Source organism: Amphibalanus amphitrite, unplaced genomic scaffold (assembly GCF_019059575.1).
Source record: "Amphibalanus amphitrite isolate SeventyFive unplaced genomic scaffold, NRLGWU_Aamphi_draft 000872F_arrow, whole genome shotgun sequence".
NCBI lineage: Eukaryota > Metazoa > Arthropoda > Thecostraca > Balanomorpha > Balanidae > Amphibalanus > Amphibalanus amphitrite.
Window position 1 is genome coordinate 193,338 of NW_024882366.1, and position 116,428 is coordinate 309,765.

Genomic DNA, 116,428 nt, shown 5'->3' on the forward strand with positions numbered 1-116,428 from the left:
TTTTTGGGTCGAAAACGGCAGAACATGACGTCACTCTGACGTCATTTCCGGCCAACCTATCATAGCCTTTGGAAAAATTTTTGGTCACAATGTGTAAAATTGATATCCGGGAGGGTACTGAAAGTTTGGTGACGATCGGCGCAGTGGTTCTGGAGATATATCGAAAAGTCTGGAGGGGGGGCAAAAAATAGCCCCCCCCCCACCAGGTCGCGGGTTAAGCAATTAAACGTTTTTGCACGTGCACATGCTTTCTTGGTGTCATTTCATGCGCCGATGTTTTTTCTATCCAATGGTGAAGACCACATGTCCTTAGCTACTTCTTGCTCCAAGTTATCGTCGTTTTCCCAAGAGACCACCCGAACCTGCGGCGCACCATGACAAAGGAGTCTGGCAATGGCCAAAATCGCGCACCAAGCGCCAGCGCGAGGTCATCAGAGCTTATTGGCTTATTGTTATAGCTACACAATGGACAATTTCTATATTTTCATCAAAATAATACACATTGGCACGATAAATGACAGCATACACTACTCCACATAATCGCCTTCAAGCATCACACACCATTCCAGCCTCGTCTTGACCCACTCCTGGAACGCCGACAGAAGAGTGATCGGCGCTTTCTTTCTCAAACCGATGAAACCACCGACATATCGTCTGTGGGGAGGCTGCGTCGCTCCATACACTTAGAAAATAAATTTTCTGATATTGGTAGGCCTTTTCCCTACGACAAACTGAGCTCTAATGACCTTGCAATCGGCGCTGGCGCGCGGCTTTGGCCATTGCCAGGTGGTGCGCCACAGGTTCGGGAGGTCTCTTGGGAAAACGACGATAGCTTATAGCAAAAAGTAGCTAGGGACATGTGGTCTTCACCATTGGATAGAAAAAAGATCGGCGCATGAAATGACACCTAAATAATGTGTGCACGTGCAAACCCGTTTAATTGCTTAAGGCACTTCCATTACTTAATAGTCAACCCTAGTAGATAACTCGTAGGGACGCAGTTTGTCAGGCGGTCGTTTTTAATGGACAAGTCCTTTGCCTTTCTTTGCATCTTAAGTCGACTACCTTAGGTTTCCTGAACATATATCACAAACGTATGGTACAAAACAGTTTAATATTCATAACAATGCACCAAGACCCACATAGCGCACGATAATGACAATCATCCAGCACATAAACGTACTCCCCCCCCCCCCCCTCCTCCCGCATACACATACCAAACCCAATGGACACACGATTTCAGTGATTCATACAATGCACTCTGCTAATGACTAGTTGAACCAGGTGGGCACTCCTGGTCTGTCTTTGAACCGGTCCTGGTCCTTCTTGTAGGTGTCCTTGACGCGCTCGATCTCCTTCATCTGATCAGATCGCTCCTGCTTCTTCTCTTCAGACATCAGGTTCGGGAACTCGAACGTCATGTCCTTCGGCTGAAGCGCACACAGGCCGATGGGTAAGCACGAGCATAAAACCTCTATGAGTCTATAGGCAATTCCTATGCATAATTCCTCGATAGTTATATGAGGAAATGTAACGATAACCATAAAACGATCGGCAAACAACAATCTGAAAGACTTGTGAAAACAGAACAGTCATGAGCAAAGCCTATGGCGACATGAAAACAGAAAAAGGAAAGTGTAGGTAACTGAAGATTGGCATCGAGGATAGCCAATCGGTCGATGAAGGCCATGCTAACCCCTTACCAGTGTGACGAAGGCATACTTCAGATCGTCATCTTTGACGATGTAGCCTTTATCGGTTCTTCGTAATTTTCCTGAAATAAATAACGATGCGATCAGCGCTATGTTGCATCAATAACTTATAAAAATCGGCAATTTCGATCGGACTTGAACATACGAACATGCCTTAAAAATACATGTCATACCGTAAGGTGGGGCTATTTGAGACGGTGGGGCTATTTGAGACAGTATTTAAAATTGCTATACAATAAAGACCACTTAAAATTTATGCTTACTTTTTTGCTCAGGAGATTTACTGCTCGATTCCACACCTCCCTGAGCAAAAATATCACACAAAAATCAAACGATCTTCATTTTACAGCGATTTTAAATACTGTCTCAAATAGCCCCACTGTCTCAAATAGCCCCACTTTACGGTACTCATACATCATCCTTTTCCAACTGCTATGAGCTGTAACACACAAAATATAACCTGCCTCAATAATTAAAAAATCTGATTCCCATGAAAAATCACCGCCAAGTCAACAAGCAACAGCTGCCGCTCCTAAAACATATCTTCAATACCTGTACCTTTACTGTTTAGTGTTTACATACCCATTTTATTGGCGATGTTAACTTCCACTACCGGTACATTGTAGATTTTCTCCAAGTATTGCTTTACATCATGTTTTGTCATCTCTGGTGACACCATGAACTGCACAGCATTTGGCGGAATCGGATGGGTCGGCTTCAGCAGTTTCATCCAGAAGTTTGGAAGGAATATCCTTAGCTGGGGGTTACCCCGCTGGTATAGAGGATACAAGCGAGTCGACATGGTGGCCTGAGGACAAACAAACAATAGCTTAAACACACATCAGAAACACAATGAGCTATCTAGGTAACATAGTAAATCATTATTCCTGAGAAGTAGTTGATACTTGATTGGTTATCAGGGCCCTGTTTCACCGGTGACAGCAGCACGCTGCTATTACACGTGTCAAATTGGGTTTCCATGGAAACATCAACAAACCATGACGCCGTCAATCTGTGAGATGTCATCAAATATTGCTGCTAACATCTTCACGGCCGTGCGATCAAACAAATGTATCAAACGCAATTCAACGAGCCAGCAACTCTGTTCCAAACGCAGCTCACGGATTACACGAAACGTCATTAGAGTGACATCATCACATTACGTCAGCATGCGCAATTTGATAGTAGCGTGCTGCTATCACCGGTGAAACAGGGCCCTGGTAATGACAATGCATGAAAAATAAAAACTAATGGTTGATGGCAATGATCCTGAGGGAAATGGGACGACGGTGAAAACAGGGCGCCTGGGGCGATTTGCTCAAGGTTCATGAAATTTACACGTGACGTTTGCGTGTTGACTGTTAGCGTTTCTTACTCTTGGTCGGCGTTGACATCAGCCATGAGTTTGATGAATGAGGAGCCGGAACATAACTGCTAGTAAGCGCACAGCCTAGCCTACTAACAAATACTGTAACCAAACAACTTCAAGCTGTGTGCCAATCAAAATTGGGTGAAGCTGTCCATTCAAGCAGTCATGCTAAATTTACACAAACTTGTAACAACACGTTTCAGAATTTGTTGGTCATCCCATTCCATTCCATCATTGGTCTCGTCATTCCATCAACGTACTTAAGTATTCCAATCTAGCGCTTTAGAGGTTGCAGGATGTCAAGCTGATGCACATCAATTTATAATCTGTCCACACTTTTTCAAAAACTATCTAGAATGTCTTTACCCAAGTAGCCTCTGTAATACACTGAAAATAAGCACTGAAAGGATAAGCTAATAGCCTTGGATAAGCCCAATGTCTCGTAGCAGTTTCTTCAAAGCTGTTCAAAAGGAAATTGCATTTCCTTGATCGTGTTCGCGATGCAAAACAGCAATTTTTGATTTGCAATTCAACGTTAGCGTCACGCAACTATCTGCTAATGAACAAAATTTCCATATCTTGATTGTCACTACTGCGCCGGCGAGGAAAGAGCCGCTGTTACCAAATTAAATATTTACCCTGTTAGCATTCATATAGCACACAGCGCCTATTTCAGGACACATTCAGTGAAGCCATGTAAATCATTTCTTCAATGGGTTGAATGAATCCAATTTATATTGAGCATAACAACATCATACTATGCAAACTGCAATGCTCCATATCGTGGATAACGTCTGACAAGGCACCGCCCAAACAGGCACCAGCAACTGTCTCAAGACTACTCTTTACATTACCAGCCTAGTAGTTTCTATTACTTTTGTATGCTGGGAATAAAGGGTAAGAAATTTAGAATATTCGTTTTCAAGAATATATACCTTGCAAGCATTGGAAAACGTAGAAGTTCGTTCGTGGAGGACAGTGTCTATGGAACAAGCTCATGGCCGATGTCTTGAGCACAGGACCTCCATTGACTTGATCCGAGATGGTAGTGACCAATTGGCACGATATGCAAAAATCGAAACTGCCGCAGAAAAAAATGCTAAATAACAAACCGGTATTTCGCATATTACTGTCATGCTCCGTTGCTGTTTAAACGCTAAATATGATTCTACCCAAGTTCGTTCAATCACTGCACAGTGCACACTATTGCTTTGTAATCTGGTCTTACTCTTATCAACAAGCATTCGGGTAGATAAACACCGACTATCATCTGATGTGTATTGGTGATACGGAAAACCGAATTATCGTTTACAGAAAATGGATGTAGCATCAAAGATGGTTGAGATGAACATTTCAGATGTTCACATATGCTACAGAGAAAAATGTGTTTTCTACTATCCACGAAATGTGTTGCGAGATACTAACCCAGAGCTGTACTGTTTCCACCCGGAGTCATCTGCACACGGTCGAGCGCTGCCTCCTGAGGTCTCCACTGTCTCCCAAGACCCCCTACGAGATTTTGGGCGGCGGCGGCGGCAGGCCAGGCTCGGTCAGTTTGGGCGGCGGCGGCACGCCGGGCGGGGGCGGTATGGGCGGCAGGCCGGGCGGTGCCGGCGGCGGCGGAACCCCGGGCGGTGCGGGCGGTCGGCCCATGGGCAGGCCGGGCGGTGCCGGCGGCCGACTGGTCGGTACACCCGGCGGTGGTGGCGGCCCCGGCGGGCGGAGGGTGCCAGGCGGCGCGGGCGGCCCGTGCGGCGGCGGCGGTCCCGGCGGCGGGATCATGGGCGGCGGCCCGGGCGGCCGCGGCATCGGGCCTCCGATACCCGGCGGCGGCGGCGGCCGGGGCGGCATCATGGGCGGCCTGGGCGGCGGCGGCGGCACCAGGTTCGGCCGCGGCGGTGGCGGGATGGTCGGCGGCGGGCCGGGCGGCCGCACCGGCTTCGGCTCCAGTTTGTAGGCGAACTGCAGGAAGAACTGCTTGGTGTCCTTGTTCCAGAGCGTCCAGAACTTCTCCTCCGACTTCTCTACCTCCCGACTGGGCACCTGGCGAATCACAGACACAGTCACTTGCGGCGATTTTCAACAAAGTCAAACAAACACGCCAAACTGGACAGGTTATTCCATGTAAGTCATCGGTACAGGTACGATGAAAAATAACATTTTGCTGACATTGCAGTATTCAAGTTCATGTAGATTTAGCTTATCTCAAACTTTCCGTAATCCAAGCAATAGGTACATGACGCCGCAAAGAGTAATTAGATGAAGGAATCATCAGCATCAGCAGTACGGAGCATCAATAGTTATAATCCCGTTAATGTTTTCAACACATAAAATTCCTCCTAAACCAGTACAGCACTTTCAAACCTCTAGGCCACCGTTCCTCCACATTCGAGTCAAACCTCATTTCGCAACAAGGCCACCCATCCCGCCATCTCTGAGCCTAAGACAAGCCACTCCGACGTCGACACATACCTTGAACGCGATGGTCTCGTAGGGCTCTGCGGCGAACAGCAGGTACTGCCACTTGCGGTCGGGCGGCTCGATCTTCTGCTCGTAGGCCGACATGAAACGGTGGCGCGGCACCACGCCATCGGCGATCTCTGGAAATAGAGAGAACGGCGGGGTTAGTTAGACACTATCAGGACCATAAGAAGTGTCAATCAATGACAACGGGTAGAGGGGTTGGTTGGGCACTGCCGGGGCAGGTTGAAGAGTGACCGTTGAATGGGAACAGATGACCTCTGCCTTGGATCCTCGTGTTTGGTAGATCACCTCTACCGCAAAAGAGAAGACTGACAGAATCTCCCGAGTAACCGATCCGGTGGTGGGCTGGATATTTTACTGCACACACGAGGACCGGAGTCAAGTGTTCTCAATGGTCGTCTCTGTCGTCTCTGGAATCCTGATGAGGTACAAGTAAGTTGTAATCGGACACACCTTGCTAGGGTGTGTCTCACTTATCACGACATTTTACATATAACAACGGTTTAAGTACATATGAACACAAAAACCACACACGTAACCATCCAATGTATCCACAAAACTTCTTATATGAAGATTACACCAATGTTGGCTGGAGAAGTCAGCGTAAAAAGTACGCAATTAAATGCATATGTGAGTAGATTCACGGAAGGGGACCGGGGTATGATGAGACTGGACCTCGAGATGAAACTAATTCTTGCGATGCCGAAAGTTCCTCAGGCTTAAGCAACGGCTGCAAGAATAATCATCAGTAAGCCACTTTCTGATCAAATAGAAACGATGTGACAATGCAAACAGCTATCCGGTTCAAGACCAATCGTTCGAAGCGATCTGGTCTAACCAGTCTAGTTGCGATAGCCATTGCATCCCGACGAGACAAATGTTTCTATTGCAATAGAAGCTATATCAGTAAAGCACGATCCCGATGCCGGTCACCAAACAAGTTTAAGCTCACTGGTCTAATGCAACCCACCGGACCGGCCCTGCAGACTGGCGCTATCAGTGCGGCTCAGAGGGAGCCCCGCCGAGTCTCGCCCAATACGACCGGCTCCTGAGGTCAGGGCGGGGGGGGGGGGGGAGGGACACGCAACAGGGCGGCCAATCGCGGAGAAACTATGCAAATGCACGCCTTCTGCTGTCTGCTGTAGATGCAGAGGGGGTGGCACGAACTGGAAAACAGCGTTGCACGGTGCTGAGCACTGCACGCACTGATGATGTAAAATCGCGGAGAAATTCCATCGATGCACTGTGATGGTGAAATAAGAAAACACGGCTTATGTAATAAACAAGGGATTACAGTCGACCATTGGCAATCATCTCTCACGACCAACAAATGACCACCAAATGAACACATCAATAAAAAATATTCAGTCAGTCGTTCTGAGCTGAGCTGAGCATGCCCAAAGACGATAATCCCCCGTAACCCACTAAAGGGGTGACAAGGTCATGGGACTAGTTACGACATCACCCGGCTGACCGGTCAAATTTACGGCCGGCCATACTCCGCCGCATCTCCCTCCGACGGCGGTCAGATGACACTGGCCGAGACGATGCCACGGCGACTTTCACTGGGCGTCCTCAGCTGCGATGGCCGACCGGACATGGCATCAAACGGCATCTCCGGTGCCAAAAGGTTCAGCTCACAATTGCGGTTACTTAGAGGGTATTGCGAAATACCAGTGAGATTTGGATTTGAGTGACCACGAGCGAAGCTGAGCCTGACAGGAACGCGGTCAAGGAACAACTTTTCAGGCTACAGACAGGTTGTTCAGATTAAGGTGCTAAATGTAAATAACTATAACGACCGAAAAATGATGGAGATAATAAAAACATACCCATCATGTAAGAATGAACACCGAAACATAAATGACGTCATCTAGGTAATCTCGTTATCACGCGGCAACACCACACTCCCCTTGTTAAATTTTCGATAAATTTGACTTTCATTTTGTCGTTATTTTCAGAGGCGGATCCAGCTCAGAGGTTTGGGGGGGGGGGCAAACCATAAAAATTTATCGATTCTTTCCATGCATCGCCCATAGGCGTAATGTTAAAATCATGCCATTTGGGGGGGGGGCAAATGCCCATTTTGCCCCCCCCCCCCCCTGGATCCGCCACTGGTTATTTTCCAATACACTTCATGATTTTGTAATACAGCCAACTTCAAAACCAAGAAAGAACTTGAATTTGAGGACCTACACAAAATAGAAGTTCACTGTCCAGTGCCGATGTCATCATTTTCCAGACGTAATGAATGAACAGCGTAGGCAGGTGTGTCTGATGTGGTATCCGGACACTGTCATAAGTCACAAAAAAGATCGTCGGCGACAGGCGAATGCCATCCCATTTCAAACGTGAGGCCGACACCCCAGTACCAGTTCCTCCTCGGGGGTCAGTAGCACGGGCCCAGCTGACGTGGCTGACCTGGCGCCCTCCTCGCCGCCGCCAACCACACCACGCCGCTAGCCGACATGCAGCTTTTTGCCGCGCCTGGAAAGCGGCTCGTCGGGCGACCGGCCGCGGCTCATCCCCTGCCGGTCCGACCGGTCACCACCGCTCGGCGGCGGCGGCGGCGGCGGCGGCGGCGGGCGGCCAGTCTCCCTCCCGCCGCCGCCGCCGCCGCCGTCATCGCTCCACCATGGACCGTACCGTGCGCCAGCGGCGGACCGAGGACGAGCCAGTGCCGTCGCACCGATCCGTGTTCGAGGGAACCGAAAAGGACCACCAGAACGACGAATGGCTGTCGCGGCGCGGCCGAAACATGGTGCTGGTCATCCTGCTCTATGTGGTCGTGTGTACGGGCGTGTTTGTGTGGTTCCAGGTCGGACGACAGCCGCCTAAGATGCTAGTGCTTTCCATCAGTGCACTGCGACATGACTATCTCTCCAAAGTGCCCTCGCGGGACGCGCCGTTCTTCACGCATTTCCTGCGCTACGGCTCGCGCGCCGAGTACCTGTCCCCAACGTTCCCGTCCGGCGGAGTGGCTTCCATGACATCCGTCTACACGGGTCTGTACCCAGAGAAACACGGCGTGCTGGGCGAACACTTCATGGACCGCAAGCAGGGGGAGCTGAAGCTGAAGGGTCCGGCCGGCCACTCGGCTGACGACGCAGCCTGGTGGGGCGGCTCCCTGCCCTTCTGGAACTCTGCCGTAAAGCAGTGGCGCAAAGCGGCCCTGTTCAACGTCCCTGGAGGGTGTGTGCCGTTCGACGGATACGCGCCGCACACCTGCACGGCTCCCACAGACGACGACGCCTTCAGTGAGAACCTATCGCGCGCGCTGGACCTGCTGCTGAACGAGGAGCACGCCTACAACCTGGCCGTGGTGCACACGAACGTCCTGCGTCGCGCTGCCGAGGAGCACGGCGCCGACTCTAAGCGTCTCCTGGACGAGCTCCTGACCCTGGACGCGCGCCTCCAGCAGATGGACCGCCAGCTGCTCGATCTGCAGATGCGTGACAACGTCAACATCATCATCGTATCCGACGGTGGTCTCACTGATACGGAGACGGCCGAAGTGGTGCACATCGACCGCTACCTGCCGCCCGAGGTCGGAGTCACCATCGCAGGCAACGGCGCCGTCTGCTACGTCTACGCCGACGAGGCGCACCACGACCTGGTCTACGGCGTCATCGGCAACGTGCCCGGCGCCAAGACGTACCGACGCCACGAGATCCCCGAGCGGTACAGGATCAGCCACCCGGACCGCGCGCCGGATGTCCTCCTGGTGGCCGCGCCGGGCTCCTACATCGAGAACACGGCGCCGCTGACTGTGGCGGCCGCTGGAGGGTATGATGACACGGAGGGTAACGCGCCAGACATGCGTGGAGTCCTGCTGGCGCGCGGGCCCAGCTTCAAACAGGGGGTCGTGGTACAGCCCGTCAGTGCGGTGGACGTGTATCCTCTGCTGACCGCTCTGTTGGATGTCACCTCTGAGGTACACAGCGGCTCGATGCTCCGTACCACCGACATGGTCAATTGGTGAGGACAGACCAAAGCCAGTGACGTCATAGGACCAAACGGTGACGTCACGAGTGGTAAATTAGGATGACAAGGTCGGGAGCGGACTGAGGACACAGGGCAATTTGGGAGAATGTGCGGTGGTGGAATGAGAAGTCGCGAATCGTGATTTATTTTGCCAGACTGATTGTAAGGAGCGTGATGAGATCTTTGAATGTCAGTGAGCCTGTTGTGAAAATGGTGCGATATCAGACCTTCTGGGATGGAAAGAGCAAAGCGAATGCATCCAGGCAGCGCACTGTGTCGCCGCTGATTCGGTGCAATGACAGATGAACCTCTCCCGACGACAAGCCTCCCTCACTGTACCATCACGGTGACCTCTCTCACCTTCACACCCCTGCCCTGCTCTGTTGTACCACCTAACCTGCTCATTTCCAACAACCCTTTCCATCACGCCGCGACAACCATGCTCACCGAGTGACGTGGCCGCTGTCGCTGATCCGCTGCATTGACCACGTGTAGTCTCGCTCCGCCATCACGGCAGATGCCGGTTCCGGCGCGGTGACGTGGCGTCGACCGCACGAATCTCGTCTCGGTCAACCCCGGGCGCGGGGGGAGGTACACAGGGGAGGGGGAGGGGGCGGCCGAGGCCCGCGCACGACCGGTTACATTACACGGGGATTAGGAGGCGTCTTCCAAGCGCCAAAGGTGGCTTTGCCGGTCCGCGCCGGCCAGACAAAAACAGGCAGAGGGTATCTGATTCTGCTTCTTTTGAGTTCGTTAGCGCGAGTGTTTTTGCGTAAATATATGCTATCAAGATTGACGCGACGTTTCACAGGACAACGAACAGCCGGACCCGGCTGGAGACAATGACCCCTGCGCATGGGGTTCCACCAATAATGCTGTCTTGCTTTTCGCTGGAAAGTCCACATTCACTACCATGCAACACGATTTCGAAAGCAACATCCGACGAACTCACAATAAATGAGGCTTGAAATTATTTTGCAAATGGTGTCTAATTGATCCGATACCGTTAACTAAATCAGGCTTGATTTCAAAGTGCGTTAAAGTGACGGCACACTGGGTTCGGTCGTCTCGATAATACTAGGGTATCCCACTACGAACCGGGTGCAAACGACACAAGGAACAGAGAAATAGAATCATTACTTCGGAAAAAGAACAATCTCACGTAAAAAAAGAATAGATTTACTATGCACAGCACAGTGGCACGATTGAATTTCACACAGATGACGGGCAAACGCATTCTCTGTTAGCGTCGTTAGTCGTTACTAATTGCCACGATTCAAAGATTGATGGAGACTTCAGCCGTCATTACCGCAAATACGTGAAGAAGTAAACGTGCAATTCAAACAAATTTTGCATTGAGCAGCCACGGCATGCTAAAAGCTCAAGTGTTTGGGATGATCGTTAACTAGTACGAAAAAGTGGTAAGATCTCATCTGACATCTTGTCGCACCCAAATGATCACGAACGCAGGAAACGCTGGATCCCTAACGCCCGTCGCCGATCGCGACTTTAAGCCAAAGCCAGCGCCACCTACACTGGTTACAACGAACCATAGTCCTGGAATGCTCGAAATGGCCAGTTTATCCTCCCTCACCAATGATCCAACAGACCAACTCAGCAATATTCTACCATCCATGGTCCCCCGGGGATGCTCATTACTCAGTGTTCAGCCATGCTGTACTGACCTGGGTAGTCGACCTGGAAGAGCAGACTCTGCTGGCCGCTCTCCGGCGCCCTCTGTTTGTTCACACGGTAACCGGGACGTCCGATCTTGACGAACTTCTTGATGTCCACCCGAGCCTTCTCTGGCGCCGGCTGGAAAAAATGACACAAATAATAGGCCCGAAGCCACCAAAGGAACTGACCCAGCGATTCATCTATGCAGTGTACATACTACATATGTACTCGTAAGTGTCAAGCAGGATTTCTTCCTATAATCAGTGTTTTCAAGTTTTGAAATTAAGTGCGTATTTTCGGAAAAGAAGAGGATTACACATACATTGGATTACAGACATGATCACTCAACAGTCTGAAAACCAGCCACGATTCATTCCCGTCAGCCCGGCCCTCCCACCGACCTGCTGCGGGGCCTCTCTGGCCTCCTTGGCGGCACGGCGGGCCAGGTTGGCCTGGTGCTTCTTGCCCTGAGTGTGAGCCAGGTACGAGCCCTCATTGTTGTGGAGCGTGAGACACAGTTTGCACTCGTATGATCCCAGGTGGTTTCGCATGAAGTAGGGGTCCTTCTGCAGGTCGATGGTCTCCAAGGCCAGCTGACGGAGGCGCTCGCGCCGGTCGCGGTTCGACTCGGACCACGAGGCCTGACCTCCACCGCCCGTCTTGCCTCCAGCGCGGTGCTGGAAGTCCATGGCGGCGGACTGGTGGTGTTACCACACCTGGGGACGAGAGGAGGGTCACAAATTTCAGCATATTGAGATCAAAGATATGATGACAAAATGCTAACCTCCACCATATTCAACATTGCTGTTTAAGCTATTGTTTTTGGTACGTCACTTTGATAATAAAAGCTGTCTGTGCTGAGTTAGTTGTACAAGCTCTGCTGCTATTTTGATGACATTAGCCAACCTGTCATACAAAGAAAAAAGTGAGATGTCATTTTTTCCAAAGGGATTATACGAAAGAACCAAATGGGTGATGAACAAATTGTAAATGAATTTATGCTCATGTTTTATGGCAACATAAAACAATGTACAGATTACACACATGGCACAGTTTCATATTTGAGATCCCATTGAACATACCTAACTACTGAATGATAAAATAATATAAATGTTCCAAATTTGTTTTTATAATTTTCTTCCTTTAGAAGACAGTAATATTTAAGTGCCATAATTTCCAAACATTTCCATAAAAACCAAAAGAGCTAGTAGTAGCCACCAGAACTGAGCAATCTGGAGAAGGGCCGAAACCACCCAGGAAGGCCAGGAGCCAGTTCTGCTAGTAGTCAAGAGATAATTCACTAGTTAAGGACTGTGGTTGCTGGTTATCACCAGGCATGTGTGTGGATCCAAGTGATCAATCCATGATCTCAGTGGATCTCAAAGCAAATGACAAATTAAGACCTTTGATCCCATTGGATCCCATGAATTTTCCACATGATTTCATGTGCACACATTACACAACATGAGTTGTGATTTGTAATCACATAATATCCTGAATCAAAGTCAACTGTAACAACTAACAAGTGCTCCTTAGATACCTATTTCTACATCAACAAATTTAAAAGTGAGTAAGAATCTGTAGTCTCACTAGATCTCTAGACAAAAAAAAAATCTTTAAAATTGAGATATTATTTATACCTTGGATATCCCAACAAAGACAAAGCCTGGATAGTTGGATTTATGCTTATATTGGATCCAAAATCAGGGTCCTAGGAATCAGTTCCAACACCAATTTTTTCAGATCCATGCACGTCTGCTGTCTGGTTTTCACTAATATTTGCCCTATATCACCCCTGAAGTTCCCCACACCACTGGTGGATCCAGAGAAAAAAATCATAAAATTTGGGGTTTGCTGTGCATTTGTGATTTCAATTTGGGACAAAATAAATAATAATTTGCCATTTTAGCCTGCCTTTAGACATGCAGTTTTTCACATGGAACTTCCAACTTCCAAGCTCAAGATCAAGAGCGAGGAGGAACTTTCTGGGAGTCAGAGCAATCAACAGCTGGAACGGCCTGCCTCCCTCTGTTGTATCCGCACCTACTGTCAATGCCTTCAAGTCCCGACTCGACTCCCACTGGAAAGACATCCAATATTCATCAGTCTTCGATCAATAGAAACAGAGCGAGTTTAAAGTAATGATCCGGTCCAATAGGCCTGCTACTTGGCCTCAAAATTCCGTGTACTTCTAAGGTAAGGTAAGGTAAGGTAAGCTACAGAATTGCTCACGAAAACAGCCATTCCAGGCGAAACCCAAGGAATCCCCCAGGATCCTGTGAAATGGGCATGCCTGAATGGCTAGGTATTTTAATCATGAAAAACATTACACAAGGAAATAGGAATCCAGCAGGATCAGGATTCCGTGAAATGGTCAATAGGTTCCAAACCGCCGTTTTCATGAAAAATTCCTCAGCCTGGAAATTCAACATGAAAAACAGCACATCAGGATGCAGGTTTAATAGGAGGAATACGCAACAAAAAATATGATGATTGCTTTCAACTGCACAGTAATGAGTTAACAAAAAATAAATAAAAGTTTAAATTGTGAGTCATAAAGAATTAAGATCAACTAGGCGCCAATTGAGCTCATTCAACACACAAAGCAGCTTTTAATTCTTGCTGATTCTGAAATGAACATTATGGTATATGAATGAAGCATAAGCAACCGTTGGATTTGAAAAAAAAATGGATAAAAATCAGCAGCAAACCTTATAAAACGTTTACTCCAAGGCCAGGTTTACCAAACCCGGCACACAGAAGCGGCAGAAACGACGCAACGGAATACTTCGAAACACCCACGCCATAAATGCACCACCAACAAAGCTACCATATAACCAAAAAAATCAGCATCCCTTCAATTATTTCCCTTCAAAGGAACAACGATCGAGTAATTTTCCCCGCGACTCCGTTCAACCTAAAGAGTAGTTAAGTAATCTTGCGTTCAACAGCCGATGCAAGTTTCTCGGAGGACATTTATAAATATGTCATTCGGTCCAAATATTTTCCTCATCCATCTTCATAGCATTATTCATGGGTGAACGCAGCTCCCGTACCTACTCACCCAAAGAATTAGCAAACACCTGGCAGCGATCGTCGCTGATCTTTTTGGGCCGAAGACGTCTTCGTAGGTATCCAAGATAAAAACTAGCGTTGATGTTCTGCTTGCTGGTTATCGTTAGAAATTATAATACTTATTACATCAATCACTGAGCCACTGAATCGCTCACCAAAACTAATACCAGTATAACGCCTTTTGGGGCGACTAACGGAGCGAGCGAGAGGGTGAGCGCCCTTGCACGTGCGAAATTTCGACGGGGTACCTCCAGCTGACTTGTGCACGGCACCCTACTAACCTGTCTCTAGCGATGTGCCAAATTTGAGCACAATCGGCCCAGTCGTTCTCGAGATCTGGAAGCGGCACCCTGCACGTGCGCACGTGCAAAATGGGTCCCAACTGACTTGTGCACGGCACCCTACTAACCGGTCCCTAACCATGTGCCAAATTGGAGCGCAATCGGTCGAGCCGTTCTCGAGAGCTGGAATCGACCCCTGCACGTGCGCACATGCAGCAGCACCCCAACTCTGGCACATGGATATGCATTGCCTAGTGGGTGCCTACCTACATGCCAACTTTCAGCGCAATCGGCCAAGCAGTTACCGAGATATTGCAACAATTACAAAAGTGACACCTCTTCGTTTTGCACGTGGCACGTGCATAAGGGGTCACCCACATGCATCGGGAATAGTCCAATACTTGGTAGAAGGAATGAAGCTACCCTACAAAAATTACCGCGTGTAAATCGGTCAAGTGGTTGCTGAGATATAAGCGTCGCAGAATCGGGCCGGCCGGCCGGCCGCTCATACTCAGAAATTTCCGTTAAAAAGACTACGCTCGCTTCGCTCGCTCCGTAATCACCTCCCTAACTATATACACGTTCGCCTGACATTCACAGTGACACACCCCGACGTCGTTCCACGACTAAGCAAAATGGGACCACGCTTCCAACACGTCCAAACAAGGTGATATCAAAATTTTATCGTGTTTATAGAAAAAAGCGCCATGGTTTTGGGAGCCCAGAAGCATTCTGAGTCGAAAGTGCACAATGCATGGTCAATTGCATGCCCGTGAAGGATAGGTAAGGGCTCGGGCCGAACCTTCCTGATCGAACTACAAACGAACACCCTGAATGTTCGCTAAACAGACCGCATTGAAAAAGGCAGTACTCCATACGATGGCTATGAGCAGTGAGACACTAAACAAGTGTAAAGTCAAAATGAAATGAGGTTATTCCTACCATGAGAGTCAGCTGGAGGAGGTGTCAGCTACATTCCTTCGGGTTTTCCAGCTACACTGTCTAAACCTAAGCTGATGATGCACATTATGGCACTAAGTAAACCAAAAAGCGTACAAGCCCGCGTAAAGATGCAAGCAACGCCATCGCTTTTCGGCCGGCAGCCGAAAGTCGATGAGCCCAGGTACTTGGCGTCACAGCCGCTGGCGTTGGTCCAATCCCCAACATCCAGCATTTTAGAATGTCCAACAGCATTCGCGTAACCCGAGGCAAAAACCCGATGACGCTACGCACACACACTGGCCTCTGCTGACATGAGCATCAGATGACGCCAACAACCCCGTGTTGGTGAAAGTCACATCTGTGCCGCACTCCTGAGATTCCACGAAGCCGCCTCAGTCGTTTATTTCAGTCGCGTCTGTCACAGCTGTAAGCAAGGAGCGACACATATTAGCGACCACAGATAACAGTAGTTCTGTTATCTGTGTAGCGACGTAATGCAGGAAACGGGAAAAGCAAATGATGTCTGTAATAGTCAGACACTGTAGACGATGCAGAAATGATTGAGGAAGGGCTGCCGCCTGCCATTATGCCATATTTGCAAAGCTTTCGGGTCAAACAATATACAAGACGAGTTATAAATTAAGAAGTGAATTACTCTACTACTATGCTACTGTTAGCCACTTTTATTATTGGAAACGGACTTTTTTCGTTTTCTTTTGTCATTCATCCCAGCCAGTCTAAGCTGAGCTTCAAAACCCGACACGCACTCGGCGGTAGCCGTCTGTGGCTCCCGGAGCCAATGTGGTTGTCACTGCCCTGTCCCGCCCTACTCACCTCCTCCTCAGTGAGGGTCAGCGCGTTCCAGCGCAGACGCTCCGCGCCAGACGAGCGCAGCTTCTTACGGGGCGACTGAGTCCTCTCTTCGACCACCGGCACCCTCTCCAGGTCCACATAGCAGTGCTGCAGCTCCTCCACTTCCTCCTTCCGTTTGGTTGCCGCGGCGACGGGGGTAGACCTCCGACCTCGGCGAGCCGTCCCTCCGCGACCGGCCCGACCGCGCACCGGCGGACCGGTGGCGGCCGCGTCGGGCACCAGCCACGTCCCTTCTGTCCGTGCCATGTTGGGGTTTTCCTGGGCACGGTCCACTGTCACAGGCGTAGATGCCGTGTCTTCGGCTCTGCTGATCGACCTTTCACAGGGTTCCGGGTCCGGCTCAGGGTCCCCGCCGCCCTGGAGTCGCTCCTCGCCGCTGTCAGGTCGGGAGGCTCCGGTGACCGGTCGGGGGGCTGCGGTCACCGCGGCGTCTCCTCCCTCAATACCGGAGCCGGGCGGCAGGCCGCCGGCTAGCAGCTCGGCACCGGCGCGCTTTAGGAACTGTAGAGCGGAGGTCTTCTCGTAAACCATCCGCCTCACGAGAGGGTCCACCTTGCGCATCCGCGGCCAGCAGAGGAGACCCTCTTGGCCGACCTCCAGCTCACTGTCCGTGTCACGCAGCACCTGGGAGAGAAGACGTCCAGCCGAACACACAGTTAGTATATGGCAACAGGAAACAGGATGGAGACACCCACTGGACCATAAGTCTATGGTGACAGGGAACTACACAATCAGACCGGGTCCACACGTCAAGGGTTGGCTAGCGACAGCAAGTTTCATTAATGAAACCAGTATAACGCCTTTTGGGGCGACTAACGGAGCGAGCGAGAGGGTGAGCCTTGCACGTGCGAAATTTCGACGGTACCTCCAGCTGACTTGTGCACGGCACCCTACTAACCGGTCTCTAGCGATGTGCCAAATTTGAGCACAATCGGCCCAGCCGTTCTCGAGATCTGGAAGCGGCACCCTGCACGTGCGCACGTGCAAAATGGGTCCCAACTGACTTTTGCACGGAACCCTACTAACCGGTCCCTAACCATGTGCCAAATTTGAGCGCCATCGGTCCAGCCGTTCTCGAGATCTGGAATCGACCCCTGCACGTGCGCACGTGCAGCAGCACCCCAATTCTGGCACATGGATATGCATTGCCTAGTGGGTGCCTACCTACATGCCAACTTTCAGCGCAATCGGCCAAGTAATTACCGAGATATTGCAACAATTACAAAACTGACACCTCTTCGTTTTGCACGTGGCACGCGCATAAGGGGTCACCCACATTCCTCAGGAATAGTCCAATACTTGGTAGAAGGAATGCAGCTACCCTACAAAAATTACCGCTTGTAAATCGGTCAAGTGGTTGCTGAGATATAAGCGTCGCAGAATCGTGACCACGGCCGGCCGCTCATACTCAGAAATTTCCGTTATTCTACGTAAGACTCCGCTCGCTTCGCTCGCTCCGTAACCAATTACCTGATTCACGGCCGCGACCAGCGCCACGAAGTCGCGCTGTGCCCGCGGAGTATCCGCCGAAGCGTCGTCGCGACACGCCTGGTAGCGGCTCTTGAGGTCGCGCATCAGCTGGAACGTGTCCAGCTCGTCCATGCAGGGCCGCCGGTGGACGGACATCTTGGCCGGCCCGAACTTCCAGAGCCACTCCTCAGTCACGTAGGTGCCGAGCCGACGCAGCGCCTGCCGGCTGGGGGAGTCCACCTGGAGAAGTAGAACAGCAGAACGGTTATGGATTGGTTATTTGTGTGACTGGCTACTAGGGCTACTAGAACGTAAAATATGGTGATGAGCACATATGACAGAAGTGAGTAGGAGCCATTCTCCACAATTATAATGGATTGCGTCATCATATCGAACTCTTGAGTTGAGAATGAAAAAAAAATCACGATGCTTTGCCATTACGCTCTGAGACTTCAAGTGGCGAGGATCTCCCTTCAGTCAGTCACACAAACATCCCGTCCCCAATGAGTTGCCAATCGAAATGGTTTTGACGCACCACAACAATCTCCCCTTCACTGTAACATGTTGTATCACCAACCTGTTCGGGGATGTCACGGGTGAGTTTCTCCAGGGCGTCTCCCATCTTCTGTGGCGGCATGAGCGGCAGGGCGAGCAGCATGATCAGCCAGTTCCGCACCGGGACCGAGCTGACAAACTGAGCCGACAGGTTCTCGCGGACCACCTGACGAAAGCGCACCATTCGTCAGATTATCATACGCAAGATAATCACAGGTCACTGGTCACATTAGCATAAGTCCGATCACATAAGATGGCACAAAGCCTGTGCGTTGAAGAAAACGCCTTCGGCCTGAGAGCGCATTATTTGATTGCTCTCCAATGATCGCAGCGATAAGACAAGTCTGAACACCCCCCCCCCCACACACACACACACTCACACACACACACACTCACCTTAGCCACCACATCGCGGCAGTAGGTAGATATCGAGCACGATATCTGCGCGTCAGGCCAGCCGGCGGCGGCTGCCGACAGCAGGGTCGGTTCCGACGAGCACACCACGTTATCAGGCAGCCTTCCACCGAGCCGGCGCTTCAGCGCAGCGAACACCTCCAGTAGCACGGCCTGGGAGGATTCGCGCAGCAGGACGAGGAAAGCGGGTCGCAGCTGACGCCGCAGGCACACCGACACCAGAAGCAGGTGTGAGAACACACCGGCTACCGGTGTAGATAGCTGTCGGCGGGCGAGAGCAGTCGGTTAGAAACACGGCAAGAGTGATCACGTCATATGGGTTACACGGCAGGGCTCTACCTGAGGGAGTCTGAAGATAGCTGAGAATCAGGAGAGTTGGAAAGATACATTTGAAGAAAAGTGAACCGAGTAGCTGATGCTATAAAAAGAAATAAAAAATCCACCCGGCCAAAATAATAGACACTATGTGCATAGGCGTAGGAACAGGGGGGGGGGGGGCAGGTGGGCAAGTGCCCACCCACTTTTCGAGGTGGGGGGGGGGCAACCATGTGTTTTGGCCCACCCACTTTTTACTCGAGGCCCCTCGTCTCGATTTGAGAGGACGTCGCCACCTTCCAGAATAAACAAACTCGGTAAAAATAAGTTCCACGAATCCCCACGCACGGACTCCAGGGGGCCGTGATGGATCCAAGGAGGCCCTCTGTTCATACTTGTCAGTCGAAGCCCCTGAGACTGATGGCCTGAGAGGCCCTAGTGGATCTGAGGAGGCCCCAATATCCACACTGGTCTGGGGAGGCCCCTGACACTGGCGGTCTGGGAGGCCCCTCTATCCACACTAGTCAGAGGTCTGAGACTGGTGGTCTGGGAGGCCCTCCATCCACACTAGTCAGAATAGGCCCCTGACACTGGCGGTCTAGCCGAGGCCCCCTACCCTCTTTAGTCAGAGGAGGCCCCTCTATCCTCAATAGTCAGAAGAGGCCCCTGAGACTGATGGTCTGGGAGGCCTATCCATCTACACTGTAGTCAGAGGAGGCCCCTGAGACTGATGGCCTGAGAGGCCCTTATAATCACACCAGGCAGAAGAGGCCCATGAGACCGATGGACTGAGAGGCCCTTCTATTCATACTGGCCACAGGAGACCCCCAAAACTTCCGGTCTGGGAGGTCCCTCAATCCGGCACCAGTCAGAAGAGTCCCCTGAGACTGATGGCCTGGGAAGCCCTTATATTCACACTAGGCAGAGGAGGCCCCTGAGACTGATGGTATGAGAGGCCCTCATATTCACACCAGTCAGAAGAGGCCCCCGAGGCTGATGGCTGGCTGTGAGGCCCTTCTGTTCATATAACTGGCCACTAGAGGCCCCTGAAACCGGTGGTCTGGGAGGGCCCTCTATCCACACTAGTCAGAAGAGGCCCCTGAGACCGATGGTCTGAGAGGCTCTTATATTCATACTGGCCACAAGAGGCCCCTGAGACTGATAGCCAGAGAGGTTCACTCCTAATGAATCTGAGGGGGCGCTCTATCCACATTTACACTTTTCTAGGGAGGCCCCCGAGACTGATGGTCTGAGAGGCCCTTTTATATATACTGTCCACAGGAGCCCCCTGATATTAATGATCTGAGAGGCTCTTCTATTTATACTAACCAGAGGAGGCCCCTAGGATTGATGGTCTAACAGGCCCTTCTATTTATACTAGCCAGAGGAGGCCCATGAGACTGATGGTCTGAGAGGTCCTTCTATTCAAACTAGGCAGATGAGGCCCCTGAGAATGATAGTCCGAAGAGCCATGCGGCGGCAACTGGCCGTGGCCATATTTGGCTCCGTACGGCCCCACAGAGCTCATGAGAGCACCTCAAGGGCTCCTAAGTAGACACGCTTATCCCCATAAGGGTGCCACGTCGGCTTCTGAAGGCTCCTTGTAGGCATCTAAGGGCCCTTTCCGGCCTCTAACGGCTCCACCCGCCTGTGATGGCTCCACACCAGTGTTTATGAGCGCCACACAGCGGCGCCTTTGAGGGCCATACTAGTGTCTCTTAGGGCCCTATATCGGTGGCTCTGGGGGCCCCACACCGGTGCCTCTGTGGGCCACCACACCTGTGCATCTCAAGGCTCTATAGGTACATCTGAAGGACCCACACCGACACCTCTGAGGGCCCCACACCAGTATCTCGGAGCTCTGAAGGCCCCACACCGGTGACTGAGGACTCACCGGCTCCTGAGAGCACCATGTTGATGTCTAACGGCTCCACAAGGCCACTGAAGGCACCACACAAGCTCTCACTGAGCTCTAATGTCCATGTACCGGCCTCTGAGAGATTTAAGCCAGCGCATTCATAGCTCCACACCAGCAATTGCAAGGGCTTCACACTGAAGTATCTGAGGGTTCCACGCCGGTGTCTCTAAGGGCCACATACCGGCATCTCTGACGGCCCCATACCGGCGTCTCCGAGGGTCCACATCTGGCGGGCACCCATCAGCGACTGAAGGTCCCACACTGTCGACTCCGAGAGCCCCATCTGCGTCTGGGAGCACCATGACGTCTCTAAGAACCACAGCGGCTCCTCCGTACGAAAGATGGGCGTCTGCATGCCAAAGGGGAGCGGTTCTGAGACAGTAGGGCACCTACGTGCAATAGAGGGCCGCCTATGAAGCCCATAGGGGCGCCTCAATGCGCAAGAGGGGCGCCTCTGAGGCCTACACATATGGGCGTCCACATGCAATAGAGGTCTGCAGACTGCAATTGATCAATGCCATGGGGGTGCATTCATAAGAAACAGGGGCGCCGGCATGGCAAAGAGAGGCGCCTTCAAGTGTCCATAAAAGAGAGACGCCTATGATAAGCGCACATTGCATGCGACATCGGGGCGACTGTGGGACATATAGGGATGTCTCTGATGACTATACATAGGGCGCTTATATGCCAAAGAGGGCGCCTATGAAGCTAAATGGGGCACCTGGGAAACGAGGAAGACATTTGTGTAAGGGTTTTCAGGGGTCATGCGCCGTTTGCGGCAAATAATTAGATTCTAAAAAAAAAAATCGGAGGGGGAATATGTTTTAAAAATGGTGCGGACTTTCCGCACTGCTGTTCGCTTAAGCGGTTACGCCCCTGGGTACATCTGCCTGATCTCAGAAGCTAGATTTGGAGGTCATACTTGAAAGCTGCCAGCAGGACGAGGTAAAAGTTGGAGGCCCCTGAAAATAGGAGGCCCCCTGGAAAAGGAGGCCCCTTGACAGGGTGGCCCGCCCACTTTTCATGACGTTCCTACGCCCGTGACTATGTGTATTGTGTACATAAGGTACACTGTTTAGAGGCAGCCTAATCATTAGCTTAGCACAGCACTCCGAACCACATCCCGCTAGCCGTGATGGAGTTTCCTACCTTGGTTGACCCATCCAGCTGAATGTCGTACCCGTTAAGGCTTTTCTTGGCAGCCATGGTCGCAGCGGGCGCAATGAACGCCATTACCAGCTGAAAAAGAGACGAACGGCATAAATAAAAAGCTAACATCCGACACTTGTTGGCAAACAGCACTATCGGTAGTGGGCTAAACTGTAAGTTGGATCTAACTTATTTTCCATTATAAGCACCACGAGTAAAAACGCAAGTATCGATACAAAAATACGTTTTCAGGAAACATCATGCAATTATTAACCAAACCCCCAGACTCACATCTCGTCCTTCGCTATCCTTGAGAACGAAAGAGAGATTCCGTTTGAGTTGTTGCGACATCCCCTGAAGGGACTCCTGTAGATTGAAGGCGCTGGGGGCAGGTTGAGGAGTAGCAGTGGCCGGCGGCGCATTCTGCCCGTTCGGGGTGCTGGTCTGCCCAGGTGGTAGTGCCGCGGGCTGGGAACGAGACGGCGTCGCCGCTGTACAGTGGGGAGCCTCCGCTGCAGGAACCTGTCGGAAGAAACGAGATGAGACGAGTGTTTCGAGAGAAACCAATTAGACAGCCCACAGCCGGCTGCTCGGCAGGGTAGCAATGCAAACATTGCCGAGCACATGCGAGATAACCTGATCGAGAAGTGGATTATAGTAGAACGTGACGCTAAACTTAATCTCTGTATGGCAGATTAAATAATAATAAAATATTGATGTTCGTACCCGCCCGTTATCCGTGAAATCTACTTTGATGTTCAGAAGTCTGATCATGAAACAATCGAGTCAGACTCACCACGTCAAAAGTTATGCCCCAAGTTCATCAACAAATGCATTGTGTAACAATCTGAATACGATAGCTACCGTCCACCTCAACTGTCAGCCGAACACCAGTTCGTCTCGCAGTTCCCCCTCGTGTCTCACCTCTGGGGGGCTGGGTGAGGACGGGCCGGGGGAATCATCAGCGCCCGCCGGTGAGTCGGCCCCGTCTGACTGTTCTGCTGCCTCTGCTACTGCCTCCCCGTTCGTCCACCCGGCCGTCCCCTGCCACTGGGTCGGTTGATGAGGCGCCCCCGGCTGCGGCACTGACTGCTGCGACGGGTGAGGTTGCTCCGTGTCCTCTGGCGCCGAGCCCTCAGTTACCGACTGCGAACAGAGGCCGACCACTGAGATAAAATACGACTACTCACACTCGACAAGCAGGCAGTCGACCAAAAACAATATTTCGAGAAACAGGCAACACTCATCATAATCCTATCATTTTGGGACACTCATTTTGCACAAACAATACACAATTTACAACAGCACCAGATTGATCCCCTGAAAGCGCAAACTGCAACTGAAGCTGCGATACATTTATAGCAGCAGGCCGCAGCGGCTGGACCAGACACTGGCGAAAGTTGGGGGAAAGCTGTAACACATCCCGCAGAAGTCCCTCACAGAGATTGAAGAACATCGCGGTACCCACCGGCCACCCCTGCATCACCCTCCTGACTGGAGATGGGATAATGTGTGTCGTCGTCCCGTACTCACCTGACATAGCCGAGAGAAGACCTCGCCTGCCGTCGCCGTACTCGCGGCATTGGTCGCGGCACTGGTCTCTGGTTTAGCGACGCCAGCACTGGCAGACTTAGAAGACGCGCGCTGCTTTACCCGCGCCAAGACCTCGGCAGCAGGTCCGTTATTCCTCCGATTCTGAGAGATAGGCAACAAAAGATAGTGAAAAGCCCGTATATCAGGAGGGTAGCGAGCGAGCCCGATTATGTCTGATTGCATTTACTGCCTTATAACGAAAAAAGGAAATGAAGGAAGAAAACGGCAATGTCATGGACTTAATTAGTGCGCACAAATATAAGATATGAGCACTGAACAGGCTATCTCGGATATGCAAGGCTTTACATACAGGCAAGCGTAAGTTCACCATCCATAAATACATCAAAATTGCATACACTTCTGCTGTCATATCACTATCAACGCAACAGCGTCGAATAAGAACTTAAACTCTTGAAAGTTACCATCCTAATAATGATGATGGATATCACGGAGCGTTACCAGCGGGCGATATTCTTATGTCAAATGAACAACCGCGACCGATGGAGGAGACTATCAAGAGCCGATCGCGAGCATAACAGGCTTAACAGCCAACAGGACAGCTAAAAACAAAACCCTTTCAATATAATTCACATACCTCGGGCCTCGAGGATGAGCCTCGCGCTGCGGCAGGTGTCTCGTTTTTTATCCCTGGCATGGTCCCCTCTCGGTCTTTCCTCATTTTATCTTTCTGTAATGGAAAATATGGTCAGCAGAACTGCAGCAACAATCAATATCTGTTTACCAGCTGTTTGGCCAGGGATCGAGAGCATTGAGGATAATGAGAGCTCTGAAGGAAGCTCTCATGTACTCATTATATTATAGCCCTAGTTCCAGCCATTACATTTAGCTTTGGTAGTAAATACTGAGGCTAGCACTGCCGTGGTAACCAAGCAAGGCGTACGTTAAATGATTTATACAAGATGAATTCAGGGTTTCAAAACAGCACTGACCACTCGCTCACAGAACCAGACTCGGGTCTTCTATTGAGGCCAGCTGACCACACCTTGTCTCTCCGTCCCTAACCACCTGCCTAATTCTCAGTCGACTTCACAGTCCCCACCTACCCAATTCCCCCCTTCCCCCCCCCCCACACACACACCTAGCCTATCACTGACTATCCCCCCCCCACACACACCCCTAGACCATCACTGACCTCTTCCCCTCTACCTGTCATCAGCGGTACTGAAGACGACAGGACGACACCGACCTATCCTCCCCAGTCCTCGACATCCACAACTCACCCTCAACGTTTGGTAGAGCGACTTGAACGGTAGTAGATGCGCGTGCGGTGAGCTGCCGACGACGTCGTCAAAGACCTCACGCACCGTACGCTGGTGCTCGTCGGCTCGCAGTGCCATCCGCACTTGGTTTATCAGCCGCCGCTTCTGCGAATAGACGAATGTGTTGTGAGTGTTGGGGCGATCAGAAACCGACGCCTAAAGGCCGCCCCACACTGGAACTCGCATGCGGGTTGCGAATTTGCAGGTTTTGAGTTTGGGGGCATAATACTAATTCATGGAGTGATTAGACCGTTCCCTTATGGTAACTTCATGAATGCAGTGAAGCCGGTACACCTTCAGAAAATTACATATAGTCGCAATACCAGCGCAACAAACCAAAATTCGACTGCAAAGAAAAACCCGCAAACCTCGCAGAACTCGCAGACCTCGCAGCGAGGAAAATCGAAAGTTGACTCAAAATTAACTTTTGGAATGCGATGCAAGTTCGTTCGCTTGCTAAAAACATGCAGACTCACTTGCTACATGGTGGTGTGGGTCACTCAACATAGTGTATTCTTTACTTTAAAAGAAACCCGAAAACCCAAAAACTCGCAACCCGCATGCGAGGTCCAGTGTGGGGCGGCCTTTAACAGTCTTACAGCATGGCCAATGGTGTGTTACCAACAAGCAGTGCATGGTGAACTTAGCTCAGATGCATACGTGTATGTATACCAAGTTCTTTTCTTTCCAAAGACAGCACGAATGCAGTTGAAAGAATAACTATAGTTTTAACTCCAATCCAGCCAAACAATGGTTGATAAGAACAGAAAACAATGAAAAACTATAAACCTTGCCATCAAAAGAACCCAATTAAAAACAACCGGCAAATCGTGCGGTTACGTCTTGCTATATGATTGCTACGCCGTTCTGGCAGGTGTAGGTAACGATCGTGGCGCGTGGCGCGCCGTTCTGGCGGGTGTGACTGTCGTAGCGCGTGGCACGACTGTCGTGGCGTGTGGCGCGACTGGCGCCAAGCGTGGCTGAACTGCCGTGGTGTATGTATGTGTGTATGTATGTATGTATGTATGTATGTATGTATGTATGTATGTATGTATGTATGTATATATGCATGTATGTATGTATTTACGACCGTGGGCGATCCACACATGGCGTGGCGAATACTGCCCCGTGGTTCGTGGTTCGACTGCCGTGGCACGGCTTGTTCGACTGCCATGGGACGGCTTGTTCGACTGCCGTGGCACGGCTTGTTCGACTGCCGTGGCGCGGTGTGTTCCACCGTGGTGACGCGCCGTACTGGCGGGTACGACTCACTCACCTCTAGGTCCGGATGGTGCGGACCGTGATTGTGGTCCCTGGTCTGCTGCATCAGTCCAGTTGCGGTAATACGCGACCAGCCCTGGCAGTACAGACCTTTAAACTTGGATAAGACGCAACTGAAAACAGGGCAGCAAAGCCATAAACTGAGCACTCTATCTCAAACATTTATCTTAAATCGATCAATGGATCATCTCCTAACGAACGGTTGCGAAGACACATCAAAGCGCGGGAAGATAATATCAAAACATAGACAGTTTCTATATCAGAAGTCTATGATTAAAATAATGGACATCGGACATCACATCACCCGATAAACCCTGATAATGATAGGCAGCATCGCCGCACTGCACATGCCGAATATGAAATGACTGCAAGAAGCACCGTTCCTACATCTCTCCGGCGTAACTGGACCCAGAAGGGAACGTCTATCGGCACACGGACCCACCAATGCCACTTACATGAGCGAATTGTGACGCTTGAACATGTATATGTGTCCGTCAGAGGCTTCGTAAAGGGTTGACGTGTAGCGCCTTCCTCGAATTATTCTGTAGTTCAGCGCACGTTTCTCCTTATCTGGAAAGGGATGATAGTTAGAGAGAATGTTTGGGTGATTTGAACCACAACGTGGGGCAAGTACTTCGTTGTCGCTCATGGAATCTGAAGCAAACACGATCTGTGAAAATGCGTGGTAATATGACGATGATACTGTATGATTGGACAGATAGTGAAACATATCCAAAATCAAAGCTACCATTTCGTGTTTATCGCGATCATCATTTTAATATAAAACCACGATAATATCTATACGGAGCAAAGCACTAACCATTGCGTATGTGCAAAATAAAACCCGATCAAACTGCACTCACTGAACAAGCCATACATACGACGAAATAAATACCATGTTACGGAGGCGTGTGTCTAAAGTAATGAGCTTATCATTAACTTGCGTTCCACTCCATGTGCCCACAATCATCGCGAAATGAACAGGCGCGACCGTATTCTGAGCTCACCTTGCGTTGCCTCCGAGGCCAAATTCAGTTTCTTCATCTCGGCCCGCTCGAGCTGTTTGACCTCCCGCAGTTCGCGCATCAGTCGATCCACCTCATTGCGCATGTCTCGCACCTTGGCCTCGCGCCGGCGGATCTCTTCCTCGAGGTCCCGCCGGGCCAGAGCGATGGCCCTCAGGGCAGCCGAGCTCTCTGCGGACCAGGCCGCGGTGAAATCAGGTTTACCTACACTAAAACATACAGTTTGTTTGCCATGATGATGGGCAGATTCAGAGCACTACGACAGTTCAGTCGCGGCTCCTGATTCGTACGTACATTAAACATCACTGAAGGTATTAATAATAACTCAGTTAAACAAATGTGCATTTGTGCTTCTACCAATGGTATCACCTGCTCTTCTAAGATCGTTTTCCCAATCCCACCTGTGAAAAATCCCTCATCAGCATTAGCCTACCTTCGCGTAACTCACTCCCCAGTCTACCTACCTTGATGGACCCGTGAAAGATGCTCATTGACAACTTCGTCCGGCTTGACCGGCGCAGTGTAGTCGGAACACTCGAAATCGGCTCCGTCAGACTCCGCCGCGTCCATCGACTCCGGCTCCAGCTCCCGCTCCGGCTCTGAGTCTGGTTCTTCCAGATCCAGAGTTGAGTCCTGGCGAGGCGTGTTGAGATCGACAGTGGTATCTGAAAAAGGGGAGATAAGATGGAAGTTACCGACTGTTCAGCGTTATCTTCACTCAGGCAATGGTAGGAGTTACCACCGTTCGGCCTGATTTTACGCCCAAGACTGATTTTCAGTAACTGACACATTTGGTCCATCTACCATTCATATCATATTACGGTGACACGCCGAGAATAGAGATTAACCCTCGCCCGCACATGGGGGGGGTGGTTGCCACCCCCCCCCCCCCCAGGCAGTCTTTCTGCTCTGCACTCAACATTTTTAGAGCTAGACGGCTGATTTTTCGTATGGCTGCTCCTCTATCCTTTCTTGATGTCCACTAAAAATTTCAAGTTTCTGTGATTTTTGGTTTCGGAGATATGACCTTGTTTTTCAGGTCATGTCATGACCCAAATGGCCAATTCTCAACATCTTGCGCTTGCCATGGGCCTTGTGAGCTTTTGACACCCTGATTTCGGCCTTTTTTGCCAGTCTTACCTCCCACCTATCATGGAACATGTTGTTCGACGATGTACAGGGGTCAAGGTCAGGGTCAAGGTCAACCTAGGTCATCTAAGATAATTGCGTTTTAGGCAAGCAGAATTTACTTTTTGTGAAGTTTTTTGACTGCATTTTTGGTAAAAGCTTCTCAGATAATGATTTCATGTAATATGGACCCAAAAACAATCGGTGTACACATCAGTATACACACAGACACACACAGACATACAAACACATATAATTGACCTTGACCTAACTTGACCTGAAATGACCTCAGCAGCAAAATTCTGGTCGGGTAGTGTGACAAAGAGGTTCTAGCTGGCTTGGCACCAGAAAACAGCATCGTCATCGGCATTTGATAAGCAGCGCACTTGATATCCAACGGTGACCCAAAACAGCAATATTTTTTAGTTTGACCTGACCTGGAAGGTCAATGACTGACCTGAGAAGGTAAAACTGGGTATCATTGGATTCGTCTCTTCCCAAAGAATCTTTTTGGTCTTTACTGCTAAGCTCTATCTCCAACAGGAACGAAATGGCGCGGGGGGGGGGTGGCAACCACCCCCCCCCCCCCCATGTGCGTTCTAGGATGGGAAAATGGCATGTGCGGGCGAGGGTTAAAATTCAAAAGTCGAGGAGATAGCCATAATATACATATATGCTCCATGAACAGCGCAGTCAACTTGTGGGAAAAGCAGAGTGAAGTAACAAAAGGCGAAGGTGAGAAAATGGGGGCTAAGTGAAATAACAACAATTGGGTGGAGACTTCCACTGGCGTCCAGCTGGCGCCTGACTGAGCAGACGTCCAAGTTGGCGTCTAGCTTGGCGTCTAACTGTTGGACGGAGACTTCCAAGCTAGACGCGTCCAAAGTTAGCCGTCGCCAGATAGACGCAGCCGCCGTCCAGCTAGACGCGTCTAAAGGCTGAAACAGACTCTTTCCGCGTTCAGGAAATCGCATGCGAGAGCCTATTTAAATACATTATAATTCTTCCCGCATCAATCGCATCCGGGAAGTGCGTCCGATTGATGCGAGCGTGCTTCCATGTATTTGAATAGGCTCTCGCATGCGATTTCCTGACTGCGGAAAGAGTCTGTTTCAGCCATAAGACTTAGACGCGTCTAGCTAGACGCGAAATGGAAGTCTCCACCCTGACCCAAGGAGAAATATCAGGCAACTGTATGGAAGTAATTACCAAATATCTCCACTTCGGTTGACGCGGCGGGAGGCTCATCCGAGTCCGCCTCATCCTGGTTATCCAGACGTAAGGAGTCCAGGTCGGTCGCAAAGTACATCAGCGACTGGCCTTGACCAGCCTCGGTAGGTGCAGGTCCTAAAACGGCATCAGGGCGCGTGAAAGCACAAATCATCGCGTTGCACAATTCCTTTTTGGATAGGTATGAGTGACAAAGAATGGTCGTTCCACTTCACATTAAAGTCAAAAGATGACCATCAAAATGTTCATCTGATAAGTTACAAAACATAACTCTTTGATAAACACACATAAACATACTCATACACTATTTTCACAAGCAAACTGCAGCTGCCACAAGCTGTCAGAGTACCCACCAGAGGTGCCCTGCCGGCCAGCAGCGGACGCCACGCTCGGTGTCGACACTGCCTGTCTGATCGGGGCCAGCTCGACCACCTGGCTCGTCTCGCCCTGGTCATCGGTCACAAGTGTGCCCAGTTGACCAACGTATACAGTCTGCGACTGACCACCCTGTAGCGAGCTAAATATATCCGACGTGGCCGGCAGAACGTAGACATTGTTCTCGTTATTGCTGCTCACAACGCCTTGTTGCCCCTTTCTGGCAGAACTCATGGTTGGGCGTGCATCGGTCTCCTGGGGATGGAGAGATACGAGATATGTCAGTGCAACACACATGAGTGGGCTTCTCATGTAAATATTTCATTTGGTTTGAATGTTTTATGGATGTTTCAAAGCTCTGCCAAAAAGCTCAGTGGAAGAGTGCCTGGCTCGATCTGAACTCGCCGGTGATGGGAGCAAGAGTTCGGCCACTAAGGCGCATGCTATTTACTATCAGAAATCGAAATGTCTATACACTTTGATCAAAATCGTCCGTAACTCTCCGCACCCACCGGCAAATCTCCGTACGCACACTTTCATGTAGGTACGCAATCTTCATCCGCATTTCTTCATCCACACCAACCCTTGGGCCTCCATCACAAATATTCTTTCAATACTTGGCTACCTACCTACATGAGCCATAGCAACTTGGTGGTCCTCAAGCCCTGCCATTGTCCATGCACAAGTCCTCCTGCTACTAAGTGACAACGCTAAAGCCTCACATGAGCCGAGCGCATCTCGTTTACCAACGCTGCACAACGCAACAACCTCAGACTCTTTGGAGGCAACGTAACGTATTAGTTGCGTCGAACATACCCGATAAATCGTTTAACTGCTTGAGGCGGTGGAGCGGTGGTCTACAAGACCTCCCATCGGCCATGCCCAATGCCCATTTTTTTATCATCCTACCGACCGCCGGCGCCTCGCAGAGCCGAGTGACAACTGGATCGTGACAACTGACACCTGACGACAGAGACGTCACCAGCCCAGGCGGTGCGTTTCGTGTTGTGACAGTGCGAACCTGCTACCGGGGGCCAGCGTGAAGTGTGGAAACGTGGGTCGGGCTGTATCATCCCTCTCCTGTTCCATGCCACCCAAGCCTTGGGGGATGCACGTATTTGTGATTAGCGTTAGTCTCTCGTTGGGAAGCCGGTTTCCGTAATTAGCCTGCATGCAGTGGTTTCGACTAGCCTCTGCCTGGGTCACAGCAGGGGACAATCATGTGATCAATGGGACCACCAGCGCGGGCGCTGGCATAGTCTGTTCTGACCAACGCACACTCGTTTAGGCCTAAGATCACGCTGAATGAATGTCGAAACTCCAACAATGTTTTTTTCAACTTTCCTCATCTACCTCACCTCATGTCTGTCACCAAGCTGAGTCCGCACCACACTAAATCTGCACCAGCCGAAGAAGCTCGCATCGATGAGATCTTGTTGAAATTGTCAAGACTTTGTTGCCAATAAAATTGCCGTACTTTGCAGATTTCTGAGTATGAGATACTGAAAGCACTGTCAATTGTCAAACCTTGATTCAAAATTAGGTTCAGGAAAGACCAGATGGCATCTGCAACAATAAGCACTGCCTAACACCATTGTTCCCAACAAAATCATTGCTCTTAGCCATCATTGCATGGCGATTGCAGCGGATTCCATAACGTTTTTTTTTTTGTCTAGCAGATTTTCGTCGGACAATTTTTCGTCCGCAGATTTCCGAAATTTCGACTGACTTTGTTTCATCTCGCATTTTTTCGTCTGTACATTTTTTCGTCCGTATATTTTTTCGTTTGTGCATTTTTTGTCTGGACATTTTTTTCGTCAACGATTTTTTTTAAACACTTCCCTGGATATTCTTTGTCCAAAAAGGAAAGAAGAAACAAAAAATAGTAAAAGGGAAACATTGGGTGGGATGGCAAATACACAAAGAGCAGAATGGTTAGAACATAACCAAACCTTACCTAACCTTGGCTTCAGGCCTACAGCCAGATACACAACCACTTAACCCGCGCCCCGTAGGGGGGGGCCGAAACGGCCCCCCCCCCTGTCCTTTTCGGTCGATATCTCCTAAACCGCTTCAGATATCGCCACCAAACTTTCAGGACCCCTCCGGGCATCAATTTTACACATTGTGATCAAAAATTTTTCCAGAGGCTATGATAGGTTGGCCACAAATGACGTCAGAATGACGTCATGTTCTGTCATTTTCGACCGAAAAAAGACCTTCGCGAGAAGACCTGTCAGGCCTACAGCTTTGAAGATACAGAAAAATGATCAAGACATAAAAGGTGTAGAATTGACAGGGCTACAAAACTGTTATCTCGGATTTTTGAAATTTTTGAGTTTTGAACCCCAAAAATCAAAAAAACATTTTTTTGGATATATTAGCCAAAAAATCAAAAAAGTTTTTTGAGTTTCAAAAAAAAAACGGAATATATGTGATAGTACCTACCGTCTTCTATCTACATACCGAATTTCAGATCGATACCTCGTTTTTTGGCCAAGTTATAGCGAAAAAACTGTTCAAAATTGATGACGTCAAATTTTCAAACTCAATTTTTGGCAGTTCTAGACCTCGTAGAGCAAAACAAAGACCACCATTAGACTCCCCGTGACGAGCTGCATCGAATCGATACCCATTTTATGCAAAAATATCAACTTTGAAATTTGACCTTATTTGACCTGACCTTGACCTGACCTTCACCAAAACGTGACCTAGGCTGGCCCCAAAGGCTGCCTAACCCACATAATCGCATTTGTCATGTAAAATGGACCATAAAACATGTATCACACGACACTTTCATGTTGTGACCCCGGTGACCTGACCTCGCTGTGACCTGACCTGGTATCAGTGACCTCAGATAGCAAAGTATGTGTTTGACGAACAATGTACCATCGATGGTTTTCAATAAATTACCAATTAACTCGATTTCACAACACATTTCTTGAAATGCCTGTGAACGGTGAAAATCTGACCTTTGACCTGACCTGTGACGTCATCGGTTTGACCTAGGTCAATGAAATTTGGTCACAAGGTAGTTCCCGGGTGGGGCTATCGAACGCCGTTTGAATTTTGAAAATCGGCCGGTAACTTTCCGAGATCTTAGGGGGGGCGAAACGGCCCCCCCCCCCCCTACGGGTGGTAGGGTCCGCCGGTAGCCCTACGGGGCGCGGGTTAACCCGTGCCCTGCTGGGGGGGGGGGGTTGAACACCCGCGCCGCCGTTTTTGGTACACCTTATCATACATCAATTCTACACTTGTTAGGAAAATTTCAGACCAAGGTCATTCAAGGTCAGGTCACCAGGTCACTTGAAGTGACCTCACCTCATAAAAAGTTTCAATGTCTGCCATAGCTACACTGAGTGATCGATCGCTTTGAAACTTTCAGCGATTGAAAAGGGTAATAGTATCTATAAAATGTGTATCTCGGAATTTTGATATCGGTGACCTAAGGTCAGGTCAATTTTGCGACCTCCCCATTAGGTATAAGTCAATGGGAGAAAATTGATATGCGCCTCTTTTAGACGAAAGACATTATAAACACTTCAAACACTGAATTACAAATGGTTTAGACACACTGAACATGAAAATGGTGTCCGTGACCCCTATTTATGCCCCTGAGGTCATCTCAGGTCATGAATGGTGTCTAACAGTTTTTCGCAAATAACTTTTGATAGAGGCATGCTAGAGTGGTGACAACGCCTTAGATGTGTTCAGCTCGACGATACAGATCGACTGATATGCAACATGACCCTTTCCGGTCAGGTCATGACCTTGACCTGAGGTCAAATTTTCAAGTTGACCTTTCAAGGTCAAGTTACAGTTCATTTGATGCGTCTTGACGAGAGGAACACGATGCCGGTAAAAGTAAGCTCGTATAAGGCTTGGGTCAAAAGTTATTGCGGAAAAACTGTTTCCGAAAAAATCGGCTATTTTTGCCGTTTTTGCCCCCTGCAGGCAAAATCGTTGACGTTAGGTCAAATCTGAGAGAATTATTCAGAAAGGGCGTTAATAGGGCTATCGAATGCGCTTTTCCGCGGCGCTGTAGCTCTATTGGTTTCCGAGTTATGCATTGGCTTCCTGGAAATTGTCGACATTCGACCTGAAAATCGGCGAATTTTTGCCTTCAATGACCTCTGGTGACCTGAACTTTGACCTGAGGCCAGTTTCACCAACAGAAAATAGACGGTTGCGATTATTTTTTGACAAAATGATAGTCTTTAAATCCTATTAACAGGTGAAAAAATAATTGCTGACCAAATAACATAACACTTGAAAGCTAAGTTGTTACAAGTGTCAAGTCAGCGATTAGTATTTTCAGCAGTAAATGACATTTTGAGACTATCGTTTTGTCAAAAAATAATCGCAGCCGTCTATTTTTTGTTGGTGAAACTGGCCTCTGACCAAAAAAGTGACCTAAGTGATTTCGTCATAATTTTTGGCGCTCTTTCAAACGCCGCCTGCCGCATATCGCTACGTGGCCCAGGAGCCGAGTTAGAAGGGGGCCCTCAGCAGGGCGTGGATATCCAGGGCCCCCAGCCGGGCGCGGGTTAACCTAAAATATTTGACTTACCATTGCCAGTAATCTCTCCTAGTCCTAAAGCATTGCCTTTGGCACTGCATTATTTCACCCCGAGTATTATTATGAGGGTGCGGAGTCGATGGATTTTCGGCGACTCCGACTCCGACTCCGACTCCGGCTTTCAAAAACCAGCTCCGACTCCGACTCCGACTCCGGGCAGAATTGTCGACTCCGACCGACTCCAACTCCCGACTCCGACTCCGCAGACCTAGCAGGGCTGCGGAGTCGACAGATTTTCGGTGACTCCGACTCCGACTCCGGCTCGGGTTTCTAAAATCGACTCCGACTCCGACTCCGACTCCGGTCAAAACTGTCGACTCCGACCGACTCCGACTCCGACTCCGCAGCCCTGATTATGACGTCACTTGCCTTGCCTCACAATTCAAGTTGAATAACATTTTTAGTATGTTTTGTTTTTACTCAACCTTGGAGTTGTAACAGTGGATGCACAGACATAAAATTTATTGGACAAAAAAATGTATGGACAAAAATATGTAGGCGAAGAAATGGGAGACAAAAAAGTTAGACAAAAATCTGCACACAAAAACTGTCCGATGAAAAAATGTTGGACAAAATTTTGACCGGACAGGTCTTGGAGTGGGAATCGGGATTGACAATTAGGTACTATTGCAGAGACAAAATTCCCTAAATGTAAAAAGGAAAAATAAATACTAGAAAAGCAAGCATTCCATTGGCATCCACTGGCGGATCCAGAAGGGGGGCCAACCAGGCCAAAGTCGGGGCTAGGGGCGGCCGAAACATGCTCCCCCTTTCCAAATCAAATTCCTTTCAAAATCTCCTCAGGACTGCAATTCACAAAAATGACGACATGCATGCAAGCATTGCAAGATAAGTCAATAAATCCTCACTTCCGATCCCAATTAATCCAAGTAGATGAAAAGCGGGAAATTTTGTCATTGATAACCTTCGGATACCCCGACCTTTGAAAACGGCTAGATCCGCCACTGGACCGCCAGTGATTCCATCCACGCATAGGAAACGTGTTGGTGTCACGTCCGAACTTACAAAAATCTAAATATACAAGTTGAATTCTAGCACAACTGCCCCTTGAAACTTTTTTTCGTTGTTAGTACCTACCTAGTTCTTAGATCGCGCGTGGCGTGTGATAATAACTTGTACAAAAAGACGGGAAAAGCGTTCTGGCAAAGCTGTCAGCATCACTTGTGAGTTTCGTCTTCATTGCTCAATAGACCAATTTGTTCTATAAAAGCTCCTCTAAATTTGACAAAAGCAACTTTTCCATTTAAAAGTTATTGTAAGCAGCTACATTGTTACAAGTACTTAGGTAGTTCTTAGACAAAAAATGGTTAAATTGCGAGAAATTTAAGATCCCACATACAAGTAAACCAGATCCCACATCAATTTAATTGGCCGAATCCTGCTTCTGGCGTTTCGAAAAATGAAAAACCAACACGAAAGAACAAATCCTAAAAACTCGAGATGTCGCAGCTGCGTCAGTAATGAATCGATTGAACTAAGCCTGTTGCTGGATCTTGTTTCTCTTTTGACGTCAACAGTTTGTAACTTGCCCTGGAGTCTGATAATTCGTTAATATTTTTTTCTTTGAAAAATTGTTTTAAAGAGTCAAATTTAGGTCAAATTTAGCTAATTTAAGAGAAACTCAAGTCATTTCACTTTAGCTTTACATCTAAAACACACCAGCCAGAGCATGATTACTTTTTGAGTTGCCCGTTTTATTTCAATCTAATGACGTCACCAAAATTGTTTTAAAATGATTTTTCGAAACTATTTGTGTTTTTGCCCTGCCTGGGAGCCCGGTTCCTGTGATGATATTTTTGTCATCAAAGTTGAAGTCAGTGTTTATAGACAAAAATAATAATTGCTAAAAACATCTCGTTCGGTACAAGTTCGGTGGTGTGTGGACTTTGAAGACAGTTATTGCTTGGCTTTTCCTCTTCCCGAAGTTAAATTGCAATATCAAAATGACGGTTGACAGAATCCTGAATCACTCGTTGGTCTTGCTGTCTCAACTCCTTCTCTTGGTGGGTTCCATAATCCGTCTTTGATAGATATTATTATTCTCCACAGGTGATGCCTTTAGATTGGCACTCTGGACCCGGTTTCATCGTCTCTACGCTATGCGCTGTGCGCACTGCACTTGCAGCACGCTGGGAGCTAAGGCATACAATAGTGTCACTTGAATGATGTCGCATGTGATCTGTTAGCTTACAATAAATCACGTTGGGAACAGAAGTCAAAATGGTCAAAGAACGGCCAAGAACAGAGGTTTGAGTGTGAATACTGCTAGCCTGCTGCTGGCGCTGGTGCCGCAGCGCTCTAGCGTTTTGCGATGACGTCATAGCTTAGCGTCAAGAGTGAAGTTTGTTGATATTGCCAATTGCCATGAAAACTTAACACGCGCAGGGCACTGCAGCGCCCTGTTGTGAAACACTGCCCTGGCTGCCAGTCGGAAAACGTGTCCGATGAAGCTTTCATCAGCGCAAACTGTTGTCTGCAATACATTTTTGAATGGTTGAATGGGCAGCTGTGGGACCAAGTGCCCTTATATGCCCACCGAATGGTGGTTAGTGGGAATATGAAATAATAATAATATTAATAAATCAGTGCTTGTTGTGAATGACATTGCAGACCAACTACTTGACCTGGCCAGTGCCCAGTGGCCAGTGCTCATCTCACTGGTGGGTTGATGAAAAACAAGCCAGTGAAAAATTTTGATGTGATGACATGTGATGACTTTTCCTTATTTGAAGTAGCCATTCTTGTACCCCCCCCCCCCCACACACACACCCTTTGTTACTGATGTTTTGCAGTCTAGCATCCAGCCAGTTTGACCACCCCTTGCCAACAGGCTTCAATCTATAGCAGGGCAAGAACTTGGATGGCCAACTGACCATATTGTCTGTACTGGTCTGACCCCTCACCCCTCCCTTGTCTTTCTGCAGGCTGCAGTCTGTGGCAGGGACTGGGACTCAAACGGCCAGCTGCACCTTCCGACAACCCCGTATTTTCCCAACAATCTGTAGTTTTTAGCTGAGACTTGGCTTGGATGGCGAACTGACTGTATCCATGCGGGCCAATCTGACCCCTCCCCTCTTCTCTATTCTACCGACAGGCTACAGTCTGTAGCGGCGATTACGACTCGGACGGCCAGCTGACTGTATCTGTACTGCACAGTCTAGACCCGTCGCCTCGGGGCGTGTTCACACCGCGCGGAGCGATCAGCGTGCGCAGTCTACGCAGCGGAGGCAGTGCCACCTATCAGCCCACCGGCGCACTCTCCTCGGCCGAGCTGGCCCAGCTCAAGGTGGGAATGTGCCCGGTGCTGCCATCTGTGGGATTCGGGGATTGCGGTGCGGGCAGAGCTTTTGACAGGCCAGTTATAGAAGGAAAGACGACATAACCTCTGTCACTAAGTTTCGTCAATAGTATTATGCTAACCGGTATATGAGCCGGTATGTTTTAGTTTCAGTGACATTACCTACGCGTAAAATCGCGGTGTTTTTGACGAGATTAACCTCCTGCCTTTTGGTTTACAGACTTTGGTGGAGAACGATGGCATATATCGCCTGAAACTGACAGCCCAGTCACTGGACGGACGTAAAACGGAGGTGGCCACATTCGTCAAAGCAGTATGTTTTTTTACATTGTGTCGCAATAAGGCTATATAACCGCTGAACGTATGTTATCGTCAAGCTGGTAACATGGTTTACCGCGGATATCGTTTCACATGTCACTCTAAATGCTCGATTACATATGTCGAGAGCATGCCTTTTTATCGGGCAAGAAATATAGTGTAAGAAGATGTCAGGACTGCTCCAAGATCATAAATCGTTAAATGAATACGGAAAAAAACTTCGGACCAAGCGCCCTACTATTTTAGCGTTTTCACTTCCCGTAGGGACACTTCAAAACAATGAGTGGCTGACCATGGTTTTTTTGCGCTTCTATGAGCTCCCAGGATTGCGTGTAGGTATTCCCCGGTCTCAGCCGATTGCTGACAAATGTCTATCTGTCTGCAGTGTCACCTGGCGGAGTCGGGCCTTCGCGACACGCTGCTGCTTACCATGGACGCAGCCGGCAGTCTGGTGGCCGCTAGTCAGCTGACGGACGCCGGCCGTTGCCATGGCGACAGTCTGGCGGCGCTCGACGGCCTGCACGGCTTCAACACGGACGTCACCATCCGGCAAACGGAGCCGGGACCCATGTAAGCGGGGCGGGCGCAGAAAGGGTGGATCGTGGTTTTCGCGAAACAGCTTGGGTTTAGTTGGAGCAGCTTAGGTATCGTAGAATGCCGCTAGCACCCAGATACCACCCAGCTTCAATGGGAAATGCAGCTATGTATACAGAAGCAAATATTAAAGTTGCTTATTACAACGATCCGACACGAGCTTGTCAACAAAAGGCAGACAATGTGTGAAGGTCTTACTTACGGCAATGACTTTTTGCAGCCCTGACACGGCCAGTTTCATCCAGAAGATTGAGCAGGAGAAGCTAGCCAAACAGCGCGGAGAGACCAAGGACAACCGGTCCTTCATCGCCAAATACGTGAGTGCATCGTCCCCCCAAGCGCCCGCCGCCCTGAGTGGCGCGTTAGCCCTGTTATGGTAGTTGGTACACGTCTTCAAACTTCTCATGACGTCCAGTGCTTCCATCTTAAGCCGTGTTTTTTTTTCACATTTCTACGTTTGTCATATGCCACATCACTAGTTTAACGCCACAGGCCCACACCTTAGCCACTGACTTAACCTCTACGCTACCTCTCCCTCTGAATTGATGTCACGTTACGTCCTAGTTACCTCAGAGGCATCTCATCCTGACGTATTATCCGTCTTTCCCCGGCAGTGGATGTACATCGTGCCGGCCGTGCTGCTACTGATGGTCTCTGGGGGCTCCGACCCGCCCCAGCAGGGCGGCGGTGGCGGCGGACGCTGAACGCCACTCCTCAGGGAACAGCTGAGTACGTCCAGCTGAGTACAGCGTGGTGGCCATCCATCAGGTACTGTTGGCTACATACACAGCCAATGGGTACACGAATAGCACTGTGGTGTAGGAAGCGGGGTGGGCTTACGAGTCCAGCAACGCACTTCTACGCCACACGGTGCGTAGAATTCTGAGACGCTTCATCGCCACTGGAAGGTGTTCTACTTTGGTGAACAAAGTGCGTCTACGTCGTCCTCTGAGGCTACGCGCGGTTGTCCGGTATGGTGATTGAGTCGTGGTAATCACGCAAGTAACTGGTGATTGGTGCCTCCCCGAACACTGCAGATTGATGGAGAATACTAGGGTCGGTTCAGTAGGCTTGGACACTTCATTTGATCGAGTCGGAGCGTCGGAAGGGTGTTCATTGTCCCCCATTTTGAGTAGGGCATAGTCGTGCACGAGTGAAGTCAGATTGTAGTGTCATGTGAGTGCTGTGCGTGCATCGGATTCGGAAACCGTATTACTCGTCTTGCCTCATGGGTTATTGGTGTTGTGTTGATTATGTAATCAAGTCATTATATTTTGACGTGAGTGTTACGATATCGATCGTATTGTCAATTCATAATAAAGTAGCACTAAGTACGAAGCTATTTCTTGGGTGTCGATTTTTACATCATTTCCTAACTGTAAATGCTTTTCTTTCCACCACTCTCCGAAGGCCAAACACAATTTCCGATATTTTTTATTTACGTATTGCTATCTTATTTTCTTACGCCCTACGCATGACACACAAATTCAGAAGCGAAGGAAATTAAGAAGATCGTTTCCACATCTCCGCACCCATATTGCCTCATTCGTTCTACATAGTTATGCACACTATATTCCATCATATCCTCGCACTTGTATACCACAAAACTAAACTGCAAAAATATTATTCACAAATTTACTGGGTAAAATGAAACTGATGCTATTGAAATACGTCATGATCGTGTTTCTGTCGTATAACGATCGTATTTATGTATGTCACTTAGCTTCATGCTTGAATATCGTTCAGTTTCACCTCTGACTATGTACATAAACACCAATCGGCATGGTTACTGTAGGGCGGATTTTCGTACTTCTAAGCACGTCCTAGCAGGACGGATCAAATAGGACATACTTGGACGGATCATTTATGTAGTTACTGGACGGTTCATATGTTGCATATAGTCATGGGACGGGTTCCATGAGGACGGAATATACATTATTACTAGCGTGGCCTGTGGAAGCCGCGGCCGACTGGATGGGATAGGACTCGCACAGCTCGGCGAGGTCTGGCGCTGGCAACTGACAGTCTGGTTCTATTAGAAGAGATCCACGGAATGCTGGTTCCGTTAGGAGTAAACACTTGGTTAAGCCTGTCGCCAACTGATGGACTCTCACGAGAACAGGCCCGCTGTCATCTGCTGGTGACGTCCAGTTAGATGACCTGAAGACAAACCGAGAAAAGCGAATTGTCACAATGGAAGATATCAGAATGTTCACATAAGTGTTAATTTTTTACCAAAATAGTCACTTATTCAACCGCGCTGTAGTTTTCTAGGACCTCGACCACGATATAAGCGACTTTTTCTTAATTTTAGGACATCCCACGTTTATGCTACTTTTCAAACTGTCGATATAGTTAGGTATGTAAATTATGCCAAAAATAAAACTAAGCCGAAGTTTAGCACATGACCGTTCCAAATCCAACTTACCATTATTCGTGGGCAGGAGACTGTTCCTGAACTGTGGGTCGAAAAGCTGGGTCTCTCTCGGCTCGTCTCCGCAGCTGATGTCTGTGTTATTGTTCAGCTCACAGCCGACGGATTCTTCCAGCGGTAGCTCCACCGTGGCAGCCACCTGGGGATAGCATGGGCATGACACGTCATGATACTGCGGTGTCGTTTCATCTGTCTACACGTAATCTCTTCTAGATTACTAGTGACAAACAGGACCTTTTTTATGAAAGGTCTGTGTGATCCTCATCCCTCATTGTGGTATCCCTCCCTGCAGGGCTCTATTTCGAGTGGTCACTCACTACTTTCTACTTGCAGCACTTAACTCTGGCCTGCACGGTGTCTGCCTACACATTTCATGGTGTCGTTGATTTGTGGCGTCTCTTACCTCGGGTGTAAAGGTGCATTACTTAGTGTCTACTTGGTCTGCTTGTCTCCACGTTTCGAAGTGTCTCTTACCTCGAGTGTGAAGGTGCACCGTGCAGTACTGAGTGTCTGCAGTGCTTGGTCTGCTCGTCTCTACCTTCCGCAGTGTCTCTTACCTCGGGTGTGAAGGTGCAATACTGGACGACGAAGCCGGGGTCGGCTGCCACCGGAGGACTGTCCGGTCTCTGCTCGTCTGTACTTTCCGTAGTGCCTCTCACCTCGGGTGTGAAGGTGCAGTACTGGATGACGAAGCCGGGGTCTGCTGCCACCGGCGGGCTGTCCGGTCTCTGCTCGTCCTCCGGTGGAGAGGAACTTAGCCAGATCTCCTGGGAGGGTGACGGTGTGTCCTCGCACAGCTTCAGCTCCAGCACCTGTTTGAGAGACCATTCGTAGTTCGGTGGTGCGCAGCTGTATGCAGGTGGCGGTAAGCTTTACAAAATTAACATTGCATTCGTAAGCCGGATGTAGTTCTTTAAACTCACAATCCGCATTCCTTATTTTGTTCTCTATTCCCATGAACAACTTTCCGCTGCCTTTCTCCAAACGACATTTTTACCCCACTGTACCCCACTCTCGCCACTCCACCCCGCCCCTACCGACACTAACCGTCGTGTCTGCGGCCGCGCCGCTCTCCCTGTCTCCACCGCCGTTGGCACACTGTGTCGGTCCCGACGGCCGGCCCATCCTGGCTGCGGTCTGGCTGCGTCGCACTCGACGACCGTCGACGTCAGCCAGCGTCCACAGGTGGCCGGCGCCGCTGCCGGCCTTGCAGCCCTTGCGGAAGTACGGGTTCATGGAGAGGTTGTGACGCACGCTGTTCTTCCATCGGTCGTCGCAGGACTTGTAGAAGCTGAAATGACTCCTGCGATGGAGATGGGATGGGGGCTGTAAGGGTTTTTTTTTTGGATAGGCTAGTAGTTAGTACCTTGTTTTATGCTGTTGCACTGTATTCGATGTTTTTTTAATGAAACAGTTTTAATAACACATTTTACACTTATTAGGATGCAATGCTCTGACAACACTTTTAAACGTTGTTCGAACATTTTCAACGGCATTACATTTTCGACAAATCGATCGAACGTCCGTGGGGGCGCGTTTTTACCATCTACCCTTAGCATCTGCACCACTCATTTCCGAGGTCATGCGTCTTCCTCGCTGGATATCTGACCCAATGACACAGTGACCTTCAGCCACGCGACCAGACCTACACGGTCACCACCCTGCCTCCGCGACCCTTATCTCGCGCCCTTCCGGTCTTACGTTATTCCCGAATCGAGTCGGACTAGTTGCGGCGTATTACGCAGTCAACAGCGGCTGGTGTTAGTGAACGCAGCGAGTTTAACAGCTTGTGCCAATATTTGTTTGTTGCGTTCTCAAGCAGATGCTTTGAGGCCGATTTGGATGCTTTGAAGCTTTGAGTGATTGTTGTGTGTCGGGTGGAATTCAATGTGTCTGGCGGAATTCAACCGGAAGCTCACCGGAAGCTCACCGGATGCGCACTGAAATCACAGGAAAATATTCATCTGCGATCAGGCGAAGCTGGGTTTAAGTCATCTTCGATTTGCGTCAAACTACTAGGAGCTGGAAAATGCATCGGAACTTCTAAAAACTTACTAAAACTGCGTTGAAGTTGACCGGAAGCGCTCGCAGTTGTCCATATAACCGTTGAACAGCTCTCGAACGTCTCATTCGGCCGCTTCAGTTCTCTGCCGTCTCACGTGCACCAACTCTCGTCTGCTCTGGGCCAGCTCAGCCTTTCGGCTTCTGAGCCAGACTCAGGTCAGTGCTGGTATCTTCTACACAACATACAGCGTTATTGGTTGCTCCTGCCAGCATGGCGCTACCGCGTCTGTTTGCCTGTCTGCTGCTGACTCTCAGCTCCGCCCAAGGACACAGCACCGAGAGCGGCTACCACAAACGCGTCCGCAGGGGCGACCTGAGTGCCGGTGACCTCGTCCAAGCCGCCGCTGCAGAATTTGAGTCCCGTGCTCGAGACGCGGCCGCCACCTCTACCGCCCAACTGGAGGAGCGACTGGCCAGCCTGGAGAAACGCCTGGACGAGCAGTCGACGCTGCTGGAAGAGGCGTTGTCCGCCTTGGCTAAGATTTCTGACAACCTGTCTGGATCACAACCGGGCGGTGTGAGGTCGGGACCGCACCCCTCTGACCGTCCCAGCCCAACGGTCGGCCGTGTACTTGGCGAACCGTGTCGCGTCAACTCTGAGTGTTCCGACCTTCTCGCCAACACTGAGTGCGGAGACGGCGGTCGGTGTGTGTGCGCTGGTGGTCTGCTGCGCGGTCCCGGAGAGACCTGCCTGCCGGCGCCCTGGCTCGGAGGGGAGTGTCGCACCGACCACCACTGTGAGGTTGCCACACCGCACGCGGTGTGTTCCGCGGAATTGACCTGCCGCTGTCCGGCGGACATGATGACGATTCAGGGCAAATGTCGACCGTTCCCGCGCCTCTCCGAACACTGTCTTTCAGACGCCGACTGCCGACAGGCCACGAAATACGCCGTGTGCTCACCACTCACCCGACGCTGTGTCTGTCCTCGTGGGTCGTGGAACTTCAACAACATGCACTGCCGGCTGGGCGTGCCGAGCGGCCGTCCATGCCTCTACGATCGCGACTGTAGCACCATGCAGAAGATCTACACCTGTATCGGAGGCGTCTGCCAGGTGCGTCGCTGCGACCCGCACTCCGGCGCATCCAACCGCTTCAGATTAGTGGGTGGCAACAGCTGCAATAACGGCTACGTCGAGTTCACCTACGACTCGGGCCAGAACTGGACATTCCTCTGCGACAGTAACTGGACGGGTGCCGATGCCACTGTGCTCTGTAGCTACATGGGGTTCGACTATGGCCATCCGATGACGGTCAACTCACGAGCACGAGCAGCCAGCACGAGCAACGTGACCCGCTTCCTCTGGGTGGAGGATCTCGAGTGTGAGGGTACGGAACCCAGTCTGACCATGTGTGTCTGGAAGGAGGGACCTACTGTGGTGTGGACGAAGTGGCCGGTGTTGAGTGTTTCTGGAGGCCGACCGAGCCGCCCACCACCGCGCCGCCGCCGCCCACGGAAATCGCCGCCGCTGAAACGAGCGTCCTCTCTTCCGACCCTGCTATCGCCGCCGCCATCGCTACCGCTGACGACAGTGAGAGCGTCGAATATGTTACGGAGGCGCTATATGTCTGAGACCGTGGCTCGGCTGGCCGCTTGGAAGGTTTGCGACTTTATTTCTAAGTAATCTATAACTTAGTATATGTAGGTATATGCAATGGCTCGCCGAGACAGTTTTGTGTCTCATCGAGCCGGAAATGAGTGATTCAGTGTGTGGCTGTGAGTTTGCCGTCATTTTATCGCGCTTCATTTACGTTTGTCCATCATAAGGAACATTGTTGTGCCCATTATTTAGACCTCTTAATCAGAGCTAGCTGAACTTTTGGATTACGTGGTGCTGCGATTTGGCATGTACGAAACGATGGCTTTGATCTTGCAATGCGATGGGTGTTATCTCTATGTTTCATCACAATGGCGTAATCATTGCTCGGGCATCACATCTGTGAAGGGTACATGCTGATATTTGCTCGTTTTATGGGGCGTTCCACGACAAATCGACAAATAAAAAATTAATTTTGCACCCTCATATTTTATTCTTCGTTGAAAACTGGTGTAAGGGGTTGTGATGGGCGGGGAAGCCAGCTGTGGCAAGGATTTTTTTCTTCGAACAACGGTTTCCGAGATATAGCCTCGGGCAATTCTTGGAGTTCGCGCTGCAGCCCTATGTTTGGCGGCCTATAACTCAGAAACTATTAGTTTTTGCGATAAAACTTCATTTGGTTCAACTTACAATCAACCAACAAACATTTTGGCTATCTCAGATTTTCAATTTTTGAAAATTTTGATCACGTGACCTTTTGTCCTATTTTTCGAAGAGTGACCTTGATATTTTCCCCACTGAAAGTTGCAATTTTGTCTGATGACGATTAAAGCCTTATCAATTGTCATTCATATGCGATAATAGAAAAAGTGGTTATCGCCCTGCGTTGACCTCAGGTCAGGTCATTTTTATGACCTGTCCATTATTACGAGCGGGAGCGACAGCGAGATCTCGAGAATAAAGCAAGATAGCGACAAGCGGTAAACGGTAAAGGGTACACACGGATAAGGTCTATAATTTTTTACTGAGGTCATTTTCAGGTCAGGTCAAAGATGACGTCACAGGAGCTAAAAGGAAGTCAAAATAGCGGCACTATACATATATATGAAGTTTTTCTCGAATAACTTTTAAGGTATCCCAGCTAGGAACAAACTAATAGCACCATCGTGATCCTCTCGTCGATCCGCATCGAAACATATGTATGTTGACCTCGAAAGGTCGAAAGGTCAAAAGTTGACCTTAGATCACGTGACCTAAGGTCAACTTTTGACCTTTCGACCTTTCGAGGTCAACATACATATGTTTCGATGCGGATCGACGAGAGGATCACGATGGTGCTGTTAGTTTGTTCCTAGCTGGGATACCTTGAAAGTTATTCGAGAAAAACTTCATATATATGTATAGTGCCGCTATTTTGAATTCCTTTTAGCTCCTGTGACGTCATCTTTGACCTGACCTGAAAATGACCTCAGTAAAAATTATAGACCTTATCCGTGTGTACCCTTTACCGTTTACCGCTTGTCGCTATCTTGCTTTATTCTCGAGATCTCGCTGTCGCTCCCGCTCGTAATAATGGACAGGTCATAAAAATGACCTGACCTGAGGTCAACGCAGGGCGATAACCACTTTTTCTATTATCGCATATGAATGACAATTGATAAGGCTTTAATCGTCATCAGACAAAATTGCAACTTTCAGTGGGGAAAATATCAAGGTCACTCTTCGAAAAATAGGACAAAAGGTCACGTGATCAAAATTTTCAAAAATTGAGAATCTGAGATAGCCAAAATGTTTGTTGGTTGATTGTGAGTTGAACCATATGAAGTTTTATTGTAAAAAACTAATAGTTTCTGAGTTATAGGCCGCCAAACATAGGGCTGCAGCGCGAACTCCAAGAATTGCCCGAGGCTATATCTCGGAAACCGTTGTTCGAAGAAAAAAATCCTTGCCAAAGCTGGCTTCCCCGCCCATCACAACCCATTAGACCAATTTTAAGCAAAAAATAAAATATGAGGGTGCAGGGCACTTGTCGATTTGTCGTGGAACGCCCCTTATGAACGGTGATTGAAGAATTTTAGCTTTTACAAATTATTGATCGTTTTTATTAGCGATTACCAGCTCGCAAAGGCTTCCCAATAAACTCCCTAATTAGCCTTATGATCGATGTAAGTAATGGTGATATTATTGCAAAATCGTCAGCATGCATAAAACTGTTTCCATTTCCAGCAAACACCTCGCGGAAGCCTCACAAAACAAATATGGTATGCGTGTCATAACGTATCGTTTCATCCGCCTTCTTATACAGGGTGTCTCAAAAGTTCGTTTACACATTTCCCATGTCAATAAAGCATATAAGAACCGGCCAAAAATCTAAGGTTTTGGTGTCCGTGTGTACACTAGACAAATATGCATGCTTTGACAACTGATTCGGAAGGTTGGAAACCAAACCCTTTGCTGTATCTCCAAAAATATTTGCCCATACCGATTTTCGTCACTCCGTCAGCTGCCGGAGGCTGATAAAAGGTTACCAGCTTTCAAGCTCTTGTAGGGGAATCCCCCGCAGTTTCTGCGTCGGATTTAGGTTTGACGAGCTCCCCGGCAACATCCGCTTCTCCCTGAAAGCCGAAAACTTGCATCGACACCATCCGTGAGTATTTTGTAGGTCTTCTCTGGCGCTAACTCCTTCATGAATGACTGGCGCCGACCTCCCAAGCACCATTTTCCTTTTCAAAACAACCCCATTCCTGAACAAATGGGAAGTGCCAGGGGCAAATTTTTCGCAGCATATCGTAGCAGAATGTGTCGGCCATCTGTTTCGAAGACACATTTTGCAAAATTTGCAAATCCCGAACGCTCGTCATTCCCAATGCCAAGACCTTCGCTGGGTTCCGGAGTGTTTTCCTCAGGAGAGGTTCTGCTTTGTAAACGGCCAAAACCTGTCCATCGTGCGGTCTTGTCCGGATTTTGTGTGTAAAAGAAAGCTATTTGCTCCAGATCTGCCTCTTGAAACTTCGTTAGATAAAACTTTACATTAATTGACACTTTTGGAGGGTCACTTGTCCTCGGCATTGACGATTTTCGCATTATTTTCCCTCAAAATTTAGCGTTATAGATATTATAAACAATTTTAAATGATATTTTGTCTTTATTTTATGATGACCTGCAATTTTTGAAACTGAGTAACCTCTGTCTGTGAGCTTCTAGTCAGTTTTCAATAGTTAGGACTGCATTTTCAGCTGCTTTCCGGAGCACGAGTCTGCTGCGGTACAAAGGTCGTTCAAAGCGCTGTTAGTCTCGCATGGTTTTGTCCTTCAAAAATTTTAGCCACCGTTTTTATTAGATGACCATCATGTTGTACTCATCCTCGCCGACACTTTGCCATGTGTCATTTCCGACCTAACCATTCCCATTACTCGTGAAGCAGAGAGTTTCTCAGCCGACCCGAGTATGCGACCTCCATTTTCATGCCTGATCCATGCCCAGAGGTGACCCCTTTTTGTGAGCTCATGAAGGGTCGAATGCGCTTGAAAACAATGAAGCTGCTTGAGGAAGGTTGTTACCAATGCCCATGCAAAATTTCGACTGTAAATTTCATGTTGATTCAGAATTATTGACAAAAAAGCATGGCTGGTACCTGTAAGCGAACTTTTGAGACACCCTGTATACTTCACCCCGGAGACTCCAGCCCAGCAAACAATGACAAATGCTGTTCATAACACCTAACGCTCCCGTGACGTTCCGTCTTATTTACTTGACCGTAAATGACTAATTCGGCTCGTCAGCCGACATCCGTTTTTGTTTGCGGCAGACCGACGCGTGCCGATCGAGTGTAATTGGCGTCAATTGCCGAGGGGATTGTTGTGGTCACAAAGACAGCGTGTGCGGTGTGTGGTAGTGACTCCGACTGCGGTGACGGGGGTGCTCGCACGTCGGCTGGCCACGAGTGATTGGCGCAATACGCATCGGTCAGGCTGTGAAATGACATGGAGGGTATGCTAATTCGACCATGGGTCAAATTAAATTTATCCGCTTTTCAGATGGTGATTATCACTTCCTCTAACGTTCAGCGGATTTGGCCGAAATGTGCGTCATGTAACGCCGTTATACGCCATGCACTGTGACTCCCAGGTGTAATTAGCACATTTGAAACACATGTTCCTCCTCCGCATTACAAACGCAGTCGATATGACTAGGAGTTCCAATCTATAGGGATCCCCTCGGCTGGCTCCTAAATCCTAAGTCGAGGGTCCCCTCCGGCCTCCACTGCACCTGGCTCGCGGGGCCGCGGCGTGCTCATTGATCGAAGCACGGCCGGCGTCGTGGCGGCCGTGTCTGGCGGTGCCATCCTCCGTGCCGGCCTGCCGACCATCCCCGCATTGATTCACTCCTGACTGAGTCGGGAGTCGCTGCTGCTGAATACAGCCCGCGACACCCGTTCGCCAGCCCGCGACATCCAACCGGCTGGTGGCACAAGGCGGCAGCGGCACCCGGGAAGGATGGTCGAGCGATTATGCCGTTTACCAGATTTTCTTTTTTTTCGTGGTTAGAGACCCCAAGGGTGCCGAACACTGATAAAGCTGATGATGGCCAGAATGTCTTTCATTGAACCCGTGCGTCTTACCATATACGCATGTTTTCTGTTCGTCTTCATTCGCAGTCGACTTCATTACATGTCAACGCTTCCCATTACCCTCTCGTGTGCTCTGTGCGGACAGTGCCCTTCAAAACCGCTTCCACTGTCACGTCATCCGGTGAAGCCTTCCCTCGCCATCGGACGTCCGATATCAATAAGCAATTACCGGACAATTTTTAACTGGCCGCGGTTACCGGTCCACTGTGTCAGCCGCAGGCAGCGTTACCGCTGCTAGGGAAATTTCCCTTTTCTATGGAAATCAGCGAAGATCTAGGGATATATGGATTTCACACGAAATCTAGGGAAATACCACCAACCCGAAAAATTGTTGTTTTTTCAACAATCGAAATCATTGTTGTCATGAATTATTCTTCCGCATGTCATACCAAACAAATATGAGAACATTTTTCAAAAATTTAGGTTAATAGGACCCTCGTTTTAAAGATATAAAGGGAATTACATACCTACCTATTGTCGGCCGGTGGAATCGCCGACTTACTGGAGGTTCGGTGTGCCGATGCGTCCCCAAAGCCGGTCTCGAGCACTCTGTGTATTTGATAATTCACGCACGCTTTTATACAGGATCTTGCACGCACAGCGCGATCATATAAGGAGCGTCATGCGGCAAGCGCATAAGCTTATTCGAGGAACGACGCGGAAACCTCTGCAGAACCGGTCAGTCGTTGAATTAATAACCCGGATCTGCAGCGGGCCGCACGCACCTGAACAAGGCCATACGCGCTTGTAGCAATAGTCCTTTGAACAAAGCCTTGCGACATTTGTGGATAACCACCTCTGGGTCGGCGTTGTGAAGAGCGACCACGGCCACGGGTGGCCTGCTGACACGTGGCAAGCTCGAGGCTGGCCACACGGCGCTGGAGATCGTCCATTGCGCCACTAGACTGTGCCTGGGTTGAAGATGCGGCGAGGGTGGAAGTAGCATCGGGCAGCAAAGAGCTGTTAAGTTCATGTGTCCGAGCTAGAGTCACCGCGGAATCGAAATCGGCAGGGTTCTGTGGAAGCACGTACTGACGGATGGAAGGCTTTAACCCTTTCACAAAGGTGGCGGCCACAGTACGGTTTTTGAGTTGTTGGGTGTCTGGGGTAGCGTCCCACTCTGTCAATGACTTTGCTTTAGTTCTGAGGCGGCAGGCGAATGCGTCTACAGACTCGGAGGGATGTTGTATACACGTCATAAGATCTTGCAGACGGGAGGAGATAGGTCGATCCGTATGAAGAGCGTTCGTTAAAAGAGTTTCAAAGTCATTCAACGTTTCTGCATTGGACAGAGCCACACGAGTGCGGACAATGTCAGCGACATGACCTTGCATTTTAGATTTGGCAACTTTGATAGAGACCACGTCAGGCCAATTTCCTAGGGATGCGGCTTCTCTGACGTCCCGGAAAAAATCTTGAATGGGGAACGAACCGTCGAAGTTGGGGATAAAAGTACCGATTTGATGAATGTTGAGGGTGTTAGGGAGAGGCTGAATATGGTCGTCTGGCATGGTTAGTATCTAAAATGCACCGGGAAAAAAATTGGGACCAGAAAAATACACCCTATATAATCCTAAACGGGCATGTACGTCACACATAGGGGACACGCAGGGGGACACACAGTAGGGCACATAATCCTACCGCTGCCACCATTATGTCGGCCGGTGGAATCGCCGACTTACTGGAGGTTCGGTGTGCCGATGCGTCCCCAAAGCCGGTCTCGAGCACTCTGTGTATTTGATAATTCACGCACGCTTTTATACAGGATCTTGCACGCACAGCGCGATCATATAAGGAGCGTCATGCGGCAAGCGCATAAGCTTATTCGAGGAACGACGCGGAAACCTCTGCAGAACCGGTCAGTCGTTGAATTAATAACCCGGATCTGCAGCGGGCCGCACGCACCTGAACAAGGCCATACGCGCTTGTAGCAATAGTCCTTTGAACAAAGCCTTGCGACACTATGTATGCATGTACCTATATATAATTTTTGCTATTATTCCAAAACAAACTGCTTCTGCGTTGTTCCATTTCGGGTGCGGCTTATTTTTCACATCAAAGTTTTTATTTTGGCTCAATTTTTACAATGTCTACTTCTAGCGCATATCACTTCCTTACGGTCAAACTGACGGTGCAAAATAATGCATCGACTCGTCTCTTACGCCAGCACTACCGCTACCCATACGATGTTGGTAGTTTCCCGCGTCCCACAACACACCACAATTTGCGATATACCACGCAATTATATTATACCACATACAGTAATTTGCTATATGCCAGCAATTTCATTAGAATCTCTTACGTTGACGTTACAGAATGTAGTTAATTGCTGTTTTAGGACGCAGCGACTATAACACGAATGGCCAAAATGAGGAAAGTACGTCAAATTCCATGAAAATAACCGCATCTAGGGAAATGATTCTTAAAATAGGGAAATTTTCGTGAGAATCTGGGGAAACCAGCGAGACGCCAGCGGTAACGCTGGCCGCAGGTGGAGCGTCTGAGTATGTTCACGGTCTACCGAGCGTAGCGCGTCAGATCCAGGTGTGTGGGTACTGGGTAGGGGAGGGAGGGGACACCAAATACCCTGGGGGACAGCACCGGCCCGATGGTTTGCAGATGCAGACGGAACAGCTGATGGGCGCAGGATGTGTGGTAATTGAAGTACCTTCACGTGGACTGTCTGATGGCCAGTGGCTGTTGAGCTTCGTTAGTTCCAGGTGCATACAATGATTGTTAAAACTCGAGAGCCGTTTAACGATCTAGCAGTAAACTTTGCGAACCGCAGGGACGGGTATGTGTTCAGACCAGTAACTTTAATGCCCTTGCAACGTTCAGCAAGTTATGTTTCCTATCTTGTAATGAAATAACCCATCAAATCTAATGAGTTGATAAACCCGAACCTACGATGTCCTCCCTACATATCTAGCCACATGCAGCTTGTCCGCTGCCGTGTTATTAACCCAGCTCTGCTCATTTAACTCCTGCCCCATGCGTCGGCCGGCCCGACGCTAACTCAGCGGCCGGGTGTCGTGATCACTGAACAGCTGTGTGTTGTGGTCACGCAGGTTGGCCCGGGCGGCCGCGCCGTCACCTGCCCCAGCGGACGGCGGATGGCGGGTCTGGATCGAGCTTCTAGCGTGGGCTGTTGGATGGATGATGAAACGGGCTGGCTCGGCGATTGGGATAGCGTGGAACTTGAAATGGGTCATTCTTTGGATAGGATAGATTGGTTTTGGTCTGACAGTGAAATATCAGTGGAAACTGTTGTATGGAATCAAAGCCGACTGGTGGTTCCTTTTCTTTGCGCGTGGCCACCCAGGTATTGTTTAGGTTTACTACAATATCATAGGCACTGCCACCGCGCTGCCCCAAGCCCTCTGCACCCGTTTTTAGACACACCCAGCCAGTACGGCAGCCAGTCTCCGCCTCTGCCCTCACTCACGTGATCCATCGGTAGATTCCTGAGACGGTGAGCTGACCTTCCTCCAACAGCGCCTGCTCGATCAGCTCCGTGTAGGTGAACGGAGGCTTGCCGGCGTCCCGGCTACACGGCACTGCAGGTGGAAAACGGACAGTGCGAAGCTTTTAGGAGATGCAGGCGGCTGGTATAGCAAGTTCTTGGTCTTTGCTAGTTACCCATTGTAATGGAACTCTAAATTGCGATGGCACCTGGCAGCTATTTGCGTACTAATAGTCGCACATGTAGGCAATGGACAGCGCCCCGTAACCCATCGCTAAGCGACCTCGCTCTCACCTTCCTGGGTTCGTTCCTGGTCCATGTTGACGGCTGGTTCCTGCTCCACCATTTGAAGGTTGGCTGCGTCCCACCGGGTCTGTGGCGCACAGACGTCCTGCTGCTGTTGTTGCTGCTGATGGTGATTGAGAAGATGGTGTTCATACTGCTGCTGTGGCTGATGCTGAGTTTGGTGCTGAGGCTGACGCTGCTGGCTATGATGATCATGATGATGCTGATAGCGCTGGTGGTGCAGGTGACGTTGCTGCTGCTGCTGCTGATGATGATGATGCTGATATTGGTGTTGGCTCTGATACTGCTGCGTCTGCGGTCCTCCACCGCTCCCTCCAGGACTCAGCAAACTATCCAGTCTGTAATCCAGCAGCCACATCAGACTGGCGGAGTCTGAGGTGTCGGGCTCACCTCTCCACACTCCGGTCTGTCGCTGGCAGAGCGGACCGGCGGCCGGTAGTGATGACCACTCGGCCGCCGTCCTCCCCGCACAGGAGTCCAGTGGTGGCCGGCCGGCACACCGGCTCTCCGGGGCGACGTATACCGTCTGCTGGGTGTCCAGGTCACACAGCAGCTGACTGGCCATCGCGGGAAGCGCTGAGACAGATCACCGATTTAGACCACCCGTCTTCAATTGTCTAATCTATCTGTGACTACCCCTGTCCTCGCAACACTCTCCGCTCTCCACACACTCCTTCACTTTCTCGTCAAGCCTCCGCACTCTCTAACTACCGCGTCCAGTCAGTCCCCTATTCCCTCTCCAAGTCTGACTCAAAGCCTACCGGTGAGGCCACGCTCCGACTATGCAGAGGCGCGGGCCAACGGCAGCGGCGCCGGCGACTGGTGGGGCGATGGGGGCGGAGCTACCTCCGTCCACTGGGTGCCACGCACCGCCCCACGCGGGGAAGCGCCACCCACCGGTGACACAAGCACCGCCCACAATCACCTGGACGGTACATGCGACAGTGTGGCCCATGTCAAGTGGGGCTCGTCTTTCGTTTTTTAATGTTTTGTAATGTTTTGGGTCATTCGTTTCTTCTTGCGTCCAAGGCTGTATTTTAAAGACGAGGGAACTCGGAGAAAATTATTGTATTGATGTTCGTATCAATATTCATGTTTCTTTTCGATGTTTCTTTTTCATTGTTGCCTGTTGAAGACTGATTGCACCATGACAAAACGAAGGTGATTGCCTGCCTTTCCCCTACATTTCTATTACGGGGGCAACGGGGACTTATGAAGTGGGTATATATTGGTGAATAGCTACCCAAGTAAAGCGTATTTGAAAGCTGGAAAGGTCGACGGTGAGGTCATGAAACAGATAAACCCGCTAACACCGATAAGTAGCCTCGACAAAATCAATTTCTCCGCTGATTCGCTCTCCACTCGCTCATTAAAACGCCATCTGATCGTAGAAAGTTTATTTATTATGAACATAGCAAAGATAAGTGTGGTCTGCATCGAAATAGGCACGTCTTCCGCCGCCTCCAATCAAGAATGGGCTGCTGCTACAGAATCAGACAAATGAATAATAAGTAAGATGAAAAACACCTGCGAACACAACGCGAAAATAATCATTCACTAAGTCGCAACGAGGTCTGTCAGAGCACGGCGTAGGGATAAATCTCGGCTATTCGTATTTCTAACGCTAAAGCAAGGTCTACATGCCCGCATTTGCCATAGAGATGAACGATGTATAAGTACTATCAATTTTTTCCTTGCATTTATGCTCATATTAGTGCTCTCAGCTCTGGCACTTGCTCTCACTTGCGACCTATATTTCCTCGCCAGGACGCGCTACTGAGCATATTCGGTACCACCTAACAAACCCACGGACAGCACAAAAGCAGTCCCCACGACTTTCACGACTCATCCAAGCTATTCTCCAAACAGCCACTGCGAGCCTAGACTACTGCTCTAATGGCAAACGCTGCTCCGATAGCTGCTTCCTCACACAACTTTGGGCGCTGTCTTTGGCTCGCCTCTCTCCGCGACGCCGCGCCCTCACCCTAGACTAGTTGTCTGAGCGGCGCCTCCGTGGCGCCCCCTTGCAGATGTCGCTGCGACATCAGATGGGCATCGCAGCACCCCCGCGGGCGGTGGCCGGCTGCTGCGGCGTCCCCTCCTCCAGATCCATGGGCTTCTCGGCGAACTGAATGTCGGGCTTGTCGGGCAGGGGCTCTCCAGTGTAGTAGGCTCCGTCCATGTGCTGCGGCTCCTTGACTCCCTTGACTCCCTCGCTGCTGAAGGTCGTGTCTACGTCACTGCTGGAGAGTTGAGAGTCGCCGCCCTTGCCGCTGACCCCGCTGTCCGTGTCGCCACGCTGATGCGGACCGCCGCGCAGAGGCATGGTCTCGTCTCGGACCGTCGGCCGGCCTGGGTCGCTGCCGACGGTCGAGGCCGGTTTGTAGGTGTACGGCGTAGCCGGCGCCACGCGGTTCTGCGGCCCGTTGTTGACGGCGTGCATGTAGAAGAAGGTGAGAGCCACCACGACAGGGATCAGGATGGAGAGGGCGATACCGGTCTGGATGCCGGCGTACATCATCTTGTACTGGTTCTCACCTGTGGGAGGAGGTGATGCGTCATAACTCATATCGAGATCACTGGGTGAGATGCGTGTGATAAGCAGGGCATAAATGCGCGAATTTCCCGGATCAAGTTTCTATTCCAATCGAACTTTCAACTTTGGACTGTGAAATAAGGTCATCTTTCCTGGTCGGTATCACTTGCTTTAGACATCAAACCCGAACACTACCGCAGCAAGCCTCAACACCTGCCTCGTTCCTAACCCCCGCGGGACACACCGATCCCTTTGCAATCTCTTCCCCAAACAATAAGTGACCGCTCTCACCCCTTCTCTGCGGACAACCCCCTCTCGCCCCTCCGTCAGGTACTCACCGATGCAGCTGACCTCGCCGTCCTCTGGCCAGTTCCAGTCTCCGGAGGCGTAGCACCAGCGGCGGGCCTCCCCGACCAGGATGTAGCCCGGGTCACACTCGAACTTCACCATCGTGCCCGGCGTGAACGCGAACGTGTTCTTGCGCCCGTTCTGAGGCGTCGGCAGCTGACCGCAAGAGGTGACTGAAAGGAGAGGAGAAAGCGGGGGCGTTTGTTTAGCATTGGCAATGGTGCATTGTAACATCAAGCGTCTCTAAGACATCGCGTATTTGCCAGACAAAATGTGGATGACTTAAGTTGACTGAGCGTTGTCGATGTCGTTTCGATCGTCTTATTCTACAAACTTTCAGCCAATCCGGTGGCTAGCCGCAAACGGCCGCTTGTAAACGTCTGCGTTCGACATTTATCAATATTAACGTCATTGTTCAAGATTCGTTTGAGGATGAGAAGATAAGAAGAAGCTCCCTATCCGGTTGCAGCATTTCCGCTACAGCAGCACTCACTGGTTTGCAGGCCAATCGACTTGACGTTGACGAACTCGTCCTGGTAGAACTTGGAGAAGACGGCCACGTCTCGGCGCTCGGTCATGATGAAGTCGTAGGAGCACTGGTAGGAGTCTCCGCAGACGCGCTTCACTTCATCGGCAGTTAGGGTGCTGAAAGACATTTGAGATATTAGAGACGAAAAGCACAGAGGTGTGGTAGAAGGCTGACCAAGAAAAGTTAAGACGTGTATGAAATGGACAGTTGCAAGCTTTCAGAAGTGCTCTTGGATAACAAGGCAGGGGGTAATTCAAGAAAAACAGAAATCCACGTAAGGAAAAATACAGAGAGCAAAAGATGAATGAAACGAGGCCGATCATGAACTTATATGACGAATTCATATTACCAAGGACGAATAAAAAGGTCATATCCCTGAGGGTCAGATCAGTTCAACGAGCAATGCTTGTACAAAGCTCACCTGTTTTCGGGGATATCCGGTATTTGGTCAAAGACGGGCAGGAAGTCTGGATCGTAGTAGTTGCTGGAAGACCGTCCATTCTCGTGGTAGAAGAGGGACCCTCCTCTGTATGGGTCCTCCTTGTCATCCAGAAGCCCTGGGAACGAGACAGATGAAACGATGAAAAACGAAAACCAGGTAAAACACATAAATTAAGAAAAACGTATATACCGAAATTATGTAATAGGATGGCTGGTGCCCAAGTTTTCAGGTGGGAACGTCTTTTGGTTACGGGCACCTGAACCTTATGGGTGTTCAGTGCCCTCAACGCTCAAGCTTGAAGTTTATCTAATGATCTATCGACGACGACAGTAAAGTTATGATAGCTTACATTGTAGACCGAATTCGGAGTAGAGGTTTTCCATGTTGTTGATGTCGACAGATACGATTCGGCCGTCCGGAGTCACCAGGTCATCGGATGCGTCGTTTGACCAATTTCCAAACAGGCCGGTCGTTTGATTCTGCGGAGAGACAAAGCGCGATAGGATAATAAAAAAGCCATTTACTAGCGTTTTCCTTTTCTTCTGCATCAAATGCTTCAACTGTGAACGGTGAACGCAATGATATAACCTTGACAATAAAAATCCTGCATGTTTTTTTATGCACATCATGCATAATATCTAAAAAGGCACAATCAATCGGCGGGCCCCTTTTTTCATCAAGCCACACTCCATGTTAAGGATTATAACCATAGCCCTAGTCCTATCTCACCATGAACGTGAGCGGCAGGTAGAGCCGCGCAGCCATCTGTCCCTGGTTCTCCAGCACCTCGATCCCGGCTCCCGACTGGAACAGCACCACCACCTGCGACTGGTTGTGGATGTAGGTCGGCACGTACACCAGCATACCTGCCAGATGGGGCACAGGTCAGACGCCAAGCCAGGTCAGGGTCACCTGCGAGACTTAACACACCCTGATTGCGGTCTTCGGGTGAATGAATCAGGGCGCAGTCTCCAGACTTTAGAAACTGATACCACGGTCCCGGCAGGACGTAATCATTTGGTGCTCCAGTATGAAACGAACGTGAAGAGAAACGGTCATGTGAATTTACCTCTGAAGATCTGCATCTTCTCCGGGTATCGGTCGAAGTAGAGGTACTTCTGGTTGACGAGCACGTTCAGTTTGTAGCGCCACTGGGCCTCAGTCGGTCGCAGACGAATCTCCACCGTCGTCGAGAAGTTGTCACGAGCTGAAAATGATGCCATTGTTAGTCTGTGAAACCAGGAAGGCCATGAAAATACCAAAAAGAGTCACTTCGGCAACCACACATTGACTGGCAGCGTTCCTCAGAAATATTGCCCGGGTAGACTTCACATTCTGTAACTTATTATCATGGCACCTCCTATTACCATAGCACACACATTTCTTCATCTCTCTGGTCGAGTGCAGGATGGTCCTCCTCCTTACCTGCGATGGCAGTCAGCTGGGTGGCCAATACCGGACCTCTCTCGTTGTCAGGCGCCTGCTCGAAGCGGCCCTGCACGTCGAGCTTGTTGCGGTCCGTGTTCACGCGGGTCAGGACGTACTCGCCCTTTCCGTTGAACGTGTACTGGACGTCGTCGAACGTGTAGAAATGCGGGTCACCGAACACGGTGGCTGGGGGCAGGAGGATGGTTGGTGACTTTTTACGGGCACAGACTTCATGGAATTGGTTAGGATATTACCTAGCCACTGAATCTTTTGACATGTTTAGCCGATATAATCTACATGTTTTTCCTCAGCTGACATACAGGGTGACACAAAAAAGCGGTCATCACCAAAATTCGAATAACTTCGGAAGCTTTATTCAGATCATCACCAAACTTCGGCCACTTAAGGTGACACCTATGTAGCAGACATCCACCAAGTTTCAAGTCTTCACTACGAATACTTTAAGTACAGTGTGTGTTTTACGGACGCTGCACAATGTGCTCCAGGTGAGCGCCCCGGCGCTGCAGGGCGTAGGCACACCTGCATCCGGCGGGCAAAGTTGCCGATAACCCGATTAGAATAACGTTTCAGGGGTAGCACACCCCCTGATCACTGTCTCCAGAGGCCATTGCACTCTGTAAAGTGCACAGCCATCGGGTTATCGACAACTTTGCCCGCCGGATGCAAGTGTGCCTACGCCCTGCAGCGCCGTGGCGCTCACCTGGAGCACATTGTGGAGCGTCAGTAAAACACACACTGTACTAAAAGTATTCGTAGTGAAGACTTGAAACTTGGTGGATGTATGCTACATAGGTGTGACCTTAAGTGGCCGAAGTTTGGTGATGTTCTAAATAAAACTTCCGAAGTTATTCGAAATTTGGTGATGACCGTTTTTTTTTTTGTCACCCTGTAATATGCGGTCACCCCGCCATCTATCCTGATGGTGTCATCTCACGCCGCCCCGTGTTCTGACCTGCCGAGGGCGGCTGGTAGCCGACACAGTCCTGGGAGGCCCTCCTCTCGAACCGGAAGGTGGTGCACCCCTGGCTCTGCTCCCCCTGCCACCGACAGCACGAGTAGAACGGAGCCACGTCGTGGTACCAGTGAGACAGCGACGGCATCTGGGGATCAGATTAGAGCGACATGAGGTCAAATTAGCGCAAAGCAACATCCTGACAAGTAGCAACCACTTGTTCGCAGAATCTCACCATATTGAAGACACAGTATTCAAAGACAGGACCGCATTATGTCCCATAACATCCCAATGAGTATCCAACAGCGGACTCTAGATCCCCCTTACAGGCAGTTTTTATTCGATAAGTCTCCGTGCGGTTGCCGCTGAGTCCCACCTTGTTGGCCTCGTAGAAGGGCCGCATGCCGAGGTTGTGGGCCCGGTGCGGGTTGCCGCCCCACATGGTGTCCGAGGTCATCATTAGGAAGCCGTCAATGTCGTAACAGCACTGCTGACCGGCGCCGTCCGCGCTGAAAACGAGGGATGGGTGATCAGTGATGACCGAGGGGGCTTTGGTAAGAGAAGTGCAGATATTTTGAGCCAATCGTGTACTTGGGAGAAGAAACTAGTCCAATGTCGTATTCGGTCTCCCACGTGCCCTCCCTCACTTAGAAATTCACGTATTCTCATTGGGACATTTAACTTAACAACACCAACAGAAGCGAATTTTTCTACTTCTTTGGTATATTCACACGATTCGCGAGCTTCCAAGCATGGATCCAACGTATTGGACTACAAATGCCATTGCAGCACTGACACAACAATCCAATGCGAAACAGTATGCCTTCCGTTCTTTTTTAAGTTTTCAAAAGCATAAAAGCGCGTCACAGTGCCTTTAGCTGCACGACTCTGTAACATTTTTGCGCGCCCCCAAGAGTACCAAATGATGCCGATCCCAGTTTCCCAGGTGTCCTACTCACTTCACCATTCCGGCGCGGACGCAGTGGATGGCTCCCTTGTGCTCGTCACAGGCGGTGTTACCGTCCATGTCGCACGAAAAGTCGGGAACGAACAGACCCTTGTTGGCCACCGCTTGTTCCACGCGGCACGGGCACCGGGTCACCTGGGGTCAGAGGTCAGGGTCAGTAATAGGTCATGGGGTCAATGCTTGTTTCATGCAACACGAGAAAGGGGCAAATGAGGTGAAAATCAAGTCGGCTGAAAGACTGAGAGGTCGCTAAACGCAGTGTTTCACTTCACTTGTGGATTCATAATCTTCCGTGTAATCGGGTTGATAGGTTGATGATCTGTGAAAAAAAAAATGTCAACATAACTAAGCATCGTGTGATCCCTGAATCTTCAAATATCGTTCGCCTGCAGCTGCTAGTCGCCAAATGCATCGGCGCTGTTTCCACACATATTTCACATTTTAACTCACTCACCTCTCCGGCGAAGTGTTTCAGGTTTCTGTCGTTCTCGATCCAGCGGTTGCAGACTCGCGCCGCCCACTCGGAGCCGTAGACGCGTTCCCACTGCGGTCCAAAGTACCAGGCCAGCGGGATCGGCTGACTCCACAGAACTCTGTAGGGAGAACATAGGGGAACAATGTGAACTCTGGCACACAGCATGGCGGAATATGCCGACTATACTTTATCGGTAAGGCCTGCTTTGCAACAAACTGCCATTTACATATAACCACACTAAAATATCCAACATTTGTCGTCGATCCGCAAATTGCGTGTCTTTCAAAGGTCCAACTGTCGTGTGCCAGTCTCTACTCGCGCAGGCCCAAGGGCCAAGCCTCTAGCTAGTTCTTCTGAAAGACGCAAACCAGGAGGAGGGTGGTGTTGTGATTGGAGGGTACTCACGGCGAGGTCTTGAGTCCGGAGAGGTAGGTGCCCGGGTTGGTCAGGTTGATGTGCAGCAGGCCCACCTCGATGTCAAGGTAGTCCCAGTTGTCGTTACCCACAAAGTCGGCCGTGGTCAGGTCACTCTCGCCGTCGTTGGCTGTCTCCTGTGAGTATCGACAGGCATGCAATGAGACACGTGACGGGAAAGAAAAAAGAACGAGCAAGTCTCACAACAAAGAGCTAGGGAGGGGTCATGTAGTCCTGGTTAACTGACCGTACGCTCTGTATTTTCGAGTGCTTACCTACGAACGCTATTATATGAGCAATCCCAATTTTTTTATACTTTGACGTATGTATTCTATCGGACTCCACCCATTCATTTAGTCTTCCTCCAAATTATTATTCTCTAAATAAGCATTATTGTCCCTTTCCCTCCAAAACTGTCCCCGCTCCCTGGTCTCTCACCATCAGTGTGTCGATGTACAGCAGCTCGGGCGTGTTGGTCGACTCGCGGTAGCCGTACAGGGAGATGGTGACCTTGGCACTCTGGTCCATCGTCAGGTTGTGCCACAGCCACTGCAGGTGCAGGATGCCCGGGTCGGCGATCTGGTAGTCGTCGTTTGCGAACATGACTCCCTCGGCGGACGTCAGAGGCGTCTCTGTTAGGGAGAGAGACATGGTGGTCAGTGGTGATTGGGTGAAATACATTAGAACTCATCGACATTGCAAACGGAATCACAAGAAAGTCAACCACCTTCATCCAGGAAATGAATGGATTTTGCATGAAATCGAGAAAAAAAAATCTTCCATTTTTCACTTGCATCCCGGCCTGACCTCACTTCTGTGGCCCACTGGAACTAACCGACGTAGTACTGTCCCTTCCACAAAGGTCCTTCTCCCATATCTGAATCATCCCAAATAATCCCCTCATCCACTAACCGACATAGTACTGTCCCTTCCAGTAGTAGGGTCCTCCGTCCAGAGACACGGCGATGTCCACGAATCCGGTGGCGAACAGTCGCGGCTGCACACAGAAGGCCGTGTTGGTGTCGCGCACCACACCCTCCACCTCTCGATCGTAGAAGCGGCACTTGACCAGCGTGTTGGGGCCGAAACACGGGCCGGAGATGTTGACCAGGTTGCCGCCCAGCATGTTACCCTGCTCCGGAGCGAAGACCAGTGGAAGATTCGAGCCGTCTGAGAAGGGAGATGGGTTAGTCAAAAAGATACAGAAAACTTGAGGTCTTGTGAATACGGCACGTAATTGCTCTACCTATATCGGCACACATTTTCATATTATGTAAACCGGTCTTCTCATTTACCTAATAAACCTGAAGGCTAGATATAGCTCTTCGAAGAAAGATAGAACAGCACTAAACTAAAAGCACTCAGAGGCACGCAATATCTAAAACAGGCAGCTCCGCCGGCCCAGAGCCGGACGCCGAACAGACATCCAGACAGTGGCACGCCCAAAACAAATACACAAGCATTACTAACACGATAGTGACAAATGCCGGGGACAAAGGACTGTCTGTGCAGGACAAGTGCAAGGACTGTATGTGGCGTTTGGATGACGCACAATCATTCTGAGTCAATGTCTCCATTGAGGACAAATGGTATTTTTTCAATTACGCTCAAGCTGGAACTTATTCGACAAGATACCCTTGTTTTTTTAATACAAATTTTGATACGACAAAGGAAAAAGGCACAGGTAACATATTCAAAGCACAATGAGTTGAACGACCGACATTTGACAACAATCAAGCCAGCCAGCACTATTTATCTGCTTAGAATTATCTGCGCCAATGGCAAAACCCGTCGAGTACGTACAGAGTTCGTGTCGACAGTTGCCGGCGAGGATTTTCTCGTCGACTCGGAAGATGTGCCGTCCAGGGAAGCCGTTGGCCATGCCGGTCGAGGTCAGGTCACGGATGTACATGGTCTGAGAGTACGGTGTGTACGGGTACGCACTGCTGCCGTTACCGGCGTTAAAGCCCACCTGTGAAATGGACATGACGAAATGTGACGGTGGTTAAAGGTAAAGGAGGTTTTAAGATAGGTAACGAAAAATCGCACATAATTCGGCGCAATGATAAGCTAAAGAGGACAGCAAATATTACAGACCAACAAAAAAAAAAATGTTTTGATTTTTTAAGTACTGAGCTTTCTATATCCCAAACAGGCAAGTTTCAACATTGTTTACAACGCTCATGCAGGAATGTTCTTTATCTGAACCCAGCACCCACACATGCCAGAATTCCACTTTGCCCTCCCCCGTCCCTCCCGTTACTCACGTAGGCGGGGATGCCGCCCTGTCCCTCGTTGCCGTCGCCGCCCGCCTCCGTATGCGTGGTCCAGCCCATGTGCAGGTAGTTGAAGAGCGCATAGGACCGCACCTCGTCTGTTGCCACCATCAGCTGGAACGTGTTGGTCTGACGGCAGAAAGCGATCGGTCATAGGGGCAAAGGACAGCGAAAATCTTAACGCTGAAAGGACATAGTTGGCGGGGGCTCTGCAAACGCGCTACATTGGAGAATTCAGTTCTGCAATTTCCCTTTCCTAGCGATTAAAATCATCAACCGCTTACAGGGAAGGGACAACTCGGTTTGAGTATTATGCGAAATGATATCGATATATCAAGCATAATTTAAAACGTGCAACCAACTTCCCGACCAGATTCCGGACGATTAGAGGCATTTGCTACAGATAAACAGTTAACGCCCAGAATGCACAGTCAATGCTATCATTTATCGCCCTTCGACGCCCCACCCCGCTTCAAAGTCGTGGCCAGAGCGGGGTGACCTGCCTGGCCCCTCGGATCCCTGACAGACGGTGTAAACAGTGGCTAACGTTCGCAGCCGCCGCCCTTTCAGTGAGGATGTGAAGTGTGAACACGCCTCTACCACTGATGGATTGGAATGTCTCGTCTGATGTACGCGTGTTAAAACGATGATTTAGAGCGGAGAGGTAATGGAATGAAATGCACTCTACTTTGAGAAGAACGAGCTTTGTTGAGTTAATCGTACCAGTCATTTCTCATCAACTGTCAACATAGTTTGGATGGCTGGATCAACAGTGTGTCAGGACCGGCAAGTTACAGTGAATTATGCACCCATCGTGAATATAATTTACTACCGGCGTGAACGTCTGGTGTCTAGAAGAGGTATGCGGTATATTTTTTCCCAAACGTGCGCACAATCTTGTCTTTGGACCACACTGTCTTTCCAGGATATAACCAAAACAGAAAAGTCGCTTGGTAAACCACTCTTTATTCCAAACAGCTTCTTAACCAGCTTAATTAGGGCATAGAGACAACTGAACTTCCACAAGGCGCACTACATCCCCGCCCCATGACTCACCACTCGTCGGGCTCGCGAGTTTGAGTTTCCTCCGTTGAACGAGACGTTCTTCCATGTCGTGATGATGACGTGTTTGGGAGTGAAGGCCTCAGCTCCCACAATGGCCTCGCGGATGTCCCATTTCGCCCGCTCGCGCAGCTCCACACCGAACTGGTCTCGACGCTCGTACAGGTCACGCTCGATCCTGCCGGCACGGTAAACGGATGTGTCAGGTCATGTCAGGGCACGGCAGGGAAGAAGATCGCAGGTTGGGATAGACTTGGAGTGTGATGAATGACGCGCATTTTGTTTTAATTTATGTGATAGCATGAAAACACCTGAGTTCTGGTGCGTGCTCGGACGGTCAGACGGCGCAAGAGCACGCATGCCGAGAGCTTGTAATGTGATGACAAAATGATTATGGCAGAAACACGTCACTAAGACATGTTACTAGCAATATTTCAACTTATGATAGAGACACCTAGTGCAGTTGAAAAACAGCTCATAATTGCCGCTACTCATCTTCTCTTCTCGACATACCTGTAGTAGACTCCTGGCCGCCGTGTGTCGGTCTCCTCGCCCCCGATCTCTCCGATGACACACTTGCTGTAGAAGGGCCCGATGAACGACGGATCGTTCTTGACCGGCCAGTCCGGCTGGGGGAAGGTCAGCGGGTACGTCTGCGGCTGCGAAGTCGGCTGAGAGAAGCCCAGGAAGCCGTGCAGAGACACCTGGAGAGAGAAGGGCAGGCGAGAGTTAGATGATAGTGGGGAGTTTCGGGTGTGTTTTAAGCTAAAATCACGTCGCCGTAGTTAAAGGGACCCTCCCACCTTCGAAAAAGTTTATGAATTGGCATGAAAGTGATGTCGCTCGGTTCAGAAAGAGCGAAAACGAATATCTACCAAATTTCACCGAAAAATATTCACCGGTTTTCAAGATATTAGACTTTTACTTTTGTTTACTTTTTGGGATCTCCGCTGTTTCTAGCGACTTTATTTTAGAAGTGCGGCGTTTGCGGCAGATGTTGCGCGCAAATAGCATATACCACCGCGTGCTACAAAACGTTTTAGTCAAACATTAAAAAATCGTTAGATATTTGCGCTGACGTCACACATTCAGAGGGGTATTCCTAAGCATTAGCCCCTCTGAATTAAAATGCTGCAATTTTGAAATTCAATATTTCCGATTTAAGGCATTTCTCGATGTTGTGAGTGCCGAAACCGGTAATTGTGAGCCAGGGACCCCATTTTGGCTATCTCAACTCAAATCTAATGTTAAGGTGGGAGGGTCCCTTTAAATGAGCGTTGGTTTGCGATCTCCGGTTCAGTCTTCCTTCTGCAGGCGCCAGGCTGTGTGCATTGCGGTACAATCTACAAGTCAGTGTGACCTGGGTAGTGGGTGCGCGCTGTGAAACAGTTCGTGGAGAGTCTCAGAGAATGACTGTTTGAATGGGACAGATTGCGCCGCTGACTTACGTACAGCTGCGTCAGTCGGGGTGTGTCAGTCGACAGTATAGCATTCGCACCTACACTGCTTACCCATGTGTAGTTGAAGAGGAACCCATAGTAGGGGAACCGGACGTTCAGCTTCTTGTCGATCTGCGGCGTCAGGTCGTTGATGTCCTTCTGGTAGTCGTTGGGGTCCTTGTAGGGGTACATCATCTCGGATCGGATCTCGTTGAGTCGTTCCTCGGTGATGACGTAGTGTTCCTCGTCATCCCAGGCGTTGTACGAGTTGAGACCGCCCGACGGGCCGCCTGTCGAGACGGAGATGGGGTGGTTACACGAAGGATATCAGGGTGGGATAGGTGAAGCGAGAATGGTGCGTAGATAAATAAACTGGTAGCAAAGCAAGGACGTATATTTCTACGAAAAATAATTAGGTCATTGGCATAGCACCTGAAATGCAGCAGCCAAAGTGTAATTTCCTGCCCTAACGAGTCCATGCTGGCCCGACTGTACGAGCGTAGTATTCTACCTTACTTAGCTGTGATGGTGTTTATATGCTCGATGGGCTTAGTCACTAATCAGGGCTCGGTCGGCATGGGATTTTCTGCTTCGTTGATGGACTTATAAAACTCAGAACAGGCCTCGTTAGTTATTAGACAGTGTTTCAATGATTGTGTAGCAGCATGACATTTGAACATAAAAGGATTTACACTTCAACACTTCAGTCCCAAATGTTTGCAAAACAAACAAACAAATAAAAATAAACCAAGAATAAACCCATACGAGTACCATAGTCAACTCGTTGGTATCGTACGACGGCAAATGTTCTAACAGCAATGTAATCAATCATATCGACATCAGATGCAGCGCTGCCGATAAACCGCGACGCATATACGCTAGTCTTGGGTCGTTTGCCTCTCAAAGGACTCCGAAACAAATTGATCACTAATCAGTGATCAGCTAGGGACCCGCAAGCTGCGTCAATTGGCTACATGAATCAGACCTTGCATTTCCATCCACTTCTGACGGTCCACTCTGTCCACATTCCACATGCCACCACCGACACGGGTACAGTGTCCGGCCCGCAGTGAATCACACGTGAGATAGCGCCGGTATCGGCCGGCCGTCGCGCCGGTCGTGGCCTCAGCTATCACAGCGGGCACTATCGTAACACCTCAGCACCTCACCCCCTCGCTCAACTCTCCCCTCCCCGCGGGGTCGCTGACAAAGACGGACGTCGTAAGGTGTCGGGTGACAGTGACTGGTGTCGTGTAAAGAATGTTTATTGATCGATGTCAGATCAGGTTTATGTCAATGCTGCAAAACATCCGTTTTGTCTACCTGAAATGCGTGGTTACGTGTCGGATATATTTAAATTCGTATTCTTTTATTTATAACTTACTTGTCCTTTCTGTTGTGTACAAATTGTCCCGCTATACCTATAAGAAGTCTCCTTTGCTGATGAAATATTTTATGCAGGCAGCGTGACCCAACGAGCTTACGTGGGAACTTTCAGAGACCTGCATAAGTGCATAACCCATACTCTTATCTCATGAAGCCTGCCTAGGGGGTCAGGGGCCCTCAGAGGCCGTCGTGAAGGACCTCAAGGACAGTCGTGGGGCCTTCAGCGGATGCCTTCAGAGGAATGCGGAATGCGGATGGGACCCCAGATTCTAGGGGCCCAGAAACACCATACCTGCTTCTGAGGCCAAAAAGTCCGTAGGTATTCGGCCTTTACTGATCCTAAATTAAGACTGAAGCCTAGCTTACCAGAGAGACTACGCACCGTCAAACCGACTTCCAGCCAACTGAAAAACCCTTTAGGGGTAGTTGAATCAACACCTCTCGATCCCCATGCCGGCTAGAAGAAATATAACTTCACGAAAGCAGTGCATTAGCCTGGAGTCGGGATAGAGATTAAATGTTACCAATACCTTGAAAGTTTCAGATTTCAGTTTCAGTTGAAAGTTTCAGGTTTCAGGTTTCAGGCTGAAATCTCTGTATAAAAATCGGGTCGTTGTCATGGCCGTCAAAACTGTGAAAAGCACTCAGCAGCGTGTCGAGTTGTTTTGCCCGCCCGATTATGATATACCAGTAAAGTAATCTTGAATATACCTCCCAATACCTTCAAAGTTGTCTGCTACAGGCACTGGCGGATCCAGAAAGGCAGTCTTGGACGCTGTGGGGTACCCAAAAAAGTTTCTCCATCTTCCAAAGCTCATCGAATTACGATTCCTTATGCACTTCTGTGCCGTTTAAAGCAAACTTTTCCCAATAAAAGTTGTTAGACGCTCAAAAATAAAACGTTAAAAAACTATAAAGTGTCCAATTTCGCATCAAGCTGGGCATCCACTCGGAAGTCACGGATATCATGACTTCCGGTTCGCCGTCGGAACTCGGAAGTCCTCCCGCGGTGGGCCCGGTCGTATAGTGGCAGATCGGTAGTGGCCGGTGTCTGGTCGGCCATGTTTGGCGCGCAGTTCGGACACGTCAGCCAGCCCCCGGCCGATAGCGGCGATAAGATTGAACTGTCGTCACACAACACCGATTCATGGTCCAACACACCGCACCGAGCGACCCCTGGCGCAATGGAGGCAGCAGACCGGATGACAAAGGATAACTACCGCAGGGCCGCCGGCGCGTGCCTTGCGGGACAGCATACCTGCAGGCGTTCACACTAGCGCCATCTACGAATAAAGTAAGATAGGTTTGCGCTGCATTTGTTGAGTTTGTTGGTTTGTTTTGTTGGGTTAGGCCCTTTCGGTCGACAAGACCATTGCAGAGCCGGAAGGATGATAGGAATTAGGGGGAGACATTGGTCTGGGCAGGCACCCTAGTGAGTCGCCGGGGCTGAGCCCGTCCAGAGGCCAGGCCACCCAGCCCCAAGGCACTCACTGCACCCGGCTACGGGGTGCGCTCCCTCGGGAGCAGCGGTGCCGCTCCAAGGGAGCAGCCCGCATGAGATAAAGTTGCCTGTCCAGCCCGGAGGGGGTTGTGGCGTGGAGGAGAAGGATTTCAGTATCCTGAGGATAGAAGCACGGATAGGTGGGAGTTTGTTGGCAATCGAAGCAGATGTCCCGTGTGCCAACAAAACTAACTGCTCTCGTTGCGCTGTAGTGAAGAAAGTTTACGCATGTCTATAAGCGTGCCGTATGTACAGTGTGCGTACCGACCTACAAGTACATAGATGTGTCGATATACGATCAATCAGTCCTTTGTCACGGATGGCAATCAGTCGGCGTTATACCTAGCTTCAAGCTTGTGACCATGAGCTCACTCCAAGCAATGACAAATTTGTTTTACGCTTTACGGCATTGTTTGTGATGAGGATATAATTAGTCAATCAACGAAACACAAAATGCTGTACACTACATTGTGCAATAAAACTGATTAGTACAGTTGCTTGAAGCGGAGAAGCGTGAATGGGATGAGTATGTCCATTGGCCTTTGTCCACATAACAACAACCGTAAACAGGCAGGTTTGACGGATCCTCGCAAGTATTTGCCAATACTCATACAAATATGTACCTACATATCACAGTCTTTCGTATACGGCCCAGATAAAATTGATTTCACTGCAGCAGCAACAGCGCTTGATAAGTCTACTCGTATTAGTTTGTCACACACCCACTGTGCATGATGACGATATTTACTGATTACTTATTGCGTGACGTAGTCAGGGAGCCATCCAGTCTGCGCCATGCTGAATTGCCTGTTTGGTCTCGCGCTATCAATGTCTGTACTCAGTAGGGAACGGAGTTTCAACAAAGATATCGTATCAGTCAATTGATTTAAATAGACGTGTCTTTGGGCTTGATCTTTATGTGTGGACACAGTGAATGCATGGATGGAAGCCATTCATAAACGCCTAGGTAAGCCACTGCTTCACAAAATGTTCTTTCGACAGCGATCGGCAAATATTAAACAATCCCCGGGGATGGCGCAACTTCCTCGCATCAAGCGAAATCCTTTAAGGAATTCAATTCAAGTTTTTTTTTTCTCGATGCCATCGGGTCTAGACAATGACGTCAAACGGTGGACGATTTATAATCTCACCGTTTTACTGCCGAATTGCTGTGCTAGTTCAATGTTAGTTCCACCAGGCGTATGATAAATTGGAAACGAGCATTTTATGAAAATGATTAATAAAACAAAAAAGATTCCTCGACAAATGCAGAGGCTTTACCGAATCCGAACAATTCACAAGTAGGTAGGTATCATACTTCTGGACCGCAGATTTTACTCTCTGCACCCACAACCGTCACTCCCCAGTGATCGTGCAACACTCACTGTAATATCCCGTGTTGATGGTCCTGCCTCCATCGGACACCGCCTGTCTCCTTGTCCTGTTCTTATACTCCTCCGCCGAGCACTGCGACACCAGACACAGGGCGACCAGCACGGCCGCCGTCACAGCAGCCCTGGTCCCTCCGCCGTGCGCGGCCATCGTTCGCGCCGCGAGCGTCCACCGCACCTGACCCTACCGCCGCTCCGCCGCGCTGAGCCGCGCCGCGCTCCAACGCTATCGCCGCGCCTGAGCAAACGGGCGATAGTGGCCGGCGAGTGCTGATATCTGCGGGCAGATAGCCGCCTCTTCGAGTGCCAACGGCCACCCGAACTCGGCTAACTCTGCACGGGTCACTATGTATACTGGAGTCATCGGTAATTTGCATGGGTGCCGCATGCCTGCTGATTGCGGTTCTCAAAAGATGGAGCTTTATATGTGATGAGCATGTACAATGAATAATGTGATCCTGTTCAAAATACATGCACACAGTCTCACTGACAGGATCACGTTCTTTAGCAGCATCGAAGTTGGATAGCAAAGTAGCATATTAAACATTTGTCACACGTCAATTTTTCTTATTCATAAAAAAACAGCAGGGTAATGTATCAGTTTGTCTTGCCAATATGTATTCCTTAACAATGTGCATAAGCCTCATCTCTGCAATCGCAGCAACGGGAAGCAGACAAACGAATTTGAGGAGAACAAAAGACGCCAACAAAAGTGTACATAAACCATCTTATTACGTCAACATATTCGTGATGCTTTGCAAGCCTTCAGCGCATTCGACGGAAGCTGTTACTTAGTTTAAAATCATGTAGTTCATCTGATGAGCTCAGAACGGTAACATAAATCCCGCGGAGGGGGAAAAACTACGCCTAGATTGGAGTGAGGATAGTACTAGCGAAAACAAAGAGTATTATCTTTTGGCGCATACCTATCGACCCTGAGGCCTGGCTCCGTCATATCACTTGGTTGATAAGACTGTGCTACCTGGCATCTGCCCTCCTTGGCTATCTTGGCATGCACAAAGCACAAGACGGCTAAGGTATATGAAGAGCTGAAGGTAAAGGTAGTTATGTAGGCATGTGGTAATCTATCTTATAGCTCATTACTTGTTTATCTGCACCGTTTCCGGACCGAGCATGTCGCCGGTCACCACTCCTGCAGCCCTTATCGGGGTATCACCTTCCCGGAGCAGGACGAAGGACTAAATAATCAGACATGATAAAGAGCTCACTGCAAGAATAGCTCATAATGAAAGATGATGATAAACATGGTAAAATTGGACGAGTTTGTCTTTCACTTTTATCTTCCTATAGTGTAGGCGGCACAAGGATTATTGACTGTTTCACGCCAGAATCTTTCTATGAGACGATAAGTTAAGTTATGAGATGATAAGTTTGATCTGGCAGGAACAGGCGAAATAATCGTGCTCCGAAGTGCCAATATTTCTTGTCTCTCTGGCAGACTGAGACGTTGGGTGTAACTGAAGACATGTAAATGTTGCGAATCACACGGCAGCGAACTACCACGGTGCAGTCGCCGAACCTCTAAATCAAAACCGCTGTTCCGTACGACTGACATGTCAGCCGACCATGCATTGAACCTCTCCCTCTCCCCTCCCTAGTCGGCTCGGCGGGTAAATGTCAGTCAGATGACAAATTGCGACGGAGACCAGATAGCTTACGAAGATATATGCATTTAGCATTGCGTAAGCGATCAGCCAACATAATCAAACAACCTTTAAACATTCACTTAACAAAGTATTCCCTTCGTAAATGGTCTGCTCTGGCGACACCCTATCAGAGCGTGCCGACCGCACTCGGTCCAAGGTTTATCACCTCTGGCCGGCCACCGATCACTCGACGGTCAAAGTAAGGTGCAAGGTTTATTTTCTGTCACTGGCGTGGTGATTTGTTACCACGCTCGACCCGTTATGTCTCAACACTCCTCCAATCGGAGAGTTCGGAGCACAGTCGTAGTCGCGATCTGGTACCGGCAGCGTCCCCTTGAGAAACCACGGCGCTTCTAACCGAGGACAAGAGGCGGATACAACATGGCCGAAGAGAAGATAGCAGACTCCATTGGCAGCTTCAGCCAGCTCAAGATATCGGATAGCAAAAAGAAAACAGGTAAGCTGTAAACTCGAAGCTTATCACGAACTATCTCATTGGTGATATTATGAATCACGAATCGTTCATTTTGTTGCGAGGTTTAAAGGGACCCTCCCACCTTCAAAAAAGTTAATGAATTGGCATGAAAGTGATGTCCCTTGGTTCAGAAAGAGCGAAAACGAATATCTACCAAATTTCACCGAAAAATATTCACTGGTTTTCAAGATATTAGGCTTTTACTTTTGTTTACTTTTTGGGATCTCCCCTGTTACTAGCGACTTTATTTGGAAGCAATAATTTGGCAGCCTTAAAGTGCGGCAGACGTTGCGCTCAAAGCAGCGTATACCACCACGTGTTAAAGGGACCCTCCCACCTTAACATTAGATTTGAGTTGAGATAGCCAAAATGGGGTCCCTGGCTCACAATTACCGGTTTCGGCACTCACAACATCGAGAAATGCCTTAAATCGGAAATATTGAATTTCAAAATTGCAGCATTTTGATTCAGAGGGGCTAATGCTTAGGAATACCCCTCTGAATGTGTGACGTCAGCGCAAATATCTAACGATTTTTAAATGTTTGACTAAAACGTTTTGTAGCACGCGGTGGTATATGCTACTTGCGCGCAACGTCTGCCGCAAACGCCGCACTTCTAAAATAAAGTCGCTAGAAACAGCGGAGATCCCAAAAAAGTAAACAAAAGTAAAAGTCTAATATCTTGAAAACCGGTGAATATTTTTCGGTGAAATTTGGTAGATATTCGTTTTCACTCTTTCTGAACCGAGCGACATCACTTTCATGTCAATTCATAAACTTTTTTGAAGGTGGGAGGGTCCCTTTAACGATGGTTTTAGTCTAAGATTTAAAAATCGTTAGATCTCCGCTGACGTTACAAATTCTAAGGGGGCATTCCAATGCATTAGCCCCTTAGAATCCGAAAACTGCAAGTTTGAATTCCATATCATAGGCGCGGGAGCCGGGGGGGCAGTGGGGGCAGCTTGCCCCCCCAACTCTGGGGCCGTGGGGGCGGTGCCCCCACAGCTTTGAGACGGAATACCACACTTTTTTTGCAAATGTTTTCTTTTTTGTTGAAAAAGCCGAGGGGTGAAAAATAAGTGGCCTAAAACCGGTGAGAAAACTAGATTTGGGGGTACCCTAGGTTGATCTCTATTATGGTGTGCCCCCCCAGTCGGAAAGTAGTTCCCGCGCCCCTGTTCCATATCTTCGAATTAAAGCATTTTTCGATGTTGTGAGTGCCCAAACCGGTATTTGCAGGCCATGGCCACCAATTTGGCTATCTCAACTCAAAACTAATGTTAAGGTGGGAGTGTCCCTTTAAGGTAGCACTTAGCAGACGAACATAAGTCTAATGAAGGGATGGTTCTTTTAAACGCAAGGCTGTCATATCCTTTTTTAGTCGTTAACGCACAAGAGCTTTTCTTCGGTGGGGGAGGGTCTTACATAGTACAATACAAATAATTACAAGAAAAAGAAACAGTTGATCTCAATACAAAGGTGCAGCAATGAGCGATACGCTGCCGACCCAGTTAAAACGCATCAAGGGCCCTCGGAAGGTACTGCGGGCGTCAGGCGCTCGATAAAACTTTTTGCTGACACCTAAGCAGGTTGCCGCTATCTCTCAAGCGGCTTCTTTCACGAGCGGCATTTGACTCATTTGACTCGGCATTGACTCATCGACGCTCTAGTCTCCTCACGTCAGTCTTTATCAGTAGTTGAAGAGCGCAGCTTTTCCCTACATACATACCGGGTGGCCCAGAAAAAACGTTCCCAACTTTAAATCAATATTTCTCAGAAAGCGATAACGATACAACATTACAACTTCCAATAGTCAATACGGCATACATTTTCAGTAAATGGTATGATTTTTATGTTATTCGGTCAATTACTTTTTAAATGGTTCGTGTTTCTAGCATGCCATGTAAAAATTACTTTTTTGCTCAGAACTTACTAAAAAAATGTGAGTGAACGGGCCACTTCCATCTCGGCACCACGGCCTGCAGCCATGATTGCTACTGGCAACTATGTAGTCTCATTGATGGTTCAGGCCTCAGGGTGACACATTCCCTTTAGCCTTTTTCCTTATTCGGTCGATTTACTGTTTGATCTTCTTGAAGGGAGGGCGATCAGCAGTAACCCATGCACCGTGCCACTCCTGTTCGAAACAGGACTTGTTAAAACAAATGGCATCCATTAACACTATTTTGGCTCAGTATTTGAATATTTGACACATAAGTGGGACAAAAATATTTAAAATGACAACACACGTGCTGGTTTCATTCACGTGTTCTATTTTTCCATTCGTTTTTTCTAACATGGTACGTCTAAGCCAATCATTACTGCCGTTCAACATCGGCAAAAAAAAGCAAAAACGTCTTACTTAATTCAACATAAGATTGCTGGCTTAAAAATGATGTTAGTGTTATAATTTGGCATACCAATGCGCAAAGAAGTGACGCAACCTTGATGAAAATTTTGGCTCGTTATTTGCACTCGAATTTGAGATATAGGCCTCCAAAGTTCGGAACGTTTTTTTTTTTTTTTGCCACCCGGTACATCAAGTCAGGTTGCCCCTAGTGCAACCTGTCATGCAAAGATTGTGTGTGGGTGAAATAGTGCATGGTAGGATAGACCTAAAAAGACACTCGGTATCGTATTAGAGAAAAATGAGACATTTAAAAACGTTATCTAATGGACTTGCAATTTTAAAACGTAGGATGCTTTGGCACACCTGCAATTTTGCGAAAGTAGACGTTTGCACTCCATTCCTGATAAAATCCTGATTAAGATAATTAGATAAAGTAAATTCCTGATTTAGCTATTTCACGACAGCTTTATGTGGTAGCGATGGCTATTGATTGCCGAGGATCAACTCGCTGGTTGCCAGGTCTGGTTCTCAGGCAGTGCACGGAAGGCAATTAGCCGGTCAGACATAGCCGGCGGCCACAGACAGCCGAGTCCCGGAAGGTATACCTATAGCCAAGCCGATTCATGACGAAACTGCCGTTGGGAGGTATAAAAGAGGCAGATTCAATGCGTCTTCGGCGGCTGATTGTCCGCTCATCCATTATAGACAGTCGGACAGCAGTGGCTTTGATTTGGAGGTTCGGCGACATGACGCCTTGGCGCTGACCGTTCACTGCGGCCAGATCAGTTAATCATCCTGTCATGGAGCCGTATGTTTCTTGGCCGTCGTTGTGACTCACGTGGGTTTCACGTGCCTAGCCGATCAAGCCTAACCGAAACAATTAATCCAAAATCTTCTCACCATCCTATCTACCTACCTCTACGTGTATATCTTCCTTGATCTGACCACCCTGAACAATATCCTCCTCTACCATCTTACCGCTCACACCCCACCTCAAATTGTGAATCAATCCCACCATCCCACCTACCCCTCCCGGCAGTGCCCCCCCCCCCCTCCGTCAGCAGCCCCACCTACCCCTCCCGGCAGTCGTGGCCACCAGGTCGGTCGGGGCTGGGCCGTGGCAGCCTGGTGGCAGCCAGCCCTCGGGGCGCATGTGCGGACTCCGTCGGCCCACCTCAGATCAATACACAGGGCCGGTCAGACGGCCAGGCGACACGGTGCGAGGAGGAGCTCACGTGGAGTGACGCAGAGCCTACCGTCCGTGCACAGTGTGGCGAGTGATTTCCAGGGTGTGTTTACGAGCACGAGGGGTTGTGTTTTAGTGTCAGTGAACGGAAGAGTGCATTCTTGGCAAGTTTAGAGATCCAAGATAAATTGAGCAAGCTGGTAGATATTTGGGCGAACACCGCGTGTTACGTCAGGTAGTGTGAACTGTGAACAGACGTCAGGTATCTTACCGAGTGGTTACACCACAAACTTACGGGCTAGAAGTTCCTGACCGCACGAAGCAGCCTCACGGTCTCTCCTGCCGGCGCGAGCCGGCTACAGCCTGCCATCTCGTGAGCTCAGCTCGTGAACTCTGAGATCTCGCCGTCTCACGTAACAGGCGCAGTATCCCGTGACCTTGTCAGACTCAGACGGCGAGCTATCCCACCAGTCAGTGCAGCGAGCGACTCCAAGAACCCCGTGAGTCCGCCCGATCTGAGAAGAGCCGGCCACGCGCCGCGCCGGGGCTAGGAAGCCTCGTGGTGCGTCCTGGCCCGCGCCGGGCAACACCCGTGTGTCAGCCGACACGGCTGGGCCCACGCCAGTCCACCAGCTGCGTGCCACCGGTTGTGCAACGGGGATAGAAGAGTGAACGATCGAGGGAACGCCAAACTTTTGAGGGACAGGATAGTGCACCAGCCACCACGGGGATATGGTTGTGGGTGAGTTTGAGTCGAGCGGCGAAGAGTCTGAAGTGGTTTATGGCGATGTGTTGGGCTGTTTGTCGGTTGTCAGGTTTTGTGAGGGGGATGAGAGGGAAAGAGTCTGTCAAAGCGTTGTTGATTGACTAGGACTCATGACTGAATGACTACAGGAAGTCAAGGCTCATGGATGCGCGGATTCTGGACCAACCATCGAAACGGTCTCCAGATTTGCCATAGAGACACGGCCCCATTATTTGGTATGATCATAGAAATAAAGCGGAAACGCGACCATAATTGACCCGCTATGACTCTTGGATACGATCATCGTTAACCTGCACAGAGCACAGGTCTCTGGGACCCAGCCATACGGAACCTGGCACACCCGCCGTATGACGTCACTATTTGTTTTCATTAGGTGACCTGACTTCACCCGACGTCAATCTATAAAAGACGTTTTTAGCATCACCAGACGAAACGCGACAACGGAAAACTAATTAATTCATGGCAGTAGTTATAGTGATATCTTTCAAACCTTCCTAAATTTTACGAAGCTTTTCCTTGGCTTAGTGGGTCATCGGGATTACATGCTGCTTTAACCGTTCTAATTGTGATTTATGCCGTAATTTCCCAGGATTTGCGCTAGAACACTGCCGATTGCGTGTAATAAGTACATATATGATTTTGAATTAACCTTTCCGTCTTGAGTATCAGTTAGTCCGTGCGATGCCTCAATCCTAACCTTATTAACGGTTTCCCACTTCTGGATAACACATATGCATTCCAGCGACTATGTTTATAAACGTAGTCTGCATGTTGTGATTGGGAGAAGTCGAGACAGACCTGCGTTACGTAAGCTTCGTCTAAGGTGTATTCCCTTGAGCTCAAGGATCCAGAATCGTCCAGCTACGCCTGCCGGTGAATTTCCGCGAAATATTCTGCGTTTCCCCAGATTTATGAGCAAGGCCAGCAGCCGGAGTTCGCTCGAGTTTGAAAGCATTTACTATCGACCGCGACTTCGTTGATAATAGCGCATTTAGCTGCTCATGTAGGAATCGGGTGTAACTGAAGCGCCCATTTTCATCATAGGACTGAGTCACAGAAGTGACACATTTACGACGTCACCGCTCTGACCATGGGCTGCTGTGTGTGACGCCACACCCCCTCCCTTTGGCAGAGGGCCAGGAGATGCGCAGCAAGGCATATGCGCTCTGCCGGGACTACCTGCACGGCGCCTGGCAGCTGATCGCATCAGACGAGATGATCTTCCGGCCCATCAGGTAAGCCAAAAGATAATGGGATGATGAAAGCGAATTCTTAGATGGCTCTACCGGTTAAATGCTCTTCGCACTACACTAATATAAAATAAAAATTGGTTGATTTTAACTAACTACTCTGTCAAATAATTAATACATGCGGCACAATACGTTTATATAAAGTTAGATAAGGCTGTAAAGGGAGAAATTATATAAACGAATGGCCATCAGACGTCATATTACTACCATAAAACTTAGTGAGGAGACGAATAATGCAACTTTTAAATCCCAATTCATACTCTGCGGTTGCTACTTCAATACTTCATGCTGCCGATTTGAGTAGCGACGGAAATGTACGTTTCCATTGCAATTCATGACGAGGCACCATAAAGGAACCGAATATCGACCATAGCTGGTGGTCATGCTCGACGGCCCGAGCTTTGACGTCTTTCATTCATGACGACGAGGCCGCAGTGACGCGAGCAGCTGGATCCACGGTCCGGGGGGGGGGGGGGGGAGGGTGACTTTGAAAACGGCCATGCAGCGCTCGGAAATAAAGAACATGTGAATGTCTGTCGGTCCTGTGACATCTTTTGCTTTGCTAATAAAATTTACCCGACACTCTTTATTGATTATGGTACTTGCGATGTTGCTTGTAGAATCAAAATAAAAGATGAAAAGTGGTCGATCCCGTCGGCTTTTAACGAACCGATTTATACCTACCCATGCACTGGCTCCAACAACCCTCCTGGCAGGGCAGACTCAATAAGACTCAGAACGGCAATACATAGCCTAGAGTAAAATAGAGCCAAGCTTTGGGTAAAACAAGGTCCCAGTTTCGACTAAGCGGAGTTGCTTGCTTACCCTGATCCATTTTTTCTCCTCACGAAGTGTTTTAAATTATTTCATGCTTACCACTATATACGCAACTCATTTAAACGGCGAATTAGGGGACTAAGTTGTGCTTTTTAATGGCTTAGTTAAAGATAATCTACATAGATATACAGCTGATTTGTTTAAGACAACATAATTGACATGCAGCAAAGCGTGCTGATTATCTGACGTGCTTCGGAAACTGTAGCAGATGAAAAGCTTTATATTCTTCGTGAAAATGTCTTATGAAATTCAAAACATTTCAAATAAATACTTTACATTCCAATGTCAATGTTGGAAGCAAAGGCAGCAGCAGAGGGCTTGGCATGCACTTATTACGGCAGTAGCTCCGCAGTAACCGCTACATTACAGCCTGTGTAGGGCGCTTCACATACCTGTAACATACCAGGCTAGTAAAATGCAAACATAAAAAACGTTACAAGCGATATGGGATATTGGCATCCTTAGCTGAATTACGCCCGTCTCTATACCTAATAGCGGAATAGGGTACACACCATAATAAACGAGCAAGTGCTCGATCTGCAGGGCTTATATGCTAGTCAGGTCGGCTTTGTAAATACATGCCAGCAACGCTTTGCTGGATCCACTGAGTCCCGTTGTCGGCGAGTCCACTTGACACTCAGTATCCGTGTATCCAGGGGTGTTTCGTCGACGGCTGGGTCGCCGGACATCCATATTTGATCCGTGACCTGCGTGACTGTCTGGTCGGGTCGCCGCTGACGATCAACAACAGGACGATTTAGGGCGGCGCAGCGGGACAGGCGAGCCGGTCATTACGTCCACACGACACACCAGGGTCAGCTGTTGTGACGGGGGTATGACCGGCGTCGATGGCTTAGTAGTTGGTTCTTGGTAATGGCGTGTAACCGAAATGTTTTTAGATGTTTATGTGGACGGAAAGATGATGTTATTATGAGCGTCTTACAACGAGAAGGAAAATAATTTATGTGCGTCTAGGTTTCCGTGTGTGGGCTCTATGAAATAATAGATTCTATGAAATAATAATTGTGTCGGTATGGGCATGATGCATTCGCAAACGTAAGGCTAGAATGTCATTTGTTGTCTTCCTCGGCACCAGAACAATAAAACCGTGCTCATCGCCTTCACCGGTTAGATTCCTTGAATCCACTAACGCCAGCCTGCGTGGCTAGGGCGACGGCTATGACCATAAATATTGTATGCATGGGTTCGGGATTTTCCAGGTACACAGGCCTCGGCATTCGGCCGGATCAATTCAACGTCGCTAACGATGATTACGGATCTCCGTCAAATATCAGAAATAAGTGCAACGATCCGACCCTGCCGGTGGTAAACTCGATCCTCGATATACCCTGCTCTGGGGATACCCGGTGATATGCTCTCAGAGCCGAAACTGATATTGCCGGTCCATATATCGGGCCAGCTGCGGGCTCGCGTTTATTTTGGGATTAGGATACAGCGACAGTCACGATCCAGATGATTTGTTTATGCCGTGAACGTTGGGGGTCGTTTTCCCCCGATTCCAGTCATTGACGTTCTGTTCTGTTTCTCCTCCCAAATAAATGACTTACACCGTCCTCCCGAATGAGGACGGTTTACCCCTGACTCCTTCCGAATTTTACCAATCGTACACTGTTCTCCCAAACCAGTCACCGTACACCGTTCTCACAATGAGTGACCATAGAAGGTTCTGGCGCAAATAAGTGACCTCATACTGTTCTCACAAATCAGTGACCGTACACCGTCCATCTGTCGGCAGTGGAGGCCTCAGCAACCTGCTGTATTTCTGCGAGCTGCCAAGCTACCAGTCTCCACTGGGCGACGAGCCATCCAGGGTCCTGCTCAGAATGTATGGACAGGTGCGTACGAGCCTAAAGGGCTTAACCCGCGACCTGGTGGGGGGGGGGCTATGTTTTGCCCCCCCCCTCCAGACTTTTCGATATATCTCCAGAACCACTGCGCCGATCGTCACCAAACTTTCAGTACCCTTTCGGACATCAATTTTACACATCATGACCAAAAATTTTCCAAAGGCTATGATAGGTTGGCCGGAAATGACGTCAGAGTGACGTCATGTTCTGCCGTTTTCGACCCAAAAAAGGGTTTCGCGGGAAGAGCTGTCAGGCCTATAGCTTTGCAAATACAGAAAAATGATAAAAAACATAAAAGCTGTAGAATCAACAGGGCTACAAAACTGCTATCTCGCATTTTTGAAATTTTTGGATTTGGACCCCCAAAATTCAAAAAATATATTTTTTTGATATAATAATCGAAAAATCCAAAAAGTTTTTTGAATTTCGCAAAAACCGGAATATATTTGATAGTCCTTACCGCCGTCCATCCACATACCAAATTTGAGATTGATACCTCTCTTTTTGGCGAAGTTATAGTGAAAAACTGTTCATAATTGATGACGTCAAATTTTCAAACTCAATTTTTAGCAATTCTAGACCCCGTAGCGCAAAACAAAGACCACCATTAGACTCCCCGTGACGAGCTGCATCGAATCAATACCCATTTTATGCAAAACTATCAACTTTAAAATTTGACCTTTTTTGGCCTGACCTTGACCTGACCTTGACCTGAACTTCACCAGAAAGAGACCTAAGCCGTACTTGATAGTCTTATAACCAACACCATTGAGTTGGAAATGAAAAATTGGCCATAAAACATGCATCACACAACCTTAGTAAAGTTGGGCTCATGTGACCTGACCTGTGACCCTTGGTGACCTGACCTGTGACCTGACCTGGTAATGTCAGTGACCTCTAATAGCAACATATCTACTAGGCAACTGACGCCCTACCGCTGATTATCGACAAAATGCGTTTTCCTCGGTGTTATAGCGCATTCCCTAGCACACCTGTGAACGGTGAAACATTTCATTTTTGACCTGACCTGTGACGTCATCAGTGACCCCGAGGTCAATGAAATTTGGTTTCCTTCGACAAATTTGACAGGCCTTTCGAACACCGTTTGAATTTTGCGGATCCGTCCAGTAGTTTCGGAGATACGAGGGGGGGGGCAAAAAATAGCCCCCCCCACCAGGTCGCGTTATAAACAGACCCCACCAGGGCGCGGGTTAATCTGCTTAGTAGAGGAGTTGGTCGGTTTTTGCTATTTTTAACGTTTTATTTGATGGCTGCGCTGATTGATGGCAGTGCGCTAGGCTCATGCATCGTACAATGACCGTAGTTTTGAAGTGCGATACGGTGCGATCTAAGTAAAAAGCTGAGCGATAAATCGAGCGTTGTCACATATGATTAAAGCTTACAAGAAAGCTCATTTGCCAATTTAAATTATATTGTTCGATAATTTGGCTGATTTATTGGTGCTTTATCGAATTTACCCACCGAACCCCACCCACTGCACCTCTCTACGAGTCCTGACTGACCTGCACTGCTCCATTGTCCGGCCACAGGTGCGGGACGGCGCACACGACTCGACCATCACCGAGTCGGTCATCTTCACACTGCTGGCAGAGCGGCGGCTCGGGCCCAAACTGTACGGCATCTTCCCAGGCGGACGGCTGGAACAGTACATACAGGTGAGGCCTGAGGGGTACAGCTGTGGGGTACAGTAACAGTACCTACAACAAGCGACAGCTCAAAGAGGAGAGACTGAATCATTTCGAAAGCTTCGAGAGGAGAAATAGTCTGAAGGGGCTCACTCACCGGGTACTTTCTTTCACTTTCAATATGATGGCAGTAGCTAACACAATGGTATAAATATTACCGAAACGAATTTATAGAAGCTTGTCACAAAATGTCCTTCGAACGATGTCAATGAACAATCGAACGATGTCTTTCAATTTCTTGCTTACCTACTTTGTCAAAGTTCCTTAGCTCCAACACACAACATGTAGGTACAGGATACATACTTCTGTTTATATTTAGGTGTATGATATTTCTGTTTGTATTTTACGTTTTTGTCTTCTATTCTATTGCACGTTTTATTTTTATTTGTCGCCATCATAGGTGTACGTGCATGTTAGTTGTGCAACGTAATGCCACGACCTTCACAGTGCAATGCAGCACTGATAGAGCGACTAGCGTAAGCTAGCCACCGATAGACCCCACTCGGAGATCTTTGACCTCATGTCCTCGAGCGCACGGATGCTATGGCGCAGTTCGATGCACTTTGGTACGTTATATGCAGTCTCATTGCGAGACAACGGGAAGCCGTTGGGGTTAGACTCGGCTGTCGGCGGCACAAACATGCAGAGACTGTGGACACTGGTCAGGGTCGAAGGGAGGGACGGGTACGCGCGGCGACGGTGGAATGCGGGACGTTTTAGGGCGCCGCTCGCGGTTCCAAAGTCGAGACATGATCGCATCAGTCCTCAGAATTCAGGCAACTGACTTGAGGATAGTGATTAGTGACATGAATATGCCAGGACTTCATGAAGCGATGATGAAATGCCTTTAGAAAATACTGCCTTCCGTTCCACTGGTAAAATGTGAATAAAAATATCATTCCTATCCAGTGTAAATAAAACAAAATAAAACACAAATGTGTCAGCTAATAAAGCAGATGCGTGGACATTCGTGCAACTGCAACGAATGCCGATATTCATTGGCTCCAACCTTCATATGCATTACCATGGTTTCTAACCTGTACCACTTAACTGCCACCGTCTATCATAACCTGAATGCCAAACCACCTAAGCCCTTGCACTTGTGACGACTGTGCGAGCCCGGTTGATAATAACCTGATTCACCCCGGATCCGCTCCACAGGCATTGCCGCTATCGTGCAGCGACCTGAGGGACCCCCAGATCAGCACGAAGATCGCTGAACGGATGGCCATGGTACACTCACTGGAGGTGCCCATCTGCAAGGAACCCACCTTCCTCTGGGTCACCATGAAAAAGTGAGCACTGCAGTGACTGAATGCTTTTAATTGCCGTTGGGGTATTGAGGCAAGGATTCCAGGCTAGTTAGTGCGCTCACGATTCGTTGCCAGCTCTCGGGTGGTGACAAGTCGACTGACGACATACTTTTATAAGTTAATATTGGGCATGTTGCATGATCAGGGCCAGCGAGCAAGCCGCCAACTACGAAGCATCGACTGACGACTGTCGATAAAGGATTTTATGTAGCATGCCTGATAAGTTAAACCTTAAAAAAAAAACTTCACAAATTCCTCGCACGAAACGGCCGATCTTGCTCAATAACTGCAACACCACGTAACTGGATTGTTCTCGAACAAATAAGATGGCTAACGACAATTCCAATAACGCGAAAATTAGACGACTAACCGGTGTTGATTTTTTCGTTCCAAGGTGGATCCAGCTATCTGTCGCATGTCTGAGTGACGAAACGTTAGCGGACAACCCGGAGAAGGCGGCGATCATCAAGGCATTGCGACTCTGCGACTACGAACACGAAATGGAGTGGATCAAGTGAGTGAGCATCTGAGAACTTAACACAGAGATCGCTGCGAGTTTTTAACTTATTATGCGGTATCGAATGATAAACGCTACTAACTGTTCACTCCAAGAGGAATGACAAAAAGCACTCAAATGGACGGAAATGCCCACGATGCTGTAACCGGCATGCCTTCGAGTCAAAATAAATAAACGAAAAGGAAGCATTTTCCCTCTTACTATAAGCAGTCATGTTGTCTAGTTTCTGGTATCGTATGTAAATGCTCCGATAAAACTATTCCAGTCTTCACTCCCGTGATGTCTGAATATAATCAGCCTCTACCAACTAGCAGTGTCATCCAGCGCTGTATATGCAGTAACAACCGGCCCACCGCTCTCGACAGGGACTACATCGGCGGCGTATGCTCGCCAGTCATGTTCTGTCACAACGACTGTCAGGAGGGGAACATCCTGAGACACGACCTGGGCACCAGCGGCCGGCCGCCCAAGCTGACGCTCATCGACTACGAGTACTGCAGCTACAACTACCGCGGCTTCGACCTGGCCAACCACTTCTGCGAGTGGATGTACGACTACTCGCCGCCGCAGTACCCCTTCTTCGCGGCGTTCCCCAGCCGGTGGCCCAGCAGGGAGCAGCAGGTCAGACAATTCGCTGATCTGAGAATGAAAGACGACCGAAATAGGCCTAGGATGTATTTCAAGTCAGCCATTTAAATCTCCTCTGGTTTTCTCCCCCTTATTATATGCTTATTTTGAAAGGGCTTTGAGGCCGACCTTTTGCGTATCTGGCATTGTTGGCCGCTCGGATAAGAGGCTGGGCTCGAATAGATGTCGCCCTCCGTCAGTATGGCTCGTCGTCGCAGCACTCATACAGAACAGTCACGTGAAGGTGTGACAACTGACGACAAAGAGCCAACGACCATAGGTCATTCGCGGATATCGGAAGTCTTACAGGTAAAAAACAACACCTCAGGGTTACGCTAATTGTCCCATTAATCCGTCGTTACAGTTGCGGTACATCCGAGCCTACATCAAAACACGCGACGGAGCAGCCAAAGAGGCCAACACCACACCGACGAAAGTCAGGCTCAGCAACGGTCCGGAGCCCCAGTCAGGGGACGCAGGCAGTAGCGAGCCGAATGCTGAAGTCGAGACCGCCAACGGGCCCGTCGAAAATGGACCAGAGTCGGAGCCTGTAACGGCGACGGCGACGGAGACGGCGACAGAGACTGAGACGGAGACGGAGACGGAGAAGGCGGAGACGAACGGGACCGGTGAGCAGGCGGAGGAGGAGGAGCGTCTGCTGGAGGAGGTGCGCGTCTTCACACTGGCCTCCCACCTCTTCTGGACGCTGTGGAGCATCGTCAACGCGCCCGTCTCCACCATCCCATTCGGATACTGGGTACGTAATGAAACCTTTCTCTTCGACAATGTGCCTACTGCGTATGAGTGTTCGCCAGAACACAAAAAAACATGCATTTTTTATGCAACGGGATAGGAAAAGTTTGCCATTCTTTCGACAGCAGTCTATTATTCTTTCTCTCTGACATTATGCCGCGCAGATGTGTCTCTATGGAATTAACAGTCCGTCTTCGAATCATGAGCTTTCCAAGCTTGCCCCACCCGTCAAACATGGCCAACAGGCAGCAAGCAATTATTTAATGAGTAAATATAATTGCCACTTGTCTTATAAGGAGGTTCATCATATTTCAGAGCCGACTATTAATCCATCACCTCGACCCGAATGGATAAGTCGGCAAATCACATCTGACGACTCTTTTATTGTGACAGGAGTACGGTCTGTGTCGCCTTCGCGCCTACCAGGACCACAAGCAGATGTTGCTGGAGTCGGATCCCAGGTGTCCGAAGGTCGAGCAGGGCGTGAAAAGGTCGGCGGCGGAACTCGAATAGCTGACCTCCAGACACGGCCGTGACTGAAGTCGCACAAACCAGCACGACTGGGTCCTCGAGACTTCACCTAAAAACCGTGTGGTTTGGCTGCACTTCCGATGAAAGTTGCTCGAGGATAATCGATTGGAAGCCGACTGAAGCCCAGCCAAGTCGTGCGACAAAATGGAATATTCCGCACGATGCTCGCTTTTCATCGTCTGTCTGCTGTCGCTGGGAACGAGACGGGCGCGCCAGTGACTAGTGAGAGCTGTGATCCCATAGGCAAATAGGAGGGCCGCGGCCCCGGCAGACCCCACGCAGAACTGTGATGCTTGAGCCAAGCCCTGAGCAGAACTGTGATTCCACGTACTGTTTGTTGTCCTCGGTCACGTGTGGCACGCGGCGAGCTCCCCACCTATGCAGCCTCGCACTCTGGCGTCGCTCCGCACCCTGTGCCTTCTCACGCGCGGTCGGTTCGGGCATGCTAAGAGAGTTGTGCAGGCTAGTGAGGTTTTTACACAATGTCATCGGCAAGGTTCTTCAAACAGCAAAAGCCTTCTGCCGACCGAGAAGTCGTTAGTAAAGTGAAATTGTGAATGAGATTTTATCATGTGTTCCGGCTTGCTGGTGACATAAACTGTCACCTTTGACCTAGCAGACAAAACATCGTTTACTGGGTGGGACGTTGACAAGAAGTCCAGTGACTTCCCCCAATGGCTTGAAGCAGCACTTGAACCATTCCATACATGTGGGCCATTCCTCATTTCCTCAATCCCGATATTTTCCCAACATACACGCGCACTGCTCATACCCATTCACGGCTACCGGTGCACTCGGATGCCTGTACGTCTGTTCTATTGTCGTGATTGATTAATTATATCACCGTGTCCTGAGTGCTGACCCAATGCCGTATTAGAGTGCTGACCAGTCCCGTGGTACCCGAATTCAGACGACACGGGCTTGATATGTTGGCGATACAGCCGTGTGACGTTTGATACTAAATGTTCCGCATGTTCCGCATGTTCCGCAACTGTTTCGCGTTTCGCACTAAGCTTTTACGGATGATTCTGGGCAGATCTCAGGAAGGGGCGATACATATATTTTGTTTGATCGCTATACGTTCGAACCCACGCTGTGTTCCATTACTATTTCATGTTTAATCCAGTACCGTGTCATATGTTACAATACAATGATGACACTGGCTAGAAGCATTAGAGCGCAAGTTCCATTATTATTATAAATGTTTTGATTGCCGATTAGGCGGAGGACCATAGCTTGTTGTCTATCGGCATTGTTTGATCGTGCGATAAATACTCTGGACGCGGTTTATGAACTCTGACTCGTATATCCTTCCCCACCATTATGGGTGTGGTAGGTATACTCGTATGTAGTTGCTGGCCGTCCGTTTGATGCGTCTCCACTCTACCATTATATTGCGGCCGTTTCCGGAGGTATGCGAATGTTGGGCAGTTTGAGCCGGCAGGGAAAAAGGCAAACGTTTTAAAATTTGTTTTGACCTACAGAGTTTTTAAGACCTGCAATGCAAATATTGTATGACCAATGTCCGATGACTGTCACCGCAATATCAAGGTCGCTAGCGATGGCCACATTCAGGATAAAAGTGATACACTGCAATGGTAAGGTAAGAACGTGGTTTTGGGTCTTATCAATACACGATTCACGACATAATCGCACAGCGAGTGATTTGCTGTTTTTGTGAGCAGGTCAGAGGTATTCAAAATAAACAGTTGAAAGATCAAGTGCTTCATGCGTTCAATGATGACTTTTGTTGTAAATGTCCATACTTCAACGGCACGAAGTAATAAGTTTGTCCTTATATCCGGTGCAACCAAGCAGCATTACACATGCGACCAGCGTAAACGGCAATGAGTCGCGCCAAATAAACCGCGCCAAGGTGGTGTGCGTGGGGAGAGGCGAATCCGTCATATTTTTGGCACACCGTATGGTCTATCTGTTCCGCTCTAATGTGGAAATTTCCGATCTTTTGAAAATTTTAGACACGCCTTGTTCTCATCGTCAGAGCGATGAAAATTGAAAACGCATTGCATGTATTTCATAAAATGACACAGATCGACTGATATGCGGCATGACCTTTTCCGATTTAGTAATGACCTTGACCTACAGGTCAAATGTCAAATTGATCTTTCAGGGTTAAAGTATCGTTCCGATATGACCGATGACGTGTCTCTGCAAGAAATACGATGTCGGTAAAACAATGCATATAAATAAGTGCTATAAACCGTTTTGTGATAGAATGTTAAAAACGGGAAAATTTGACCTTTTGAACATAACAGAGGCAATGAGCATATGACGCAGCATGACATTTCGGATGTCACCAAGTTCAAACTTCAAGCTAGAACTTAGAAGTTATACCTACGAAATACGACAACTGACACACTTCAACAAGATACGAAGCAATTGAGAAAAGTGCTTACCATTCACTGACATCATGCGTGGCTTGCGAACAGCGCTTCGATGGGAGCAGTGAGCACAGATCAACAACATTCCCTTGCACCCTCCGAGCCAAGATCAGAGCAGGCCCATGTCACTCAACTTTTGATGACATCATAAGGGGGCCTCGGGACAATTAATGGCGCGGTGCGCCACAATCGCTCCCACGCTACTTGCCAACAGCTGCCATTTTTTAAAATATTATTTTGAAATAAAGTTTCAAGTAATGAAAATATTGTAATAAAGTTGTAGCTTAAATCTATACCATATCTAAAAACTTACTGAAAAATGATTTATCCATAGTAAAAATATGAGCTCGATGCGTTTTTACGTTGCTTTCCTGCTGCTGCAGAGGGTTTTTAAATCGTCTATATCTTCAAAACCGGCCATTTCTTAGCATATTGCTGCTTTTTTTTGTCGCTGGAGAATTAGTTGGGCTTTCCATTGACATCAACGACTGAGCGGTATGTGTAGAGTGCCATCAATAATCTTCAAATGAAGTTCGTCATTTTTACGTTGCAACGGAATGGAGTACCCCTTGCGAGCATCAGGGGTGACGTCACTCAGGATCTGTCTCTGATTGGTCGGCGGGGGAGTGACTGTACCTTCTATAGATGGCCTTGGATCAGAGCTTTCGACATCCGAGAGAATAATAGTTGAAGCAGAAACTGCCAAATTCAGTGGCCAGCGTCACCTGTTTTTGTAATCGCACCGCGCTGCAGCGCCACCTGGACTTTATATGTGGTCTGTTCTGGCCTGTTCCAGTTGCACTTCTAAACACCTCAAACTCCTCCAAGAGCAAGATAGAGGAGGTTGGAGCAGGGCCCTCCTTCTTCACACCTATCCGTGCTTCTATCCTTAGGATACTGAAATCCTTCTCCTCCACGCCACAACCCCCCTCCGGGCTGGACAGGCAACTTTATCTCATGCGGGCTGCTCCCTTGGAGCAGCACCGCTGCTCCCGAGGGAGCGCACCCCGTAGCCGGGTGCAGTGAGTGCCTTGGGGCTGGGTGGCCTGTCCTCTGGACGGGCTCAGCCCCGGCGACTCACTAGGGTGCCTGCCCAGACCAATGTCTCCCCCTAATTCCTATCATCCTTCCGGCTCTGCAATGGTCTTGTCGACCGAAAGGGCCTAACCCAACAAAACAAAAAACAAACAAACAAAGCCCTCCTTCTTCACCGTTCCGTGCTTCTATCCTCAGGACACTGAAATCCTTCTCCTCCACGCCGCAACCCCCCTCCGGGCTGGACAGGCAACTTTATCTCATGCGGGCTGCTCCCTTGGAGCGGCACCGCTGCTCCTGAGGGAGCGCACCCCGTAGCCGGGTGCAGTGAGTGCCTTGGGGCTGGGTGGCCTGTCCTCTGGACGGGCTCAGCCCCGGCGACTCACTAGGGTGCCTGCCCAGACCAATGTCTCCCCCTAATTCCTATCATCCTTCCGGCTCTGCAATGGTCTTGTCGACCGAAAGGGCCTAACCCAACAAAACAAAACAAAAACAAACAAACAAGCCCTCCTTCCACCTATCCGTGCTTCTATCCTCAGGATACTGAAATCCTTCTCCTCCACGCCACAACCTCCCTCCGGGCTGGACAGGCAACTTTATCTCATGCGGGCTGCTCCCTTGGAGCGGCACCGCTGCTCCCGAGGGAGCGCACCCCGTAGCCGGGTGCAGTGAGTGCCTTGGGGCTGGGTGGCCTGTCCTCTGGACGGGCTCAGCCCCGGCGACTCACTAGCAGAGCTGGGCAAGTGCGTTCCTTTAGTGCGTTCCTGCGTTCTTCCGTACGTACGCACCGCCCCTTTTAGGAACGCAAGAACGCAGGAACGCAAAGTTTTTCAAAGGAAGGCAAGTAAGAGGAACGCACCACCCGAAATTTTGAAGCGTTCCTGCGTTTTTGCTGAACCACCCGAAAAAATTATATTGCTGCCAATGACCTATGTGTCAAATGTTTGAATCTCGAGTACGTGTGTTTGCCGGTAGAGGCGCCACTTGTCGGTCGAATCGAGGAAGGCTTGCTTAGATTTAGTGGTGATGTTTACTATTCGATACGGTTTCAGGCATTAAATGTGTAAATAATTTTAGTGGTGATGTTTACTATTCGATTCAGTTTCAGGCATTCAATGTGTAAAGTAAATATGATAAACTTTTACTAAGATACATCTTTTAACTTAACTATTGTTTTTAAGCAGGTCGTATTTTTGTTGAAAACCCTACGGATGATATTGGTAAAACGTATTTCAGATATTCGATTCGGAAAAGAGGTGTCGAGTTGCTTTTCGGCCCCACGTCGCCATTCTGGGTATTCTGTGATCGATTCGCCCCGTGTTTGGTTGGGCCCGCGCCGCGTGGTTCGGCGGTATTTTTGGGGGAGGAACGCAGGAACGCAGGAACGCTTACGCACCGAACGAAAAAAAATTGAGGAACGCTATTCCAGGAACGCACTAACCGCGGCCGGAGGAACGCAGGAACGCTAACGCACTACCGAAAATCGAGGAACGCGCCCAGCTCTGCTCACTAGGGTGCCTGCCCAGACCAATGTCTCCCCCTAATTCCTATCATCCTTCCGGCTCTGCAATGGTCTTGTCAGACCGAAAGGGCCTAACCCAACAAAACAAAACAAACAAGCCCTCCTTGGCTTTGTAGGGGCTAGAGCTACCAATGGAACAGCGAAGCAATCTTCGAGGAGTTTAGAGGTGTTAGGAAGTGCGACTGGAACAGACCCTATGTTACCTCAACCCAAGGCTATCCTCAACCCCATCTGATCCTCAATCACTCCGTAGTATCTCGATGAGTTCATCTTGGCAGTGACTAGGACGGGGCGGAACAACTCCTTAGGAAAGTAACCCTTATCCCCATGTACACACGTGGACATGATTGAAACTACGACCCATTTAGCTTGTTCATACACTGTCCAGCATTGAAGGACTTTGGAATTTCGTATGGAACATGACTACTATCATGCAGCAAACGATCTTGAGTGTTTTCATACATCCATTTTTTTCAGCCGATCTGCAGCTGTCCCGCAAAGGCCCACGAGAAGACCTCTGGCGAATAACAAAGGACATTCAGAGCGAAAACGGACATATATTTAGAACTCACAAAGTTAAAGATATGGTAAGGACAACAAAAATAAAACGAAAACGGGCGATAAACATGTCGATCTAGCATGGCCCACGCCGAAAACTACAGCGATCCTATCACAACATGGCTGGCTGACCGCTGACGGTGGCACAATCCTAGTCACGTCTCCCACCTACTCAATGTCACGGCGTCTCCACCCGCACATTCCCTCACTTATGGCGACAGGTGTCCCTGGAAGAGTAGAAGGGCTACATGCTAGACCGAGGGAGAGACCCACCAAACTGTAACCAGCCATCGTGTCATTCCCATCTGCCGTAATCTCTCAGCGCTGGAGGGGCATCACATCTTAACCATCTACAGACGTGCGTTCTCCATTTTCGGGCACATGCTAAGGCACACGTTTCCACACCGACGGCGCGAGTTCCGGCCGACATTTCCCGTCGGCCGTCGCTCTCCTGAACGACATGCAAAGGCCATGTGTAGCAGGTTCCTCGGTTTCTGTGCTATGGGGACACCACAGGCGCCATCCCGGGCACAACAAAACAGCGCCCTCTTCCAACAACCGAGTCGAGCACAGGCATCGACAGCGCACAGCGCACATCACTGCAGCATTCGAGCGGGGCACGGAACCACAGGCGTCTGTCAACTCACGAAACGTAGCATCTGCCCCAACTTTCGGTTTCCGAGCTGGCACTCAGTGGAACCGCCAAACTAATCGTGACAGTCTGTGTCAGCCCGTCAACGGCGGCAATGACGGACGGAACAGACATCGTTACAGTTCCTTAGAAGAATAATACAGCATCACGAGGTATCATCACCAATGCCGCTTCCATTTGTATAATCGCGAATAATCACATAAATAGGCGACACCTGCGATACAAAGCCAGGCGGCAAAGGCAGCTCAGTGTCGCTCCCTTTCCTGGATATGATTCAGTCCAGTCGGAAGCGGACCGCTAGCTCCGTACAACCACAGGCTCATTCACACACTATCAGGCACGCCCGTTACATATCCGGTGTGAAAGTGGTTACAGACATTTGTGCACGAAGAGGTTTAGACCGGACGATGAGTGACACTTTTTGGGTGTGTTACACTATTCATCGCCAGTTAATCCCTACATAGTAGACGTGAAGGACAGAGTTGACAGCGTGAGAAGGCACTCATTCATGCATTTACAGGCACAGGAAGCAGCTAGACTCGCAGTTGCGCCCTCGACATTGTAACAGTCATACATTTCAACTCAGGATAACGCACTACGCAACAGCTCAGCGGTCGGCGCAGTTACCATCGAATGCCAGTGGGCCAATACTTTCCGGTCACCTCAATGTGCCTATAGAACGTTACTTTCATCACCATAACCACTGCGACCTTTGATCACAGCGACGACTGCAAAGCAGGCCCCTCGATCCTCCCTGGACGGACACCACATAGTGGTGCACCGTCTAACGATCCAGTTCAACAATCCAGTCCAACAACATATTAATTTTTCACCTCCCAATGCAAACATCCCAAAAACGATGCGTTCTTCACAAAAACAACCTCACGCTCAGTACGAGCGGTTTCGCAGTCTCACAGGATCCATCCATTCACACTCACACCACACGATACAGGCCCCGCCGCTTTACTAGATCCATAATTCACACGAAGCCGAGCGTTTCACACCAATCCCGCCCAGTCCCATCACAACAGGGGCAGTTGATCTGGCTGTACATCCACAAAGGCCAGTGGAAACTGACCGCTGCGGCCGGCCACGGTGCCGTAGCCCCACTCGTCGTTTAACCGACCCTGGACCTGCACCCGCTCACCGGCCTGTGGGGACAGAGACGGACGAAAGGTCAGTGGGGAGCGGCACTGGTCGGGTGTGGGAGCTCTCAGGGACACAGGTGTGCAGAATGTGCATATGAAGGGTGGGCCTCATCGGGAGATTAACGTTCATTCGGGTGGCGGAAGTCGCTATTGCAGGTGAGCGAAAACCAGCTGTAGGAGCAAAACTAGCGACACAAGCGACACAACCGTTTAACTGCATTTTATACTTCCGGGCCACTTATACCCCACTTATACAGTACCTAATACTTTAAACTGACCCACCATTCTTCCGCCTTTACCGGCGAAAGAAGTTAAATACCATTGAACCACCCGTTATTAATGGCTCGTACCATTGAAAACCCGCTAAAACTTGATCCACCAACAAGGCTACCTTTCTCGGTCCGACGGAATGGACCAACTGACAACTCCCGCCTTCACAGAAGGACCCGGAACCAACAGCCCCTCAACTCACCGTGAGTGCCAGATCGGAGGCCTCCTGCGGACTGAAGTCGTACAGCACCAGGGCGCCCTCTCCGTGTCCCGGCTCCGGCGCGGCCTGCGGCTCCGGCTCCGGCTCCCCCAGCAGTGGGACCAGAATCTGCACGTACGCCTCGGGGAAGATGCCCTGTCGCGAGCCGCACCGGCCGCGCAGCCACTCGGCGTTCACACGCTCCACCAGATGGATCGTATCGTCGGCCTGGGGGCAGTGGAGATGCGGGGTTAGATGAACACAGAGACATGGTAGAGCAAAGTTATAACACGGAAACTAAACAGAATGGAGGTCGCACAGTGTCATGACAACCTGCAGAGGTCACATACATTATATAATGATACATGGTATGTCGTCGATGCCGGCAGAAAAGAATGCTCCCTTTGCCGGCAACGATGAGTGCGAAGTCGTTCGGTAAATTGGCGTGACAAGTCCAGAAATAGAAATTAATTTCAAACATTGACCATGGCTGGATCGATCAAGGCAGCCAACCCACACCCTTCAATCGCTTCACAAACACGAGGGCGACAGAGCGTAATAACATCACCGCGTGTTGACCCGATGATTGCCCGCGTCACTCTGCCCAACTCACGTGGAAGCTGAGGTCACCCGCCTCGCTCGACTGGAAGTCGTACAGGGCCACCGCCCGAGCCGGCTCCGTGGCAGACTGGGAACGGAGAACGGGAGGGTCAGAATGAAAAGGGCAGGGGTGGGGAGAAGTGATAATGGCCACGGTTTGAGTATCAGCCACAAAACGAGGCAAATCCTATCCATGAACCCTCGAAGGTTGTGAATGATGAAACGAAACGGGCGACGTGACCGGTTTAGCTCCCCTATACAGATGCAAGTCTTTATAATACACTCAAAACACTTCACTTGTTTTAACTTTGGCCCTTCATCATTTGAAATCCGGTTGAGTATCGACATTCCTAGCCACTTTGTCTAAATGACGTGAATCTCCACTTCCCTAGCAGCACGTACCGCGCTGGATCCGGGCCGCGGCGGCGGCGGGGGCGGCTTTACGGCCGGGGTCGCCGACATCCATCCAATGGTCGGTGGCGGCGGCGGCGGACACGATGGCATCGGCGGCGACGCATCCCTCTCGTCAGACGGTGCCGGGGTCGGGGGCGTGGAGCTGGGGCGCACCCGGCGCGTTGAGCTCTTGGCCGGTCTGATCACGGTGACGGCGGGCAGTGGAGCGGCCGCCGCCGCCGGGGCTGGAGCCGGGGCGGGGGACGGGGCGACGCGCCGGGCCGGCGGAGGTGAGTCCCAGGTGAGCGGTACAGCCGGCACGGGAGCCGCCGGCGCCGGCGCGTCGAAGTCGATGAGGTCACCACCGAGGGGTGGCGCCGAGGGAGCGGTGTTACGCTCGCCGCCGAACCCGAAGCCGGCTAGTACGGCCGCGTCCTCTCGCAGCACCTGTTCGTAGGTGGGCGGAGTGTCGCGCCGACTGAACTCCTGTGGACGGAAGGAGACACAGGGGTCAGTCGTGACTCGGGAGGTCATCGGTGTGGGGAACGGAGCCGGCAGCGGGGCAGTCAGAGGTGGTGACCATCCATATCCGAGTGTAGACGGGACACAAACAAAAACAAAGCAAAGACAGTGTGGGGAACGGAGCCGACAGCGGGACAGTCAAAGGTGATGACAACCCATATCAGAGTGTAGACGGGACACGAACAAAAACAAAGCAAAGACATGAGTATGAACGACAAGTGGCAGCCCAATTTCAGATCCCTCAAAGTCATTTGTCATTAATACAAATTTATGCAACAAATCTATCTTTTTCTACACTGAACTTGTGCTAAGACTGATAAAACAACGGCAGTTGGCAACAAAAGCAGTATTGCGTGAAGCTTACACCAAACTTTGTGCAGCTGTCACAGCTGTCGGGCCAGATATGAGATAACGCACAAACAATGTGACATTTCGTTGGAGGACACGCCTTGTGCGTTCGCCTTGCAAATGAGGTCTAAGCCACGCGCGGTCGCTCAAAATGTTACATTATAGAACAATGGCATAAGCTTGCTACAAAAGTTTAAAACGAATCAATTCACGCACGCCAATTCAGTACTGCCATGGATGCACCACGCGACACGACCACAAATCCTTTCCTTTCCTGTGAGGCCGTGCAACGGTGTCGCTACATTCAAAGAACTCGAGGGAACGGAAGACTCCGTTAGAGCCGTACCAGGCTACGATGTCTACCAGGCTCGTATGCCCCGTACCTAGAGTTCTGTTATTGGTACTGAGCTTCTACAGCATCTGGTGATAGATGCGATCACCGCTCCAACCGTTACAACATGATGACTGGCAGAGATTCCAACTCGTCAGCAACACGGTCCATGTGCACCAGGGCCGAGTGACGACTGACAGGCCTGCCCTGAGGCGGGCCATGCAACGTCCCTCCCCCATGCCCGGCTACCCCGCGGGAAACGTGCCAAACTCGTCTCTATTATTAGCGCTAAGTGACGCAAATCACGGGCTTCCTACGGCCGGCCACGGCGCCTGTTTCGTGCTGCATTCACGGAGCTGGATCGTGTCGGATGGGACACGACACGGGACAAACCGTGACGACAGTTCACGGAACCCGGCGTACACCAAACAAGTCACGTTGTCAGTGAGCCTGGCTGTAAGCTTCCTTACAACTAGCCTGATACCGGTACCGGTGCCATAAACACAGAGCAGCGGCTCACCACCACCGCCACCGCAGTGTTACGTGCCGCTAACCCCAGGTCACAGAGGTCAACCTAGTCCGGTGTGCCGACCTAGAGCCACCGCTTCTCGAACCCAATCCCATACCGGAACCAATCCGTGCCCAGCGCCCCAGACGTCTCCATTGACCGTCCGGGCGACAAGCCCGGCGTATTGAACCGTCCGCTCCCCTCCGTTACATGACTGCAGCTCGATATCCGCTTACCTGGAATTTGGGCGGGGGCGGCCGGGGCGGTGGCTTCTTCTTGGGCGGCGGCCGGACACCGGCGCGGCGCGGCGCCGGCGGCTGAGCGGGGGCGGGGCCGCGGGCGGGACGGGCCGGGGCCGCCCGTGGACCCACCGCGTCCAGCACCGACCGCCTGCGGCGAGGAGAGAGAGGGTCAGACCGAGAACAAAGGCTGGGAGAGACGGGAGGCAGAGCTTCAGACACGGCGGAATGACTGAGTGCTGGTGAAGCATTTGCAACAGTACAGTGCACCGCAGCTCTCCATACACCTGAAATCCACACAAGATAGCCTCAACGAGGCACCAACCATTTACCATGACAGAATGAAAAATGTGTCGCTGCAAGTGCAAACAAGCAAGTCATACCCCGGTAAATATAGGGGACACGGCCGCACACAGGGCACTGACCAAGCTCAGAACAATGGGCGCGCCCAGCACACCACTCACGAAACACGGACCGGACATGTTGCGGCTCTGGTATGGTATCTCCAGGGAAAGTATGCATTAATTTTCCTGCTGCAACTAGGACACTGTTTCCACGGCTATAGCATAATGCGCGAAACCACGCATAAACGATCATTCGTCGTGTCCAGCATTAAAAAAAGAAGACGAAAATAAGTTTCCATTATCGAACCGAGCTGTAGACGAATCCACATCTCATATTGAACTTTGGCAGCTCTCCCATCAGCACGAGCCCACCGCACTCGAAGCGGACACAGCCCGGCAACAGACATGTCAAATACTCAGTTCCTCGAGTAGCAACAAAGTAGTGATTGCCATAGGCATTCGCCACAAGGCACGTCTGGTTTACTGCCATTGGCGCACGAAATCTTCATAACTACGCTCAGTTCAGAACATTCTACAGAACCCGGAGGTAATGTATGATCAAGGGGTGATGCATTTCAGACTTTGATCTTGAGATCAAAGTGAAGGTGAAACAAAACTTGAAGTCATCCAACTGACTGGAATAACTTAGTAGTTAGTACAAATGCATGCCATGTCACATCTTTGTTGCCAAGTGCTATGATGACCTAAACGTCCCTCTAAAGGTGGATCTACTGTGAAGCTGCTTAGTCACTATGATTAGAGTCCATTCGAGCCTTTCAGCGACACCATATGGCGTCTACCTCACAACGAACTCCCGTCCGCGTCCTTGAACGCGCCGAGCCAGCGCCAACAAGAGCCGCGCTTCCTTTGAACAAAAACTGTTCGTCACACCCTAAACACAAACCGCTCCGGGCCTAACCGTCAGTGTCAGCACTAGCAGGCAGCAGCGAGCCTCCCCGGGGGAGAGAATCCAACTTGTACCGACGTCACCGAACTACATCCCATTCGTGGAACCAGCTTCTGAACATCCAGCAGACGCTGGTTTGGATACACGAACCCGTCACAGGCTAGCACGGCTGGCTCCGGGCCTGCCCGCGCGGGGCGCAACACTCGTCACACGCGTCATAGGGTCGATATGCAGAATCGGTAAACTATTTATATACACTGTGCGGTAAACAATCACGCTGGGAATTCTCGATGACGCGCGGCTGTCAGGAAGCAGGAAGAGGCCTCACGGGTGAGGAGGATATGGTCAGGCGTGGGTACTGTGTCTGACACTGAGGAAGCAAGACATACCACCATCTCACAACAACGCTCCTCATGGAACGATGATAGCGAATGAGCGTGGTTTATCATATGCCCACTTAACGGGAAAATGTTAAGAGCGGGATCAGGAGTTACCTGTGTACTGATAGCAGCGCGTTACGCAGAGGGGTGATTCACACCCTGGGTACCTTGCATGCGGGAAGATGGCATTTAGCAATCTCGGTGCCCGAGACGGCATTCTGTTATGTGAAATCGATGATAAAATTAACTACTAAATAGACACCGAGGAATCTTATTCAAAAGTTCCAAAACAAGTTAATTTTCATTTACGCTCCAAGCGACGTTCAGGGTTCAAATTCAGTGTAACGCAGTGTTATGCAAAGTTTAAACTGTGAACTCCTCAGCTCGGGTAACTAGTATCCGGACGTTCAACTAAGCCTTTCAGGCACAACAGCAATCATATAGCATTACAATAATGTGCGCAGTGGGCGATAGACATTGGAAACGTGTTATTTACCATGCAATGCATCCCCTAAATCCTTTTACGAATCCCTAATAAAACGACAACCCAGATGCAGCCTTTCGCTGCCGACGAGTGGCGCGTCCTTCCTACCGTCCCCCGATCCACCGAGGCCACCGCTGATAGTGGCATCAACAGGTGCTGTGACTCACAGAGCTATCAACTGTGCAAACAGTTGCACATTGCGCACTGCTGATACCACTGGGAATGGCCGCATCTTCCCAACAGTGCTCAGTGTCGCGAGATTTAAACTCGAGTGCCGGCATTTTGGAAAACAATATAACAGCAGATGCCGCACTGACCCACTGAGAAAGTGCCAAGTGCAACTTCCGCCACAAATATCCAGGCGCTACCCGAATTTTCCACAACTTCTGCATTCAAAGCAGCTTGCCAGCCATCTCTGCGAGTCGCGCCAAAATTTCCCCTCCCCACTACGCCGCAGACGGGTCGAACGCTCACCCCGCGGTGACATTTCCCCTCCCCTCCCCACTGCTCTGACAGTTCTGACCGACAAGCGACCACGACCTCAACTCCTCTGTTTAATGTTTATCCCGCAGCGACCACGCCCGTCGGCCGTACCATCCACGGCCTGAGACGGGTGCGATCTGCACGGCTCCACCAGTCCTATCTGTGATGAGCTAGTGTTGTGACAGGATACATTACACACGGCCGAGCACCGGGTCAGACCATCACGAGCACTCTGCGTGGCCGGACGGGGCAGCGCACCGGACTGTGGACCCGCCGTGTGTGTTATGCTGTCGGTGTGAACACAGTGTGGTGTGAATACGTCGTACACAGGCGACGCTACCGTCCAGCAAGCCTGGAAGTTGGTACCTATCTCGCTGTACCCAGGCACCGGGTGGCCCAAACCGGCGGTACCACGCGGCACAAAGGACAGGGACGGGCGGGGGCGGCGGCGGACGGGGGCGGGGGCGGGGGCGGGGGCGGATCTCCCATCCGGTGGGCGGACACATGAGCTGACCGTGACGCCAGTGAAGCCGTCAATGACGACCCCGGTCGGCACAAGTCAGTGCCAGGGGCGGGGGCGGGGGGGAGGGGAGGAACACGCCGGTTATCAAACTGCGCAGCGGCGCCGCGCGCCAGCTCCGGTCCTCTCGGGATGGCCCGGGCTTAGCCGCGGGTTATCGTAGTAGATCAGAGGGCCAAGATAGCGGGCACCGACGACGTGTCATGTCAGGCGACGGCAACACTAAAGTAACAAATACCGACCGTCGCTAGCAACATATCGCCACTTATGGACAGATTACGACAGTGGAAAGTTCCTCAATCTCGTCTACAACGAAAATAGGCATCGCGAAGGGCATTCTCAATTGTCATAACAATTGGCTACCCTTGGATGCACGTCATGTTCCATGAATTGCGACGCCACAGTTATGAAAAAGAAGCCACTGAAAATATTTACAAACTCAACAATGATGGTGACACGCCAGAGCGTATACTGTATCCTGGAGGCAATTTCGGTCATTTCGACTCAGTGGTTTGGTACTCAGTCAGTACTCACATGTTATGATGCTCGAATCTGGTTATTGGGAAATATTGCATCACGATGCATAGCATTACACGCAGTCTCTAGCTCGCAGAGCTCAAACGCAACCTGACCAACGCAAATGCAGGCGCCACCTGGGGCATAACACCACAGAGATTTCGCAACACCGCACGTCAACACCTCGCTGCATACTCGAATGGAACTGTGAGCAGGCCCACCCCGGTATATAAAGAACCCACATTATACGTGCACCGTGGCGCCAACCTAGGCACAGGAGAGCACCGTCAGCTGACAGAGACACTCAGCTGACGGCCCAGCAACAGGTGGCACGTCACAATGGCCGTGACGTCAATAGGTAGGCGCGCATCAGCATGCCACTGCGGCGCATTGAGAGTAGTGCTGAGGACTCGAGGTGGACGGTCTGAGACTACTTCCACGGTTCGAGACCATTCACTACTTGGACGGTCTGAAACCGTTGATATTTGATTACTTAGACGATTTGACACTCTACTGCAGTGATGGGTGAAAGAACGACCGTTGAGAGTCGAGCTGTTGCAGCGATGATGACAAACACTGCAGAACTGCCACAACGAAAACGGTAGCAGCGCAGGAGACGACACACTGACCGTTAGTCCGACGGTCTGCGCGACCTTGAGTGGACCACTAACGACCACTTTCAAACACTGATCGCCTGGCCGTGCCATATCACGCGGACAGAAAAGCCGTGTACACCAACACGAGAACGTTATGCAATGCTCCTGACCGACACAGGACGAGTTCACGAATTAGGATGCCCTTATGGGGCATGTTTGATATTTTTACGTCACCAATCCCGGAAATCCCAGCCAGACCCCGTCACGACAGCCAGCTTCGCTGCGTAATAAGGAGGCGTAGTCATCACGGGAATTTACTTGTTATTGAGTGGACTGGCAAGTGGCAAATGTTAAGCACTTGCAGATAGTTAAAACAAGGCATGCGTTTGAGTGTTTGAGCTTAGTCTTGCAAGCAGACAGCAACTATTATCATTGATTAGACCTTATCAGATATCATAGTATGCCACGAGTACAAGACTTTCAGGAGTCACTTCAGCATCCCTCAACAGTCAGCATTCCAATCATAATGCGCAATACGCATGGGTCCAACACGACCTCCATCCTCCCCCCCCCCCCCGCCTCCCCCATGCTAACATAACAAAGCCAATTCGAGGAACGCCCCCTCGCGTTCATAGCCCATCTGGCATAGAAGACCCGCACCATTCCGGGATGGCACGGCATTTCCATTGAGTGTGTATTACACAATTCACGTAACACAGTCCCACCGGTGAGGGGGCGTGACGTGCCACCCGTGTCACTGCGTCAAGTGACGCCCGCCATCACTGCGTTACACGGGCCAGCGGACGTCACAGCGCACGAAATTAGAGGCGCCGCGTGCGACGCAGCCGACGTCCGGCCTCGGCACCGCCCCCGGCGACCCCCTGATCCACCCCCTGACCTCCCCGGCGCAGCGGCGGCCAGGCTGAGTGGCACATCCTAGCTGTGCTGGAGAATGTCATGGGAGCGGTACAGCGACGCACAACGCTTCGCCAGCATGTGAGCAGGGTTCTAATCTGGATAATGGAGCGCCCATGTTGGACAAACCAGGGCTAAGTAACGAGGAGGCTTCATGGCGCGGCCGAGGACTGACGAAAAATTCGGCCTTCATGCCGTGCTGTCATGAGTGATATAGGATGGCGCTGCCGTCATTGGTAGATAACATGGGTTTTGGTTTTCCCAATAAGACAACATGGTGGTAGGAAAGGGTGATTGTTATGAATATGTAGACAAACCACACACGAGTTCTGAGATATATGCAAAAATGACCCTTCAAATGACAAGCGAAACGAAAACGTGCTACTCGTCAGCGATGTTGCATCTGAGCGGGTTAACGCCACAAGCTGAGCGTCACACCAGATCAGTAGCGGCGGAACACCCTCAATTAAGGGGGGCACTGCCGACTTTTGGTCCCATTCTTTCCATGCAACGCCCATAGGGCTAATGTTAAAATGCCAAAATCAAAGGGGGGCACGGTGCCCCGGTGCCCTCCCCGTTCCGCCGCCTATGCACCAGATCCCAAGTTTCTTCAGGCAGTGGGTATCCCATGTTCGTAGGTCATTAGAAAGTTGAATGAAGATTCATTCAGTACGCGTCAATTCCTTATCAAACTGTGGATATTTCGTACATTCACATCTACAGAGCAAAAATTCATCTGAAAACATGCTCCTCAAAAAGACAGCCCCATCCGGCCAAGAGCTTCGCAGCCCGTTTCCGGTCAAGATTCCGTTTCCGGTGATGGACAGCTGCAGACGTGTGTCTGACCGGAAGGTGCCGAGACAGAGTGGCGGAGGAAGGCGGAGAGAGGACGGGAGGCGGAAAGGAGGCCGGCCACCTGACCGGGAGCGAGTTCCGGTCCGCGCCTGACCCCGGTCCCGGTCCCGGTCTGACCCGTGACCGGCACTGCCGACCAGTTCTTCATCGACACGCGAACGGAAACGGCGACCACAGGATAGCAACGCGCCAATCGTTAGAAATTATGTGTACGGTAAAGAAATGGGCAGTCAAGAAATGAATATACGGTCATGCAGATGCGGCTAACAAAATCAATACAGGTGTAATAATACGGACGTCGGACAAGTAACTTTGATATGTAACTAAATGCGGCCTGGATGTCATAATGCCATTCAACATCATCTTTAAAAAATCAATAAAAGATACAGCTTGAAAAAGCCCAAGGAATGACTTCTGTTCCTAACGTCGCTATCTACCATGGCCAGCCACCGAGCCGTCTCGGTGGCTCGGCAGATCTTTCCGGCCTCTGACTCAGACGGGCCTCACTCGGCCGCGTTATCTCCACACCCATCTCGCGAGTCCTGCATCGCGACTGGGCAGCGGTGCCACCCAGTGAAAGCGGGCCTCTCCTGCCGGCCGACTCAGCCGTGCTGGCCGCGCCGTGTCGAGCAGAACGGATTACGCCCGTGCGCGGCCACCTCGGTCCGGTCTTGACCGTAGTAAAAAACTACCTACAGCCATCAACAGAGATTGGCCCATTTAAACGACATCAGCAGCCCTGCAGAGACTCGGTCGTTTAGGCTCAATCAGTACTGACCCACAATAACTTCTCGTCGGTAACTCGTTCAAGGCGTTACCGGTCGACTTCCTTCCGCCAATAGCTCTCGCCCACACGGCACTAGCTCAGCGGCAGCCTTGACAGAGGCGGCTCGTCCACCTTGGCCTTCCGTGCCGCAGCCCGGCGGTGCGGTGCCGGCCGGTGTTTCCCGGTTGAACAGTCGACACTCCGACTGACAGTGGTCAGTGCGGTAGAACAGGGAGTATCACCCAGCCACGAGCGGGTGTGAACTGGTGCGCGCAGCCGCCCGCGGTGAGCGATGCGCGGCCAGGCGCGGCATACCAGGCCACGCCGCCGCCGTGTGGAGGCGCTCAGTCGTCACCGTTACATCACCTCTGATTCCGCCACCGCCACAAACCGCAGCCATCGCCGACAGTGGGTCGCGGCGGCCGGTGACGCGGGGCGGGCAAAGCGCTGCGATCCGACCGCGCGCCGCCGAGAGACAGCCACTTCAGGACCTCACGTGACTTATCCCGAACATTCAGGGACGCAGTCACGGTCACCACGGAATGGAAAGCGGCGCATAAGCGCTCCTAGCATCCAGTGATTGAATGAAAAGGGAGCCATCGCCCGAATCGTGTGACAGTCGAGTGTCCCGGAAAGCCTTCACACACGATGATCAGCTGACTGCCAAATAGAGGACGGAGCGGTATAAACCGGCGCGTGACAGGCACCCAGGGTCCCCGGCCCACCTCACTGTTACCAAGTGCACCTTGGCTCACTGCCAATGCCGTGTCCTACTGAATTTACACGTAGACTGCCTGCAAACATTTCGGTGAAACCTAGAGTTTGTTTTGCCAAGTATTTTCAAGATGTGTTTCATAGGATTCAAACTCCAATTCAAAGTGCAATTTCATTCAAAACACAAGGTGAAATCATCTATGAAATAAGCACCTTCTCTGAATAAGTTCATCGGCTTCTTTGATGTTTTGCCTCCATTGTCATCAGAAACTGCCGAAAGCGCAGGTACCTTCGTGATATTATTGCGCGAGCACGCTGACGGAAAGAAACGGCGCATCAAACATACAGTCGTGTTTAGTACAAGCCCACGCTGTGTTAGCACGCATCGTCAAAAATCGGTGAGCCGTTGGCACACGCGTTCACCTCACCAGGCCATTCTGTACAGATGGGATAAATAGCATTGTGAGAGCCATTTGTTCCGAATTCAGATAACTTAAATTTGCTTATTGGGGTTTCGCGCGTCACCTAAGACTACCATTCTGTGTCCTGATGTTATTTCACCAAAAAACGGGCTCATCACGGGGACAAGGAAGGGACTAGCCGTCTAAAAAAGAACAACACAACAAAACTAAGGAAAGGCAAATCACCGGAAAGCCAACAAAGTCAAATCAAAAGTATGAATACGGCCACCGGCAGGGCCCATGGTTACTCTCAAAACGAGCAAAGATCGCCTCAATAGCCAGCAAGAACACCGATCCACACCGAATACCTCACAGTGAGAGAAACCTTGACAGATCACCACGTCACACAGTGAGAGCAATCTATACAAATCCTCCCACAGTGAGAGGCACCTAAACGTATTATCCCACTGTGAGAGGATTCAGCTGGCACCATCCCACGCAGCCAGCTGATCGGCCCGTGCCTGGTCTCCGGCGCTACCTCTATCGACAGACCATCTCCAAGAGCACCTCAGCAGGGATTCCGCAGAGACACCGGGACCTCCTAACCCACGTGACCATACAAGTCCTACGAGTTACGACGCATACTCAAATCCGATCATACGACTCATATCCGAGCACGTGATCCTCACATCTTAGCAACCCCACTAACATCGTCGCACCACGTGACGCACCACGTGACTGCCTCCCTCCCACATCGCACCACCGTCGTCCCCCACCAAGGAGACACGGAGACACACCGACCAACAGAGACCGATCGTCGTGCGGCGCGACAGAGGCTGCGTAAGGAGTAAGGACGGCCTGTCGCAACAGCTCTGCTCGCCTCGACTCTGCTCGACTCGGAGCGTTGCAACAGCAGTCGGTGTGTGTAGCAGCGCGCTGTGTAACGACTAACGACACTGGGCTGCGAGCAGTTCATTGTGACCCTGAGACGATTCAGCCGTGAACGGCGACCACGGAGTCGAGTTAGATTAGTAGTCGTAACGTAACGGCTTGAAAATCTCCGACCGAGATAGCAAGATTAGTGGCTAAAGAGGGGCTAAATCAACACAATGACGTGATGAAAAAGATGGTAGGTATTTAGCATTGAGTCCAGCTTATGACTCATTACTTCCCGCCAATAACAAGGGGTTTTCCTCATCTGTCTCGTCATTCCTCGCGCACTCGATAGTTCACTGGTCCACATTGTTCTATGATCTCAGCCGCACGCCAAGGCCTCACAAACTTATGATATTCACCGCGCTTCGGTACATTGCGAAACAAGAACACTTTGTCACCCGGGCGATACGACCACTCGTTCATTCTGCGCTCATACAAAGCTTTGTTGCGGTCATGGGACAGCTGATCGCGCTTAACCACATCCTTAAAAGTAAGTCGGAGTGTCTCTCTCAAATCGTCTATGTACTGGGGGAAGGTTGGGGCCCGATCCACAACCGGCCGATCACCCAGCGAGGCTTCCGCCGGCAGGCGGGGCTCTCGCCCAAACATCAAGGCGAACGGAGAGTATCCCGTGCTGTCGTGCACCTGACTCCGGTAGGCGAGCATGAGCATCGGAAGATGCTTATCCCACTCCGTGTGCTGCTCAACAAACTTAGCCAGCATGTTCAAAATGGTGCGATTGGCTCGCTCAGTCATCCCGTTACCCATAGGGTGATAACTGGATGTCTGAGACTGCTGAATGCCGAGCAGTTCGCTCACAGCTTTCATCACCGCACCGACAAAGTTCCGACCTTGGTCCGAGTGCACACGTTTCATGACGCCAAAACGAGAAATAAACTCATTTACAAGAACATTCGCAATCGTAGTAGCCTTTTCATCCGCGAGGGGATACGCTTCAACCCAGCGTGTGAAGTGATCAGTGATCACTAGCAGGTGTTTGTAGCCTCGAGCGGTTTCCGGCAGGTTGGTCACAAGGTCCATGGACACCAGCTCCATCGGCTCGGACGCAGACAACTGCCCCATACTCGCACATGGGCGGGGAGTCGAAGAGTTTCGCGAGGCACAGCGGCGGCACTGTTCGCAAAACTCAGTCACCGTACGCTCCAGGAGCGGCCACCAAAACCTGAGTCGCGCAACTTTCGCCAGCTTTGAAGCGTTAAAGTGCCCACCCGACGGACCATCATGAAGCGACCCCAGCACCACAGGCACGAGCTGGGGTGGGACTACCAGCTGCAGCTGGTCGTGCCCCCTCGGCCCAGCCCGGAACACTCTGTACAGAACATTATCAATCAAACGCAGACGTGACCACTGCCTCCAGTACGGCAGAGCGCCCTTTGACACGGAGGACTGGGAGGGCCGCTGTGTGCTCCCAGCAAGCTGCCTCTTCACCTCCGCCATGGCGGGGTCTGAGTTCTGCGCCGAACACATGAAATCAGAAGGCCACATGGACTGAACGTGGCGAACTGCGACGGGAGGCGACTGAAAATCCATTGTGTCTGTCTGTGTAGACACCTCCTGCGTGGGATCCGGCCTCCGACTGAGCGCATCCGGAGCCTCATGTAGCCTACCTGGCCGATGAACAATCTCAAACTGAAACTCGCCCAAAATCTCCAGCCACCGCGCCAGAAGCCCGTCAGGGTTTCTGAAATTCACAAGCCACTGCAGAGCGGCATGGTCTGTGCGGAGCGTGAACTTACGACCCAAAAGGTAATGTCGGAACTGCTGCACAAACGTCACAGCTGCGAGTAGCTCCTTTTTAGTGACTGAATATTGCCGCTGGGATTTAGACAGGCTTTTACTCCCCCTCGTTGACCAATTCATTCCGCGAGCCGGTCAGGGTGGTGGGCAGCGGAAGATCCCCTGGAAGGCGAATCCCCCATCGTCGCTGAAACGTCTGCGAAAGGAGGCTTGGGAAAAATACAAAAGCCTTAGGTCAGAACATGGTAGGAAGTCGCATCTGACCACCCTGGCGCTGGAAGGTTTTCAGCAGGCCAACTCGCAACTTAGATCATTTGCCGCATCATCGCAAATTGAGTACGAGAAATCACTCATAGCAAGGTCTAGAGATAATCCCAAGCTGCTACACTCTTACATTAGACACAAGAAGCAGCTTCGCTCTTCAGTTGGTCCTCTTCGTCTTGACCCTGATACCATATCTGACGACCCCAAGGAGATGGCTGACTGCTTTTTGGATGTGTTTACTGGCATACACGCTACGACGATTCCAGATAAACCAGCTGCTCACCAGCGAAGTGATACTGTCATGGCTGACATTGACATTAGCCTAATTGACGTACATTCTACACTCAGTAACCTTGATCCGAACTCAGCAATGGGCCAGGACGGCTTGCACCCAGCCCTGCTTAAGGCATGTGCTGCAACTTTATGCACACCACTTCTCATGATTTACAGGCAGTCTCTTCTGGAGGGAGCGCTGCCCTCGGCGTGGAAATCTTCGCTCGTCGTACCGATATTTAAGAAGGGTTCTCGTAACGACCCAATGAACTACAGACCAGTATCGCTCACGTCTGTATCTTGCAAAAGTCTTGAAAGGATAATTTCCAAAGAGCTCTACGCATTCTTCATTGCAAATCAGATCCTCAGTGACGAACAGTTCGGCTTTCGTCCAGGACGATCCACGGAAGACCAGCTACTCCTGACCTACGATGAGGTAACTGTAGCCTTGGATCTGGGTCATCCCGTTGATCTAGTCCTGTTCGACTTTTCAAAGGCTTTTGATGTGGTGCGCCATACCATTCTGCTAGAAAAACTCCGGTTAGTCGGTGTCCAAGGGCGACTTATCACATGGCTGACAGATTTCTTGGTGGGGCGTACGATGCAGGTTCTTGTTAAGGGCACCACGAGCTCAGCTGCGGAGGTTCGGAGTGGCGTTCCTCAATGATCGGTTTTAGGACCCATTCTCTTTCTGGTTTACATCAACCACATTGCGTCCAGTTTGTCGTGCAGTTATAAGATCTTTGCTGACGATCTTAAAGTATTTATCAAATTAGACAACGATAAACACAACACTAGTGAAGAGGCACTACAAAAGGATATAGACTTGCTCCACTCTACGGCAGAGTCTTGGGGTCTCAGCATGAACCTCAGGAAGTGTGCCGTCATACGATTTAGGCGACGATTCCATGACTTCGAGCCCGGGGCATACACACTGGCTGGTGACACAATTCCCTGCGTTACGTCATGTAGTGGCCTGGGTGTTATCATCGACAACGAGATGAAATTCCATGAACACTGTGCCAGCATAGCAGCGAAGGCTGGAGGAGTTGCTCACAATTTCTTGAAATCGACCAGGTGTCGCTCGCCTGACTTTATGACTCATATACTGAAATCTCACATTCGCCCCATTCTCGAGTACGCGTCACCGATCTGGAACAGTGGCTATGTACAGGATCTCAAAAGATTAGAGTCTGTTCAAAGGCTCTGGACTCGCAATGTGATTGGGCTCCGCAATATGGAATATGGTGATCGCCTAAAGGAACTTGACCTATTCTCTGTGAAGGGACGCCTCCTTCGAGCCGATATTATCAAATGCTGGAAGATTTTTCACGGCCACAGTCAGATATCCCCGGAGATCCTCTGGGATCTGGAGGCCGACAACAGAACGCGCGGGCATAGTAGAAAGATAAAAACGTGTCGGAGTCTCATAGATGCAAGGTCACGGTTTTTCACCCACAGAGTCGTGCGCGATTGGAATGCCCTCCCAGATTGGCTGGTGAACGAGGAGTCCCTGGTGCAGTTTAAAAAGGGACTGAAAGCCGCACTGGGAAGTAGATTGTTCGAACACACAGGATAAGAGAAGGCAAACGATTCACATCTCATCCTTCATCCCCCCCCCCCAGGTAAGCGCCCCACCCTTCCCAAGTTGGGGCGGGGTTATACGCGCCTGGGCTACCTATCATATTCCGCCCTTACCCCCTAGGTAGCTGCTGCCCGCCCTTCTCGAGCTGGACCGGGTGGACTAACCTAGGCTACCTATCCTGACCTTTCCTTCCGAGAACGTATCACATTTCGGTACCCTCTTTTCTCACTTACATAATTGATCATCTTGTCTAGGATTCTGGCACTTAAAACACGCACCAGTTTTCTTTTTTCAGTGTTTTACCAAATGCAGACGCACCATTCCAATTCCTTGCCTGAGGTCCAGCCATCTGCCCACCCAAGGAATTGGCGCGTCTCTGCACGCAATAGGTTTCCACTCCTTCCTTTACGAGCCGAGGTTGTGGAAACCTAACAGGTGAGTAACAGGTGAGTTTTACTGTCAAATGCCACTGCCCGCTCACCCTGTCCATCCCTCTGCAGCAGAACCGCGCCCATCTTTGACCCTGAACAATCCACGTCTAGTACGAATTCGCTCGCTCCCGGGGAAAAGTCAGGGTATTTCAGAACCGGAGCCGTGCACAGCGCCGCCTTTAGCGAGTCAAAAGCCATCTGAGCCTCCGCATCCCAATGGAAGTCTACGTCTTTCCTGGTGAGGTGATGCAGCGGAGCCGCGATAGCAGCAAAATCTTTGATGTACCGTTTAAAGTACGTTGCCAATCCCAAGAACTGTGACAATGCCTTCTCATTCATAGGCACCGGCCAATCCTTCACTTTGTCTACCTTTCCTGGATCGGGACTGACCCCATCAGACGACACCACGTGACCCAGGTAAGTGATCTCTGATTGAAAGAATTTGCACTTTGAGAGGTTGAGAGTCAAATTCGCAGCCGACAGACGACGGAACATCTTCTCAAGACGTGAAAGATGCGTGTCAAAATCGCCATAGAAAACCAAAATGTCATCAAAGTAGCTCACTGCATCAGTGGGAGCCAAATCACCCAATACAAGACTCAACAGTCTGGCGAACGAACTCGGGGCACCCACCAACAATCACTTTTTCATGGCTGGAAGCCCCAAGCTGGTAGTCTGTACTGTACTTTTTCGGCCACCTTCGCAGCCAGTCTCAAATGAAACGTAAACAGACTCAAAGAGCTGGCACATCTTTCTAACTCAACTATCAACGACACGCAAACCAATCACCTCCGAGAGGGACAAATAAACGGTCCGGCCGCCGCTATCTGCGCTCAGACCGGGGGTGACAGTATCTGACTTATGTAACTGTCAAGGCCAGGAGTGTGTTTATCCGACCAACACCAGCGCAGTCATAGGACACTGCACGGCAGCGTCACCTCACCCTTCGGACCGAAAAACGGACGGAAAAGATGGAAAAAGTAATCGCAAAGCATGACCGTAGGATGAAGCTACGTAATGTGTTGGAAGCTGAAGAAAAGCAGCTACATATTCTGCACGATTTTCATGCAAAGTATTGTTATGCCAGAAATTATGGAAATGCAAACACACGTACATTGCACATATGAACAAAATTCGTGGAAACACCATTTGTGCTGTCCTGGGAGCACACTTGACTTATGATAGTATAACAAAAGCACATGAAACTTGGGGCTAGGACTTGTTTCAAGAATATGAAATAGTGAGTACAAGTTCAGAAAAATCTCCTCTCTGGCCAAGTTGTCGCCTCAGTGGTAGTCCATTCGGACAGTTGGTTCAATGTGTTCAGGTTTCAATTCCATGGAGCTGTCACAGTGCCTCAACACAATGTTAAACTTGCCCTGAGCCTGACCAGCCCATGTCATCAATCACAAGTCACAGTGACATAAATTGGAGCACCCTCTTCAAACACCACAGGCCTATATCACACAGATCACAGTTCACAGAATACCAGACCCCGCAGACACTTACTTTATGCTGGGTTCTGAAGCGCTGGCACGGATGATGGTGGCAGGGCGACCACCAGGCGGTGGAGGTGCAGCGCGAACTGGTTCTCGCATCTTGCCAGATAACTGGGTGCTGTGCTGCAATCAGAGTTGTGAGTGTGCATTCAGCATTTAGTGAGTTAAAATTTCAAAAAAGCAAATTAGATTATATCATAGGATCCAGATCTAAGCCAGTACCAGTACCCAAGTCTCAATCATGAGAGCAAGTAGGTAATTTGAATCTCAATCTGAATCCAAAAACCACATCTGAAACTTCAGAATAAAACAAGATTGAATGACATACGATACATTACCAGGAAATACAGGCAGTACATGATATAAAGCCAATGAAATCAAGAGCCCATGGGTCCTGAACCCTGACTTTTAGGAGCACAGAATTTGACAAAAAGAATTGCAAGCTTACCTAGCACTGAGTCAGAGTTGGTCAGGTGGTTTCGATCTGAGCCACAGAAAAGATGTGCCTTCCTCTAATTACTTAAACTACTGAACAGAAACACTAGCTATGCTACAAGAAAAAAAAAATGGCAGGACAGCACAACGCCAACCCACTCAGACTCCAAGCTCAAATGCGAATCTCCAGGTCCAGTTCCGTTTGTTTTGAGGTTTTGACCTATTTACTCCAGATGGCAGCACGCTCCAAGAGACATGATCAGCTGATTGGAATAAAAACAACGAATATTTTGATTTCTTTTTATTTCATATATCAATTTCTTTTTTGAATATATTTCAGGGAATAGAATACATAATACTAATGATTTTGTTATAATTATCGGGACATCTATCACAAAACTAGGCATTAACTGCGCATCAAAGACAATTGCAGCGCCGCGATGTTGCGGGAGCTGAGCAAGGTGATGGATTATGAAGAATTTCATTGCTTGAGGCAAAGGAGCCGGAAGTGATCCGGCATTCCCCGAGCTCTTCCGGTTGGTGGGGTGGTGTGGTACTGGATTTTATTTGTCAATTTTTGCTGATCTGTGGGGATTTTAATATTCCACAGATCAACTGGGCACTCAACTTTTGTGCAGCACCAGAATCCCATTACGCTCACAAGTTTCTTGTCTCCATTCATGATTGTCTACTATTCCAGCATGTTTTGGCACCCACTAGGTACAGAGAAGGGGAGTCGCCTAGCCTGCTAGACCTCCTATTCACTAACGAGGAGGGGATGCCGTCTAGCCTCGAGTACTTACCAGGTCTGGGTAAGAGTGACCACATAGTAATGAGATTCAATCTCAAGTGCTACAGTACCTGTTCCGAGCATGTACAGGAAAGGCTAAACTTTCACAGAGCCAACTTTGGACAACTCCAGGAGATGATAGCTGAGGCAAACTGGGAATGTCTGGCTTCACTGGACATTGAGGCAGGGTACCAGTATTTTAGGAATTCTCTGACCTCTTTTGTTACTGCCACTGTACCCACTGCTAGAAGTTCCAAATCGAGGAAAAATATCTACATGACGAGCCATGCCCTTAGGTTGAGGAAAGAAAAACACAGTCTTTGGCGCACATACACGTCCACTAAGGATCCATTGGACTTGGCTAGATTTAGAGTCTGCAGAAATAAGCTTCGAGTCCTCACACGCAAACTCCGTAGAGACTTCGAAACTCAATTGGCTACCGATTTGAAAGAGAATCCGAAGGCCTTCTGGAGGTATACTAACTCGAGACTAAAAACAAAGACAGGTATAGGGGATCTTCGAAATGGCTCAGGAGATCTGATGAGTGATGATAAGGCGAAGGCTGACATTCTAAATGCGCAGTTTGGCAGTGTTTTTACACAAGAACGGCTCGCAGACATTCCAACCCTTGCCAGCGCCAGCACTACTCCAGAGGTAACCGATATCCGAATCACACCGGAGGCCATTGAACAAAAGTTACAGGCCCTCAACCCATCCAGTGCTCCTGGACCAGATAACATACACCCAAAGGTGTTACGGGAGGCACGCCGCGCTCTGAGCCGACCTCTTTCGCTACTTTTCCGGAGATCTCTGGACTTGGGCATGGTTCCTCGGGACTGGACACTGGGGAGGATAGTACCTATATTTAAGAAAGGGAACAGACAGGACCCTGGCAACTATCGGCCGGTCAGCCTTACCTCTGTTGTCTGTAAAATACTGGAATCCCTCATCAGAGACACAATCTATCAGCACTTCTCAGAGAACCACCTGTGGGCAGATTGCCAGCATGGCTTCCGGCCAAAGCGCTCCTGCAGCACCCAGCTGGTCAAAGTGCTTGATGACTGGAGCAGGGCCCTAGAGAATCATAAGCCTGTCGATGTAATGTACCTGGACTTCCAGAAGGCTTTCGACTCCGTTCCTCACCAACGACTCCTCTATAAACTCAGGAGTCACGGGGTGAGCGGCAAGCTGATCACATGGATCGGGGCTTTCCTGAGAGCCAGGAGACAGCAGGTAGTGATTAATGGTCAGTCATCTGACTGGTCGGAGGTGGTCAGCGGGGTACCCCAAGGCTCGGTCCTGGGTCCACTACTGTTCTTGATTTTCATTAATGACATGCCTGAGGTTGTTGGTTCCTCGCTGACGATGTTCGCGGACGACACCAAGCTGTACTCCACGGTAGCCTCTACTCTCGCTGCGTCTAGCCTCCAGTCTGACCTCGAGGCTCTGGTCAACTGGGCGGACGCCTGGCAACTCCCCTTCAATGAGGCGAAGTGTAAGGTCATGCACCTCGGACGAAACAACCCAGCAAAGCAGTATGTGATGAGAGACTCTGAGATGAGCGTCGTGCGGGTGGAGAAGGATCTGGGCGTGCAAGTCGATGACGAGCTGAAGTTCAGACAACATGCTTCAGCAGCCGTAGCCAAGGCCAACCAGATTCTCGCTGTGATTCGTCGCTCATTCGTGCTGATAAACGAGTGCACGCTGCCGCTGCTTTACAAGTCCCTGGTGCGCCCTCACCTCGAGTACGGCAACCTCGTGTGGGGCCCTTTCAACAGGGCGGACCAGAAGCTGGTGGAGAGGGTACAGCGCAGAGCTACGCGCATGGTGGCTAACCTTCGCCACCTGCCCTACCAAGAGAGACTCAGGGCTCTGAAACTTCCATCGCTGTACTACCGACGCAAACGGGGCGACATGATATTCACCTACCAGATGTTCCATGGAGGGGTTGATGTTGAAGTCACGGATCTCTTCTGCCCCGCCACGGGTGCCGTTACACGAGGTCACCCACACAAGCTCCGCAAGCCAGAGGCGGTCAGCAGACTGAGGAGAGCTGCATTCGCAGTCAGGGCCGTGAACGACTGGAACGGCCTACCTGCTCAAGTGGTCAGTGCCCCCACCGTGGACTCGTTCAAGGCGAGACTCGATGCCCACTGGGGCCATCACTGGTATCATATACCAGACACGGATTAACAAATGGCAAAAGGGACAGGAGCTCGGTTAGAACGGGACCTCCAGGCCGAGTTGGCCTTTATTATGCCCGAACACCGTAAGGTAAGGTAAGGTATTTTTACATAAGCCAGCGATTCTGGATACATCCGTGTGTTAGAGCATAGTTCGACTGTATTCGATGACCGATAATTGTTGAATCAGGAGGATGCCCACATTTTGATTTCAGTTTGGCATCTGAAATCCGTTTGAACCAGTTTCTTGATGGCGATGGTATTAGGTTATTAGTAACCTATATATCTCGATATAACTTGTTTTTTTTTTCATACATATGTGTAACAACATTTTCAAGAGATTTTTTAATGTCCTTGCACACAATATTTTTACCTGGATTTCCGTTCCATGTGTATTCTAGACTCACTGGACTGGACTGGAAAAACCTGCTATGCCAAATATGTCCAGTGTGGTAGCAGGAATGTGCTGAAAGGTCAGACATTTCGTTTTTTGTATTGTCATTGTCTGTGAGAAAAACGAAATGTGCTGAAAATTTTGAAGCACAGTAGTCACCAATTTTTTCAGTGCATGGCAGCCACCTAATTTTTCCAAGCACATTGGTCAATCTAGCCAAGATCATATTAGCTGTAATCTAGCACCATCTAGCATCTAGCATCTGTGAATCTGCTGCTGGCAGTCAGACGTTCGGCTGGCTCTGGCAGTGGGGATTTGTCCATGTCTGTCTACCAGCAGTGGATTTGAGCCGATACTGCAGATAGTTGAATGTTGGTGGTGCAGTGGAGATGGTCATGGTCATGGTAATGCCCTAGATGGTGAAGCTGTAGAAATTCAAGACATCCCAACACATCATTGCTTATTTTTGTGCCCCGAAACCTACCATGGGCTATGGGGAATGATTTGTCTGGTTAGTATAGCATTGGTCGGGAGGTGTGCACATGTGCTTTATGTAAAAGTTGCTTAGTTTTGGCACAAATAAACATCCAACTTTTGGCACAAATCATACTGATATTTCAACTCAAAATGACTTGCTCTAAATTACAAACTATTAGGGCCTCACGGGCATCCAGGGTAGTATAAGGGTGTTTTCCAGTCTGGTCATGGTGTGAATTGCAGCTTAGCAGTTTGAGGGATAGACGGTTGATGATGTTCATTTTTTGCTTTGATGATGATGCAGCTGAATAAGTCAAGTGTCAGATATGCATCACAGCTTATCTATGTTGTATGATATCTACAAAAAACTCAATTTAAACAAGCATCTGTCAGACTGTTGTCCCAGACT

The 116,428-nt window shown here is 49.9% G+C and overlaps 9 protein-coding genes across 14 annotated transcripts; 4 read left to right on the forward strand and 5 right to left on the reverse strand.

The window, feature by feature from the left end:
- Positions 1–1,095: 1,095 nt before the first annotated feature.
- Positions 1,096–3,637, reverse strand: LOC122367484 (probable 39S ribosomal protein L23, mitochondrial). Of its 4 annotated transcripts, none has more exons than XM_043340593.1 (4): positions 3,514–3,637; positions 2,295–2,520; positions 1,704–1,774; positions 1,096–1,430 (listed from the first exon to the last, which is right to left on the reverse strand). In XM_043340593.1, the coding sequence occupies exons 2-4, from the start codon at positions 2,512–2,514 to the stop codon at positions 1,272–1,274; spliced, it is 450 nt and encodes a 149-aa protein (XP_043196528.1). In that variant the 5' UTR covers positions 2,515–2,520; positions 3,514–3,637; the 3' UTR covers positions 1,096–1,271. The 4 variants fall into 4 exon arrangements, with proteins under 4 accessions (XP_043196528.1, XP_043196527.1, XP_043196526.1 ...); XM_043340592.1 differs by having other exon boundaries at positions 3,088–3,531; XM_043340591.1 differs by having other exon boundaries at positions 3,448–3,516.
- A 708-nt stretch (positions 3,638–4,345) lies between these two features.
- LOC122367483 (splicing factor 3A subunit 2-like) lies at positions 4,346–13,990 on the reverse strand. The gene is made up of 5 exons (XM_043340590.1): positions 13,938–13,990; positions 11,628–11,942; positions 11,235–11,364; positions 5,554–5,681; positions 4,346–5,124 (listed from the first exon to the last, which is right to left on the reverse strand). The coding sequence occupies exons 2-5, from the start codon at positions 11,913–11,915 to the stop codon at positions 4,591–4,593; spliced, it is 1,080 nt and encodes a 359-aa protein (XP_043196525.1). The 5' UTR covers positions 11,916–11,942; positions 13,938–13,990; the 3' UTR covers positions 4,346–4,590.
- On the forward strand, positions 8,173–10,345 carry LOC122367482 (glycerophosphocholine cholinephosphodiesterase ENPP6-like). Its single transcript, XM_043340589.1, has one exon. The coding sequence runs from the start codon at positions 8,201–8,203 to the stop codon at positions 9,545–9,547; it is 1,347 nt and encodes a 448-aa protein (XP_043196524.1). The 5' UTR covers positions 8,173–8,200; the 3' UTR covers positions 9,548–10,345.
- Positions 13,991–15,259: 1,269 nt separating the features above from the next.
- On the reverse strand, positions 15,260–31,501 carry LOC122367469. Its single transcript, XM_043340562.1, has 18 exons — positions 31,489–31,501; positions 30,109–30,385; positions 29,735–29,872; positions 27,862–28,062; positions 27,380–27,568; positions 26,828–26,942; positions 26,368–26,485; positions 25,053–25,196; positions 24,407–24,499; positions 23,752–23,913; positions 23,143–23,364; positions 22,510–22,740; positions 22,219–22,308; positions 18,819–19,097; positions 18,445–18,588; positions 17,868–18,107; positions 16,359–17,021; positions 15,260–15,948 (listed from the first exon to the last, which is right to left on the reverse strand). Exons 2-18 carry the CDS (start codon positions 30,362–30,364, stop codon positions 15,943–15,945), a joined length of 3,291 nt encoding a protein of 1,096 aa, XP_043196497.1. The 5' UTR covers positions 30,365–30,385; positions 31,489–31,501; the 3' UTR covers positions 15,260–15,942.
- A 4,855-nt stretch (positions 31,502–36,356) lies between these two features.
- On the forward strand, positions 36,357–40,282 carry LOC122367471 (ER membrane protein complex subunit 10-like). The gene is made up of 6 exons (XM_043340563.1): positions 36,357–36,733; positions 37,825–38,016; positions 38,249–38,341; positions 38,732–38,916; positions 39,161–39,257; positions 39,555–40,282. The coding sequence occupies exons 1-6, from the start codon at positions 36,674–36,676 to the stop codon at positions 39,642–39,644; spliced, it is 717 nt and encodes a 238-aa protein (XP_043196498.1). The 5' UTR covers positions 36,357–36,673; the 3' UTR covers positions 39,645–40,282.
- A 14,474-nt stretch (positions 40,283–54,756) lies between these two features.
- Positions 54,757–82,588, reverse strand: LOC122367472 (protein mesh-like). Of its 2 annotated transcripts, none has more exons than XM_043340565.1 (21): positions 82,463–82,588; positions 66,336–66,553; positions 65,338–65,528; positions 64,819–65,002; positions 63,754–63,891; positions 63,290–63,458; positions 62,399–62,656; positions 61,925–62,118; positions 61,478–61,623; positions 61,052–61,190; positions 60,590–60,732; positions 60,007–60,139; positions 59,631–59,778; positions 58,655–58,843; positions 58,299–58,436; positions 57,959–58,095; positions 57,579–57,708; positions 57,209–57,344; positions 56,752–56,903; positions 56,249–56,431; positions 54,757–55,912 (listed from the first exon to the last, which is right to left on the reverse strand). In XM_043340565.1, exons 2-21 carry the CDS (start codon positions 66,456–66,458, stop codon positions 55,419–55,421), a joined length of 3,525 nt encoding a protein of 1,174 aa, XP_043196500.1. In that variant the 5' UTR covers positions 66,459–66,553; positions 82,463–82,588; the 3' UTR covers positions 54,757–55,418. The 2 variants fall into 2 exon arrangements, with proteins under 2 accessions (XP_043196500.1, XP_043196499.1); XM_043340564.1 differs by lacking the exon at positions 82,463–82,588 and adding an exon at positions 70,536–70,740.
- Positions 72,477–87,702, forward strand: LOC122367473 (choline/ethanolamine kinase-like). Of its 2 annotated transcripts, none has more exons than XM_043340566.1 (9): positions 72,477–72,665; positions 78,117–78,219; positions 80,828–80,927; positions 82,490–82,615; positions 83,807–83,940; positions 84,353–84,472; positions 84,841–85,096; positions 85,467–85,859; positions 86,249–87,702. In XM_043340566.1, the coding sequence occupies exons 1-9, from the start codon at positions 72,590–72,592 to the stop codon at positions 86,366–86,368; spliced, it is 1,428 nt and encodes a 475-aa protein (XP_043196501.1). In that variant the 5' UTR covers positions 72,477–72,589; the 3' UTR covers positions 86,369–87,702. The 2 variants fall into 2 exon arrangements, with proteins under 2 accessions (XP_043196501.1, XP_043196503.1); XM_043340568.1 differs by lacking the exon at positions 72,477–72,665 and adding an exon at positions 76,101–76,960.
- Positions 87,703–91,882: 4,180 nt separating this feature from the next.
- On the reverse strand, positions 91,883–112,397 carry LOC122367479 (extensin-like). Its single transcript, XM_043340585.1, has 7 exons — positions 112,189–112,397; positions 111,751–111,863; positions 97,111–97,264; positions 95,175–95,651; positions 94,786–94,860; positions 94,176–94,400; positions 91,883–93,706 (listed from the first exon to the last, which is right to left on the reverse strand). Exons 2-7 carry the CDS (start codon positions 111,837–111,839, stop codon positions 93,578–93,580), a joined length of 1,149 nt encoding a protein of 382 aa, XP_043196520.1. The 5' UTR covers positions 111,840–111,863; positions 112,189–112,397; the 3' UTR covers positions 91,883–93,577.
- A 1,903-nt stretch (positions 112,398–114,300) lies between these two features.
- Positions 114,301–114,768, forward strand: LOC122367478 (the record flags this gene model as incomplete). The annotated part of the gene is made up of 1 exon (XM_043340584.1): positions 114,301–114,768. A coding segment is annotated over exon 1 (468 nt), but the record flags the coding sequence as incomplete, so codon positions are not given.
- Positions 114,769–116,428: the final 1,660 nt, after the last annotated feature.

What these genes read in the sequence shown, in the direction of transcription:
- LOC122367482 (XM_043340589.1), top strand. Translation starts at nt 8,201, where the DNA reads ATGGACCGTACCGTGCGCCAGCGGCGGACCGAGGACGAGCCAGTGCCG.
- LOC122367484 (XM_043340593.1), bottom strand. Translation starts at nt 2,514, where the DNA reads ATGTCGACTCGCTTGTATCCTCTATACCAGCGGGGTAACCCCCAGCTA. An exon ending in TAACATCGCCAATAAAATGG is followed by an intron (nt 1,775 to 2,294) that starts GTATGTAAACAC and finishes TATTTATTTCAG; the next exon opens with GAAAATTACGAAGAACCGAT. An exon ending in AGTATGCCTTCGTCACACTG is followed by an intron (nt 1,431 to 1,703) that starts GTAAGGGGTTAG and finishes TGTGCGCTTCAG; the next exon opens with CCGAAGGACATGACGTTCGA.
- LOC122367472 (XM_043340564.1), bottom strand. Translation starts at nt 70,692, where the DNA reads ATGGCCGCGCACGGCGGAGGGACCAGGGCTGCTGTGACGGCGGCCGTG. An exon ending in TCCGGACTCAAGACCTCGCC is followed by an intron (nt 61,191 to 61,477) that starts GTGAGTACCCTC and finishes TTCTCCCTACAG; the next exon opens with AGTTCTGTGGAGTCAGCCGA. An exon ending in CTACCAGCCGCCCTCGGCAG is followed by an intron (nt 58,844 to 59,630) that starts GTCAGAACACGG and finishes TCCTGCCCCCAG; the next exon opens with CCACCGTGTTCGGTGACCCG.
- LOC122367473 (XM_043340566.1), top strand. Translation starts at nt 72,590, where the DNA reads ATGGCCGAAGAGAAGATAGCAGACTCCATTGGCAGCTTCAGCCAGCTC. An exon ending in CTCTGGGTCACCATGAAAAA is followed by an intron (nt 83,941 to 84,352) that starts GTGAGCACTGCA and finishes TTTCGTTCCAAG; the next exon opens with GTGGATCCAGCTATCTGTCG. An exon ending in CACGAAATGGAGTGGATCAA is followed by an intron (nt 84,473 to 84,840) that starts GTGAGTGAGCAT and finishes CGCTCTCGACAG; the next exon opens with GGACTACATCGGCGGCGTAT.
- LOC122367469 (XM_043340562.1), bottom strand. Translation starts at nt 30,364, where the DNA reads ATGAGTTCTGCCAGAAAGGGGCAACAAGGCGTTGTGAGCAGCAATAAC. An exon ending in AACCGAAGTGGAGATATTTG is followed by an intron (nt 28,063 to 29,734) that starts GTAATTACTTCC and finishes CCCCTTTTTCAG; the next exon opens with ATACCACTGTCGATCTCAAC. An exon ending in CCCGTGACATCCCCGAACAG is followed by an intron (nt 18,108 to 18,444) that starts GTTGGTGATACA and finishes CTACTTCTCCAG; the next exon opens with GTGGACTCCCCCAGCCGGCA.
- LOC122367483 (XM_043340590.1), bottom strand. Translation starts at nt 11,915, where the DNA reads ATGGACTTCCAGCACCGCGCTGGAGGCAAGACGGGCGGTGGAGGTCAG. An exon ending in CCAGAGAGGCCCCGCAGCAG is followed by an intron (nt 11,365 to 11,627) that starts GTCGGTGGGAGG and finishes CATTTTTTCCAG; the next exon opens with CCGGCGCCAGAGAAGGCTCG. An exon ending in ACGAGACCATCGCGTTCAAG is followed by an intron (nt 5,125 to 5,553) that starts GTATGTGTCGAC and finishes GTGATTCGCCAG; the next exon opens with GTGCCCAGTCGGGAGGTAGA.
- LOC122367479 (XM_043340585.1), bottom strand. Translation starts at nt 111,839, where the DNA reads ATGCGAGAACCAGTTCGCGCTGCACCTCCACCGCCTGGTGGTCGCCCT. An exon ending in GCTTCAGAACCCAGCATAAA is followed by an intron (nt 97,265 to 111,750) that starts GTAAGTGTCTGC and finishes TCCTCGCCGCAG; the next exon opens with GCGGTCGGTGCTGGACGCGG. An exon ending in CCTCCGATCTGGCACTCACG is followed by an intron (nt 93,707 to 94,175) that starts GTGAGTTGAGGG and finishes CTGTCCCCACAG; the next exon opens with GCCGGTGAGCGGGTGCAGGT.
- LOC122367471 (XM_043340563.1), top strand. Translation starts at nt 36,674, where the DNA reads ATGACGGTTGACAGAATCCTGAATCACTCGTTGGTCTTGCTGTCTCAA. An exon ending in TGGCCACATTCGTCAAAGCA is followed by an intron (nt 38,342 to 38,731) that starts GTATGTTTTTTT and finishes ATCTGTCTGCAG; the next exon opens with TGTCACCTGGCGGAGTCGGG. An exon ending in CAAACGGAGCCGGGACCCAT is followed by an intron (nt 38,917 to 39,160) that starts GTAAGCGGGGCG and finishes GACTTTTTGCAG; the next exon opens with CCCTGACACGGCCAGTTTCA.